This window comes from Thalassophryne amazonica, chromosome 16, assembly GCF_902500255.1.
Source record: "Thalassophryne amazonica chromosome 16, fThaAma1.1, whole genome shotgun sequence".
NCBI lineage: Eukaryota > Metazoa > Chordata > Actinopteri > Batrachoidiformes > Batrachoididae > Thalassophryne > Thalassophryne amazonica.
In genome coordinates, this window is record NC_047118.1 from 80,835,759 (window position 1) to 80,952,702 (window position 116,944).

The window sequence follows — 116,944 nt, forward strand, 5'->3', positions numbered from 1 at the left end:
GCTGTGCTCCGGAACAGGAAGTGATACAATACCGCAGTGAGAGCCAACCACCACTAGAGGCAGAATGTGAAGAATGTTATACAACTAAATACTAGTTTAGTGATTCACAGGATTGCTAAAAAAGCAGTTTGAACATAATAGTTTTGAGTTTGTAGCGTCAACAGCAGATGCTACTATTATTGTGAACACTCCCTTTTCTACTTTTTTTTTTTTTTTTTTTTTTACTAATAGCCCAATTTCATAGCCTTAAGAGTGTGCATATCATGAATGCTTGGTCTTGTTGGATTTGTGAGAATCTACTGAATCTACTGGTACCTTGTTTCCCATGTAACAATAAGAAATATACTCAAAACCTGGATTAAACTTTTTAGTCACATAGCACTACTATTATTCTGAACACTACTGTATAACTGTTGGGTTTATAATATTTGCACATTCAGCATGTTTAAAGTTAGCCAGAATCTAAAATAGGCATTCAGATGTAGTTACCCTATCTTGATGCTCTATAACCCGCGGTTTGACATGTTATGACACATGTCTGTTTGGGGCGTGTCCTACTTAACTAAACTATTTACACAGTGTGTAATCTTGGTGCACTGTGGATCACCGCGTACAAAGAAGCTGTGTTTAGTCATGGATGTGTTTCATTCACTGTGTGTGTGTACATACTAGACTAGACAAACCCTGGGTGACGTCAGCCGTAGGCTTTCTGGTGAGACCAGAAAAACTTGTTTTGTAGCTCAAAAAGTTGTTGCTCTGGCTGTTGTTTTCAGTGTTTTGCCTACATCTCAACCAATTCAGAAATCAGTAAGGAGGTGGAACATGGACGAGACTCTGCATGACCTGGAAGGGACCAGACAGAGTTACCAAACAGCCAAGAGGCTAACCTTGGTTCAGGAGTTGTAGAAAAATCATATTTTTAGGGACTGGACAGTGGTAGCACACTGGTTTTTAGACTGGTTTTAAAATCGATTCTGAATCGAATCGTCACCCAAAGAATCTGAATCGAATGGAATCGTGAGTTGTTGTAAGATTCACATCCCTACCTAGTACCAATGACTGGATGCCATTTGGTACTATAGGTGTCTTCCATCCTTGTGTACTGTTGGAATGACTTTGTATCAAACAAGCGGTTACTAAGACAGATGAGGATGAGGAGTATCACTTGCAATGTGAAGAACCTTTAGCCACAATATTTAGAATATGTGGCCCGTTTCTCTGTGCGTGATCCACCATGCAGCCGCCTGAGTGTTCAGGACCCCATCATTTGGAGAAGGCCAAGGGGACGCCCACGTTTCATCCGGCTGCAGCAGATAGATTATTTAGAGATGTGGGAGTGGACCGGTTGTCCACCTGGGTGGTTGCCATCCAGGACCCATTACTGTTCCGTGGTGTTGTAGATGCAGCACAGCGCAACACCAGCACATGATCTCAGACTTGACTTTAATGTTTCATTGTTTTTATTGCTGGATTCACTTCATCTGTGGATTTAATGTTTTAAAACCAATTATATTTGTGGGGGCAGCACTGTGGATTAGTGGTTAGCACTGTTGCCTCACAGTAAGAAGGTCATAGGTTTGATTCCCAGCTGTGGAGTTTGCATGTTCTCCCCATGTTTGCATGGGTTCTTTCTTCAGGACAACATACAGTATTCACAGATCAAAATTGAGCTCAGGTGCCTCCTGTTTCCACTGATCATCTTTGAGATGTTTCTACAGCTTATTTGGAGTCCATGTGGTGTAAATTCAGTTGACTGGACATGATTTGGAAAGACACACACCTGTCTACATATAAGGTCCCACAGTTGACAGTGCATGTCAGAGCACAAACCCAATATGAAGTCAAAGGAATTGTCTGTAGACCTCTGAGACAGGATTGTCTCGAGGCACAAATCTGGGGAGGAATACAGAAACATTTCTGCTATGTTGAAGGTACCAGTGAGTACAGTGGCCTCCATCATCAGTAAATAGAAGAAGTTCAGATCCACGAGGACTCTTCCTAGAGCTGGCCGCCCGTCGAAACTGAGCAATCGGAGGAGAAGGGCTTTAGTCTTGGATGAAAACCTGCTCTTGACCTCAGGCTGGGGCGACTGTTCATCTTTCAGCAGGACAGTGACCCTAAGCACACACCAAGATATCAAAGGAGTGGCTTCAGAACAACTCTGTGAATGTCCTTGAGTGGTCCAGCCAGAGCTCAGACCTGAATCTGATTGAACATCTCTGGAGAGATCTGAAAATGTCTGTGCACTGACGCTCCCCATCCAACCTGATGGAGCTTGAGAGGTGCTGCAAAGAGAAATGGACAAAACTGCTCAAAGATAGGTGCACCAAGCTTGTAGCATCATATTCAAGAAGACTTGAGGCTGGAATTGCTGCCAAAGGTGCATCAATAAAGTATTGAGCAAAGAGCGAGAATACCTGTGTTCATGCTATTTCGTAGTTTTTTTTGTTTGTTTTTAATAAATGTGCAACAATCTCAGAAAACGTCTTTCACATTGTCATTATGGGGTATTGTGTGTAGAATTTTGAGGAGGAAAACATGAATTTCATCCATTTTGGAATAAGGCTATAACATAAAATATGGAAAAAGTGAAGCGCTGTGAATATTTTCCAGATGCACTGTATGACATTGTTTAGCTGTGAAAGGATGCAGGAAGTGTTTAGTTTTAGTGCAGATACCTCATCATTAGTCCCCCTAGTTTCCCCGTAGGCTGATTGTGGGAGATGGGGCTGATCTCTGCTTGCTATCTCCTGGGTGTCGTGTGTATGGAATTACAGTACATCTCTGTTCACTTTCTGTCTTCACAGACGGCCTTAAGCTTATTTTTCCAGGATGCCAATGTTCCAAGCCATCATCACCAGATGGTAAGTGTGTCTATCTGAACTAGGGCTGAAACGATTAGTCGAGTAACTTGAATAATTCGATTACAAAAAATGTTCAAGGCAAATTCTGTGCCAAAACAAAAAAAACAGAAGACTATGCGCACGGCCCGTGTAAGAGCTAATCTGTAGCACCAAAAGCTACCACTTTTTCAAACGTGACACAAAAGAGTAAAATAAAACCTTTTAAGAGAAAGAGGGTCCACACTGATCTGAAATAGACTTACTGCACATTTAAAGTGAAAATGACTCCAAATATGACTAAATGAAGTATTTTTATTTATTTTCAGAAATGAGATCTGTTCTCAAAACGGTACATGAAAAGTAAATGCCACTCGCCTTTGCAGACGTACAGCGGGAGGCACTGCTTTCTCATCAGGGCTTGTAACGTCAGATCTTAAAGTTCAGAGTCTGTTGTATGTCCACCCCCCCTCCCAAAAAAATTACCAGTGTTTCAGCATTCTAAAGAGACAGAGGGACGGAGGGAGAGAGCGCTTCATGTACTATTTTGAGAATGGAGGGCATATCCAAAAATAAATGAAAGTACTTCATTTGGTCATTTGGAGGCAGTTTGTGTAACTTGTCGCACCCCTCCCAGAGCCCAGTTTTCCACAGGCTGTGCTCATGTTCACGTGCAGCCTGACTGAAGATTACACCGACCACCTGCGCTTACAGTCTGGTGTCAGGGGAGTGCTGAGCTTCTGACACCGGGAAATATCCAAAACTTGTAAACACGTGAAAAATAAAATAATAATAATTACCCAGGAAAACAGGGATACACTAAACTTGACAATCTGCGTGATGGTGAAGGGACATTGTGCCATTGCTTAGTGGCAGCCCTGCACTATTGATGTTGTTTAAAAACGCAAATGTACTTTTTATCTGATTACTTGATTAATCACCAGAATAATCGATAAAATACTTGATTACTAAAATAATAGATAGCTGCAGGCCGTAGTCTGAATGGAGGCTCCTTTGGAGATACAACCGGACATTAGCGGCCAATAAGTTCCCAGTTGAACTTGATGCATCTGCAATATTTCTGTCAAGTGAGATTTTCATGTCATCCAATTTTGTGCGTTACTGCTGTTGGTGGCTCTCTGTAGCTTAATGGCATTTGATCCAGTTAATCCGCAAATATCCATTGATCGTATCTGAACTTATTGTATCTTGTAAAGAGTGTTGTGGTGTGTGTGTGTGTGTGTGTGTGTGTGTGTGTGTGTGTGTGTGTGTGTGTGTGTGTGTGTGTGTGTGTGTGTGTGTGTGTGTGTGTGTGTGTGTGTGTGTGTGTGTGTGTGTGTGTGTGTAAATTTGCTCAGCTCCTTTCTGTATTCTTCCTCTGCCAGATGTGCACTCCCAGAAACACTCCTGCCACACCACCGAACTTCCCTGACACCATCACCATGTTCTCCAAGCTGCGGACATCTGAGTGTGGCAGCATTGGCGGGAGTGGCCCAGCCCAGGTTTCCATGGCTTGCTCCCCACCTGTTCCTTCCTCCACATCAGGTTTTGGCTCCCTCTGGGCCACCTCTCCGCCCAGCCATCAGCCAGTATGGCTGCCACCGTCATTGCCGGCAGGACACCACATTCACCACCACTACCACCACACACAACAGACTCCCATTTGGCCTCCCGCGTCTCAGCCCAGCAACTCCCAGCAGCCTACAGTCTTATCAGCACTTCATGGCCAGAGATGAGAACTGTGTACTGGGATGGACAAGACACCAGACCTGGGCTTATGAGATGGAGGCGAGTAGAATGAGAAAGTGGGTCTAACAATGGAGGGGAAACACGCACAAACTTTTTTTTTTTTCCTCTTCATCTCTGACAAAAGTCATCAAAGCCAAGGAAGAACTGAAGGCCTGGACTGATTACCCACAACACAGAAGAGGTGGAAACAGAAGCTTAAAGACACTGGACTGTCTGAGCCCAAAAGACGTCTTTCACCATCAGTGCAAACAAGTGTAGTTTATGACGACTCCATACTGGAACCGTGTTCTGTCCTGTTGCGTTCAGAAACATTCTGGCAGTATGTTGGTAATAAGCAGTAAAACTCAAAATGTTTATGCAACCTACTACAGTGTGGAATGGAAAATGCAGTAAGACTGTTGCCACAAAGTTAAAGGGGAACTCTGGTATTTTTCAACCAGGGCTTTAGTTTCAGGGTTCAACGTCTCACTGAGGGAAAATTATTTTATTTGGTTCAGTATCTGAAATGCTAACACGGTCACTGCCTGAACAGCTATTCAGTGTAATGTTACGAGGCTAAAACCGTCAAAGTAAGCTGCTTCTTGCCACAGCAGAAGTGTGGCGTAGTATGGAGAAGATTCCTCCTGTGGTACACACATGCATGTGTAAAGAAATGTTTTTTTTAATGAATGAGAGGCTGGAAAGCACCAGGTTGTTTACAAAGTCTATATCAAGATAAAAATTGGAGGGGAAACTGGCCAGGAAGCAGCAGACAACTAACTGGTTTAACACGCTAACATAACGCCACTGAAGGCGGCAGTCGCTGGTAGTGGCAGTGAGTGCCGGTGCGTATAGCACATGAATGGTTACCGCTGCTGTGACCCACACGTGCCTTCAATGTGAGAGGGATTTTAGTGTTCTAATGCAGTACGCGACTGATTGAAATCGTTTATGTCTCAAGTGAAAAGTTGAACCCCAAACCTAAAATTAATGCCCAGGTTGAAAACTCCCAGTGATTTGTCCCCCTCTAAGGTTTATTTAAAGCCATAAAAATGCTAAGTACAATGAAGCAGACTGTGTTAATTAGGATGGAAAGTCTCCTACGTACTGTTTCAGGATGTGCAGCCGACATAAACCACATTATACAAGCAAATGGTGAAAACCTTTAATTTTTCTGATTATTGTGATCCAGTTTTTACTGTTACTGCTGACTCACATTCTCTTTAAAATGGGTAAATAAAGTTTAACACAGATCTTTGGGGGGGTGACCGGCTGCCTGACACCATCACACAGCAGCCCAATAAACACTCAACTGGAACAGAAGACAAAATATGTTTGATGGCATGTTAAGAATTTTGTTGGCTACTCCACAGCCTCTAGTTGACGAGTTTGGTTGAGCAAAACTGCAGTAATCTGGTACTTCAATGTTCATTGGTTGCTTCCAGCTGCCACATTGTCAGGGGATTGTTTCATTCTGAATCTCAAACACTTAAGGCCCCCTGACACGAGCATTAAAGTGGCACACGAACCTTGTCATCACTCATGATTATCGTATTTTCAGGAGTATAAATGTGCCTTGACACTTGCAGAAATTTGATCCGCACTTATATGAACTTCATGTGAACATTGCACAAACAATTCAAAAATACTGAGTGTCCACACATCACTGGGTCAGCGCACCGCATCACCGCGCAGCTCATCTGAATGATTATAACGAGATCATAAATCTATCATAAACATAATTTTACAGAAACTCATAAGAAGGAATTAAAATGCAACTGTTTTACCAAGCCATTACAATATAAATATTACAAATAATTACGTTTTAGGCTGTTCCAAATGCGTTCTCCACAACATAAAGCGCACGAGAGAGAGAAAAAAAACTGTAGATGTAGGAAATTTCCTCTGATTCCAGAAGCGGTTAGAGGTGTTTTCATCAGCCAAACTCTGAGAGAAAATGATTAATCCACTACAAGATAATTCTTTTATATACGCAGCGTCCAGCGGAACAAAAACGGATTGGATTTGATGCAATGAATTGCATTGCAATGCGAGGGTTAAATGTGTGCAAGTGTCAAGGGACCTTATGTCACAGCTTTTGTTTCTTTATTTTTTTTTTACTGGTTTGGGAGATCCTGTAACTTAATACCTGGTGCAAATTATATACAGGAAAATCAAGCATTTATTAATCATATTATAATTTAGATAGGACTTTCCCAGGAATCAACACACTAAACAAGCTATTAATAAAATTACACAATTTGTGCAAATTGCTTCAAATAATATTCAGTATGTTGTCTGGTGCATGTTTATTTGGCCATTTTGCTTATTTTCGGAATTTAAAAGTCCTCCTAAGTAACAGCACATACTATGTTGTGCACATGTGCTAATCGGCTTCTGCCAGTTGTTAAACTCAACCAACCCAGGGAAACTGTTTAAATGTTAGTTGCACATACATACATACGGTTTTGTGTGTGTGTTTGTTTTTGGCAGGTATGACTTGTACTCTGGAAAATACGGTCCCCCATTTTCAAAAAGTTTCCTTATTGTTGGTGCAACAACTCCAGTGAAAACTCTTATCTGTAAACTGGATCACATTCTGTCTTGTGGCAGTAGCTGAGTTGAGTGTAAATAAAACCTCAGCCTAAATTAAATTTGCTGAGGTTAGACGGCATGTTGTCGAGCAGAAGCGTATCTCATGACAACAACGGTTCTGCGGTTAAGAGGCCTGACGTAACCTTGACAATAAAGAATGTTTGTTTGGGTGTCTGCCTCGTGCACGCTGTGCGATGATGCCTGGTGAAATGTGCAATACATTTATATCTGTTTCCTCCTGTTCAAGCATCTGTGCACATTACTCCATTATGAAAAAACACAGACTGTGATTGGTTGGTTTTAAGCAAAGGCTCAGAAATCTTTTCATGAGAAGTTAAACTCAGGAATTTTGTACCTTTTTGTTTGTTTTGTTTTCCCCAACCACCAGTTTCAGCTGAAAAATGTTTTTATCTAACATTGAACATATTTTGTGGGAAAACAAATAAAAACATAAAACTACACCAGATGTCATGGTTTTAAATTCACCATTCGATAAACATTCAGCTCAATTTCAACGGTGATGCACTGCGCACAAACGTCAGTGTGCACATCCATCTCATGCACAGCAAATCAACGTCCCAACAATAATTAATCTGCAGTTGTACTGTTTTGAATTAGAATTATAAAAAGGATACATTTTTCAATAGATTATGAATTCAAATTTTTCATATATAATTTTCAAATTTAAAAAAAAATATTGTGAGGAATTTAATTAAGCAGAGGGCTGTGTGGAGGGCGGGGGCATAACATGGGTAGGTTTGGGGTCCAAGTTCTTAGTCACATTCAGTTTAGTGTCACTGTGTAACACCTAGTTAACACGACACGTGATACATGCTGAACTTAACACGTCACATGTTGGTTCGAAATTCAGTCCGACTGTCTCCAACACTGACGTCAGTGATGTTAGAAACCTTACAGGAGCAAGTTGAGTGCAGTTACTCATCTCTGACTGCAACACCTTGAAACCAGCTCTGTGACAACAAGAAGTCGCCTCAAACCGCCAGTGATTCCAGCTGTGATATTTATGCTTCCCTGATTGTCCAGTATCGGTGTCAACTGTTGTACTTTTTTATGTTGTCTGAAACAACTATATGGATGTAAATCTGTGCCATCACAGTTTGAATTTTTAAGGTTGAATTTTTTTAGTATCAAAATCAGAGGTTGAAGTTGAATTTCTAAGGTTGAACTTGTTCAGCATCAAAATATTCAGCCTAAAAAAAATTCAACTTAAAAAATAATGTATAAAATCAAATTATTTTCTGTGAGCACTGAACTCATTTGTACATATGGGGTCATTGTACGTATCATCTTATCTTAGGGACCTCATAGTACCATATCACCCCAATAGAGCGCTTCGCTCTCAGACTGCAGGCTTACTTGTAGTTCCTAAGGTTTGTAAGAGTAGAATGGGAGGCAGAGCCTTCAGCTTTCAGGCTCCTCTCCTGTGGAACCAGCTCCCAATTCAGATCAGGGAGACAGACACCCTCTCTACTTTTAAGATTAGGCTTAAAACTTTCCTTTTTGCTAAAGCTTATAGTTAGGGCTGGATCAGGTGACCCTGAACCATCCCTTAGTTATGCTGCTATAGACTTAGACTGCTGGGGGGTTCCCATGATGCACTGAGTGTTTCTTTCTCTTTTTGCTCTGTATGCACCACTCTGCATTTAATCATTAGTGATTGATCTCTGCTCCCCTCCACAGCATGTCTTTTTCCTGGTTCTCTCCCTCAGCCCCAACCAGTCCCAGCAGAAGACTGCCCCTCCCTGAGCCTGGTTCTGCTGGAGGTTTCTTCCTGTTAAAAGGGAGTTTTTCCTTCCCACTGTCGCCAAGTGCTTGCTCACAGGGGGTCGTTTTGACCGTTGGGGTTTTTCCGTAATTATTGTATGGCCTTGCCTTACAATATAAAGCACCTTGGGGCAACTGTTTGTTGTGATTTGGCGCTATATAAATAAAATTGATGAAATTGATGATGACGTATGCTGATTGAATTTATTCGTATAAACATACATGTAAATTCAGTGTAACACAGTAAAGCGAAATTCACTTGTTTCCATTGTGGCTCATAAAAATCAGACTCGTATAGCAAGAGAAATACATTATGAATGTATATAATAAATTCAAGATTAATATAAAAATATTATTCGCACATTTTAAATGAGCTATTTGCAAATTTTACACAAATGTTAAGTTGTATATTATGTCTCAAATTTCGCACTGATGCAAATTTGTGTTGGGTTTTTGTCTGAACTTGTTGGAGAATATCTTTAGTAGACAAAGATGAAAAACCCCACCAGTCATTTAGAAACCAGTAATGGGTTGAATTTAACCTGAATTTTTCATATGGACAAACACTGAGTGGACATGAAGACAGTCGGGGCTACAGCAGCCTGACCTTTGACCCCAGTTACCTTGATCTTGGCCTAAATGATTGACCTCTGGCCGACCTTCCCAGGCCAATTCTGGAATCCACCTAAACGTGCCACGCTGGTAAAAACCAAATTCCTTGATCTTTGACCAACTTAATTCTTTAAGAGTAATTTTGAGGTCAATCTTCATTGTTTGGTCCCAAAGATTGACCTTTTTGCAAATGTGACCTCAACTGGGCAAGTCCAAAACACACCCACGTGTACCATGTTTGGTGAAAATTGAAGTGAAATTTTTTTCTAATGTTTGACCACAGTGATTGACCTTTGGTCAATTTCATCTTGCCTGGGCAGTTTCAGAACACATTACACATAGGTGTAATTACGGTCGACATCGGAGTGAAAATAAACATTTTTACCTTTTGACCACACTCACAGAAATATTTAACCCTAACTAGCTACAGCTAGCCAGGCCCCTGTAGTCGGTGCGGACCAAGGTAGCTTAGCCGCCGTTAGTTCCCCCCTGGCAGATCCCGTGCAGTCGGGAAAGCAGGCTGACTGGGTGACTGTGAGGAGGAAGCGTAGCCCTAAACAGAAGCCCCGTGTACACCGCCAACCCGTTCACATCTCTAACCGTTTTTCCCCACTCGACGATACACTCGCCGAGGATCAAACTCTGGTTATTGGCGACTCTGTTTTGAGAAATGTGAAGTTAGCGACACCAGCAACCATAGTCAATTGTCTTCCGGGGGCCAGAGCAGGCGACATCGAAGGACATTTGAAATTGCTGGCTAAGGCTAAGCGTAAATTTGGTAAGATTGTAATTCACGTCGGCAGTAATGACACCCGGTTACGCCAATCGGAGGTCACTAAAATTAACATTAAATCGGTGTGTAACTTTGCAAAAACAATGTCGGACTCTGTAGTTTTCTCTGGGCCCCTCCCCAATCAGACCGGGAGTGACATGTTTAGCTGCATGTTCTCCTTGAATTGCTGGCTGTCTGAGTGGTGTCCAAAAATGAGGTGGGCTTCATTGATAATTGGCAAAGCTTCTGGGGAAAACCTGGTCTTGTTAGGAGAGACGGCATCCATCCCACTTTGGATGGAGCAGCTCTCATTTCTAGAAATCTGGCCAATTTTTTTGGATCCTCCAAACTGTGACTGTCCAGCGTTGGGACCAGGAGGCAGAGCTGTGGTCTTACACACCTCTCTGCAGCTTCTCTCCCCCTGCCATCCCCTCATTACCCCATCCCCGTAGAGACGGTGTCTGCTCCCAGACCACCAATAACCAGCAAAAATCTATTTAAGCATAAAAATTCAAAAAGAAAAAATAATATAGCACCTTTAATTGCACCACAGACTAAAACAGTTAAATGTGGTCTATTAAACATTAGGTCTCTTTCTTCTAAGTCCCTGTTGGTAAATGATATAATAATTGATCAACGTATTGATTTATTCTGCCTAACAGAAACCTGGTTACAGCAGGATGAATATGTTAGTTTAAATGAGTCAACACCCCCGAGTCACACTAACTGTCAGAATGCTCGTAGCACGGGCCGGGGCGGAGGATTAGCAGCAATCTTCCATTCCAGCTTATTAATTAATCAAAAATCTAGACAGAGCTTTAATTCATTTGAAAGCTTGTCTCTTAGTCTTGTCCATCCAAATTGGAAGTCCCAAAAACCAGTTTTATTTGTTATTATCTATCGTCCACCTGGTCGTTACTGTGAGTTTCTCTGTGAATTTTCAGACCTTTTGTCTGACTTAGTGCTTAGCTCAGATAAGATAATTATAGTGGGCGATTTTAACATCCACACAGATGCTGAGAATGACAGCCTCAACACTGCATTTAATCTATTATTAGACTCTATCGGCTTTGCTCAAAAAGTAAATGAGTCCACCCACCACTTTAATCATATCTTAGATCTTGTTCTGACTTATGGTATGGAAATAGAAGACTTAACAGTATTCCCTGAAAACTCCCTTCTGTCTGATCATTTTTTAATAACATTTACATTTACCCTGATGGACTACCCTGCAGTGGGGAATAAGTTTCATTACACTAGAAGTCTTTCAGAAAGCGCTGTAACTAGGTTTAAGGATATGATTCCTTCTTTATGTTCTCTAATGCCATATACCAACACAGTGCAGAGTAGCTACCTAAACTCTGTAAGGGAGTTAGAGTATCTCGTCAATAGTTTTACATCCTCATTGAAGACAACTTTGGATGCTGTAGCTCCTCTGAAAAAGAGAGCTTTAAATCAGAAGTGTCTGACTCCGTGGTATAACTCACAAACTCGTAGCTTAAAGCAGATAACCCGTAAGTTGGAGAGGAAATGGCGTCTCACTAATTTAGAAGATCTTCAATTAGCCTGGAAAAAGAGTTTGTTGCTCTATAAAAAAGCCCTCCGTAAAGCTAGGACATCTTTCTACTCATCACTAATTGAAGAAAATAAGAACAACCCCAGGTTTCTTTTCAGCACTGTAGCCAGGCTGACAAAGAGTCAGAGCTCTATTGAGCTGAGTATTCCATTAACTTTAACTAGTAATGACTTCATGACTTTCTTTGCTAACAAAATTTTGACTATTAGAGAAAAAATTACTCATAACCATCCCAAAGATGTATCGTTATCTTTGGCTGCTTTCAGTGATGCTGGCATTTGGTTAGACTCTTTCTCTCCGATTGTTCTGTCTGAGTTATTTTCATTAGTTACTTCATCTAAACCATCAACATGTTTATTAGACCCCATTCCTGCCAGGCTGCTCAAGGAAGTCCTACCATTATTTAATGCTTCAATCTTAAATATGATCAATCTATCTTTGTTAGTTGGTTATGTACCACAGGCCTTTAAGGTGGCAGTAATTAAACCATTACTTAAAAAGCCATCACTTGACCCAGCTATCTTAGCTAATTATAGGCCAATCTCCAACCTTCCTTTTCTCTCAAAGATTCTTGAGAGGGTAGTTGTAAAACAGCTAACTGATCACCTGCAGAGGAATGGTCTATTTGAAGAGTTTCAGTCAGGTTTTAGAATTCATCATAGTACAGAAACAGCATTAGTGAAGGTTACAAATGATCTTCTTATGGCTTCGGACAGTGGACTCATCTCTGTGCTTGTTCTGTTGGACCTCAGTGCTGCTTTTGATACTGTTGACCATAAAATTTTATTACAGAGATTAGAGCATGTCATAGGTATTAAAGGCACTGCGCTGCGGTGGTTTGAATCATATTTGTCTAATAGATTACAGTTTGTTCATGTAAATGGGGAATCTTCTTCACAGACTAAAGTTGATTATGGAGTTCCACAAGGTTCTGTGCTAGGACCAATTTTATTCACTTTATACATGCTTCCCTTAGGCAGTATTATTAGACGGCATTGCTTAAATTTTCATTGTTACGCAGATGATACCCAGCTTTATTTATCCATGAAGCCAGAGGATACACACCAATTAGCTAAACTGCAGGATTGTCTTACAGACATAAAGACATGGATGACCTCTAATTTCCTGCTTTTAAACTCAGATAAAACTGAAGTTATTGTACTTGGCCCCACAAATCTTAGAAGCATGGTGTCTAACCAGATCGTTACTCTGGATGGCATTTCCCTGATCTCTAGTAATACTGTGAGAAATCTTGGAGTCATTTTTGAGCAGGATATGTCATTCAAAGCGCATATTAAACAAATATGTAGGACTGCCTTTTTGCATTTACGCAATATCTCTAAAATCAGAAAGGTCTTGTCTCAGAGTGATGCTGAAAAACTAATTCATGCATTTATTTCCTCTAGGCTGGACTATTGTAATTCATTATTATCAGGTTGTCCTAAAATTTCCCTAAAAAGCCTACAGTTGGTTCAGAATGCTGCAGCTAGAGTACTGACGGGGACTAGCAGGAGAGAGCATATCTCACCCGTGTTGGCCTCTCTTCATTGGCTTCCTGTTAATTCTAGAATAGAATTTAAAATTCTTCTTCTTACTTATAAGGTTTTGAATAATCAGGTCCCATCTTATCTTAGGGACCTCGTAGTACCATATTACCCCATTAGAGCGCTTCGCTCTCAGACTGCGGGCTTACTTGTAGTTCCTAGGGTTTGTAAGAGTAGAATGGGAGGCAGAGCCTTCAGCTTTCAGGCTCCTCTCCTGTGGAACCAGCTCCCAATTCAGATCAGGGAGACAGATACCCTCTCTACTTTTAAGATTAGGCTTAAAACTTTCCTTTTCGCTAAGGCTTATAGTTAGGGCTGGATCGGGTGACCCTGGACCATCCCTTGGTTATGTTGCTTTAGACGTAGACTGTGGGGGGGTTCCCATGATGCACTGTTTCTTTCTCTTTTTGCTCCGTATGCATCACTCTGCATTTAATCATTAGTGATCGATCTCTGCCCCCCTTCTCGGCATGTCTTTTTTCTGGTTCTTTCCCTCAGCCCCAACCAGTCTCAGCAGAAGACTGCACCTCCCTGAGCCTGGTTCTGCTGGAGGTTTCTTCCTGTTAAAAGGGAGTTTTTCCTTCCCACTGTGGCCAAGTGCTTGCTCACAGGGGGTCGTTTTGACCGTTGGGGTTTTTCATAATTATTGTATGGCCTTGCCTTACAATATGGAGCGCCTTGGGGCAACTGTTTGTTGTGATTTGGCGCTATATAAGAAAAAAGTTGATTGATTGATTGATTTATGTAATTTTATTACATGATAAATTCCCATTTACTTTTTTTTAGATAATTTTAATACAAACCTACCAAATAAACCTTATATGATGCATATTCATTAATCCTTTTTATTTGAAATGCATAATCCTCAGCTTTATGTATTTAGTATTAATAAAATATAATTACTCTAAATCAATAATAATGACAGTATTTATTTAAAATACATAAAGTACATTGTTTGAATCACATAATAATTATGTTACCTATATAAGATAAATGGCATAGGTAACATAATTATTATGCAATTCAAACAATGTACTTAATGTATTTTAAATAAATACTGTCATTATTATTGCTTTAGAGTAATTATATTTTATTAATACTAAATACATAAAGCTGAGGATTATGCATTTCAAATAAATATGATTTATTGCAGTAGTGAATATGCATCATGTAAGGTTTATTTGGTAGGTTTGTATTAAATTATCTAAAAAAAAAAAAAAGTAAATTGGAACTTGTCATGTAATAAAATTACATAAATCTTAAAAGTTAGGGTTAAATATTTCTGTGAGTGCACAATAACCCTGAACTTTGCTAAAAAAAAAAAAAAAAAAAAAAAAGCTGTCACCCACCATTTGATGTTTTCTGGAAATGGGCCAAACCAAACCCCTCACATGCAGCTCTGGGGTCAACCTACAAGCACCCTCAGGTTTGATGGAAGCAGGTCCAAGCACCTCCGAGGAGTGGTGTAACAAACACACAAACATTTCTCAAATTATAACATGATTATGCAAAGGGAAAACGTGGAGAACAAACAGACGAGGAGTGACGAGACTCCCCAGCCAGGTGCTTCACTAAAAGCTTCATTAGTTCACAGCTCATTGGAGACTGTTGACATCTTCAAGTCAGAAAAAATGAACAGCACAAGATGCTATTACAAGCCATACGAGGTCTGTGATGAAAAAAGCGGTCCTTTTTATTTTAAAAAAAAAATAAATGGATTTGATTCATATGTTTTTACGTCAGACATGCTTGAACCCTCGTGCACATGCATGAGTTTTTTCACGCGTGTCGGTGACGTCATTCGCCTGTGGGCAGGCCTTGAGTGAGGAGTGCTCCACCCCGCCCGTCGGAATCTCTTTGTCTGAATAGCCTGCTGCAGACGGCGCGCGTTGCTTTATCAACATTTTTTCTGGACCTGTGAGGAATATCCGAGTGGACACTATTCGAGAAATTAAGCTGGTTTTCGGTGAAAAGTTTAACGGCTGATGAGAGATTATGGGGTGTTTCTGTCGCTGTAAGGACTTCCCACGGAGCAGGACGTCGTGCAGCGCTTCCAGGCGCCGTCGTCGGCCTGTTTCGACCTGAAAACATCCTAATTTAAGGCTTAATTCACCCAGGACGTCGTGAGAGAACAGAGAAGATTCAGAAGAGGCCGGCATGAGGAATTTATGCGGACATTCCACTGTTTAAGGACATTTTTTAATGAAAGACGTGCGCGCAAATTCGCCGAGTCGTTTCCGTGAAGACTCGGCAAATCTGTGTGCGCCGCGACAGGAAAAACACCTCCGTGTTGAAAACCATTTGTAAAATTCAGGCGGCTTTTGATGGCTTTCAACAAGTGAGTAACTGAGAAATTGTTTAACAGCTTGGGCATGTTCCAACTTGCCCGTTAAGGTTTCCAACACGGAGGTGTTTTTCCTGTCGCGACCCCCCGCGGTCGGCTCCGGCCCGACATGCGACTCTGCCCGCACGTTCTTTCATTACAAATTGTCCGTTAACAATGGAATGTCCGAATAAACTCCTCATGCCGACTTCTTCTGAAAGTTCTCTGTTCTCTGACGACTTACTGGGTCAACAGAGCCTGAAATGTGGAAGTTTTCAACTTGAAACGGCGAGACGCTGCCGCCTCGAAGCGCAGATCGCCGTCAGGCGCCGTGGGCCATCCTTACGGCGACACTACCAGACCAAAATCTCTCATCAGCCGTTAAAATTTTTACCGAAAACCAGCTGAATTTATCAAATGGTGTCCACTCAGTTGTGCCTTACAGTTTTGAAAAAATTTTGATCAAACAAAGCAGCAGTCTCTGAGCCATTCCTAAACAATGAAAAAACGACGAGAGGGTGGGCGACTCCTCACTCAAAGACTGCCCACAGGTGAATGATGTAACCGACAGGCGTGAAAAAACTCTCGCATGCCCACGAGGGTTCAAGCATGTCTGATGTAATCACACGTGATTCAAATCCATATGGTTTTTGAAAAAAATAATAAGGTCCGTTACTTTTCTCACAGACCTCGTATAGCACAGTTTATGCTGACATGCAACAGCAAGGGATATTATAGACATTACTGGCCAGATATAAAGTAAGACCCTTCAGCTGCTCCCTTGTTTTCACTTCGAGTTGCCACAGCAGATCTATGATGGATCTGCATGTTGATTTGGCACACATTTTACGCCGGATGCTCTTCCTGACGCAACTCCACATTACATGGAGAAATGTGGCAGGGGTGGGGCTTGAACCAGGAACCATCCACACTGAAAATAAGGGCACAAACAACTTGGTCACCACACCTGCGTCCCAGACCTGCCCAGATATAAAGATGTTTAATTTATATGAATTTACCTTTTTAACTGAGTGGGAGATGATGTTTGACAAGTGAGGGTTGAAAAAGACCCCGAGGCTTGTTGGAAAGTGACCCTGATGGTGTTGGACAGAACATGTTTCCAGGTTTCAGACAGCAGACTGTTGAAGGTGAACGTGGCAGCTGTTTGAGAAGGCAGAGCACAGCAGAATGTCGCTCTTATTCATCTTTATTTTTTAGGAGGCAGGCGTCATTTTTCCATAAATGAGGTTTTCTGGAGAAACTGAATGACCAGCAGCAACTAACCTCGGTGCTGCCCCCTTCTGGCAAGACATCAGCTCTGCAGGCATCTTCTGAAAATCATATAGTAGATTACAGATTAGATTAGATAGAACTTTATTCTAATATATTATGATCGATATGATTATTAATATTTACAGGCAACGTGACACAACATTTTTTCTCTTTCTTAAATGTCCGTATTTCTGTATTTATGACATTAATGAGTTGTTATTTAAAGTTTTAACTGGAAAAACTTGAATGCATCACCTGTTGTTTTTTGTTTCTAAGCACACTGACTTAGTGGTTCTCACTGTTGCCTCACACCAAGAAGGTCATGGGATCCATTCCCACCTGTGGGCTTTCTGTGTGGAGTTTGCATGTTCTCCGCGTGTTTGTGTGGGTTCTCTCCAGCTTTCTCCCACATGCAGGTTGGGTGGACTGGAAACTTTAACAACTGTCCGTAGGTGTGAATGTCTGTTTGTCTATATGTGACCCTGTGACAGTCTCGCCTCACACCCTGTGACTGCTGTTAGGCTCCAGCCCTGCTGTGACCCTTAATTGGAGTAACTGGTTGGAGATGAGTGAGTGAGTGACTTTCTATTTGTCATTAAGATGTTTGACTTTCAATAAATCCTTTTTGTGTGTCATGAACACAGCAGTCCTAAAGGAGCACTCATCAGAGTGCACACACCCACCAACAGCACTCACACACTGAAGAAAACCGCTAAAAATGACTGCAGACATTTGGGTCTTAATTTTATTGACTTAAAAAAAAAAAGAAGAAGAAGCTGCAGTCAGGTCAAGAAATCGGGCTGCAGTTTGAGAAACGTTTGTTTGTTCGTTTTGTCCTCTCGGGTTCTTTGGCTGATTTCCACAAAACCTGAAGCATGGAGGCAATTAAGGGTCACGGGGAGCTGGAACCAACAGTCATAAGGCGCAAGCTGAGGTACACCCTGGACAGAACGCCAGTCTGTCACAGGAATGCCAAGAACTGCCCCTTAGGAATTAATTTAATCAAAGCTCAAATTTAAGAAATTTGATTTACAGCCAGATTTTGGCAAAATGAGAAGATTCCAGAATCACCCTGGCAAGGTTAGGCAGAGGTCAGTCATTTGGGTCAAATGTCAGATCGCCGTAGTCCGTACTGTCGTGTCTACAGGTGCTAATATGTATATGTCACGGACATGAACGAGTGAAGCTCTTCAGTATCACCATGTCATTTACGAGCGGTCATTTCATAGGTCCTTCAGATTTTTTTTTTTTAAGTAAATGCTTCAGGGGAGCATGAGCATGGATAAAACCTTTTAGCTTCTGGGGGGGCGGAGCTCCCCCCCAACTCCCTGTTTTTTTTAAGCATTTTTCTTTCTTTTTTTTTTGCAGTTCAGCTTCTGGGGGGGCTCCACCCCCCCCCCCCCGATACCCCTAATTACAGCCCTTTTAACCCCTGCCACTTTAAGCATATATTGTTTTATGTAGCTGTAACTTAATCTTCAAAGTTTTCAGCTGGTCGACAGTAGGACTGTACAATATGGCCAAATTATCGTATCTCAATATTGTCGTATCAATATGATATACGATATGACTATGATTTCAAACAAAGTACAAGAACAGTGAAATTAAACATTCTTAAACAAAAACAGTAATAATACCACACTCATTTTACACTCATCATAAGGTTAGGATACAGTGCCCTCCAGAAGTATTGGAATAGTTGGAATTTCACACATTATATGTTGGATGTCGTTGACTTTAATGAGCGAAGCTCTTCACTATCTGTATATATCATCAAACAATAATTTAAAATTGAATAACTGTTTCAGAACCTACCATCGGCTTGTGGCTTTTTACGACAATGTTGTCCGGTTTGCGGCTTCGTCCCCCATGGGCAGAGTTTTTTGTGCCATTTCTGGTTTGTGCCTTCATCTACCATAGAGCGAGCTTCATGCCGCTACGCGGTGCTTTGCTCGTGTTACGCAGTATTTACAATGGTACAGTGTGGATAAAACCATTGCTCAGTTCAAAGTGAACATAATTTGGCTTTTCGGGTGTTAAATCGTCAGCTGAGTCTGTATTTGAAAGCAGGAGCTGATGGAATAATTTAGAATGAAAGACATAGTTCAACACACATGCACACACAGCTTACTTACACCTCGGGCCAATATTTTTCCATACAGACCTCACGCTCAGTTAATAATCCTTTATTATTACAATTATTATTATTAGTAGTAGTAGTAGTATTACTTCTATTTTATCATTTGATTTTTAAATGGACCACATTGGAAATAAGTGTTTTCACTTTCTTGTGTCATCCATATATTTTTAATGTATTTACAGTTATGTGTACTTACACTGAACTTACTAAATAAAATTAACTCACCACACTTAAGCTTTTAATGTAAAGATGATTTACTGCCCGCTGCTGGAATAGTGTGTTAGTCCACAATTAGCAATGTTAGATAATATCCCTAATTTCTTCAAAAATATTAGTCCTACCAATATTCTGTTTTGGCATCATTCATCCTTGACCCAAAATACATAAACATACCAAATAGCAAGTGTCAGTTGTCCTCAGTTTGTCCATGATAAAAGTTACATACACGCAAGCATGTACGCCTGGAGAGGTTTTTGTGTTTTCTGCATTCTGCCACAATCAGGTGCTTCTATTTTTAGACACAAATGCAATACACATTTCATTCATGGTACCGGTAACATGACATTTAAATAAACTGACTAAACCGGGACTTCCGGATGAGCCTCGAGGGAAGGTAGACATGTCTCCTGAGGACTCTCACATTTACCTGTAAATTTAGTCGACAATGAACCTTTAGCAGATGTGCGCTGTGCTGTGTAAGTTACATGAGGACAGTTGGAAAGTGAGCCTTTCTATTACTTTGGTCGAGTTTTACGGAACTTTTTTCAGCTCTTGCACCATTCGGAAGATTCAGACGGCTTTCGGTGGCTTTTCAGTTGTGTGACTATCCGAGAAATTGTGGACGAGCTGGACATGCCACAACATGTCCTGTGAGGCTTCATCACGGCGTTGCTTTTTGTTCTGCGCCATGCGGCTCAGTCCCGACGTGCGAATTCCTCCGCACATCTTTTCATGACAAAAACTCCTGTAACAGTGGAATGTGCCATTCATTTCCAAAGTGAACGCTGTGTTGATCCGGGATGTCGTCTGACTAACAGAGAAATGGCAGAAGAGGTGGACATAGCACTTTTTCAGCACATTGAGACAGACGTGGTGCAGCTGTGGTGCAGCTCGTCCCATGGAACACAGTGCGAGCAGCTCGCACTGTGTTCCTGCTCGAAAGACACCGTTGCGTACATGAACCATCACACCAGCATCATGCACGGCTACCTGTCGGCGCGATGTTTTGTGGTGCACTCATACAAGCTCCGTGAGTTGCCCTGAGTTGTACGTATTCGCACTAAGGGGCCCTAACAAATGCATTTGGTACTACTTAGTATGTCTCTTGGGGGAAAAAAACAGTATAGACACTGATGACATAACTGCCTTGGATGATCAAAAAAATTAAAAAATTTACAAAAGCTTTATCACCTGTTTGCACCTGATGGCTTGACGCATTGCTAATTCAAATTCAACTGGTGTATGTGCTTGGCTGGAGGAGCCAATGGTGCGATGCTACCATCTGTGGGATTATGACTGTGCACCTCTCACTTTCATTGCACCATGGGGCTTCATGTCACCCCTCGACTTGTGCGCACATTACCTTGACTCCCTGCACTGGCAGGAAATCTGGCATACCATTGAGTTACATCTTCGTAATCTGTTGTAAACTGTGCATAAACTGTGTGTAAACTGTGTGCAGTTGCTTGACAGCGCAGAAAGAAAATTTTTGAAATGTTCAAAACTTTGGGCACGCATTAATTTCATTTAATTTCATTTAGTCATGAAAATTGTGCAACCTATTCAAAAACATTGCATGTCAGTGTGTGTCAATGCAAGTCATTGCGCACAGGGCATCTGAATTTGAAATTAAGATTATAAGGAAATGTTACATCTATAATAAACATAACTTTACAGATATATTATCTGACTCAGAAGAAGGAATGAAAATGCAACTGTTTTACCAATCCATTACAATATAAATTATAAATAATTACCTTTGAGACAAGATCCAAAATGCGTTCTCCACTGCAGGACACACACAAGACAACCTGTAGCTGTAGATAATTTGATGAGAGAATGGTTTCACCAGCCAAGTTCCAGAAAATGTGTCATCAGCTACGAAATTAATATTTTATATTAGGACTGGGCGATATGACCTAAAATTCATATCGCAGTATAAACTGAATCCCTTCACTGTAATGGTATATATATATATATATATATATATATATATACACACACACAGTAGTGTTCAAAATAATAGTAGTGCTATGTGACTAAAATGATTAATCCAGGTTTTGAGTATATTTCTTATTGTTACATGAGAAACAAGGTACCAGTAGATTGAGTAGATTCTCACAAATCCAACAAGACCAAGCATTCATGATATGCACACTCTTAAGGCTATGAAATTGGGCTATTAGTAAAAAAAAAGTAGAAAAGGGGGTGTTCACAACAATAGTAGCATCTGCTGTTGACGCTACAAACTCAAAACTATTATGTTCAAACAGCTTTTTTAGCAATCCTGTGAATCACTAAACTAGTATTTAGTTGTATAACCACAGTTTTTCATGATTTCTTCACATCTGCAAGGCATTAATTTTGTTGGTTTGGAACCAAGATTTTGCTCCTTTACTAGTGTGGTTGGGGTCATTGTCTTGTTGAAACACCCATTTCATGGCAACATGACCTCTTCAAGTATTTTGACATATCCAAACTGATCCATGATACCTGGTATGCGATATATAGGCCCAACACCATAGTAGGAGAAACATGCCCATATCATGATGCTTGCACCACCATGCTTCACTGTCTTCACTGTGAACTCTGGCTTGAATTCAGAGTTTGGGGGAAGTCTCACAAACTGTCTGCGGCCCTTGGACCCAAAAAGAAAAAGTTTACTCTCATCAGTCCACAAAATATTCCTCCATTTTTCTTTAGGCCAGTTGATGTGTTCTTTGGCAAATTGTAACCTCTTCTGCACATGTCTTTTATTTAACTTTGCGGGGGGATTCTTGCAAATAAATTAGCTTCACACAGGCGTCTTCTGTCGCAGCACTTAACAGGTAACTCCAGACTGTCTTTGATCATCCTGGAGCTGATCAATGGGTGAGTCTTTGCCATTCTGGTTATTCTTGTATCCATTTTGATGGTTGTTTTCCATTTTCTTCCACACGTCTCTGTTTTGTTTTTTGGTTTTTTTTGTCCATTTTAAAGCATTGGAGATCATTGTAGATGAACAGCCTATGATTTTTTGCACCTGCGTATAGGTTTTCCCGTCTCCAATCAACTTTTTAATCAAACTACACTGTTCTTCTGAAAAATGTCTTGAACGTCCCATTTTCCTCAGGCTTTCAAAGAGAAAATCATGTTCAACAGGTGCTGGCTTCATCCTTAAATAAGGGACACCTGATTCACACCTGTTTGTTCCACAAAATTGATGATCTCACTGAGTGAATGCCACACTACTGTTATTGTGAACATCCACTTTTCTACTTTTTTTTTTACTAATAGCCCACTTTCATAGCCTTAAGAGTGTGCATATCATGAATGCTTGGTCTTGTTGGATTTGTGAGAATCTACTGAATCTACTGGTACCTTGTTTCCCATGTAACAATAAGAAATATACTCAAAACCTGGATTAATCGTTTTAGTCACATAGCACTACTATTATTCTGAACACTACTGTATATATATAAACTTAAGTGTAAAAAATTATGTGTTTCTGAATGGGTCCCTTAGCAAAGCTAAACTGATTTTAAAAAATTACAACAAATAAACAAAAACAGATTTAATGTAATTTTGAGAACATTTATTGTGCAGATCTCTACAGCTACAATTTGCCGGAAGGTACATCGAAGATGCAAACCTGGATTTGATGTTTTGGTGTTATTGTTGGGTCAATGGCTGAAGGTTCATCTCTTGAACACTAGATGGCGCACCCGCTCTGAATACATAAAGCATTTTCAGGACAGTCAGAGAGCATTTCATTTACAAACCTCAACACCAAACCACCAAAAATTTTACAAAAGTACTTTATTTACTCATAATTGAAGTCATTCTGGGTAAATCCTCATTCCCTGGCTGATTTTGTCTTTCTGCTCTAGTGAAAAACTCCTTGCATTATTTAATGTCACACTTCCTCAAGTGTTTGATTCAGGTCGGGGTGGAGGTGTATGCTTCTGCCCAGAGCGTCGGCTGAAATAAATAATGACTTTGCAAATATTGCACGTCTTGGTTTTGCAGTGTTCAGCGACAGAGCTGCTAAGTGCGGAAGACACTCAGGCATCTCACATGAACACTCCTCGTCTCAGTGACATACACACATCAGCTCAGAACACCCCCTGCCCTCCCCATGCACTCTGCACCAAAGGAACAGTGGTTCACACATGCCTCACAGAGGAGTTTTCATGGATTGATAAACTCAGGGCGTTATCGTGATTAGTTGGTGGAGTCCAAATCTCTACCGTAGGCCAAATTTATACAGTGTACCGTACAAATGGTATATATCGTGCACCCCTATTTTATATAGAGTGGCACAGACAAAGCAAGCACAGCACAAAGAGGGATGACGCATTGGCACAACAAATGGGACAGAGTAGTCTCGTTTGAACCCCTGTGTGATATCATGGGATTTGAGCACTTCCAGAGACAGCCTGCGGCAAGCTGTCCGCCATTGCACAGCTTCGCTTCACATGGAGTACTGTTTCGTTTTGGCTGCATTTACGTCGTGAAAATTGAAGTTTTTTCAGTTCTCAATGGAGAAGGGAAGACAAGGCAAATGGGAGGGGTTGTGTCGGTAAGTTTTAGTGAGATTCATTGTGAATAATGAGGAATTGAAGGTGGACAGAGTCGCTCCGGTCTCTCATCGATCAACCCCTGCACAACTGCCTCAACATGTTTGAGCTTCAAGTCAAACAAACCACAACACATGTCCATTTTCCACCACATCATCACTTTTTCTTTGCATTTTCACTTTCTTTGCCGTGTAATTTGCTCAAAAACATAGAGAAAGTGCCGTGTTTCTGATGGGGACAGACAAGTGAATGGGCGATAACCAGGCTGACCCTGGAAGTATATTTTTTGCGTCATATGCTCTTTCATTTAACCCCTTTATTACCCATCCTCAAACGAGACTACGGTGCCCAATCGCGCAGCAGTGCAGGGATCAAATTTGTGTAGTCAAGGTGCAACAGTCCAATGCTTGGTGAGTTCTGCTTCATGATGATTTGAAGAGTCGACATCACAGGATCAAAAAGTGACATTGCTGTAAACGCTTGGCCGCCACAAGCCAGTTATCCCTGTGGTAACTTTTCTAACACCTTCTGCTTAAAACCCAAAAAGTTAAGACAGACCATGAGGCTCCGCTTTCACCGTCTGTATTCATACTGAAAATCAAGATCAAGCAAGCTTTTGCCCTTCTGCTCCACGGGAGGTTTCTGTCCTCCCCGAGTTCGCCTTGGGACACCTGCATTACTGTTTGACAGGTGTACTGCCCCAGTCAGACTCCCCACCTGTCACTGTACCCAGAACGGGTCACGCCCAGCTGGGCAGGGTGCTTGACACCAAAAACGAGAGTCCACTTGGGCCTCACCTCACTGGGTGTACTGACCCTGAAGTTAATTGTCATGACCCTGAAGTAATTAATCCGTAAACTGAAATCTGTAAACTACTTAAACTGAAAGAAAATATACATCATGAATGATACTTAGGTTTTGAGAGACCTGTGTTCACAGTTTGTGGGATATTTTATTTACAGTTTGCAGCAAAATTATTAATGGTTCATGGATATTCACAGTTTGCGTACATTTTTATGAATGGTTTGCGGAATAATTCACGATTTGCAGCAGATTCACGTTTTGGGGTCAACAGTCTGCTGATGCTAACAGTCACCTGCAGTTGTTTGTTGTAGAGTTCAGCAAGTCTGAGATATGGCTCCTGAGGAATCCCAGCCCATTCTTCTTTGGCAAATCTCTCAAGTTCCTCCAGATTTCTTGGTCTTCTGGCATGGACCCTAGTCTTCAGTTCACCCCACAGATTTTCAATGGGATTTAAGTCAGTGCTTTGTGTAGGCCAGCCAGCAATGTTCACTTTGGTCTTCTGGAGACAGTTCTTCACCAGCAGCGCCTTATGTTTTGGGTTGTTGTCATGTTGGGAGACAAAGCTAAAAGACACAGAGGCGGAGCCCACATGCCCTCTGACAGTGGGGAGCAGAGCCCTGACGTACACACAGTGAAAAGCACCCAGCCAAATCACCAGCAGCTCCACCTCAGCTTCACCTGAAAACATTAAAAAAAAAACAGAAGCCAGCAGACCAGGGGCAAACTACAACAGGCGGCTTTTGATGGCTTTCAGTTGAGTGAGTATCTGAGAAATTGTTTAACAGCTGGACATGTTCCAACTTGTCCTTAAGGCTTCCAACGGAGGTGTTTTTCCTGTGGCGGTGCGCGGACCCGTCCGCACTTTCTTTCATTACAAAATCTCCTTTAACAGTGGAATGTCCGGATAAACTGCTGATCCCGACCTGTTCTGAAAGTTCTCTGTTCTGTCACGACGTCCTGGGTCAACAGAGGCTTAAATTTGGAAGCTTTCAGCTCGGAACAGGCAGACAGCGGCGGCTCAGGGCACGTCGCGACGTCCCGCTCCGTGGGCAGTCCTTAAAGCGACAGCAACAGTCCATAATCTCTCATCAGCCGTTAAAATTTTCATTTTCAATTTCTCGAATGGTGTCCACTTCGATGTGCCTCACAGTTTTTGAAAAAATTTTGATCAAGCACAGCGCCAGTCTCTCAGGAAGTTCTCAGACAAAGAGATTCCGACGGGAGGGGTGGACCACTCCTCACTCAAAGCCAGCCCACAGGCGAATGACGTAACCGACAGGCGTGAAAAAACTATATATATAACTAATATATATATACACACGCACATTGTATTCATGCGTCAGAGTCCCCAGGGCATTCTGCATGACAGTGTGCCTGAAGAGGGGGTGGGCCATTGCATGTACACGGCCAATAATCATGTCAGTTGAAACAGCGATTTCAATCAATCAATTCAATCAATTTTATTTATATAGCGCCAAATCACAACAAACAGTTGCCCCAAGGCGCTTTATATTGTAAGGCAAGGCCATACAATAATTATGTAAAAAACCCCAACGGTCAAAACGACCCCGTGAGCAAGCACTTGGCGACAGTGGGAAGGAAAAACTCCCTTTTAACAGGAAGAAACCTCCAGCAGAACCAGGCTCAGAGAGGGGCAGTCTTCTGCTGGGACTGGTTGGGGCTGAGGGAGAGAACCAGGAAAAAGTCATGCTGTGGAGGGGAGCAGAGATCAATCACTAATGATTAAATGCAGAGTGGTGCATACAGAGCAAAAAGAGAAAGAAACACTCACAAGAAGAACTTTAAATTCTATTCTAGAATTAACAGGAAGCCAATGAAGAGAGGCCAATATGGGTGAGATATGCTCTCTCCTTCTAGTCCCTGTCAGTACTCTAGCTGCAGCATTTTGAATTAACTGAAGGCTTTTCAGGGAACTTTTAGGACAACCTGATAATAATGAATTACAATAGTCCAGCCTAGAGGAAATAAATGCATGAATCAGTTTTTCAGCATCACTCTGAGACAAGACCTTTCTAATTTTAGAGATATTGCGTAAATGCAAAAAAGCAGTCCTACATATTTGTTTAATATGCACATTGAATGACATATCCTGATCAAAAATGACTCCAAGATTTCTCACAGTATTACTAGAGGTCAGGGTAATGCCATCCAGAGTAAGGATCTGGTTAGACACCATGTTTCTAAGATTTGTGGGGCCAAGTACAATAACTTCAGCTTTATCTGAGTTTAAAAGCAGGAAATTAGAGGTCATCCATGTCTTTATGTCTGCAAGACAATCCTGCAGTTTAGCTAATTGGTGTGTGTCCTCTGGCTTCATGGATAGATAAAGCTGGGTATCATCTGCGTAACTGAAAATTTAAGCAATGCTGTCTAATAATACTGCCTAAGGGAAGCATGTATAAAGTGAATAAAATTGGTCCTAGCACAGAACCTTGTGGAATTCCATAATTAACCTTAGTCTGTGAAGAAGATTCCCCATTTACATGAACAAATTGTAATCTATTAGATAAATATGATTCAAACCACCGCAGCACAGTGCCTTTAATACCTATGGCATGCTCTAATCTCTGTAATAAAATTTTATGGTCAACAGTATCAAAAGCAGCACTGAGGTCTAACAGAACAAGCACAGAGATTAGTCCACTGTCTGAGGCCATAAAAAGATCATTTGTAACCTTCACTAATGCTGTTTCTGTACTATGATGAATTCTAAAACCTGACTGAAACTCTTCAAATAGACCATTCCTCTGCAGATGATCAGTTAGCTGTTTTACAACTACCCTTTCAAGAATTTTTGAGAGAAAAGGAAGGTTGGAGATTGGCCTATAATTAGCTAAGATAGCTGGGTCAAGTGATTGCTTTTTAAGTAATGGTTTAATTACTGCCACCTTAAAAGCCTGTGGTACATAGCCAACTAATAAAGATAGATTGATTATATTTAAGATCGAAGCATTAAATAATGGTAGGGCTTCCTTGAGCAGCCTGGTAGGAATGGGGTCTAATAAACATGTTGATGGTTTGGATGAAGTAACTAATGAAAATAACTCAGACAGAACAATCGGAGAGAAAGAGTCTAACCAAATACCGGCATCACTGAAAGCAGCCAAAGATAACGATACGTCTTTGGGATGGTTATGAGTAATTTTTTCTCTAATAGTTAAAATTTTATTAGCAAAGAAAGTCATTACTAGTTAAAGTTAAAGGAATACTCGGCTCAATAGAGCTCTGACTCTTTGTCAGCCTGGCTACAGTCCTGAAAAGAAACCTGGGGTTGTTCTTATTTTCTTCAATTAGTGATGAGTAGTAAGATGTCCTAGCTTTACGGAGGGCTTTTTTTTTTTTCCAGGCTAAGTGAAGATCTTCTAAATTAGTGAGACGCCATTTCCTCTCCAACTTACGGGTTATCTGCTTTAAGCTGCGAGTTTGTGAGTTCTACCACAGAGTCAGGCACTTCTGATTTAAAACTCTCTTTTTCAGAGGAGCTACAGCATCCAAAGTTGTCTTCAATGAGGATGTAAAACTATTGACGAGATACTCTATCTCACTTAGAGTTTAGGTAGCTACTCTGCACTGTGTTGGTATATGGCATTAGAGAACATAAAGAAGGAATCATATCCTTAAACCTAGTTACAGTGCTTTCTGAAAGACTTCTAGTGTAATGAAACTTATTCCCGACTGCTGGGTAGTCCATCAGAGTAAATGTAAATATTAAGAAATGATCAGACAGAAGGCAGTTTTCAGGGAATACTGTTAAGTCTTTAATTTCCATACCATAAGTCAGAACAATATCTAAGATATGATTAAAGTGGTGGGTGGACTCATTTACATTTTGAGCAAAGCCAAGAGTCTAATAATAGATTAAATGCAGTGTTGAGGCTGTCATTCTCAGTATCTGTGTGGATGTTAAAATCGCCCACTATAATTATCTTATCTGAGCTAAGCACTAAGTCAGACAAAAGGTCTGAAAATTCACAGAGAAACTCACAGTAACGACCAGGTGGACGATAGATAATAACAAATAAAACTGGTTTTTGGGACTTCCAATTTGGATGGACAAGACTAAGAGTCAAGCTTTCAAATGAATTAAAGCTCTGGGTTTTTGATTAATTAATAAGCTGGAATGGAAGATTGCTGCTAATCCTCCGCCTCGGCCCGTGCTACGAGCATTCTGACAGTGTGACTCGGGGGTGTTGACTCATTTAAACTAACATATTCATCCTGCTGTAACCAGGTTTCTGTAAGGCAGAATAAATCAATATGTTGATCAATTATTATATCATTTACCAACAGGGGCTTAGAAGAGAGAGACCTAATGTTTAATAGACCACATTTAACTGTTTTAGTCTGTGATGCAATTGAAGGTGCTATATTATTTTTTTCTTTTTTAATTTTTATGCTTAAATAGATTTTTGCTGGTTATTGGTGGTCTGGGAGCAGGCACCGTCTCTACGGGGATGGGGTAATGAGGAGATGGCAGGGGGAGAGAAGCTGCAGAGAGGTATGTAAGACTACAACTCTGCTTCCTGGTCCCAACCCTGGATAGTCACGGTTTGGAGGATTTAAGAAAATTGGCCAGATTTCTAGAAATGAGAGCTGCTCCATCCAAAGTGGGATGGATGCCGTCTCTCCTAACAAGACCAGGTTTTCCCCAGAAGCTTCCAATAAAATGTTTGATGTCATCACAAATAAAAAATGAGTTACAAATAACTCACCAGTTTCTGTCCATTTTTATCCTGTACAAACCTTTTGTCATCATTAAATGTGTTGTCAATTGATCGTTGGCGGGTCTGTCGTAAATTTGTGTGCATGCTCAAAACTTTGAGCATCAGACAGATGGTTGCATATTTGTTTTGTGCTGTACTTGTTCATAGCTTGCCAGTGACATTAAGCTGCTTTCTCATGTCTGTAACAGAAAAAAAAACATAACAGCAGAATTCCCAACAGTTTGTCCACTCATTCCATCAGCATCTGAAATCCACCCCGTTGCTTGTGGAGTCCCAGAAGGGTCAGTTCTTGGGCCGACCCTTTTCAAAATCTACAGTGAGGCAAATAAGTATTAGATACACTGTTGAATTCACAAGTTTTCCCACCTACACAAAATGGAGGTCTGTAATTTTTATCTTAGGTACATTTCAACTGTGACAGACAGAATCCGAAAAAAAAAAAAAAGTCACATTGTATGATTTTTTTTAAAATAATTTGCATTTTATTGCATGAAATAAGTAAAATAGACTAATATTTGGTACAGAAACCTTTGTTTGCAATTACAGAGGTTATGACGTTTCCTTTAGTTCTTGAACGAGTTTGTACACAGCAGCAGGGACTTTGGTCCATTCCTCCATACAGATCTTTCAGGTTTAGAGTTTCGGCTCCCTCCAAAGATTTTCTGTTGAGTTCAGGTCTGGAGACTGGCTCGGCCACTCTAGGACCTTGAAATGCTTCTTACGGAGCCCCTCCTTAGTAGCCCTGGCTGTGTGTTTGGGGTCATTGTCATGCTGGAAGACCCAGCCATGACCCATCTTCAATGCTCTTACTGAGGGAAGGAGATTGTTTGCCACAATCGCATGATACATGACCCCATCCATCCTCCCTTCAATACGGTGCAGTCGTCCTGTCCCCTTTGCAGAAAAGCTCCCCCAGAGTATGTTTCCACCCCCATGCTTCACGGTTGAGACAGTGTTCTTGGGGTTGTTCTCATCCTCCAAACAGTGAGTGGAGTTGATACCAAAAAGCTCTATTTTGGTCTCATCTGACCACATGACCTTCTCCCATGCCTCCTCTGGATCATCCAGATGATCCCTGGCAAACTTCAAACCGGCCTGGACATGTGCTGGCTTGAGCAGGGGGACCTTGCTGCCCTGCAGGATTTTAAACCATGACGGCGTAATGTGTTACTAATGTAATCTTTGTGACTGTGGTCCCAGCTCTCTTCAGGTCATTGACCAGGTCCTCTTGTGTAGTTCTGGGTTTTTTCAAAATCATCCCTACCCCACAAGGCAAGATCTTGCATGGAGCTTCACACCGAGGGAGATTGCTAGTCATCTTGTGTTTTTATTTTCTAATAATTGCACCATCATTTGTTGCCTTCTCACCAAGCTGCTTGCCTGTTGTCCTGTGAGGAGCAGCTGGTCATGACCATTTTATGGTGAAACGATGTTCTTTCCACTTCCAGATTATGGTCCCACGGTGCTCACTGCCAACATTCACAAGTTTAGAAATCCTTCTATAACCAATCACCCATCAATATGTTTTGCAACAATAAGGTTGCAAAAATCTTGAGACCCCACTGCTTTTAACTACGAGATGTTTCTTGTGTGACACCTTGGTAATGAGACACCTTTTATAGGACATCAGTTGGGACTGAACCAGCTGATATTAATTTGCACTGACAAGGGGCAGGACTGCTTTCTAACGACTGATAGATTTTAGTTGGTGTCTTAGCTTTCCATGCTTTTTGCACCTCCCTTTTTTCAAGTGTTCAATATTTTTTCCCTGTGTCATTTCACATTATTACACAATTTATAGGCATCTATGGTTTAATTTCTTCATATGTGTGGATTACTTGGATTGTGACCAACATCCGGTAAAACTGTTATGTCAATTTAGAAATATATTTACTGAGAAAAATGGTGACATGTTCAGTACTTATTTTACCTGCTGCTGCGCGCACACACACACACACACACATATACGAGAGAGAGAGAGAGAGAGAGAGAGAGAGAGAAAATTGACAAATGTTTTGCATAAACACATCCAATTATCTCTTCTTGAAGATGGTTTACTGAAACTTTGTTAATTAGACGGGGGAAAGAAAACAAATGTACTAAAAATAAATAAATAAAATTTGGGGTCTACTCTTTTCCAAAACCTCTCCAAATGTAGTAACAACACTGAAGATGGGAACAATAATTTTCATCAAGTTTAATAAAAATGCAATTATTATAATAACCAACTACACTACAATTCATTTTTGCTTTCAAATGTTATGGCTCCACCTCTAATTGTGGTCCATATTAGAACCAACCTTCCAGGGTCATAAAAACCACGTTCATTTTGAAGTCATTTCTCTTCCAAACCAACATCATGACAAGTGAATCCACATCCTCTTTGGTTGCTGTATTTGAGAACTGGGTTTAGGTCCAAACGAACAACATTCTAGGAAAAGCTAAAAGAGATCATTCTCTTAGGAAAAACAGCTTTAAAGCTACATAAAATAGAACTGATTTGAAAAAATAGCTGTGTGATACTGAAAAGTGAAATTCACATCTTTTAGGGTGCAAAAAATTTTGTAAAATAAAATCTGCTTCAGAGTTGCTTCTCTGTGGCGTGTTTCTTCATGTGAATCCTGACATCTGCCTTGCGGTAGAAGGTTTTCCAGCACACCTGGCACCGGTGCGGCTTGGTCCCGGTGTGCTTTATGGAGTGATACCTCAGAGCCGACTGGTCCCTGAACTTGCGACCACACGTCTTACAACAGTAGGGTTTCTCTCCGGTGTGGATTCTCACATGGCGCAGCATATTGTGTCGGCAGGTGAAGGATTTCCCGCAGTTGGAGCACAGGAACGGTTTCTCCCCCGTGTGGATCCGCATGTGTATTTCCAGGTTTGCTCTGCTGTCAAAACACTTGCCACAAATGTCGCAAACTTTGCCACGTTTGTGAGTTTTCAGGTGACGTTTTAGGTTTTCTTCTGAATCGAAACGCATTCCGCAAACGCCGCAGAGGTCTGTGGAGTGGCATTTGACATGATTTACCAGTGACACAACGCTACCGCACATTTTCCCACACACGTCGCATATGGTCCGGAGCACCTGCTTTTTGGGAAGAGAGGGATTTGTGGTCAACTCCTGCGTGCTGCTGCCGTGTCCGTGCTCGGGTTTGGCGGCGCCCGTGTGAGTATGCATGTGGCGTTTAAGCGTGCTACAATCACTGAAGCATCTGCTGCAGATGATGCACTCGTACGGCTTCTCCCCCGTGTGCACCCTCTCGTGTCGCACCATGTTGTGGTGAAAACTGAAGGATTTTTTACAAACTCTGCAGCTGAAGGGTTTTTCACCCGTGTGGATCCTCACGTGCATGGACAGAGCTCGGGGGCCCACAAAACATTTACCACAAAAGCTGCAAATCTCTGCTTTCACGTGCGTTTTCACGTGGCTTTCAAAGCTCTCCTCCGTTGGGAAATTTTCCCCACAAACACCACAGACATCCTTGGAGTGGACGATCATGTGGTTCACTAAAGCAGTGTTGGCGTGAAAATTTTTCCCGCAGACTTTACAACAAATTGAGGTTTTCAACTTTTTAGCTGCACACGGTTTTTGAGCCACTGGTAAAGACGAGGTCTTGTGTTTTTTCCATTCGTCATTGCTGTCACTCTCATCGGTCGGGGACTCCTCGCTGCCCCTCCACTCCTCCTCACTGTCAACACAGTCCACTGGAGAAAACCTCAAAGAAGTCTTATCCTCCTGCTCCTCATAATCATCATCATTTGCATTTCTCTGCTTCTCCTCCTCCTCCTCATTGTCGTCGTTTAGATTTCCCTGCTCCTCATTCTCATCGTCATCATTTGCTTCTCTCTGCTCCTCCATCTCACAGACATCGTTTCGATTCCTCTCCTCCTCAGTATTTGCTTGACTCTGCTTGGCTGAACTGTCCGTCAGAGGATCTTCTGTCCCGACGTCGTCGCTCTGGTAACTGGATTCTTGAGTTGTGAACATGAATCTCGGGGTGCTGTCCTCCTCCACATGACTGCTGCACGGCTCCTCCTGACTCCTTTCAGGCTGTGGAGGCTTCTGTTCTGACTGGAAGTCCTCCTCCCAGACGGACAGAGTCAGCTGCGGCTGGTCTGCAGGAACAGAACAAAAAAACATCTCATGAACTTTGCTGAAGCTATGCTGCACAGACAGAGACGAGACAGACACAATATGAAGCGCAGCGTGTTACTCGGTATCTTTTGGAGGAGGACGTGATTCTCTGGGATGGTATCGGGACGTTTTATGCAGGGCCGGCTTTGTGACTGTTTGGACATCTTCAAACAGTGTGTCGCTGTAAAAACATCCCAGCTCACTGCAGAACAACTCATGCACGTCCACATTTGTAGCTACGCGTTTCTCTAGAAAATGAGTTATTTGGGGGCCATGCCTCAGGAGGAGGTATGGTTAGGGGTGAACAAAAATTAACATCACAGTATTTTTCACTTTTTGGACTGTGACTGTATTATATCACAATATTACTGGTTTTGCACTATGTGACCCCTTTAATAGTTATATTATTTCAAGAAGATGTTAGATTTTATTTTCAAATCTGGAAAAAATATCCATGAATCAAAGTGCGTATACACACACACACACATATATATATATATATACATACACACAAACACACAAACCTCTGTTTTTCCGCACAGACCTCTCTAACACTCGGTCCGTACTGTCAATGTCTTGATCTGATATTTTCGCATACAGACCTCATGCTCAGTTAATAATACATTATTAAGAACTGGTGTATGTAAACTTTTGATCAGGGTCATTTGGGTAGTTTCTGTTATGATTTAAAAAGAGTAAACACAGTAAACACAACCAAGTTTTGTGTTATTCATATTCTCTGAAAAATGTACACACACACACACACACACACACACACACACACACACACACACACACACACACACACACACACACACACACACACACACACACACACACACACACACACACACACACACACACACACACAGTAAAACGTATATAATGGATTCAGGTAAACCAGTGAATTTTGTCCATTGTAATCAAAATCTGCTATATGTATAAATCAGACAAAATCCATTATATGTATTTAACGTATTAGTTACAGTCTGGAGGCACCAAACGAATCCCCAACATCAATTAGTCTTATGTATTTCCTTGATTAAACGCCTGACCTTGAATAGGGGCCTGCCTCATTTAATCAATCAATCAATCAACTTTTTTCTTATATAGCGCCAAATCACAACAAACAGTTGCCCCAAGGCGCTCCATATTGTAAGGCAAGGCCATACAATAATTATGAAAAACCCCAACGGTCAAAACGACCCCCTATGAGCAAGCACTTGGCAACAGTGGGAAGGAAAAACTCCCTTTTAACAGGAAGAAACCTCCAGCAGAACCAGGCTCAGGGAGGGGCAGTCTTCTGCTGAGACTGGTTGGGGCTGAGGGAAAAAACCAGGAAAAAGACATGCCGTGAAGGGGGGCAGAGATCGATCACTAATGATTAAATGCAGAGTGATGCAAACGGAGCAAAAAGAGAAAGAAACAGTGCATCATGGGAACCCCCCACAATCTACGTCTAAAGCAGCATAACCAAGGGATGGTCCAGGGTCACCCGATCCAGCCCTAACTATAAGCCTTAGCGAAAAGGAAAGTTTTAAGCCTAATCTTAAAAGTAGAGAGGGTATCTGTCTCCCTGATCTGAATTGTTGAAATGTTGTCTGAAAAAAATAAACACCTGCCTTAAATAAGCACCAGCCATTATGTGCATTAAAAAGGATTACTTTTTATTTCTGGATCACCTCCACAATTCAGTGGAGTCTTCCATGCCCTAATATCTCTCTAGATCTGGATCACCTCCAAACTTCAGTGGAGTCTTCCATTCCCTAATATCTCTCTAGATCTGGATCACCTCCACAATTCAGTGGCGTCTTCCATGCCCTAATATCTCTCTGGATCACCTCCAGACTTCAGTGGAGTCTTCCATTCCCTAATATCTCTCTAGATCTGGATCACCTCCACAATTCAGTGGCATCTTCCATGCCCTAATATCTCTCTGGACCTGGATCACCTCCAGACTTCAGTGGAGTCTTCCATGCCCTAATATCTCTCTAGATCTGGATCACCTCCACAATTCAGTGGCGTCTTCCATGCCATAATATCTCTCTAGATCTGGATCAGCTCCATAATTCAGTGGAGTCTTCCATGCCCTAATATCTACCTGTGGTGGATATCAGGAAGGCTTTTTGCCTCATTAGCCCACAAGGAGGGTTAATGAGGCAAAACACCTTCTTGATATCTTTATCATGAATAGCAGATAGAGAGGAGCATAATCAAATCAAATCAAAATCAATTTTATTTATATAGCGCCAAATCACAACAAACAGTTGCCCCAAGGCGCTTTACATTGTAAGGCAAGGCCATACAATAATTATGTAAAACCCCAACGGTCAAAACGACCCCCTGTGAGCAAGCACTTGGCTACAGTGGGAAAACTCCCTTTTAACAGGAAGAAACCTCCAGCAGAACCAGGCTCAGGGAGAGGCAGTCTTCTGCTGGGACTGGTTGGGGCTGAGGGAGAGAACCAGGAAAAAGACATGCTGTGGAGGGGAGCAGAGATCGATCACTAATGATTAAATGCAGAGTGGTGCATACAGAGCAAAAAGAGAAAGAAACAGTGCATCATGGGAACCCCCCAGCAGTCTACGTCTATAGCAGCATAACTAAGGGATGGTTCAGGGTCACCTGATCCAGCCCTAACTATAAGCTTTAGCAAAAAGGAAAGTTTTAAGCCTAATCTTAAAAGTAGAGAGGGTGTCTGTCTCCCTGATCTGAATTGGGAGCTGGTTCCACAGGAGAGGAGCCTGAAAGCTGAAGGCTCTGCCTCCCATTCTACTCTTACAAACCCTAGGAACTACAAGTAAGCCTGCAGTCTGAGAGCGAAGCGCTCTATTGGGGTGATATGGTACTACGAGGTCCCTAAGATAAGATGGGACCTGATTATTCAAAACCTTATAAGTAAGAAGAAGAATTTTAAATTCAATTCTAGAATTAACAGGAAGCCAATGAAGAGAGGCCAATATGGGTGAGATATGCTCTCTCCTTCTAGTCCCCGTCAGTACTCTAGCTGCAGCATTTTGAATTAACTGAAGGCTTTTCAGGGAACTTTTAGGACAACCTGATAATAATGAATTACAATAGTCCAGCCTAGAGGAAATAAATGCATGAATTAGTTTTTCAGCATCACTCTGAGATAAGACCTTTCTGATTTTAGAGATATTGCGTAAATGCAAAAAAGCAGTCCTACATATTTGTTTAATATGCGCTTTGAATGACATATCCTGATCAAAAATGACTCCAAGATTTCTCACAGTATTACTAGAGGTCAGGGTAATGCCATCCAGAGTAAGGATCTGGTTAGACACCATGTTTCTAAGATTTGTGGGGCCAAGTACAATAACTTCAGTTTTATCTGAGTTTAAAAGCAGGAAATTAGAGGTCATCCATGTCTTTATGTCTGTAAGACAATCCTGCAGTTTAGCTAATTGGTGTGTGTCCTCTGGCTTCATGGATAGATAAAGCTGGGTATCATCTGCGTAACAACTGTAATCTATTAGACAAATATGATTCAAACCACCGCAGCGCAGTGCCTTTAATACCTATGGCATGCTCTAATCTCTGTAATGAAATTTTATGGTCAACAGTATCAAAAGCAGCACTGAGGTCTAACAGAACAAGCACAGAGATGAGTCCACTGTCCGAAGCCATAAGATGATCATTTGCCATACAATAATTACAGAAAAACCCCAACGGTCAAAACGACCCCCTGTGAGCAACCACTTGGCGACAGTGGGAGGGAAAACTCCCTTTTAAGAGGAAGAAACCTCCAGCAGAACCAGGCTCAGGGAGGGGCAGTTTTCAGCTGGGACTGGTTGGGTGTCGTTGGGGCTGATAATAAAACAATAAAACAAGTTTCACAGAAATCCACAGGGGGCGCACCGAGATATGGCCAAATGAAAATCGCCACATATCGTGTTCTTAACATAAAGAGAGCCACCTATGCAAAAGCGCCCTAACTAAGCCACCGCCATTTATGCAAATTTGGAAAGAACTTGTCCCAGTGTATCCAAATATACATAAATGAGCAAGGCTTATCCAAGACGCAGGCCCTGGGAGGGTCCCAAATGTAGCCCAAAATGCCAAAAGTTGTGATTTGAAGCACCACCTATAGGCGGCGCCCTCAGTTTGCCTTGAAAAATAGAATGCCAAATGGGAGAACTCCATCCATATATCCATATACCATAAGATCAATGAGGCTTACTGAGGGCACACACAGATATTCAAAGGTCAAAATCCACATTTTGACTATGTCACTGTTCTGGCCCCTTTAACCCTACCCTAAAAAGGGCTGTAATTTTCCGCCCAAAGGGCTCTTTGGATAAAAAAACGTAATTTTTGTCCCTTTGGACAATATATCTTCCCTACTGTGGCCTACTGAAACATGATATATCACCCCCTTCTATAAACCATTCCACAGTTACAGACCATGGCTCTTAATTCCAAGTTATCTTTTTAGATATGATTTTTTTTTAAATCAGGGTGTCCACAATCCTATTTTACACTTGCAAATGCATTTTGCGCTTTTGTTCATTTTTAAAAGGTATTATCTCAGCTAAAAAATACAGATATAAAGTTCAAATGTGGAATACACCCTATTTGGGCACCCCAGATACAGATACAGTAGTAAATTTCAAAAATGGGATACAGAGTTAATTTTTCATCACAAAATTGGCAGTATGTCCATTCTCAGAAAAAATTACAAAATTTCAAAGAGCTGTACTAAAGAAGGGATTCAATGGATAATCTTCATATTGTAGAATGCACATATCTGGGGTACGAGTTATATGTGTGTAAAACATTAACATTGTGGTCATAACTTGAAGGGTTTTTGAATTATTGACTCTTGAAAATTGAACATGATCACAGAATGTCAAAAATAGGCCTTTATGATTTGACCATGTGGGCATATGCTCAGCCACTTCATAATTTTTTTGTGGAGAGCATATTGATATACCAACTTTATGTCAAAATGTTTTTATCTAGCTCAAATGCCTTCATAGTGAAAAATTGCAAAGTAGCATAATATGGCGCGAACCAATTTTTAACCTGTACGAGTATTTGCATATTCAGAAAGAAATATATCAGCTCTGAATGGAAGCATAAAGCTCATATTTGGTATTTACAATATTTGGCACCCCAAAATAATGGATCAACTTTGAAAGATTACTGAGCTTATTTTTTCTTTTACGGCATCAGAAAATTAGCAATTCAGTCATCAACACAATTCTGTTACAAAGTTTTGAAGAGCTGTACTGCAACAGTAAATTCAGAGATAATTTTGATATTTCAGAATTTACTTTCTCTAAGTATTCATGTGTTATTCAGATCTCTGTGCAGACATTTGATATTGTGTGGATTCTGATGAGTGTTCAGTGTTTGTTGTAGTCAAGAGGTTTATTAGTTCCTAACAGTGCACATATTTAAATATTAGAGGTGCACCGATCAGGATTTTTTAGGCCGATCACCGATCACTGAAATTTTGATCGGCCGATACCAATCAAGTACATATTTGGATCATGCCCAAAATAAGAATATAGGTCTAATGTATATGACTATTTTTGCATTAAAACTTAATGATGAAAACAAAAAAACATGCATTCAAATAAAAACACTAGAATAAACTGCCAACTTTTGTTTTATTACACTGACTTTGTTCTACCAGCAAGCTTTTCTTTTCCCTTTTTCATGTTGCTCAGGTTACAGCCTACAGAACGTTGAGAATGTAAAATACAGCCCTCATTCTATGGGGTTAAAATTGTCTCATTAATATTTGTAAATGCACGCAGGGTGATCTACAAATAATCATTGATTTGCAAATGTGTTCAGATATCCACAAATGCAAATTTCGTATTTGTAACTTGTAAATTGGTCTTTGCAAATAATGTTGTATTTGCAAATATAAAACTTAATTTGTAAAAATAGATTTGTAAAACTGGAAATTGTATTTGTGGATCACCAATTACATGCATTCATCGCTTTCCTCTGTGACGTAATTTTGAGACATTCTTTTCACGAAATCCACAGATCCACAAACAAATGCCTACTGATTCACAAATACACACTCACGCACACTGGATATCCACTAGATGGCAGTGTGGTTCCATTCATTACACAGCAGTCTATTTAGATCTCTCAGCCATTTGACTCATTTTGACTTCTGATATGAGCTGGACGGACATGGACTACATTAGATGATGGCGACTGCTCTCCTTGTCCGTCCAGCTCATATCAGAAGTCAAAATGAGTTTACGTCACAGAGGAAAGCAAAAACAAAAATAAACAAAACGGTGTTTCATTTTGAAGTTATTAATTCAGACTAGACTATCATTCTAATTTGACTCATCAGAGAGCCGCGCAGCGTTTGGAGCTGTGTGAACAGAACGGAGGACGATTCTCATTTCTTTCTCGCAACAAGACAGGAGTCCCAGTTAGTAACTTTAATCTGCACAAACGTGACTCACGATTGACATATTCAGGGATGAAAGTGGTGAAAAACAAAAAAAGCTGAAACCCAAAATTACCCCCCAACACCACCCGCACGAAAATGTTTCAATTCTAGAAGCTCTGAAATGTAATCTGGGACTATTGCAGACAATAAACTGGAGTGAGTGCAGCATCCATTTAGGTGAGAAAAAACAAAACAACTTTCCTTATTCAAATTCATTCCAGTAGTATTCTGCTCTTACTAGGATGCAGCAGTTTTCTAGTTTGGCAGATAGTTCTGGAGGAAATCACTGAAGAAATTAACAAACTGAAAATATGGTTTGACTGAAACAAACTGTCATTAATCTTAAACAAGACAGGGATGAAATGGAGGTGTAAGAGACACTAGGTGTTCACAGGAAACACTTATTTCTATATGTATGTATTTATTTATTTATGTTCATTGTTAGTTGCTATTATATATTTTCTGTTGTGTTTCTATTCAGGTTCTTTTTGTCTTCCTCTAAAATTGTATATAATAAGCATTAGATTATTAATATATAAACAAAAATAAATTTAAGAAATATTACAATTTGAAAACAAATGCACCCGAACGTGATGAGAGCTGCAACTGCTTAATGCTAACTTTTAACATAGACATGCTAACGCGTTAGCATCGCTCCCGTTTTTAAGTTATAAAATACATCAACTGTTTCAGAAGACCATAACAGGTCGGTTTAACATAGAAAAGGTAAATAATACTCACAGACGTATGCTCTTTAGGGTTTTAGCGGGGGAAAATTAAGCGAAAGACAGAAAGAATAAACAAAGCAATAGATCGAAGCATTGCTTCAATCTGCGAACCACTGCTTCGATTGGTTCAAGGTTCAGAGCAAAGCCGTGCTGCAGAAAAGTTGATCACGACCCGCTGCAGGGTCTTTAATGAATGTAGAGAAATGATCATTTTCCTAACAAACACCCCCCAAAACAACTGTGCACTGTTGTGATCGGTCCTTTTGATCGGCGCATTTTGCCGATCACCAATCAAGGCGTGATCGGCCGATAATGATCGGTGGCCGATCGATCGGTGCACCTCTATTAAATATTCATTAGAGTGATGTCCTGGAGGAACATCACATCCAGACACAGGAACTGTTCCTGTGTCTGGATGTGTAATAAAATGTTAGTAAAAATCATACAACCCCTGGCAAAAATTATGGAATCACCGGCCTCGGAGGATGTTCATTCAGTTGTTTAATTTTGTAGAAAAAAAGCAGATCACAGACATGACACAAAACTAAAGTCATTTCAAATGGCAACTTTCTGGCTTTAAGAAACACTATAAGAAATCAAGAAAAAAGACTGTGGCAGTCAGTAACGGTTACTTTTTTAGACCAAGCAGAGGAAAAAAAAAATGGAATCACTCAATTCTGAGGAAAAAATTATGGAATCACCCTGTAAATTTTCATCCCCCAAATTAACACCTGCATCAAATCAGATCTGCTCATTGACATTGACCCTATGCCATGACATTGACCCTATGTGTCTTTTTGCAAGGAATGTTTTCACAGTTTTTGCTCTATGGCAAGATGCATTATCATCTTGAAAAATGATTTCATCATCCCCAAACATCCTTTCAATTGTCCAAAATATCAACATAAACTTGTGCATTTATTGATGATGTAATGACAGCCATCTCCCCAGTGCCTTTACCTGACATGCAGCCCCATATCATCAATGACTGTGGAAATGTACATGTTCTCTTCAGGCAGTCATCTTTATAAATCTCATTGGAAAGGCACCAAACAAAAGTTCCAGCATCATCACCTTGCCCAATGCAGATTCGAGATTCATCACTGAATATGACTTTCATCCAGTCATCCACAGTCCACAATTGCTTTTCCTTAGCCCATTGTAACCTTGTTTTTTTCTGTTTAGGTGTTAATGATGCCTTTCGTTTAGCTTTTCTGTATGTAAATCCCATTTCCTTTAGGCGGTTTCTTACAGTTCGGTCACAGACGTTGGCGTCAGTTTCCTCTCATTCGTTCCTCATTTGTTTTGTTGTACATTTTTCGATTTTTGAGACATATTGCTTTAAGTTTTCTGTCTTGACGCTTTGATGTCTTCCTTGGTCTACCAGTATGTTTGCCTTTAACAACCTTCCCATGTTTGTATTTGGTCCAGAGTTTAGACACAGCTGACTGTGAACAACCAACATCTTTTGCAACACTGCGTGATGATTTACTCTCTTTTAAGAGTTTGATAATCCTCTCCTTGGTTTCAATTGACATCTCTCCTGTTGGAGCCATGATTCATGTCAGTCCACTTGGTGCAACAGCTCTCCAAGGTGTGTTCACTCCTTTTTAGATGCAGACTAACGAGCAGATCTGATATGATGCAGGTGTTAGTTTTGGGGATGAAAATTTACAGGGTGATTCCATAATTTTTTCCTCAGAATTGAGTGATTCCATATTTTTTTCCTCTGCTTGGTCTAAAAAAGTAACCGTCACTGACTGCCACAATCTTTTTTTCTTGATTTCTTATAGTGTTTCTTAAAGACAGAAAATTGCCATTTGAAATGACTTTAGTTTTGTGTCATGTCTGTGATCTGCTTTTTTTCTACAAAATTAAACAACTGAATGAACATCCTCCGAGGCCGGTGATTCCATAATTTTTGCCAGGGGTTGTATATATGTTGTTATTAAAAGACTAGCAATAATATTACAGTGGAAAAAGCAGCAAGGTAAATGAGCACAATGGCAAGACATGCTTCAGATTTATATTTTAATACATAAGGATTTTTTATCCAGGCATATATGGGTTCGTTAGAGCGTTTAATCAGCTTGAATACAACTTACAAGACTTCATTTATAAAAATCCATCGACAATTATGATGACAGAAAAAAAAAAATCGCAGTAAATGAACAAAATGGCATATTTTCCCCAAATTTCTACACTTTAACATAAAACATTTTTTTTTCTACCCAGGCATGCATGGGTTCATTAGAAAGAGCAATTAAAGGGCTTTAAAACAAGCCTACATTTATTAAAATCTGTTAAGAAATAGCGACGCTAGTGCAAAAAAAGCGGTCAGTTTATTACTGATGGTCTGCACATCTCCACCCTTAGTAATGGCGCCTTCCTGTCCTGAGCGACGCTAATAGACTGAGGCGCGCGCGTCCATTCCAGTCTATATTTCCATGGTCCACAGGCCCAAAATTTTTTGAGGAGCTTAGCTTATCAGCTACAAAAAAAAAAAAAAAAAAACTTACCCTTAACTTAAGGGTAAGTTTAACCCTTAATTGGACTTATGCCAGCACTTTTTTAAAACGCTAGCTAAATCCTCAAGGTGTGACGGGGCCTTACTATGTTTTTATTTGCCCTCATAAGATGGCATCCACAAACTCCGGGCACCAAAAACTAACCAATGTCCACTCAGGACGGTTTGTTTGTCGCACTGTTCCTTTTAGAATGTGAAAATGTTGCAGTTTTAGACTGCACTCTGACCCCGAGCTAATGAACTGGAACGGTGCACCGGAAGTACTTACACAACACAAAGACTACTGACCTGGAACTGCAATCTGCTTTAGTATAATTTAAATTTATCTTTAAGTTCACGTCGTAAACAAATGCATCATATTGCATGTGACGGCACAAAGATGCGTTTCTGAGGTGAGGACGAACCTGAGACTTTGTTGACTTTGACTTCCGGTTGTAGAACCGCCTGCAGCAGAGTTCGCTGGCGGCACAGCGCCCGTTTGGACAGAATAATCTCTTCCTCGTAGCTCGCCAGAGTTTGTCTCACCGCCTCCACAATGTCGTCGGCGGCCGCAGAGAGCCGCTCACCAACAAGCACGCGAAGGAGCTCCAGACTGGACATGATGCACCTCCTCGAGGAGCAACACCACACACACTCACACGAGCAAGTCAAGTCAGCGCGTGTTCCGCTGACACCAACACCACATCCGGCGCCGCTTTCAAAATAAAGATGCTGGCGTATTACCGCCAGTAACGAGACAGGTTGCTGACAAAAATAAATACATTTAGAAAAAGGTTGTAGGACACCTTTCGACCACACACTCACCCAAAATTCTCTTCCCTGTCTGCAAAATCAGTCTTCCAATTCCTTCTTCATGGTTATTTTGTTGAAGCAGCTCAATCCCAAAAGCAACTTTGGTTTTCCTATGTGATATCCCTTAGAGGTGTCTGCCACCTACTAGATGGTTAGTGGATTACAAACAGCTATGGTAATATGCAGTTTGTCTGCTATCTGCTCAAACACTGAGTGCATTGTTTGCTCATGAGTTCAGTACTTCAAGTCACCATCAGCTAACAGGTTAAACTAGCTCCTGCAAGGAGAAACACAATGTGTGGGCAAATACTGAAGAAAATACAGCCAGTGGTGAAGTAATAATACCAGAATTAAAGGATAGACCGAATAGATGGCGCATGTTACTGGGGGTGGAGCCAGAACCTTTCATCAGTACAGCAAATTAGTGACGGCTACCTTGAAACACTGCTCTGAAACATTTGGAACCCTTTGAAACACCAGTGTTTCAAACACTGTTACCAGATTCTAGATGAGAAGAAAGATTTATAATACAATATACAAATAATGAATGTTTATGAGTTCAATGGTACAAATATTTCATGAGGTGAAATCTGGAACATACCATTCAATGAGGCAAAGCCAAGTTGAATAGTATGTTCCAGCTTTCACCAAATTAAATATCTGTTCCATTGAAAGAATGTAAAAACATTATTTGTTTTATATAACGGCTAAAATAGATCCTTGCCATTTGATATTTTATTAATTTATAAACAACAGAAAAGGGACTTACATTTTGGTTTCCTCTGTAATGTGTAGTCCAGTGATGCTGTGCACTGACTTCGGACTTCCATATAAAAAAGAAAAGACTTTGTGTAGCTCATCAGTCCAGCCAAAAATCACATCAGCGTTTCATGTGAACAGGTCTTCATGCATCCAGACGGCTTACAGCGGACTGGATTTTGTGTGTATGTGTGTGTGTTTGTGTGTATTACAAGAATTAGCAGCGTAGTTAGTTCAATCAAATCATTGTGTCGTTGTCCCCCGCGTGCACGCACGTGCACACAGACGCAACGGGCTCAGTCGACTGTGTACATCCTCAGTGCAGCAAAAAAAAAAAAAGTTCAGCTTTTGTTTTTTCTTCCTAACAGCCTCCAGACAGCACAGTGGATTTGTTTTGTGTGTGTGTCTGTGTGTCTCAATCAAATTATATCTTGGGAGAGTCGTTGTCCCCCGCCCCTGTGCACACACACTCTACCTGGTCGGTGCTTGTGCGTGTGTGTACAACCAAAAAAAGACTACATCCTCAGTGCAGTGAAAAAAAAATCACATCAGAAATGAGTCCAGATTTTCTTTCTTTCTTCCTGCTAACAGCCTCCAGACAGCACAGCGGATTTGTTTTGTGTATGCGTGCATGAGCATGTGTGGGCACGCGCACATGCGCGTGCACAAGCATGAGCACATGTGCATGCATTCACAAGGACATGTGCACACATGTGCGTGTGATCATGTGAGCGCATGTGCACGAGGACATGTGTGGGTGTGTGCAGAGTGCAATGGTACCAAACATATAGAACCAAATTTGCACTCTAAATGGAACCAAGCCACACTCTAAATGCAATGCAACACAAATGGGATGAATTAATCCATGTCATGTGACATACAAAGCACCAATCAAATGACAAGTATCCACTCAGCTGTTATATAATACAAAATGTATGAAACCAAATTTGCACGGTCAATGAAACACAATGACAAATGGGACGAATGATCCATATCGTGACATACAAACCATCAATTCTTTGGTGGTTTGACAAGGATCTATTCAGGTGTTATATAATATACATTTTTGAAAAGTGCATGCAATAGCCAATCAGAAAATGGATTATTCCATTTTGCTGGAAGCTGCTATAGTGACCATCTTGGTTTTGTAAAAATGAGCTTTTTTCCAGTATCTCGGCTTATACAGAAGATGATCTAGGGATTTTGATTCCAGTGGCTAAATACACATACATTTACAGGGCCAAGGAATGAAATGGTGCCAATTACAAAAAAAAAAAAAGTATATCATCATCCACACTTAACAATCCAAGATGGCCACTCATAAATGTGGTCACGGGGTATTGTGAAGTCCATCCGTCTGTCTGTGCTCAGGGTAAGTCCAGTCCTATTACTGCCAGGGTCATCAAATTCACCAGGAACATTCTTGGGACACAGTCCTTGGGCAAGTTGAAAGAGGGTTAATCTGGACCTATTCTAAGGGGTCAAAACGTCACATTCTTTCTACACACTCTTTCATTGATTACATGCTCATATGGCTGAGGGTGTTTTAACAATGCGTTATATTTGTTATTATCATTAGGATTATTTTCCTTTGTGCAGTTCTTCATGTGGTGTCCTTCTATTATGTGAAGTTTTATTTCAGTCCACCAACCAGCATAGGATGAGTTGCACCACCAAGGTTCATGAACAGTGTCATTCCTAAATTTTTGTTTGCAATCAAGAGAGTAATATTTTGATCATCACTAGCTGCTCGAGTCACCTCTCAAGCCCCGTCTCCAAAAGAGTCAAATGACCTCGTTTGAGCTTTTCAACACTTTATCTTTGGCTTGTGGACAAAACTGAACTTAAAGGCCCCTTCACACATAGTGGGAATATGTACAACTCCAGGGCAACGCCCGTCGGAGCAGCTGAAATGTGCGCACCGCGAAACATCACGCTGGTGCGACAGTTCATGCACGCGGGAACACAGTGCCCCCAGCTGCCATCACTATGCTGTAAAATGTGCAGAACACTGCCTTATATCAGGAAGCACATGGACATATTAAAAAAAAAAAAAGCAAAACAACAATGCACCATATAAAAACATCGCATTGTATGAAATCCCTCTCATCGAGCAGGCAATACAAATATGATCCTTCTGTTCCTCTGTAGATGACCCATGGTCACTGACGTACAGTCATGAAATCAGATGAATGAGAAGCAGTTCGCTCGTCTCATTCATGTCCACATCTGCTGGCACGTGTCCTGCCGGCCCACGTGCATTCATTCACAGATAGTCCAAGCTATACCTTTTCGGAATCTTTATGATCAGACAAATAATATGGAATACCTTTCAATATGACTGGAGCATTTTAAAATTTTGACTCTTGTGTAATTCTTCAATTGACCTTCTTGGCCGCCTATTGAACGTTCATGTGGCCACTCGGCATTTTTAAGAGTAATGTCTAGGCGTACGTGTGCCAAATTTGGTGCTTGCGTCACCATTTGAAGCATTTTTTCAGTTATCCGCTGCACTAGGTGGGAGTGAAGAGACGAAGCCCTCCAGAGATCTAAGAAAAAGAGCATCTTTTATTCAGCAGCTATGAATCATGGGACAGTGTGATGTGGAGGTGGTGCAGATCACACGCTGCCTTCATTCCCGCGCCAGAAGCCAGTCAGAGCAGTTTGGCTGTTACAAAGCATCAACTCTGCACGTGTTCCAGCGCGATGCAACGGCTGTGATGTTCAACGGGTCAAAAGACAAAGGAGTGTGTGCAGAGGCGGGGGCGGGATTTTCAAACATTTCCTCCTGATTGCACTTTAAATATTTTGTTGAGACGAGAGCTCGCTATGCAGAGCAAACCACAAATTCTAACCTTATCTGGAGTTTCAGTGTCAAGGTGACATGAAATGTGGCTAAAGTTAAAACTGCAGGGTGTAGATCCTACATCCTACAGAGTAGAATGTAGGACCTACACACACATTTAGTGGAGCAGAGAAGGATTTTCTTTCACCAAAACATTAAATCTAGGCTTGCATCTCAGATGTACCTTGTGGCAAATTGTAGCTGAACTTTCTTGTCTTCTTTTTAAGAAAATCCTCCTCTGTACCACTTCATCAAGAAGCTGTATAACTGGTGATACAAAATGCAAAACATGCACTATGCAAAATTTCTCCAATCACAGCCACAGAAGCCTATAAGTTCTCCTGGGTGTCTTGGTGGCTTTCCTCATTCTTCTTCTTGCATAGTCACTCAGTTTTCCCTTCCCACTGTCGCCAAGTGCTTGCTCACAGGGGGTCGTTTTGACAGTTGGGGTTTTTCTGTAATTATTGTATGGCTTTGCCTTGCAATATGAAGCGCTTTGGGGCAACTGTTTGTTGTGATTTGGCGCTATATAAATGAAATTGATTTGATTTGATTTTTGAGAACTGTCTACTCCACACAGATTTACCATAGAGTGCCATACTGTTTGTATTTCTTCATAATCAATGTAAATAAAGTTCAAGACATATTCAGTGACTTGGAAATGTCCATGTATCCTTCCCCTGACTTGTCTGAAGACAACTGGCAATAAAACTGATTATTTACAGGTATTATACCAAAGCGTTCCATTACTTATGCAACCCATCATCTTGGCTTTTATATTTTTAATTAATTTATATCAAGTTGTAGAGATTTGCTTTGAGTTTAAGGAAGATAATTTTAGAATTTTTGGTATCGAGAAGCCTGATTTACTTTTTGTATTTGAAATGGCATAATCAAAGAAAAATTTGTGAAATACCAAGTGGCCCAATACTTTTGGAGGGCACTGTAGTCCTTAACGTAACACAAGGCAAGAGAACATGAATCCATGTCAGCAAATAAGCAAAAGCATGGTTTGTGTTGCGTATAAATCAGCATCACGACAGTTTTATGCAGCCATGCGCTTATGTCCATGCCCACATTGAGGAGGTTGTAATGTAAAATGACAGCCTGAGTCCAGCCGTGCTAGAACTGTGTACGGTGGAACCTCAATTTAAGAACTTTTTTTTTTTTTTTAAACAAAAAGTACATCACTTTTCGAACAAACTTTTGGTTCAGGAACACCTTCGCTGTAGTAGGTGGTGGTAACGTGCTGTGTTGGGTCACAATCCCCCACTAAACTTGAAAGAAGCAGCAGCAAGAAAGTCCATCTTTGGATGTTTATTAAATCATATTTTTGTGGTTCTAATGGTTTACTTTGTTATGGGCATTAAAAGTTATGAGCTATGTATTTTTTCCAGTAATCATACATTAACTAGGTTTAAGGATATGATTCCTTCTTTATGTTCTCTAATGCCATATACCAACACAGTGCAGAGTAGCTACCTAAACTCTGTAAGGGAGATAGAGTATCTCGTCAATAGTTTTACATCCTCATTGAAGACAACTTTGGATGCTGTAGCTCCTCTGAAAAAGAGAGCTTTAAATCAGAAGTGTCTGACTCCGTGGTATAACTCACAAACTCGTAGCTTAAAGCAGATAACCCGTAAGTTGGAGAGGAAATGGCGTCTCACTAATTTAAAGATCTTCACTTAGCCTGGAAAAAGAGTCTGTTGCTCTATAAAAAAAAAGCCCTCCGTAAAGCTAGGCCATCTTTCTACTCATCACTAATTGAAGAAAATAAGAACAACCCCAGGTTTCTTTTCAGCACTGTAGCCAGGCTGACAAAGAGTCAGAGCTCTATTGAGCTGAGTATTCCATTAACTTTAACTAGTAATGACTTCATGACTTTCTTTGCTAACAAAATTTTAACTATTAGAGAAAAAATTACTCATAACCATCCCAAAGACATATCGTTCTTTGGCTGCTCTCAGTGATGCCGGTATTTGGTTAGACTCTTTCTCTCCGATTGTTCCGAGTTATTTTCATTAGTTACTTCATCCAAACCATCAACATGTTTATTAGACCCCATTCCTGCCAGGCTGCTCAAGGAAGCCCTACCATTATTTAATGCTTCGATCTTAAATATGATCAATCTATCTTTGTTAGTTGGCTATGTACCACAGGCTTTTAAGGTGGCAGTAATTAAACCATTACTTAAAAAGCCATCACTTGACCCAGCTATCTTAGCTAATTATAGGCCAATCTCCAACCTTCCTTTTCTCTCAAAAATTCTTGAAAGGGTAGTTGTAAAACAGCTAACTGATCATCTGCAGAGGAATGGTCTATTTGAAGAGTTTCAGTCAGGTTTTAGAATTCATCATAGTACAGAAACAGCATTAGTGAAGGTTACAAATGATCTTCTTATGGCCTCAGACAGTGGACTCATCTCTGTGCTTGTTCTGTTAGACCTCAGTGCTGCTTTTGATACTGTTGATCATAAAATTTTATTACAGAGATTAGAGCATGCCATAGGTATTAAAGGCACTGCGCTGCGGTGGTTTGAATCATATTTGTCTAATAGATTACAGTTTGTTCATGTAAATGGGGAATCTTCTTCACAGACTAAAGTTAATTATGGAGTTCCACAAGGTTCTGTGCTAGGACCAATTTTATTCACTTTATACATGCTTCCCTTAGGCAGTATTATTAGATGGTATTGCTTAAATTTTCATTGTTACGCAGATGATACCCAGCTTTATCTATCCATGAAGCCAGAGGACACACACCAATTAGCTAAACTGCAGGATTGTCTTACAGACATAAAGCCAATGGATGACCTCTAATTTCCTGCTTTTAAACTCAGATAAAACTGAAGTTATTGTACTTGGCCCCACAAATCTTAGAAACATGGTGTCTAACCAGATCCTTACTCTGGATGGCATTACCCTGACCTCTAGTAATACTGTGAGAAATCTTGGAGTCATTTTTGATCAGGATATGTCATTCAAAGCGCATATTAAACAAATATGTAGGACTGCTTTTTTGCATTTACGCAATATCTCTAAAATCAGAAAGGTCTTGTCTCAGAGTGATGCTGAAAAACTAATTCATGCATTTATTTCCTCTAGGCTGGACTATTGTAATTCATTATTATCAGGTTGTCCTAAAAGTTCCCTAAAAAGCCTTCAGTTAATTCAAAATGCTGCAGCTAGAGTACTGACGGGGACTAGGAGAGAGCATATCTCACCCATATTGGCCTCTCTTCATTGGCTTCCTGTTAATTCTAGAATAGAATTTAAAATTCTTCTTCTTACTTATAAGGTTTTGAATAATCAGGTCCCATCTTATCTTAGGGACCTCGTAGTACCATATCATCCCAATAGAGCGCTTCGCTCTCAGACTGCAGGCTTACTTGTAGTTCCTAGGGTTTGTAAGAGTAGAATGGGAGGCAGAGCCTTCAGCTTTCAGGCTCCTCTCCTGTGGAACCAGCTCCCAATTCAGATCAGGGAGACAGACACCCTCTCTACTTTTAAGATTAGGCTTAAAACTTTCCTTTTTGCTAAAGCTTATAGTTAGGGCTGGATCAGGTGACCCTGAACCATCCCTTAGTTATGCTGCTATAGACGTAGACTGCTGAGGGGTTCCCATGATGCATTGTTTCTTTCTCTTTTTGCTCTGTATGCACCACTCTGCATTTAATCATTAGTGATCGATCTCTGCTCCCCTCCACAGCATGTCTTTTTCCTGGTTCTCTCCCTCAGCCCCAACCAGTCCCAGCAGAAGACTGCCCCTCCCTGAGCCTGGTTCTGCTGGAGGTTTCTTCCTGTTAAAAGGGAGTTTTTCCTTCCCACTGTAGCCAAGTGCTTGCTCACAGGGGGTCGTTTTGACCGTTGGGGTTTTACATAATTATTGTATGGCCTTGCCTTACAATATAAAGCGCCTTGGGGCAACTGTTTGTTGTGATTTGGCGCTATATAAAAAAAGAATTGCTTGATTGATTGATAATTTAAAAAAAAAAAAAACCATACATTGTGATTTCTGGATTTTTTTTTTTTTTTTTTAGATAATGTCTCTCACAGTGGACATGCATCCAAGATGAAAATTTCAGACCCCTCCATGATTTCTAAGTGGGAGAACTTGCAAAACCGCAGGGTGTTCAAATACGTATTTTCTTCATTGGATGTTCTCCAATGTATGTTTGTCTATCTTGATTATTTTTTGGAATGTAAACATCCTGGTGTTAAGTAACAGCACAAGCTGTAGTGTGCACAGGTGCTACACCAAGTTCCTCTCAACTGTTAAATCTGCCCCCAGAGAAACAAGAAAGGGACTTGACTGGTGCAACTTATACTCTGGAAAATACTGTATCAACCTGAAACTAATACCAAAGTCTATTTCAAAGCATTCCGATCAGAAAAAAGTCAAAAAATGTGAGCATCTGCAGTCTCTTGCCCACGACCTCGATACTTTGACCTTTGAACCATAATTATGACTAATATTTTTCTCAACACTAGTCAGACGTGCCATCTTTCACAATGACAGACGTGTGAAATACAGACTATTCTGCAAACGCTGAGATAGGCGCAACTCACTGCACTGCAGCAAAATCAGAACAGGACAAACAGACAGGCAACACACTGAACCTTTGCAAACTTAAAAGCAGACGTGGGCTTTTCTCCACCTTCTGAAGGCTTCAGATTTATTTTTCCAATAAAATTCTGTGAGCAGTATCACAGTATCAGCCCCGGCACCGTGTCTACCTGTGAGGTTACACCATTTACTCCACACTGTTGTATTTAAAGTATTTATTGCTGTTTTGACACATTTAGTTGCAGTTTTAAAAAGTGTTGTTTATAAATGTAACACGTGTCCATGCCACAGACCATAAAACCAGATGGAAACATCTCACTATGTCATGATTTATAAAGTTCTACTCAAAGCAGCGATGAACAGTCTACAGCACCACCTGTTGGCTCTGCTGCCACCAATCTGGTGTCAGATATCACTGGAATGATAGCGGCATTGGAATGATATTGAACATGGTGGTAGCGTCCGTACCCTCACTAATTTGTGCGACTTTGCAAATGGTAGTGGCGTCCATCGGTTTTGATGATCTTTGGCCGATGCAAAAGTGAGCGCACGACTGAACGACAAAGAAAAAAGCCGCACCGGCTACCATCACTTATAATGAGCAGATTTAATTCAGAACATTCCAGGAGTCTCAAACCTCTGCCGCAGCATGAATCTTAATTTCTACTGTACGCTCACGCTTGTGTACATGTGCACATTGTTGCAGGGAAGTGATGAGAGCATCTGTGTGCAAGTGTGCGTGTGTCACACAGCACCCGAGTTTGGGTGGAGCTTTCTGTACAGGCCCTCCTGCAGAATTAGCTTAGACTGGTGGAGGGGTGTGTGTGTGTGTGTGTGTGTGTGTGTGTGTGTGTGTGTGCGCACGTTTTGGTGAAAAACCCAAATAGAGAAGTTTAACAGTTATATGTGAAATTCTAAACCTGAAGAGACAGAAGAAGAGAGACAAAGAACGAAGAGGAGGCATCAGCTCCCAAAATACTTCTCTTTCAAACTCTGGTGTCAAAAACAAAAACCCCTTTGGTCTTCCTCTTTAATTCCTCAAGAGTTAAACACACTACCCCACCCCCCACCCCAAACACCGTGCTTGGTTTGTCTTCCTAATATAGATTTAGAAAAACGCCTCCACAGTTAAAAATGATTGTTAAATACAGGCTGAGTGGTATCCATAGCAACAAGCATCAGTGGCTGGCAGAGTGAAGCAGGGCTGCGAACAGACGATGTTGTGTAATTCCACTTTAAACCTCACGGTGATCATCACATTTCATGCAGGCGTTTGTTCTGTTAAGATGCAGCGTGCATGTTCCGGTTCACTGCACACGAGGGGTCTTAAGACCTGGGTCGGGGCCACATGTGGTATGAGTCGGCCTTCTAGTGCAAAAATCTAACAACAAATCAAAGATTATTTGTCAATAAATAAATGATTTTAACTACCAAAGTACAACATGTTGAGACACAGTAGCCAGCTGAAGACTAACTGGTTTTTAGTGTTTTGCTCTTTAGCTTATTGCCCCCCTCCCCCCCCCCCCAAAAATAAAACTTCAGCGTGTAGAGAAATAAAGGATGAAAGAGGGGGAGAAGAAAAATAAAAGTTGATTATTAGAAGTGAAGAACTGATCTGGAGCTGAGATTTGTGGTGCATGGTATCCAACAGTGTGCACGTGAAGAATTCTGTACATGTAGTTAACACTGGCAGACGTGTTGCCTACGTGAAGCTGTCTCAAAGGTTCTCCAACCACGTGTGCCACCGAGTCCACGCAGTTAATCTGAACGCAGATTTTCTGTACATCCATCTTCCATTCTGTCCAACATCCATCTCCACCGGGGGCACCGGCAGTTAGGATATTTTGCAGTTGTTGCGGGTACAGTTCTGCGGGGGGCTCTGTGGGGGGCGGATAGACTTGGATCGCTTCAGGCTGTTGCCTTTGGAGCTGCCGGTCGGGTTAGCCAGCGAGTAGGAGCGTCCGTGCATCATCACGGCGTTCATGCCGTTAGCCATGGAGAAGGATTTGAGGTGTGACTTGATGGCGACGGGCAGCGGGAGCTTGTCGATGAGGTGAACTGGTGTACATGACACGATGGCCCTGCAGCAAAGGTCCTGAAGGCTGAAAACTGCAGGGAGACAAGAAGGAGGTGAACCAAAACTAGTGGGTAAAAAATGACCTTCACTCTGATTAGAGGACAAGACTAACCAGCACCATTTATGGTACATATTTCAATTGCTATTTAACATAAGCCGAGCGGAGTCACGTGATTTGGTTGCAGCTCTGTTCAGCCCTGTGGACGTTCCAGGGCAAACGAGAAAGATACTGAACGTTCACTGTAGGGACGCAAAGGTTCAGTGCAGACAGTTATACAGGGAACAAAAATAGAATGCAGAATGAGATCTTTTAGGACACCTCGGACTAACAATCCACAGCAGCCAGAGAGGATCTGCCTGCTTCATTTAAATCAGTGGTACAGAAAAACCTGAGCTTCCCACTGAACTACGAGAGGTGATCGGATGAGGACGGCGCTGCGCGGGAGTTATAAGGTGCGGAAGTGCTCACTCAAAATCATCTGTCACTTTTCTTTTGTCGCCACTCCATAGCAGTCGCTCACAAACTCCCTGAGGGATTCACAATCACTCATAATTCTCCCTCTGTCACCACCACCCACTTCCACTCCATACACTCACTGTCAGAGGAGCAAGCTGCACGGGGCTGCACTTCACTTTTCCCACATTTTATGTTACAGCCTTATTCAAAAATAGATGAAACTCTTTTTCCTCAAAATTCTACACACAATACCCCATAATGACAATGGAATTTTTTTTTTTTTTTTTTTTTTTTAAATTTTGACAGTCACATGTAGATAAGCATTCACAGCTTTTGCTATGAAGCTCAAAATTGAGCTCAGGTGCATACTGTGTCCACTGATCATCCTTGAAATGTGTCTACAGCTAATTGGAGTCCACCTGGGGTAAATTCAGTTGATAGGACATGATTTGGAAAGACACACACCTGTCTACATATAAGGTCCCACAGTTGACAATGCATGTCAGAGCACAAACCAAGCATGAAGTCAAAGGAATTGGCTGTACACCTCAGACAGGATTGTTTCGAGGCACAAATCTGGGTTAAGGATACAGAAATAGTTCTGCTGCTTTGAAGAGTCCAATGAGCACAGTGGCCTCCATTGTCCAAAAATTGAATCCACCAGGACTCTTCTTACAGCTGGCCACCCGTCTAAACTGAGTGATCTGGGGTGAAGGACCTGGAGGAAACCAGGCACCATCCCTACAGTGAAGCATGGTGGTGGCAGCATCACACTGTGGGGATGTTGTTCAGTGGCAGGAACTGAGAGACTAGTCAGGATTGAGGGAAAAATAAACGTAACACTGTACAGCATCACCCTGGATGAAAACCTGCTCCAGAGCACTCTTGACCTCAGAGTGGGGTGACGGTTCATCTTTCAGCAGAGCAATGACCCTAAACACACAGCGAAGATATCAGTGAATGTGATATCTCTGTGAATGTCCTTGAGTGGCCCAGCCAGAGCCCAGACCTGAATCTGATTGAACATCTCTGGAGAGATCTGAAAATGGCTGTGCACCGACACTCCCCATCAAACATGATGGAGCCTGAGAGGTGCTGCAAAGAGGAATGAGCAAAACTGCTCAAAGATAGGTGCACCAAGCTTGTGGCATCATAGTCAAGAAGACCTGAGGCTGTAACTGCTGCCAAAGGTGCTTCAACAAAATATTAAGCAAAGGGTGTGAATACTTACAGTAGTGTTCAGAATAATAGTAGTGCTATGTGACTAAAAAGATTAATCCAGGTTTTGAGTATATTTCTTATTGTTACATGGGAAACAAGGTACCAGTAGATTCAGTAGATTCTCACAAATCCAACAAGACCGAGCATTCATGATATGCACACTCTTAAGGCTATGAAATTGGGCTATTAGTAAAAAAAAGTAGAAAAGGGGGTGTTCACAATAATAGTAGCATCTGCTGTTGACACTACAAACTCAAAACTATTATGTTCAAACTGCTTTTTTAGCAATCCTGTGAATCACTAAACTAGTATTTAGTTGTATAACCACAGTTTTTCATGATTTCTTCACATCTGCGAGGCATTAATTTTGTTGGTTTGGAACCAAGATTTTGCTGGTTTACTACTGTGCTTGGGGTCATTGTCTTGTTGAAACACCCATTTCAAGGGCATGTCTTCTTCAGCATAAGGCAACATGACCTCTTCAAGTATTTTGACATATCCAAACTGATCCATGATACTTGGTATGTGATATATAGGCCCAACACCATAGTAGGAGAAACATGCCCATATCATGATGCTTGCACCACCATGCTTCACTGTCTTCACTGTGAACTGTGGCTTGAATTCAGAGTTTGGGGGGTCGTCTCACAAACTGTCTGCAGCCCTTGGACCCAAAAAGAACAATTTTACTCTTATCAGTCCACAAAATATTCCTCCATTTCTCTTTAGGCCAGTTGATGTGTTCTTTGGCAAATTGTAACCTCTTCTACACGTCTTTTATTTAACAGAGGGACTTTGCGGGGGATTCTTGCAAATAAATTAGCTTCACACAGGTGTCTTCTAACTGTCACAGCACTTACAGGTAACTCCAGACTGTCTTTGATCACCTGGAGCTGATCAATGGGTGAGCCTTTGCCATTCTGGTTATTCTTCTATCCATTTTGATGGTTGTTTTCTGTTTTCTTACATGCGTCTTTTTTTTTTTTTGTCCATTTTAAAGCATTGGAGATCATTGCAGATGAACAGCCTATAATTTTTTTGCACCTGCGTATACGTTTTCCCCTCTCCAATCTACTTTTTTAATCAAACTACGCTGTTCTTCTGAACAATGTCTTGAACGTCCCATTTTCCTCAGGCTTTCAAAGAGAAAAGCATGTTCAACAGGTGCTGGCTTCATCCTTAAATAGGGGACACCTGATTCACACCCGTTTGTTCCACAAAATTGACGAACTCACTGACTGAATGCCACACTATTATTGTGAACATCCCCTTTTCTACTTTTTTTACTAATAGCCCAATTTCATAGCCTTAAGAGTGTGCATATCATGAATGCTCGGTCTTGTTGGATTTGTGAGAATCTACTGAATCTACTGGTACCTTGTTTCCCATGTAACAATAAGAAATATACTCAAAACCTGGATTAATCTTTTTAGTCACATAGCACTACTATTATTCTGAACACTACTGTATATATATATATATTTTTAGGAAATTTGGAAAAAAAACACCTTTTTTCATGTTGTCATTATGGGGTGTTGAGAGTTGAATTTTGAGGGGAAAAAATGAATTTCATCCATTTTGGAATAAGGCTGTAACATAACAGAATGTGGACGAAGTGAAGCACTTACAGATGCACTGTACGAGGTCTATTAGACAATAAACCGACCCTTTTATTTTTTTTTTTAACTATATGGATTTGAATGACGTGCGATTACACCAATCATGCTTGAACCCTCGTGCGCATGCGTGAGTTTTTTCACGCGTCGGTGACGTCATTTCCCTGTAGGCAGGCCTTGAGTGAGATGTAGTCCCGCCCTCTCGGCTGAATTCCTTTGTTTCACACGCTGCTCCAGACAGCGCGCGTTGCTTTATCAACATTTTTTCTGGACCTGTGAGGAATATCCGAGTGGATACTATTCGAGAAATTAAGCTGGTTTTCGGTGAAAAGTTTAACGGCTGATGAGAGATTATGGAGTGTTTCTGTCGGTGTAAGGACTTCCCACAGAGCGGGACGTTGCGCAGCGCTTCCAGGCGCCGTCGTCGGCCTGTTTCGACCTGAAAACATCCTAATTTAAGGCTTAATTCACCCAGGACGTCGTGAGAGAACAGAAGATTCAGAAGAGGCCGGCATGAGGACTTTATGCGGACATTCCACTGTTTAAGGACCTTTTTTAATGAAAGACGTGCGCGCAAATTCGCCGAGTCGTTTCCGTGACGACTCGGCGATCTGTGTGCGCAGCGACAGGAAAAACACCTCCGTGTTGAAAACCATTTGTAAAATTCAGGCGGCTTTTGATGGCTTTCAACAAGTGAGTAACTGAGAAACTGTTTAACAGCTTGGGCATGTTCCAACTTGCCCGTTAAGGTTTCCAACGGAGGTGTTTTTCCTGTCACAACCCCCCGTGGTCGGGTGCGGCCCGACATGCGACTCTGCCCGCACGTTCTTTCATTACAAAATGTCCGTTAACAATGGAATGTCTAAATAAACTCCTCATGCCGACTTCTTCTGAAAGTTCTCTGTTCTCTGACGACTTCCTGGGTCAACAGAGCCTGAAATGTGGAAGTTTTCAACTTGAAACGGCGAGACGCTGCCGCCTCGAAGCGCAGATCGCCGTCAGGCGCCGTGGGCCATCCTTACGGCAACATTACCAGACCAAAATCTCTCATCAGCCGTTAAAATTTTTACCGAAAACCAGCTGAATTTATCGAATGGTGTCCACTCAGTTGTGCCTTACAGTTTTGAAAAAATTTTGATCAAACAAAGCAGCAGTCTGAGCCATTCCTAAACAATGAAAAAAACGACGAGAGGGTGGGCAACTCCTCACTCAAAGACTGCCCACAGGCGAATGCCGTAACCGACAGGCATGAAAAAACTCTCGCATGCCCACGATGGTTCAAGCATGTCTGATGTAATCACACGTGATTCAAATCCATATGGTTTTTGAAAAAAAATAATAAGGTCGGATACTTTTCTAATAGACCTCGTAATTCTGTGGCCTTTTAATTTGAGATTATACAGCAATTCTAAAATGATTGCACAAAAATATCAATGATTTTTTTTAATACAAAGTCAAGGCAATAGCAGGAAAAGGCCAAGGGCTTAGTGCTTTTTACAATCACAATATAGATTCTGTATTCGGTAATCACAAGGTTAAATGGCAGGTTTGTCATTCCAAAAGCACTTTTGACATAAAGGCCTGTAACTAAATCTATTGTGCGTGTGGGTGCACACTTTATTGGCTATACGCACCTCGGTTAGGCCTCCAGAACTTCTCCATGCCGTGTCTCATCAGGACGATACGTGACAGCTCTGTGAAGGACTCAATGACGTTGAAGTTGCACAGAGGGCTGACCTCGAAAAACGTCATGCAGTTCTTCTCAGCGTATGTTCTTGCCTGCTCTGTAGGAACTTGTCGTTTGAAGGCCAGATGCAGACGGTTACCTACAAGGATCCGAGGCACACCTGGGGCATGCTGGGAAGATAAACAGAAGCACATATGTAGACTGTGCTTTGTTGATACATCTTAATATCTAGCGTTTGGGCCAACATTTAAAGAATGCACATAACAGGGTTATATTAAAATATCAGAAGCATTCATTGTTCTTCATGTATTCTTCATGAAAGCACTTAATCATTGACACCTACTCAAACGTGCCCTGCAACGTGTCCCTTAGCAGGGTGTCAGAGCACTCTGTTTATATGACACACTAACATTTTTAATGCTGTGTAGGTTGATGCTGCATAAGGCGAGGCAGAGACGGGAACATGTGAAAAGATTCAAACAATGATGATGACTGTGTTTCTCAGCCACTGGTTTTCCATGTGGTGGCTCGCCACAATGCAAGTGTAGAAATGATTTTAAATGGGTCAAATTGTATTTAATTTCAGAGCTGTGTGCAGCACAGGAGCCCTTCCTCTCTGGGCGCACTCTGAATCAAAATTTGAACAGGTAAAGGAGGAAGGACTGTGAAACAGTCACAAAACAAAAGAAGCAGCAGCAAGGATGGTTGGTTTAGAGAAGACGGCTCGTTGAATAATTCCAGAGTTTACAAACAGCATCATCAACAGCTATGCACAAATTTGTACAAAATAGATGCATTAAAGTTAAATATTATTAATTAAGGAAACTATATTACAGTAGAATTACAGTAGAATCACAGAGAAACACACACACACACACACACACACACACACACACACACACACACACACACACACACACACACACAGCAGCATGTGAACAGGATCCTGGATGCTATCTGGGATGTGATCAGTGTGACAGACACACTCGTGTGTGTGTGTGTGTGTGTGTGTGTGTGTGTGTGTGTGTGTGTGTGTGTGTCCGAAACGTTACAGCAGCTCCCACCACAAATAAAATATAAATCTGCTGCAAACACTAACCCAGCGGGGGATTGTTTCTAATTCAGCTTCTTTGATTCACTGACATTTTTCCAGCTCAGCTCCTGTGGCTCAGATCACTTTCCATTCCTCTCCATCTGCACCACCACAGGATGGCAGAGACAACACAGCAGCTTCGTCTCTTTCACTCTTCCTGTCTATCCCCAAACGGCATTTCCTCCCTGCCTGTCATCACTCACAGTCTCTCTGCCAACACAAACCCTTTTTTTTGGGACTGAGCCTGTCAGCAGCAGCAAACAGAGGCAGCACCAGCAGTGTTGGTCCTGGAAAAAAGCAGCAGCTGACTGTGTGCACGTCAGTATGCAGGATGCGCTTTTGACCGTGTGCAGTCTTGTACAGTGTTGGGTGTTTAATACTCTGTATGGGCAGAATTGTTGCCCAGAATAAGTTAAAAGAAATATCTACTTTTATTTATTTATTTATTTTTTAAAGCAAAACAAAGCAGCTTTTCCTTTTTACCACATTTCTCTCTGCTTGTTTGTGTAATGGATGTGATTTGCCAAATAACAGCTCAGAATGAAGAATTTATTTTGTTGGAGGGGTGTCAGTGCAGTCAATTGCAACTAGTTATTTTCCTGACAACATGAGTGAATGTGGTGTGGGTGAACTCGCGTTAAAATTACAAATGTGTCCGCTTCAACTAAATGGTGATTAGTGTCAACAAGCAAAAACACATTATTAGCACAAAGATGCTGAAAGTGTAAATTAACACATGAAATGATCTTGTCTATATATTAATAGCGAAGTGGCCTCTGTGTATGTGTAACTGTGATACGGAGAAACCGGAGAGAGCTGACATTTACTATATGGTATGCTTATGTATTCTGGGTCAAGGATGAACGCCACCAAAACGGGAAGTTGATAGGACAAATATTGTTGGAGAAATTAGGGATATTACGTGACAATAGTGAACAATGGATGTTGATATCACCATTAATCAGTCTCTGGTAACCAAACAAGCTCTGAACAAAGGCCACATTTCAACCTTGCCAGTTGAAAACATGATAAACTAAATGTGCCAAATAATAAATACAATTGCTCATTTTAATTTCCTGCACCTTCAGCTAAAATCATTACAGAAAATTTGCATAATTTATTACCACCCTTGAAAATGTCTACCTATTTTATAAACACTACTCAATCTAGAATCCGTGGATCCCCACGGGCAATGAGCTACTAATTTTATACAAGGCTGAAAAATAATTGTGACTGTAGCAGACACTTAAGTCATTCTAATTCTCATCTTTTCCTCCATTTATTAAACAACAATATAATCATTTGTGTTATTATAATTGCTAGGTGAGATAAACAGTGTGAAAATTTTTAACATATTTTACTCTAGATACAAAAGTCTGAATTTCCAAGCACCACATCAAGATTAAGGCACCTTAGGATTTGGATAAAAATGTATCTTGTCGCCTGTGCCAGCATGATATACAGTGTATCCAGAAAGTATTCACAGCACTTCACTTTTCCACATTTTGTTATGTTACAGCCTCATTCCAAAATGGAACAAATTTATTTTTTTTTCTCCCTCAAAATTCTACCCAAAACACCCAGGAGTCTTCATGGACTATGATGTTTGTAGATGACACTGATCTGTAGTGAGAGTAGAGAGCAGGTTGAGTTTAGGCTGGACAGGTGGAGATATGCTCTGGAGAGAAGGGGAATGATACTCAGTAGGAGCAGGACTGAGTACATGTGTGTGAATGAGAGGGAGCCCAGTGGAATAGCGCAGTTACAAGGAGTAGAAGTGGAGAAAGTAGATGAGTTTAAATACTTGGGGGGAATGATACTCAGTAGGAGCAGGACTGAGTACATGTGTGTGAATGAGAGGGAGCCCAGTGGAATAGCGCAGTTACAAGGAGTAGAAGTGGAGAAAGTAGATGAGTTTAAATACTTGGGGTCAACTGTTCAAAGTAATGGATAATGTGGTAGAGAGGTGAAGAAGAGAGTGCAGGAAGGGTGGAGAAAGGTGGCAGGAGTGATTTGTGACCAAAGAATATCTGCAAGAGTGAAGGGGAAAGTGTACAAGACAGTAGTGAGTCCAGCTATGTTGTACAGCTTAGAGACAGTGACACTAACAAAAAAGACAGGAGGCAGAGCTGAAGATTATGCAATTCTCTTTGGGAGTGACGAGAAGAGTGGCACGAAGAGAACAGGGAGGCCAGAGAGGAGGCTTATGGATGTGCTGAAGGAGGACATGCAAGTGGTTTGTGTGACAAAGGAAGACACAGAGGACAGGGTGAGATGGAAACAATTGATCTGCTGTGGTGACCCCAACCAGTAGCAGCCAAAAGGAGAACACCACCCCATATTGACAACATGTAAGACTTTTTTTTTTTTTTTTTTTTAATTATTGCTTATGGTTTGGCAAAGCTTCCAAGCTCTTAATATGAAAAAAATAAATAACCCGGCAAAACAGAGAGAGGGAACACCCTAAACTTAAAAATTTGCATGATGGCACAGCAACATTGTGCCACTGCTTTAGGAAGAGCCCTGCCACTACTGATAGTTTAAAAACACAAAGGTACTTTTTATCCGATTACTCAATTAATCGATAAAATAATCGATAGAATATTCGATTCCAAAAATATTTGATAGCTGCAGCCCTATTTAAAATGTGTGTGTGTGTATATATATATATATATATATATATATATACATGCCAATTTGTGAGAGATTTTGTGTTGCTAAAGTGAATGTTGATCAATAAAACACAAAACTAGCATCATACAATTTTTGGTTTTTAAATTCATATAGATTTATGGCTTGTGACAAGAAACTGCAGGATATATTGTGGGGAACTTTTAACCCAGTGTCCATAAAGGTATATAGTCTATACAAAAATGCATTTAGAAAGCAGTGCCCAGACATGGGAACGAAAATCATTTTCTAGCCACTTTTTCTTGGTTCACCTTATGGCCTAGTTTACAGGGTGACTAGAAATAATCACAATTACAGAAAATGAATGGGAAAGTTATTGTAAACCTGTATGATGATCTGTTCACCACAGGAAAGGTAGACTGAAAACAACCATCTGAGACCACTGGTGGAAAACATCCTTACTAAAACCCAGAGTTCCTTCCAACCATCAGGAGGGATAACAGACATGTTCTTCACCGACTGAAAGAAAAGTGTTGAGACCAACACCAGCCATTAATCTGACAAAGCCGCTCAACAGTGTGCCACCTTTGCTCAGGATCATCCATCGGGCTGCCGGTAGAAATTCATCAAGATCTTGAGGCTTCTCCAGGATAACATGTCCACCATAGTTTTTGGAAATGGCACAAAAACTCAAGCAGTGCTGTGTCATCGCCCCTATGCTTCTCATTATCTTCGTGGCCACAATCCTCCACCTGATCAACAACAAGATGCTACCATAAAGTGACAACATGTATAAAATTGGTGGAAAGCTCTTCCACCTGAGCCGACACAGCCAAGAAGAAAATCACAACCACTTCACTCCTGGACTTCCAGCACGCCGATGACAACAGCATGTCATCCTTTAAGGAAGAAGGTGCTCAGAAAATCCTTGAAACCTACAACAAAGCCTACACCAAATTTGGTCTTCATATCACCCTGAAGAAGTATGTATGCATCAGCCTCCAGCCAACATGATCAACCCAAAGCTTCCTGCTGTGAGATTGCACAGACGGGTCCTGGAGCACGTGACCTACTTTCCACACCTGGGCAGCCATGATGATACATGGCTGCCCAGGTGCATCACCGATGAGATCAAACACCGACTCAAGTGTGCAGGAAATGCCCTCAGCTGGCTTCACATCACTGTTCTCAACAATCAAGAGATTTGACACGACAAAAATTCTTGTCTACAAAGCTGTTGTCATACCAACCCTGCTGTATGGATGTGAGACTTGGACCACCTACCACCTCCACCTGAAGACCCTTGAGCAATTTCATAAACGCTGCTTGAGAAGACTACAGTACCAACACCAGCATCCTGGCTAAAGCCAAGCAACAGAGTATTGCGTGTGTCATCAGCAAAAGCCAGTTTCAGTAGGATGGATCACATCGTTAGGATGGATGACAGTCCACTTCCCAAGCAAGTTGAGTTGGTTTGGGCATCTGTTGAGGATGTCTTCTAGTTGTCTCCCTGAGGAGGTCCCTGAGACTTCCCTTTCCCAGGCCACACTGACCACCTCTGACTGAGGGATCCCGAGGCGTTCCCAGACCAGTGTGGAGATATAATCTCTCCACCTAGTCCTGGGTCTTCCCCAGGGTCTCCTCATAGATGGACGTACCTGGGACACCTCCCTAGGGAGGCGCCCAGGGGGCATCCTTACCAGATGCCCGATCCACCTCAGCTGGTTCCTTTCAACGCAAAGGAGCAGCGGCTCTACTCCGAGCTCCGCACGGATGACTGAGCTTCTCACCCTATCACTAAGGGAGACATCAGCCACCCTCCTAAAGAAGCCCATTTCAACCACTTGTACCTACAATCAAATTCTTACAGTCATGACCCAACCCTCAGAACAGGAGCAAAGATTGACCAGTAGATCGAGAGCTTCGCCTTTTTCCATTTTCGTCACAACAGTACGGTAGAGCGAATGCAATGCCGCCCCTGCTGCATCGATTATCCAACCAATCTCACGCTCCATTGTTCCCTCACTCGTGAGCAAGACTTTGAGGTACTGAAACTCCTTTACTTGGGGCAAGACCATATTCCCTACCCGCAGGGGGCAATCCATCAGTGTCCTCCTGAGAACCATGACCTCAGATTTAGAGGTTCTGATCTTCATCCCTCATTCTCATGTATGATTGCTATTTATACAAAAATCTCAAATGCCTGAAGCCACATATGGATATTTGTAACTGTTTTTCCTCCTACCTGCTCACACCTGAGCAGAATTTGTGAATGTTTGGGAAAATCAATTTCACCTCACTTGCACTTCAAAATCTTCTTGACTTTTACAAGTCGCACATTTTTCATACGTCCATCTCTGTTTTATTTCTGTCCTTAACTGTCCAACTGCACCACATTTGTGGAGGTGGAGCAGGAAAAGCCAAACTGAAGCCTGCATTCCACAGGACACACACACACACACACACGAAACAACGGACATCCTCTTCGCAGCTAAATCAGCAAGGAGGCATGAAGAGTACCATAGGTCCCACCCACACAGTTTCCCCAAACTTTAAAAAAAAAAAACACCTCTACTTATATTAATTATTTAATGGTATTTGCTGTAGTTCTTAAGACGGAGGTCTAGCTGCTGAAGTCTTATTACACAGCATTAGATCAAACTAGAATCTTCATTAAAAAAAAACATTAAAATCTCTGTTGTGCAGGTAAAGCAGGATGTATCGGGGAAAACAAGACCTAAATAAGTGCTATGTTAGATATACAGAATTGTTGATGCTGTGATACTGATCATGTATCTGTACTGAGACCAATACTGCAACTTTTCAAAGGAAGAGTTTTGTATTTTTGTGGATCAAAAGAATTCCAGATTTTTGTCTATTTCCTTTCAACATTCCACCTTTCACAAATTCTAAAGCTGATACAGGCATTTTATAGTTCTTCTGCATGATCTTAATAAACATAGGGCCACATCCAAGTCCTTTTGTTTCACCCAGCAATGACAAACTACTCACTGTGCCTCATTTTCCAACACCCGCATGCTGAATCATGTTCAGGGACGTCCCCTCACAATGTGTGCAATAGGCATCATCCGGATCTCCCAGAGTAACTGATCATTCAGGTCATTCCAGCAGAACCCAGGGATTCTCCAGAGAGACCTGGTACCAAATAGATCCAACGTATGTTCCTAGGAAACTGGTTAGTATTCACGTCTCACAATCTAAGGTAAACATTGACATACCAGGACACTAAAGACTTGGAGATTCATTCTCCTGCAAAGATAACAGCATAAAAATAAATAAATAAATAAATAAAAACACGGTGGTGCAGTGACCTCATGACACCATAATCTCTTCAGGCATCTTTCAACCTCACAGACGAGACTGGACCTCCCAAAGTAAAAACGTCACCTACTGACACACTGTTGATGGCTGAGTCCAGGAACCCATTGAAAGCTTGGATCTTGGTCTTGATCCAGGACAATCACAAACTCAGACAATATGCCACTTCATTCAGATTCTTGTGTAAAGAAACAAGAACATCCAGAGGGAACCTTTATTCACTGACAAAGACACCCACGTCAGTGGACTCCACATTAAGAACCTACATCCAGAGCCAGAACACATCACTGACGGATCGCGATAGTCGCTACATGCCAAAAGTTCACCTCCAAGTAAGCACAAGGTCATTCTAAATATGTATTTTAATTTGACTTTTGTTACAGCATCAACGCCATACTGTAACCATGCTTTGTCAGCCCAAGCTGGCAACATATTTTCCCAATCAATAATAAAGGACTTCATTTAGAAACCACAAAAACACTACTGACATATAAAAAAAATACAACCACTCAACATTTACAACTGAAAGAATGAAAGAAAAAAGGAAGGAAGGAAAGGAAGGAAGAAAAAAGGGCTATAAACACATGGGGGGGGGCGGCATCAATTGCTAGATGCACCACGATGCAGACGTGATGATTCTGAATGGAATCACAAAGGCCAATAATCAATTTTATAAAAAGGTTCATTTTGGGGGTTGGAAGTCTGATGCTGACCACTATTGAGCACTTTTCCTGTTCCACAGGTAAAGTTGTGTTTATTCTTTTACTAAAATAATTTTTTGAACCACTAAAGTGCTTTTTATGCAAGTACATTTGGCAAACAGTTGTTACAGTCTGACTATTCGTAATTACCGGAGGAGACAATGCAAAGAGCAGCTTCACCTTCCGTGCTGTGTGTGGGATGAAAACAAGGAAAACGCCGCTCTTTTTGGTCTATATGCAGCACAGCACAGGACAAGAAGCATCCGATGACAAGTTCTGGTTAAATTTGATCATATTTTACTTCAAAATCTAAAAACAAATAAACTAAGCTAGTTACATGATGGAACCACAAAAGAAAGTATCTGCTTTTATCCTCACCCTCTTTCAGCATGTTAAAGCCTCCTGAATAATCGTTTTATAATCAAATCGCAGCTCTCTGAAATGTAATTCCCACCATTAGCACACACATACCTGCAAAATGCCAACAATATAGAGATAATTACTGCAGTTGTCTGTGCAATGCTTCATTTTTGTCCCTCCATTGGTCCTGTGTTTCATAAATAGAGAGCTTAGCAGAGCAGCATCTAAGAGTACCCCAAAACTTTATGATAAAAGCCACCTGTTTTAATCTGCTGAAGTCCACACCTGGACCTCCAAGTGTGGACTTCAGCAGATGTTTGAATCTCCCGTTTCATTCAGTAGTATTGTCTGTCCTCCCAGCAAAAAAACAAGAAAAGAAGCAAACCTGCACGTCAAACCACTTATCCAACCAAACATTCACAACACCCACCTCATCAATTTCCCTGATCCATCGGTCAATGCCATCAAAAGACCACCGGTTGGTGATGTCATATACAAGCAGGATTCCCTGGAAAAATACACAGCAGCATAGAATCAGCAGAATGTCCAAGGCAGCATAAAGGGCAGTTTACCTCTACCGAGTGAGCGTGGTGGGGTGAGGTAATAAAACACCCCATTTGTCTACTTACACACCACTAAAAGTATGATCAATACTGGTACTATGACAGTTTGTAAAATTTTTCATTTTAAACATTTTGCCTTGTGACATCACAGACCATGAAGTAGTTAAAAGTCAGAATTCTGATTGACCCTGTGATGGTTAGTTAGCCCAGGTAAAAATGGTTGTCAATTACTTAGTCTATTAAAGCATAAATACACCATCTACTTTATAGCACTATTTAGACAAAATTCAAAGAGCTTTACAAAAACAGACTGTTTTCAAATGGATGGAATGGTTGGTTATAAAAGTGTTCTTAACTGTAAATGCAGAGCTGAGCCCACCAACTCTCATTGAATGTATTTATTTATTGGGGGTTTCACTTCTTTAGTTTTCTGAAAACAAGAAATGTGTTGCTGGAGGCTGTGACCATACACTAAAATACTAAACAATAAGCGCAATTGGTATTATACTCAGGTTAGGACAGCTAATGGAGCTCATCAATGGAACAAACTTTAACTTTTGACCCCTACACAACTTGGAATTAACCTTTTGTCAGCATTTTTGCTGTTTTTACCCCATAACATTCAGTCACAGATAGTCCAAACTATACCTTTTTGGAATCTTTATGATCAGACAAATAATGTGGTATACTTTTCATGATGGTTGGAGGATGTTTAAATTTTGACCTCTGTGTAACCCTTCACTGAGCCCTATCTGGTTATAGCTACAACTCTGGGATGGCCATCATACATTTTTGTGTAGGCCATGTTATATTGAGGCCAGAATGTAATTTTAATTTATTTTCATTTACACAGCGCCAAATCACAACAAAGTTGCCTCAAGGCACTTCACACAAGTAAGGTCTAACCTTACTAACCCCAAGAGCAAGCATACAGGCGACAGTGGTAAGGAAAAACACCCTGTGATGATTTGAGGAAGAAACCTCAAGCAGACCAGACTCAAAGGGGTGGCACTCTGTTTGGGCCATGCTACAGACACAAGTGACAAAACAATTTACAAAACTAATATACAGGAAATTTTGCCGGTGCACAGGACGAGAGGGTTACAGAAACAGACACCACACCCATCTCTGGATGGAGCCGCACCTCAAACAGAGAGAAAAAAAACTGAATCAGGCATTGGAAAGACAACAAATACAGTGTAATTTGATAACATTAAGCAATAAGAAAAACAGAAGAAATACTAAGGTGATCGCCGGCCACTAGCCCTAAACTTCACTAATACACCCAGAATTTAGATAAAGTTCAGGCTGCAGCACGCTCCGTTTAGTAATAAAATAAATGTAAAAGGGTAAAAAGCATAACAACATACTATGCCTGTATGCTAGCCATAGGAAATGGAAAATAAGTGCGTCTTAAGTAGGGATGGGTATTGATAAGATTTTATCGATAGATGCCATTATCGATTCTGCTTATCGATCCGATTCCTTATTGATTCCCTTATCGATACCTCTTGTGAATTTTGTACTAAAAGTAGGCTTTACAGGTTTTCTATGTATTTCATTGAGTCTTAAAGTAAATAAATATGAAATTGGTCACTGTATCCTTGATCTCTGGACATAAATAAAAATAAAACAGTGTTTCGCTTTGAAGTTATTAATTCTGACTGGACTCTATTGTTCTAACTTGACTCGTCAGAGAGCCGCGCAGTGTTTGGAGCTGTGTGAACAGAACGGAGGACGATTCTCGTTTCTTTCTTGCAACAAGACAGGAGTCCCATTTAGTAACTTTAATCTGCAAAAAAGTGACTCACGATTGACATATTCAGGGATGAAAGTGGTGAAAAAAAAAAAAAAAAAAAAGCTGAAACCCAAAATTACGAACCCAACACCACCTGCATGAAAATGTTTGAATTCTAGAAGCTCTGAAATGCAATTTGGGACTATTCCAGACAAACTGCAGTGAGTGCAGCATCTATTTTGGTGAGAAAAAAAAAAAGTTCCTTATTCAAATTCATTCCAGCAGTATTCTGCTCTTACAAGGATGCAGCAGTTTTCTAGCTTGGCAGATTAGTTCCTAAAGAGGAAATCACTGAAGAAATTAACACATTGAAAATATGGTTTGACTGAAGGAAAAAACAAACAAAAAAAAAACCCTCTCATTAAACTTAAATAAGACAGGGATAAAATGAGGAAACACTTATTTATTTCTGTATTTATGTTCATTGTTAATTCGTTTTATATTTTCTGTTGTGTTTTTTTTGTCTCTTTTTGTCTTTCTCTAAAATTGTATATACAACCCCTGGCAATAATTATGGAATCACCGATGTTCATTCAGTTTAATTTTGTAGAAAAAAAGCAGATCACAGACATGACAAAACTAAAGTAATTTCAAATGGCAACTTTCTGGCTTTAAGAAACAATATAAGAAATCAGGGAAAAAAATTGTGGCAGTCAGTAACGGTTACTTTTTTAGACCAAGCAGAGGGGAAAAAAAATATGGACTCACTCAATTCTGAGGAATAAATTATGGAATCACCCTGTAAATTTTCATCCCCAAAACTAACACCTGCATCAAATCAGATCTGCTCGTTAGACTGCATCTAAAAAGGAGTGATCACACCTTGGAGAGCTGTTGCACCAAGTGGACTGACATGAATCATGGCTCCAACACGAGAGATGTCAATTGAAACAAAGGAGAGGATTATCAAACTCTTAAAAGGGTAAATCATTACGTAATGTTGCAAAAGATGTTGGTTGTTCACAGTCAGCTGTGTCTAAACTCTGGACCAAATACAAACAACATGGGAAGGTTGTTAAAGGCAAACATACTGGTAGACCAAGGAAGACATCAAAGCGTCAAGACAGAAAACTTAAAGCAATATGTCTCAAAAATCAAAAATGCACAACAAAACAAATGAGGAACGAATGGGAGGAAACTGGAGTCAACGTCTGTGATCGAACTGTAAGAAACCGCCTAAAGGAAATGGGATTTACATACAGAAAAGCTAAACGAAAGCCATCATTAACACAAACAGAAATAAACAAGGTTACAATGGGCTAATGAAAAGCAATCGTGGACTGTGGATGACTGGATGAAAGTCATATTCAGTGATGAATCTCGAATCTGCATTGGGCAAGGTGATGATGCTGGAACTTTTGTTTGGTGCCGTTCCAATGAGATTTATAAAGATGACTGCCTGAAGAGAACATGTAAATTTCCACAGTCATTGATGATATGGGGCTGCATGTCAGGTAAAGGCACTGGGGAGATGGCTGTCATTACATCATCAATAAATGCACAAGTTTACGTTGATATTTTGGACACTTTTCTTATCCCATCAATTGAAAGGATGTTTGGAGATGATGAAATCATTTTTCAAGATGATAATGCATCTTGCCATAGAGCAAAAACTGTGAAAACATTCCTTGCAAAAAGACACATAGGGTCAATGTCATGGCCTGCAAACAGTCCGGATCTTAATCCAATTGAAAATCTTTGGTGGAAGTTGAAGAAAATGGTCCATGACAAGGCTCCAACCTGCAAAGCTGATCTGGCAACAGCAATCAGAGAAAGTTGGAGCCAGATTGATGAAGAGGTGGTGCAACAAAAATACTAGTGATGTGTTGGAGCATTCTTTTGTTTTTCATGATTCCATAATTTTTTTCCTCAGGATTGAGTGATTCCATTTTTTTTTCCCCTCTGCTTGGCCTAAAAAAGTAGTAAAAAAGTTTTGTGTAATGTCTGTGATCTGCTTTTTTTCTACAAAATTAAACAACTGAATGAACATCCTCCGGGGCCGGTGATTCCATAATTTTTGCCAGGGGTTGTAGTAACTAATCATTAGATTATTAATATACAAACAAAAATAAATTTAAAAATTACAATTTGTAATACATTTGACTCTTTTACGACAACAAACGCTTATTATATAGAAAAATGCACCCGAACACGATGACAGCTGCAACTGCTTAATGCTAACGTTAACATTGAAAATGCCAGACATTATAACGCGTTAGCATCGCTCCCGTTTTTAAGTTATAAAATACATCTATCAACTGTTTCAGAAGACCATAACAGGTCAGTTTAACATAAAAAGGTAAATAATACTCAGACATATACTCTTTAGGGTTTTAGCGGGGGAAAATTAAGATACAGCGAAAGAAAAAAAAATGAATAAACAAAGCAATAGATCGAAGCACTGCTGCAATCTGCAAACCATAGGTTCGATTTGTTCAAGGTTCAAAGCAAAGTTGCGCTGCTGAAAAGTTGATTACGGACCCGCTGCAGGGTCTGTAATCAATGTAGAAAAATGATAATTTTCCTGACAAACACCCCCCAAAAACAACGGCCACTCTGAAGGCCCGATAACGGAATCGTTAAGCAAAAAGGTTATTGATGTCGGTGGATCGAATCATTTCTTAACGATACCCGAAAGGAACTGGTTCTCGATACCCATCCCCAGTCTTAAGTCTGGACTTGAAAGTCTCCGCACAATCTGACTGTTTTTTTGAGGCAGGGAGATCATTCCACAGAACAGGTGCACGATAAGAGAAAGCTCTGTGACCCGCAGACTTTTTATTCACCCTAGGGACACAAAGTACTCCTGCACCCCAAGAACGCAGGGTGCAGCACAATGTAAGCGTTGGTTTGCCACTTTAAGCGGCACCAACAACTTGCTTGGCTCATTCAAGAAAAAAGCTAATATTTAGATATGCTAATGAAACAAAAGCTGGCGAGCAAACTAACAATAGTCAAACAATTTAATGTCGGAAGTTGTTTTATTGTCAACTTTAAACATAGTCTTGTGCACCACAACATAAAAATAATGTCATCTGAGTAATAGATGTTTGAGTTTTTTCTGTGAAGTGTAATGAGAATTGTGTTCCTCACTTGAGCCCCACGTGAATATGACCGAAAGATGGTGCAGAACCTCCCCTGTCCTGATGTGTCCCTGAAGAGAAAAGAAGAAAGAGATCAACAGAGAGGGCAAATACAATACAATACAGCTGCCAGAAAATCAAAACAAGCATATCTGAGAAGAAAGAGAACTGACTAATGTTGCCATTCAGGATAACACATTGGACGGAGCACTCCTCCAAAAACCACCAGTCTGTTTCATCAAAGGCAGAAGTAAACGGTCAGAAAGATCTGTATTCTCTGCAAAGTGGAAGATTTCATGGATGAAATGTTCACTGAATAGTGACCGCCTATGATGACTTTAAACCTCTACAGATTGATGTCTTATGAGATGCTGTCATTTGCAAAATACTGAAGGCGGCCTGGCATAAAAAAAAACAAAAACAAAACAAAAACGAGCTGTAGGCAAAGTAACATCGTTCAACATGAATAACAAGAGATACGTATAATCCAATTCAAAAAGTTTAATTGGAAAAAAGGGTTTACAATCTGTTAAATGAGAGCTGGGCGGTATGATCAAAAATTCATATTGTGGTATAATTTGAAGCAAAAGTTCTAACTATATATTGCGATATAATTTCAATTGCTCAAGCACATTCTTAATGGCAAACAGAGAACTCCACTGGTAAGTTTTGGGTAAAATACATTTGACGTACAGCAAATAAACTCATTTAACCAAACGTTAGTTAAATGTCTGGAAGCACTTTCGCATTCAATGGAGCACCCGGAGGGAACCCACACAAACACAGGGAGAATATGCAAACTCCACACAGGAAACTGATTAATTTTATCCTAAATCAAATAAATCAATCAATAATAACAATCACCCCTGCAGCCCCAGGAGCTTGCCTGAATTGTGGTGATATTTGATCAGATTTTGTTCTAAATGGGACTGAAAGTTATTAACAAGCCACATCGGACAACATGGAGGAACAGTGTGATAGTTTGATAGCACCATTCACTTACCAATATTGAGAAGACAAGCATTACTATCAATACTGGACTTACAGTGGGGTCAAAAAGTATTTAGTCAGTCCCTGATTGTGCAAGTTCTCCTACTTAGAAAGATGAGAGAGGCCTGTAATTTTCATCATAGATACACTTCAACTACGAGAGATGAAATGAGAACAAAAAATTCCAGGAAATCACATTGAAGGATTTTTAAAGAATTTATTTGTAAATTATGGTGGAAAATAAGTATTTGGTCACCCACAAACAAGCAAGATTTCTGACTCTCACAGACCTGTAACTTCTTTAAGAAGCTCTTCTGTCCACCTGTTACCTGTATTAATGGCACGTGTTGGAACTCGTTATCTGTATAAAAGACACCTGTCCATCAAAGAATCAGACTCCAAACTCAACCATGGCCAAGACCAAAGAGCTGTCGAAGGACACCAGGAAGAAAACTGTAGATGTGCACCAAGCTGGGAAGAGTGAATCTACAATAGTCAAACAGGTTGGTATGAATAAATCAAGTGTGGGAGCAATTGTAAGAAAATGGAAGACATACAAGACAAGCTTCATGTTTGCAGTTTCTCCAGGACTCAGAGATGCAGACACACTGTTCCAGCTGTGGCTCCAGGAACATTTCGTTTAAAGCGACGAGATCAACGTTAGCTTCGGTTTCATTTTGTTCCTTTTTTGTGCTCTTGGTTAGCAGGCTATTCGGTGATAAAGCTGTTTTGGCCACCTTTTCTCAACAAATTGACTTTTTTTTTTTTACTTTTTTCACTTTGTTCAGGCATCGTCATATGCCGTGTGACTGAGCCATTAGAAAACATCCAGGGCACTCCAGTAGAGCTGAAGACTCCTGATTTGGACTGAGGACCAGAGGCCAAAAATCTAAACTTTGATAATATCAGGTATGTAACATACATACATCCATCTTTAACTGCTTATCCAGGATCAGGTCACGGGGACAACAGCACCAGTGTAGAGATATAATCTCTCCACCTAGTCCTGGGTCTTCCCTGGGGTCTCCTCCCAGATGGACGTGCCTGAAACACCTCCCTAGGGAAGCGCCCAAGAAGCATCCTCACCAGATGCCTGTACCACATCAGCTGGCTCCTTACAACGCGAAGGAGCAGCGGCTCTACTCGGTGCTCCTCACGGATGACCGAACTTCTCACCCTATCTCTAAGGGAGAGATCAGTCACCCTCTGAGGAAGCCCATTTCAGCTGCTTGTACCTGCAATCTAGTTCTTTCGGTCATGAAGCAACCCTCATGACCATAGGTGAGAGTAGGAACAAAGACTGACCAGTAGATCGAGAGCTTCACCTTTTGGTCAGCTCCTTTTTCCTCACAACAGTACGGTAGAGCGAATGTAATACCACCCCTGCTGCGCCGATTCTCCGGCCAATCTCACGCTCCACTGTCCTGCGACTCATGAACAAGACCCTGGGGTACTTGAACTCCTTCACTTGGGGCATATAATTAAATGTATTATATTTTGCGGAAAATTTGCAATCTCAATGCAAACTTTAAAAGTATTAAAAGCACTGATTTAATCATCTTAACAGTAATTTAAATTTGCAGACAAATTTGCAATTGCCACTGCAGGCCAAAAGAAAGCGAGCACAGACAAAATATTTGTCCTATTTGAACAAGAGCTGAACCTGGAATGATTTCATTGAAAAGGATAAAACCTGGACGAAAATCTTCCTGAATCATAGTTTGTCACACTTTCTTGTTTCACTAAGGGAGGCTGTGCACTGAAGATTGTTTATGATCATTAAATTGCTGCTTTAACAAGCATGGAGTGCAAACGTCTGCTGTTCACACAAATGATGATGCGATTGTTTGTGTAAACATTAAACAGTTTGCAAATGGAGGTCACGTGATGCAGTGGAGCTAGGTAGATGTTTGGCCGGAAGCTCTCTGTGCAGTTAGCTTAAAAGGGACCTCTTGTCATTTTTTTGGTATTATAATGTCATTCTAAGTGGTAAATAAAGCTAAAAAATAGCTTTTTCTTTTAATAATTATCACACTAAACATATTCTGCAAAAATAAATCACCACTAGAGGTGCTTCATTAAAACCAGTAGTGTGACGTAAACATGTGGGGTAATGTGTTTATATACAGCTGGAAGCCAGAAGCTTTGCAACTCTTTCACAAACTTATAAACAGCCAGCCAAGTCTGTCCAGACACACATGCTATTTGTGACAATCGCGCTGATCACACCTGAACTTTGTGAAACTGTGGTCAGTCCGCCTTATCGACATTCTCCCTCTGTTGCACACAGAATTCAGTATGGATAAATAAGGCAGCTTGGTCCCCACGCACATACATCATAAAATTTCTGACCAATCACATCCGTTCATTTTTTATTTTATCGATTTGTTAATAAAAATAAAATAAAAAAACCATAAGGGTGGGAAATACATGTTTTATCAGATAAAATAAGAATTATTTTTAAGCTAGTCCCTCTTTAAACTTATTCTGAAACAACCATTAAATTTATCATCTCGTCTGGAAGTTGCAGTATGGACATGAGAACTCGAGACAAGTCCAAAAGTTCTGCTGCTGCACAAGCTTTGTCTAGGGAAGCTGAGACATGGACAAACTGTCATATCAGCCGGTATAAATGGTCGATACCTGCAAAAATGCTGAATATCGACACCAACAATCGGCCCAGCCAATAATTGATTGATGCCTACAACACACAACTGCAGGCTGTTACCCAGTGACCAGAACACACAACTGACTATGAGCATTGGGGGAAGGGGGCGGGACCAATAATTTAGACCCTGGCAGTTTTTGTGAAATAATTTTGTTTCTGTATACAAAGTAAAATAAAGTATGCATCCAAAATAAAACTAAACTGTTTAGAAATGATATGTTGAAAATTCCTTGCTTCTGGAAAATTGTGAAGAAAATGTTAAATTTCATGGGGAGCAGGCGGCCAGGCGCTAATAATTTTGTCCTCAACTGTACATAGTTGTTGGGGGAAAACAACAACTATTATCTTCAAGTCATGTTCTCTTCATTCCACCTGCTTTGTTTGTTTGTTTCTGTGTGCAGGCACTCGCACACACAAACATGTGGTCGCATCTCCTGAGCCCAGCAGTCATATGGGGACAGAGAGCAGGCAGGAACAGAGCAGCAACGCGATACAAAACCTGTCTCATATCAATTTATTCTCCTGTTCATTTAAAGTGCTAAAGTCCTGGTACATAACAGGACAGAAAACCTCATTTTTCAATTTATTTTCATTTATATAATTCAAAATAATAATCATCATAGCAGGCCTATTCGCTGTTTCGCAGTTGCGAATCTCGCGCTGTCTTGCAGTCCGTGCCTAGGGCTGCCACGACTAGTCACGACTACGTTGACTATTGAAACCATCAACAACTAATTTAGTAGTCGAGTTATTTGCTTTGAACCTTGAACCAATGAAGCAGTGCTTTGATCCGCTGCTTCTTGGATGTTTGCTTCGCTCCTCTTGAGAAATGGCACCTCCGCTTCTTATCCCTTTTCAAAGCCATTAAAATGTCAACCGTGAGTCACTTTTGTGTGGATTAAAGTGACTAACTGGGACTCCTGTCTTGTTGCGAGAAAGAAACAAGAATCGTCCTCCGTTCCGTTGCTCCAAACACTGCGCCGCCGAGTCAAGTTAGAAAGACAGAGTCCACTCGGAATTAATAACTTCAAAGCGAATCGTCGTTTAAATCAAATGACACCTCTTTCCAAATGTAATACAAACAATAAACTGCAATTGATCAAACATCCCCCCCCCCCCTCCCAAAATGAGATGTCCTGGCTGACGTGCAGCAGCCCAAGACTGTATGGCTGCAGACCTGCAGACTCCGGCAGCCAGCTGAGCTCAGCTCAGACGTATGGAGAGACATCCATGTCATTAATGTCTGAAAGGAAATGCTTTTGACAAAAACTACAGATTTTTTTCTATCTATGTCCAGAGATCAAGGATTCACCATGTAAAGTTTATTTACAGTAGTGTTCAGAATAATAGTGCTATGTGACTAAAAAGATTAATCCAGGTTTTGAGTATATTTCTTATTGTTACATGGGAAACAAGGTACCAGTAGATTGTCACAAATCCAACAAGACCAAGCATTCATGATATGCACACTCTTAAGGCTATAGCATATCAAAAAAAATAAATAAATAAAAGTAGAAAAGAGGGTGTTCACAATAATAGTAGCGTCTGCTGTTGATGCTACAAACTCAAAACTATTATGTTCAAACTGCTTTTTTAGCAATACTGTGAATCACTAAACTAGTATTTAGTTGTATAACCACAGTTTTTCATGATTTTTTCACATCTGCGAGGCATTAATTTTGTTGGTTTGGAACCAAGATTTTGCTCATTTACTAGTGTGGTTGGGGTCATTGTCTTGTTGAAACACCCATTTCAAGGGCATGTCATCTTCAGCATAAGGCAACATGACCTCTTCAAGTATTTTGACATATCCAAACTGATCCATGATACCTGTATGCGATATACAGGCCCAACACCATAGTAGGAGAAACATGCCCATATCATGATGCTTGCACCACCATGCTTCACTGTCTTCACTGTGAACTGTGGCTTGAATTCAGAGTTTGGGGGTTGTCTCACAAACTGTCTGCGGCCCTTGGACCCAAAAAGAACAATTTTACTCTCATCAGTCCACAAAATATTCCTCCATTTTTCTTTAGGCCAGTTGATGTGTTCTTTGGTAAATTGTAACCTCTTCTGCATGTCTTTTATTTAACAGAGGGACTTTGCTGGGGATTCTTGCAAATAAATTAGCTTCACACAGGCATCTTCAAACTGTCACAGCACTTACAGGTAACTCCAGACTGTCTTTGATCATCCTGGAGCTGATCAGTGGGTGAGCCTTTGCCATTCTGGTTATTCTTCTATCCATTTTGATGGTTGTTTTCCGTTTTCTTCCACACGTCTGTTTTTTTTTGTCCATTTTAAAGCATTGGAGATCACTGTAGATGAACAGCCTATACTTTTTTGCACCTGCGTATAAGTTTTCCCCTCTCCAATCAACTTTTTAATCAAACTACGTTGTTCTTCTGAACAATGTCTTGAACGTCCCATTTTCCTCAGGCTTTCAAAGAGAAAAGCATGTTCAACAGGTGCTGGCTTCATCCTTAAATAGTGGACACCTGATTCACACCTGTTTGTTCAACAAAACTGACAAACTCACTGACTGAATGCCACACTACTATTATTGTGAACACCCCCTTCTCTACTTTTTTTACTAATAGCCCAATTTCATAGCTTTAAGAGTGTGCATATCATGAATGCTTGGTCTTGTTGGATTTGTGAGAATCTACTGGTACCTTGTTTCCCATGTAACAATAAGAAATATACTCAAAACCTGGATTAATCTTTTTAGTCACATAGCACTACTATTATTCTGAACACTACTGTTTGTCCAGAGTTTAAGGATCCAGTGACCAATTTCATATTTATTTACTTTAAGACTCAATAAAATGTTGACATAGAAAACCTGTAAAGCCTACTTGTAGCACACAAAAAATTCACAGGAGGTATCAATAAGGGAATCGATAAGAAATCGGATTGATAAGCGAAATCGATAATGGTATCGATATCAATAAAATGCAATAAACTGCAATTTACGTATGATCCGACTAGTCAACTAATAGCAAAAATAATCGTTGACTAGTCGCCTATCAAAATAGTTGTTTGTGGCAGCTCTATCCGTGACTCACATGAGAGGTTGGCTTCAGCAGATTTCCAGTGTCAGGAGCTCAGCACTCACAGTGTAAACACACCTCATGAAATATGGACAATAAGACAACATCGGGGCACAAGCAGGAGTCCATTACAGGTTCTACACCTCCTCTAGATAACCCTCTCAACTTGGGAGAGTGTATCATCATCGCTCGTGAACTCTCTAAATTAACGCAATCCACATCCTTGCTTTGCCACTGTTTACATGCGCTGTGAGACGGTGGAATTCTGCTGGCGCAGCGGTGCATTCTGGGAAGCGCAGAGGGCCGCCAGGGGAATTATGGGAAATGCTGAAGTATCGAATGGAGGAAGGATCAGCCTTTATAAGCTGCTCAAAACTGCATACATTTCTAACTCATTCCAGACTAAAATATAACTGAAAAATGACAGAAGTTCATGTGGTAGCTTGTCCTAAATGATGCATTTCCAAACAAACAAATGGAGGAAAAGGCACAAAACCCATTTCAATATCCCCTTTCTTCACAATGTAGCAGGAAATAACTTGATCCACATTAATATACACAAACTTCAATCTGCTCATCTAACTCCTAATGCCAAAGACCACACCTCCATAAAATGTATTGAAAATTATTCACAACTCTTTATACCATCACGCTGAAACACACAAACACCGGTGATTATGTAGCATATCAGAGGAAGGAGCAGCACTCGACGTGGCTGGCTTACGTCATGGTCAGCTGAGTCTTCACATGCACAACCAGAGACATATCCAGATGATATAGTCACACATTTATAAAAAAAAATAAATAAATAAATAAAAAGCGAGGGAGTGGTGGCTAAGGATGACATAATGCTTTAGAGTGAGCAGTAAAAACAGTCCTACCACAGTGCAAGAAGTGTGCTTTGAAAACTTTGTTGTCTCCTGACATTTCCTGGCCCATTTTCAGCAATCGGGCTTTACTTACATGCTGACAAAATATAATTTGTAGGTTTTTCAACAAAATGCAATGGAGCTGTATTGCAGGACTGTGTAGTAAATGCACCCTGCAGCAGTGCCACAAACAGCACCCTTAAATTAGGTGTTTGCTCACTGGCTTAAGATCATTTCCAATAAGTGGAGCTGATGTGTATATGCTGTGTAATTTTAGAGTCCACTTAACCAAGAGCTGTAGGAACGTACTCCACAATTCAGACATGATGTACTGTATACGCTCATTGTGCTTACCAAAGCTCCAGCTTCACTCTGCGTCCATCCAGAAGAATAGTGGTGGTTTTATAATCGATACCTGGACAGAGGAAGGACAGGCAGACGCACTCATTAAGCAAATGGATGCACCAAGAAAGCCGGCATCAATTAAGATTACAATGCTACAAGTCAGAAGCTGAAAATCGATGAAATGACTCATCACTATGTGCCTCTTAAATTGCATCAAAGTGAACGTTTTCTCGACTCAACACTGCCGCGGAATCCACTGATAAATGTGACAGCTGTGCATTTACGATGAACAGAGTGGAAATCTTTCAGGCCCTTTAATGTATCCAACTTATTCTTACACAAGCTGCACCACCTTGATTTGGTCTTTTAATATGCCATTAACTTGGACAGTTTCCTTGTTTTAAGTAGACTTTGCTGTATGTCATTACCTGTATTTCCATTACAGATTTGCCCAAAGATTTGGTCATGCTTGCAGAACATCCATCCATCTATCCATTTTCTTACGCTTTATCCGGAGTCGGTTCGCAGGGGGCAAGCAGATCAAGCAAAGCCGCCCAGACCTCCCGATCCACACACACCTCCCCCAGCTCCTCCGGGGGAACCCCAAGGCGTTCCCAAGCCAGCTGAGAGATGTAGTCCCTCCAGCGTGTCCTGGGTCTTCCCGGGGGCCTCCTCCCAATGGGACGTGCCCGGAACACCTCTCCAGCGAGGCGTCCAGGGGGCATCCGGAAAAGATGCCCGAGCCACCTCAACTGACTCCTTTCGACGAGGAGGAGCAGCGGCTCGACTCCGAGCTCCTCCCGAGTGACCGAGCTCCTCACCCTATCTCTAAGGGAGCGCCCAGCCACCCTGCGGAGGAAACTCATCTCGGCCGCTTGTACTTGCGATCTCATTCGTTCGGTTGTGAGCCAAATCTCATGACCATAGGTGAGGATCGGAACGTAGATCAATCGGTAAATTGAGAGCTTTGCCCCCCTACTCAGCTCTCTCTTCACCACGACGGTCCGATACAGCGACCGCATCACTGCATATGCTGCACCGATCCATCTGTCGATCTCACGCTCCATCCGTCCCTCACTCGTGAACAAGACCCCCAGATACTTGAACTCCTCCACTTGAGGCAAGGACACTCCACCGACCTGAACAGGGCAAAGCACCTTTTTCCGGTCGAGAACCATGGCCTCGGATTTGGAGGTGCTGATTTTCATCCTGGACGCTTCACACTCGGCTGCAAACTGCCCCAGTGCATGCTGAAGGTCCTGATTTGATGAAGCCAACAGAACCACATCGACCGCAAACAGCAGAGACGAGATTCTGTGGTTCCAAAACCAGACCCCCTCTACACCCTGGCTGCGCCTAGAAATTCTGTCCATAAAAATAATGAATAGAACCGGTGACAAAGGGCAGCCCTGGCGGAGGCCAACTTGCACTGGAAACAGGTTTGACTTACTACCGGCAATGCAAACCAAGCTCCTGCTGCGGTCGTACAGGGACCGGATAGCCCTTAGCAAAGGACCCTGGACCCCGTACTCCCGGAGCACCCCCCACAGGGTGCCTCGAGGGACACGGTCGAACACCTTCTCCAGATCCACAAAACACATGTGGACTAGTTGGGCAAACTCCTATGAACCCTCGAGCACCCGATGGAGCGTGTAGAGCTGGTTCAGTGTGCCGCGACCAGGACAAAAACCACACTGCTCCTCCTGAATCCGAGGTTCGACCATCGGTCGAATTCTCCTCTCCAGTACTCTGGAACAGACCTTACCGGGGAGGCTGAGGAGTGTGATCCCCCTATAGTTGGAACACACCCTCTGGTCCCCCTTCTTAAACAGAGGGACCACCACCCCGGTCTGCCAATCCAGAGGCACTGTCCCCGACCACCACGCGATATTGCAGAGGCGTGTCAGCCAAAACAGTCCCACAACATCCAGAGACTTAAGGTACTCAGGACGGATTTCATCCACCCCAGGAGCCTTGCCACCTCTGTGACTTCGGCCTGGGTAATGGATGAGTCCGCCTCTGAGTCCCCAGTCTCTGCTTCCTCTTCGGAAGACATGACGATGGGATTGAGGAGATCTTCAAAGTATTCCTTCGACCGCCCGACAACATCCCCAGTCAGGGTCAACAGCTCCCCACCTGCACCGTCTGCTTCCACCTCCTGAGGCGTCGGACGGTTTGCCAGAATTTCTTCGAGGCCAACCGATAGTCCTCCTCCATGGCCTCCCTGAACTCCTCCCAGACCCGAGTTTTTGCCTCTGCGATCGCACGGGCTGCAGCACGCTTGGCCTGTCGGTACCTGTCAGCTGCCTCCGGGGTCCCACCTACCAACAAAGACAAGTAGAACTCCTTCCTCAGCTTGACGGCATCCCTTACTTCTGGCGTCCACCATCTGGTTCGGGGATTGCCGCCGTGACAGGCACCAGAGACCTGACCACAGCTACGAACGGGCGCATCGACAATGGAGGTTGAGAACATGGTTCACTCGGACTCCATGTCTCTAACCTCCCCCGGGATCTGAGAGCTCTCCTGGAGGTGGGAGTTGAAGACCTCGCTGACAGAGGGTTCCGCCAGTCGTTCCCAGCAGACCCTCACGATACGTTTGGGCCTGCCAGGTCTGACCGGCTTCCTCCCCTCCCAGCGGATCCAACTCACCACCAGGTGGTGATTGGTCAACAGCTCTGCCCCTCTCTTCACTCGAGTGTCTGAGACACGTGGCCAAAGGTCAGATGATACGACTACAAAGTCGATCATCGACCTCCGGCTCAGGGTATCCTGGTGCCACGTGCACGTATGGACACCCTTGTGCTCGAACATGGTGTTCGTGATGGACAAACTGTGACTAGCACAGAAGTCCAACAACTGAACACCACTCGAGTTCAGATCGGGGAGGCGTGCTTCCCGATCACCGCCCTCCAGGTCTCACTGTCGCTACCCACGTGGGCGTTGAAATCCCCCAGGAGAACAATGGAGTCCCCAGTCGGAGCGCTATCTAGTACCCCTCCCAGGGACTCCAAGAAGGTCGGGTACTCTGCACTGCCGCTCGGCCCGTAGGCCGAGACAACAGTAAGAGACCTGTCCCCGACCCGAAAGCGTAGGGACACAACCCTCTCGTTCACTGGAGTGAACTCCAACACATGGCGACTGAGCTGGAGAGCAAAAAGCAATGCGACCCCAGCTCTCCACCTCTCCCCGTGGGCAACGCCAAAAAAGTGAAGCATCCAGCCCCTCTCCAGGAGTTGGATACCAGAGCCCAAGCTGTGCGTGGAGGTGAGCCCGACTATCTCTAGTCGGCATCTCTCAACCTCCCGCACAAGCTCAGGCTCCTTCCCCCCCAGTGAGGTGACATTCCACGTCCCAACAGCCAGGGGCTGTGAGCATGGACCGGGCCGCCGGGCCACCCGCCCTCGACCGCCACCCAATCCTCTCTGCATCTGACCCCCATGGCCCCCTCTGCAGGTGGTGAACCCACAAGAGGGCGGGCCCACATCGCTCTTTTGGGCTGAGCCCGGCCAGGCCCCATGGGCTAAGGCCCGACCACCAGGCGTTCGCGCGCCTGGCTCCAGGGTGGGGCCCTGGCTCCACCATACCGGGCAACGTCTCGGTCCTTGATTTTTTTACTGGTCATGGGAGCTTCTGAACTGCCCTTAGTCTGACCGTCACCTAGGACCTGTTTGCCTTGGGAGACCCTACAAGGGGCACAAAGCACCCGACAACATAGCTCCTAGGATCATCCAGGTACACAAACTCCCCCACCACGATAAGGTGGCAGCTACAGGGGGAGGCTTGCAGAACATCGATTTAAAATAATAATAAAAACTGTCATGAAACAACAACATTTCCATTGAGTTATTGAATGCCTCTGCTGGGTTTCATTTATAAATTATAAACTTAAGCATAATATTAGAATTAGGTAGAAGGTGTTACATAATGTTAATATGTCAGTGGTATGATGTCAACATGACTCCAGATCACTTTCTCTCTGTGGCAAGCAGGACTCAACCAAAGCCACACATTTGGCTGCTGAGATATTTTGATGCAGCTACTGATGCAAACATATTCACACACACCAATTTCCAATTCATCTAACCTGCATGTCTTTGGAAGTGGAAGGAAACCTGAGCCCCGCCCCGGGAGGGAATGGACGCAACCGTGGGGAGAACATGCAAACTCCAGACAGAAAGGACCAGGTGGGAAGCAAAATCACAACCTTCTTCCTGTGAGGCAACAGTGCTAACCACTAAACCACCCTGGCTCCATCATTCCATCCCTAATAATTAATGAAGCATGAGGTGACAACATGTCATTCTTTTTGCATTTAAAAACGGTTGAAAACCATGATTAATTACATTAAAACATTTTAAAATAGCCGTCAAGAAAAAAAAAAAACATTCCTGTTCTCCTCAAGAAGAGGAATGGACATTTCAGTCACAAAAATAGTTTGGCTGCTTGAAAGTTAAATATAAATGCTAACATGCAGTCTACACCAAACAAGTTCCCACAAGAAAGTAATTTATTTACTTTTAATAAGTAAAAGTGAATGTTCACTGTTCAACAGCCAGGACTGAAGCAGGAGTGCGCTTTTGTCTTTTTTTTTTTTTTTTTTTTTTGATAGCATGGAACACCTGCTGCTTCATGTCTGGACATGTTCACCTGGATTTGCAGATCACGGTTTTGTGGGTCACACAGTCTGCTACAACCAGAAGTCAAACAGGTTGTATAATCCATTTTCCACCCCCAACACTGTTTTTCCTACATGTTCATGTGCGATTGTGTAGAACTTTTTATAAAACATGTCCCGTCCTGTCCTGCTAACCAGCTAAATGTCGTTTACAGACATTTCCTACTGGAGATAAACGTAGCTAGTTACACCACCTTGATCAAAATACACGATTTCACTACTTAGCCTACTGATTAGCTTTACATGTCTTCAAGGTGGCAGAAAACCCAAATCTTTAAGACACTATTCAAAAAGGACAAAAATCAGATCCCACCTTCAACATATTTTAAAGGCTGTCACTGAACGCACGTGTCACGTTGACGCGTCACACGTGAAGTGTTGGACTCGTACATCACTAATCAGCTGCTAAAGTAACCTGTGCCCTGATTACTGTTAAAACGACAATTGGTAACAAGATCACATTAATTAACTAACAAACTAACAAGCTGACACCAATGCGGACAAAATGAGGTAAATATTAAATGAATCCTTTTCCACACTCCATCTCACGTACCTCTTTTACAGTGTGCATTCAGTTTGGATTTTCTTGTGTGAAAAATTCTATTTTTGATGGGTGTTAGTTGTTTTCCAGCCGTAGAAAGTCCAGGGAAAGGTGTTAATTATCCAATGCTGTCATGTTTGTGGGGATTTAGCTGTAAGACGCAAGGGTGAAAAAGGACAATGACGGAAAAGGACAAAGTTGTACCTATTTGTTTATATATATGTTCAAGTTCATATATTAAAATGTTCTACATGGAAGTGCTTCCAGGCCGGTGCAATCGGCCGCACAGCAGTGAAAAAAATACACACAAGAAAAATCTAAACTGAATGCACACTGTAAAACGGTCACAGGAAATAGAGTGTGGAAAAGATTTAATATTTACCTCGTTTTGTCAGCAATCTTGCCAGCTTGTTAGTTGGTTAATGCTAGTGAGTTATCACTTGTCGTGGAAACAGTAATCAGGGCGCAGATTACTTTAGGAGCCTTTTAGTGATGTGCAAGTCCAAAGACGCCAGACATGACACATCAATGTGACACATGCTTTCAGCGACAGTCTATTTTAAACAATAAAGCACATTATATTTATTTGTTTGATGAATGTGGAAAATTACTGAGAGAAATTTATAATTGTCTGCCAGCAAACTGTTCAACATAAAAGTCCACACATATACCAGGTGTATTGCTGGAAAGTCAACAATAAACTAAAATTTCCAACTTTCTGGATGTAATGAGTCATAATGGAAAATAAAGGCACGGTCATAGCAGTAACAGATATGAACAGCAGTGCTGCAGCAGGAGATCAGGTCTTTCCGGCTCTCCACCATTTAAGTGTCAGCCTGTGGCAAATTGCAGCTACTGACAAACAACATTAGCAACATCTAGTTTTCCAGGCAGCATAAAGCTGGTGCTGAGACAAAGTGCTGAGCTCAGTCTGGCCTAATTGTGTTGGACTGAGAGTGTTAGAGTTGCTTCTTCGCTTTGCCAAGTCTCACAAATAATCAATAGCTCTAATATCCGGTTATCTTACAATCCTGGTAGTGGTGTAATGAACCATAATTGAGCCGTACAGAAACCCCCCACCACCACCACCACACACGCACACCGACAAAGTTTGGCACACATATGAACAAATACCTATTAACAGTGGATTAATTGCAACGTTTATATAATTTTGTTATCAAAGCAATTTTAACTGTGCAAAATGCAGTTGTGCATTCACGCTAACAGAGCATGTAAAAATCAGATGGCCTGAATATACCTGAATGGAGGAGACTGTCTGCAGCAGCAAATGTTCTGGAAAAATTGACAGCTACACATGGTGGTTTTAGACTCGCCTGCAGTCCCAGGGATCTCTACCATGGCAGCAAATTCCTCTAACTAGTTTCCTTTTTGTTTGTGGTCTCCACACAGCTTGTTGATTCAGGACAAGTTGGTGAGACAGCAAGAGAGAAAATGCAGTGGTGGTCCAGGGCGCTACAGAGTGATCATCTTCAGCTCAATCAAACGTGTGAATCACAGAAATAAAAACAGCATTTAGTGATCGTTTCATTGTTCTGAAGCACAAATTTACACACAAGGTTCTTCCCCCTTCTGTGACTTGTTTTTGAATTGGATTACACATGGTCATTTGATTCATGTATTGTGCAGCACACTTTTTTTTGTTTGTTTGTTTTTTGATGTGTCACGCCAGACCGCCTTCAATATTTTGTCAGTTTTGTTGGTTTTATTTTTGCACAAATGACAGAATCTCACAAAACATCAATCTGTACAGATATGAAATAGTCGTAGGGAGCATCATTATTCGGTGACCATCCCACCAGTTAAGTCTTATACAGTCACTTGCCCAGTTCCGGATCATTGCCAGTTCCGGATCACTGCTGTCGTTTTTGCGCCGCAGTTTCTCGTAATCAGCACGAATAAGCTAATACTTGGTACCAATGGAAAGATTGATGTTTTGTCTACAAACGACCACAAACTCGACCGGATCCAGTCATCCTTGTGATCAGCAGAGGAATCAAAAATCCCGGTGTCTGTGGTGTGCGCGCTTTTTTTCACTCACTCATTAATGCAAGTTTTAAAGTAACGATCTCTAATACGTACCAAAGGTGAGTTAGCCATTCGGTGGTTTTGTTTCTAGAGTGGGAAAATACTTACTTACTTGGGTAGAAAATGTCAGTGTGTTGTGTCTTGCTGCAAATTGCTGCGCGCATTTATCTCCGACATGAAAATTTGCCGGTTGTGGATCACTGAAGCAGCAGCCTTGTGTCTGTAGTTCTGAGTCATGTGGACTTTGGGGGTCATCTCAAAATAAGGAATGGGCATGAATGTGGGGGCTTTTACTTTTTAAATTCGGGAGAAATCTCACCTCCACACTTCATTTTTTGCTCGTAAAAATGTATAACGGCGCCTTTCGAAATAAGTAAATTCTCATTTAAATAAGTATAATTTCTATCATTTTGTGTTCAAAATACATTCTCGGGCACAGTGTGTATCATTCTGCATTAGAAGGGCTCCAGCCAGATGCCAGGAATGCCCCCAAAGTGACACAGTGTTGTGATCCGGAACCGGCAAAAGTGATCCATTTCTGGCAAATATTTGCACCACACATAATGTGGCTTCACACTTTAAGTAGAAGGGCTACCCCATCTAGACTTTTTCAGCTAAATAACATCCAAATACCCAATACAATAATACACAATTAAAGGACATTCAGTTGCATTATGGCTCCATATAGCGGGACTTTAAAAAAGGTGATCTGGAACAGGGCAACCATCTGTACTAATTCATACAAAAGGTCAATTTCTGTAATAAATTGGTGCAGTCTGTCTAAATTTGTATGCAGCAGACTGATCTCATGCAGGGACAGCGATCCATTAAAAATGTGTATCGTACACTTTGGGTTTTAGGTTCATTTTAATTTCTTTTCATTTATATAGCACCAAATCACAACAAGGTTGCCTCAAGGCATTCATATTTTGGAATAGGGAATTAACCAAATCTATTCTTCCAAACTTTATGGATGGAATAATGCAGTTGCTTCACTTCAACTGGTTGGCTCATTGTTGTAGCGCCTCCCACACACAGAGCAGGCTGACCTATCTCCTGCAGAGAGCAGGAGACAAGAGGGACACAAGCAGCGCAACTTACTTGAGGGTTGGCGACTTATGGAAACAAACACGCAAGTAAAGGACAATATATTGGGGCCAGAAAAGGATCCTGTTCACCTTTGATATATATATACACGAGGGCTGTCAATAAAGTAAGGGTCCTTTTTATTTTTTTCAAAAACTATATGGATTTCATTCATATGTTTTTACGTCAGACATGCTTGAACCCTCGTGCGCATGCATGAGTTTTTCCACGCCTGTCGGTGACATCATTCGCCTGTGAGCACTCCTTGTGGGAGGAGTCGTCCAGCCCCTCGTCGGAATTCCTTTGTCTGAGAAGTTGCTGAGAGACTGGCGCGTTGTTTGATCAAAAGTTTTTCTAAACCTGTGAGACACATCGAAGTGGACACGGTTCGAAAAATTAAGCTGGTTTTCAGTGAAAATTTTAAACGGCTGATGAGAGATTTTGAGGTGATTCTGTCGCTTTAAGGACTTCCCACGGTGCAAGACGTCGCTCAGCGCTCTCAGCCGCCGTCGTCAGCCTGTTCAAGCTGAAAACCTCCACATTTCAGGCTCTATTGATCCAGGACGTCGTGAGAGAACTGAGAAGTTTCAGAAGAAGTCGGTTTCAGCATTTTATCCGGATATTCCACTGTTAAAGGAGATTTTTTTAATGAAAGACGTGCGGACAGATCCGCGCGTCGGGACGCAGCCGACGCGGTGCGGTGGCACAGGAAAAACACCTCCGTGTTGATAACCATTTGTAAAATCCAGGCGGCTTTTGATGGCTTTCAGTGGAGTGAGTATATGAGAAATTGTTTAACAGGCAGGACATGTTCCAACTTGTCCTTAAGGCTTTCAACAGAGGTGTTTTTCCTGTGGCGGAGCGTCGCGGCGGCACGTCTTTCATTAAAAAAAATCTCCTTTAACAGTGGAATATCCGGATAAAATGCTGAAACCGACTTCTTCTGAAACTTCTCTGTTCTCTCACGACGTCCTGGATCAACAGAGCCTGAAATGTGGAGGTTTTCAGCTTGAACAGGCTGACGACGGCGGCTGAGAGCGCTGAGCGACGTCTCGCACCGTGGGAAGTCCTTAAAGCGACAGAATCACCTCAAACTCTCTCATCAGCCGTTAAAATTTTCACTGAAAACCAGCTTAATTTTTCGAACCGTGTCCACTTCGATGTGTCTCACAGGTTTAGAAAAAATTTTGATCAAACAACGCGCCAGTCTCTCAGCAACTTCTCAGACAAAGGAATTCCGACGAGGGGCTGGACGACTCCTCCCACAAGGAGTGCTCACAGGCGAATGACGTCACCGACAGGCGTGGAAAAACTCACGCATGCGCACGAGGGTTCAAGCATGTCTGACGTAAAAACATATGAATGAAATCCATATAGTTTTTGAAAAAAATAAAAAGGACCGTTACTTTATTGACAGCCCTCGTATATATATATATCAAAGTATAAGTCGATACAGGCATTATCGTGACAGGCCTACTTATGATCATCTTCAAAAGGCATTTTTGACAGGTGCGACTTATAGTCTGGAAAATATGTGGCATGTGATTCACAAAAGATCCACATTTATTTTTGGTTCATGGCCCTTCAAAGGAAAAATGCACCCACCTCTGTGCTGGAGGAAGCATAACCCTGAGATCGAGTATCTTTCAAAGATCCTATATTTCCACACTATGCAGGCCTACTGGGCATTGTTGTCTCGCTTGAGGGCTATTGTTTAAACTGACCGATGAAATACATTGAATTAAATGAAATATACATGGGAAAGATGAAATGCATTATGGGACATGAAGTTTCATGGGGGATTTAGTGCTCTTAGCCCGGAAAAAAAAAAAAAACCTTTTACAGTTTTGCTTCAGACAACAGCTGGTGATTTGAGTGTACGATCCTCTTCAATGGACGACTTCGTTACCAAGTTAAAGTTGAATGAACCATCATCTTAGTTGTCTTTATTGTTAAGTTAACACGTAACTTAAACACTTCAAGCTTAAAGCTAATGATGGTTATATAAGAGCAGCTGCATGCTGGTGTGGTAAGCCGCAATTTACGTATGATCCAATTAGTCGACTAATCGCAAAAATAAATCGGTGACTAGTCAGTTTATGGCAGTCCTACTTTGTTGCACTGCTAATCTGGTAATATTTGCAAAATGGCATAAAACATGGCACACTGCATCTGTACTCATTTTGTGCAAGTGTGCATGTTTTATATAGTTTTAAGAGTGTCTGCAAATTAGTAGTGCAACAAAGTCGGGTACAGCAGGAGGAACGGCACACGTGCTGCAGCACAATGCAAAACCAAGCAGATATTAAAATTAAATTAATACTGGAGATGATCAGCCATGATAAGTGGTAAATAATCTATTTGGATTATTTCTTAGCCCTTTAGGAAACAGAATGAGTCTGCTTTCAGCAGTGCCATCAGCTGAAGCTCTTAACACAGCACAAAGACGTGCTCCATTGTCTAACAGTTTATTTTGGGTTTTATTTTGAAGTTAAATACTGTGTTCAGATGTAGCCAGAACTTGCTGCTAGATGCTTCTTGTCCTGTTGTGTCACATATAACTCAAAAACAGGTGGGTTTTCTCCATTAAGGAATGCAGCATGGAATCATGTGCATTCTCCTTCAGTTTATACAAAGAAGCTGAAATAAAGCCATATTGCAAATGTACTTACATAAAAAGAACATTACAAAAATGACTGAAATGTAAATAGAAACACAGGTTTGCATAAAGAACATGAAAAACACTAATTAACAGTGAGCAGCACCAGTATTCCTATCCCCACATTTAATGTTTAAAAATCGATTATTTACCATTGTGAATCTATTCAGAAACATACACGTCCGCATTATGATGCATCTACGGCTGAAACGATAAATCGAGTAACTCGAATAATTTGACTACAAAAAATGTTTGTGGCAAAGGCTTCGTTTGAGGCTTCGTTTAAGGCCCCTTCACACATAGTACGAATAAGTACAAATCAAGGTGAATCATGGTGGAACAGCTTGTATGAGCGAACCATGAAAACATCGCGCGACGGGGAGGTGTGAACGATCCCGCCGCAATTGTTTGTGCACGTGAAGGTGTCGTGCAAGCACCTGGGATGTGGCCCACCACATCGTGCCGCTGATGTGGAAAACAATAAAATAACAACCGGCTATGTAATTAGTGAATATCACTGGGTTGATATAAAAGGGGGCACAATACAGAATCCCGTGGTTAAATAACTCCGGTTAATTAAAAAATAAATGCCACTCATGGGATTCAAGCCTGCAATTTACAAAGGCCCTGATTACCAGACAGAAAATTTACCACTGCGCTACAATCACTGTCTTATAACACGAGCGTGAAATGGCTAAAATCAACAAGCAGATAATGTATTTTTTTAAAGGGAAAAAAAGTGCCAAGATAACTGACCAAATGGTGTTTGTTACAGCATATTTCTGTTGACACGTGACTGAAAGTGGCATATTTGCCACCCACACTGTTGGGCTGTCATATAGTCCTGCGCCACTCACAGGAGACACACGTCCTGTCAAACAGACGTGACATGCAGATCGCCTGCTGCGTGTCCACATGAACTGACGGTCCGTTTCTCCAGCCCACTGCAAAAGTGATACGTTTTTATGTATTTCCACGTGACGAGAGCAAGCACACAAGCACGTATCTGTCAAAACACGGTATGTGTTCTCCAGCTTGATGTCCAGGACCAGAGATGTATAAACAGCTGTTGGCAGCCAGCCACACCCCTGTCCCATCAGCACACAGACCAAGGTGTCACTCTGTGATCAGATGAGAGGCGCGTGGGGTGGGGGGGGCGCGAACCAAAACACGCCGTGTGTTGGGGGGAGCAGGGGAGAGCACGTAAAACACATGCACACATGTTGTGGGGGCAGCCGACACTCTGGCACGCCACATGCGTAATTGGCAACTTTACAGTTGTGGGGGCACTTAGACAATTTTCACCGCCAGCTCGAAAGTGATCGTCTGCTGACTGTTTTCGTGCTAATAGCGTGAATGGCCACAAATTTTTTAAGTGCCAAGCAAATGATGTAGATGTTCGTGTGCGTCACCTGGAATTTGGCCGCTACCTGCTACGACTGTCTTTCAGCCGCTGGTGTGCGCAAATAGTTGTAGCAATAGGTGTATGAGGTGTTGGAGGCAGTTACGATTTATTGCATACGATTCCTGCTACACGCGCAATTCAACCACATTCGTACTATGTGTGAAGGGGCCCTTAACGCTGTAGTACATACACCAGGCCTGTATGTGGCACTGTAACACTCCCACAAAAAAAAAGGAGAAGAAGACCTTAAAAATGCGCATAACTAATGTAGGAGCTAATCAATATAGCAGGTGACGCTACAAATTTACAAAGCCGCACGCTGAGTAAAATAAAGGCTTTTAAGAGAAAGGGTCTGCGCTGATCATCTGAAACGGACTTACTGCACATTTAAAGTGAAGCAGTGTCTTTGTATTTTTTTTTTTTTTTTTTTTTTTTTTTTTAAACACGGTTTGGTCCACTGGCTGCTCTCCACCTCCACAGATGAAGCAAAAGGATGCGCACTTTAAGTGAATCATGTTTAACTATTCAAAAAAAAAAGAAAAAAAAAAGCCTTTATTCAGATTTTATAAGCATTTTTATTAACAGGCTGTACAGTTAACTTATCAGAGCAGCTTTTGTGGAAACGCTGCACTCCACAGCCATTTTTCAAAGGCTGTGTTATTTGCCAAGTATCCACAGAAAACAAGGAATTTGACTTCAGTTTGAGCTGCACTCTGTACAACACGTATAAATATACAATAGACACTGAATAAATCACAGTAATAAAAAGTGCAAATGAAATGTGCAATCAGAAGTGGTAAGACGTCACCATCAAGTCACTCAAGTCATGAATCAGCAAGTCCCAAGTCAAGTCTAAAGTCATAATGACCACCAAGTCTTTGCAAGCTGACTTGAGACGTGCTGATTCATTCATGACTTGAGTGACTTCGTCCCACCTCTGTGTGAAATAAGAGGCAAAAAAGAATGTCCTGTACACAGACTGAAGATTTCACAGACTGCCTGGGCTCATGGTTCAGCAAAGCTCCAAAACTCTTAACATTGTGAAAAAATAAATAATTACTCAGGAAAACAGAGAGAGAGAGAAAACACCCTAAACTTAAAAGTCTGCATGATGGCACAGCAACATTGCGCCATTGCTAAGTGAGAGCCCTGCCACTACTGATATTGTTTAAAAACACAAAAGTACTTTTTATCTGATTACTCGATAAAATAATCGATAGAATACTCAACTCCAAAAATAGCCTTAGATGCATCTAACAACACGGGGCTGTTGTCTAATAATTGCCAATATTTTTGTTTTAGGTATCATTTACATCTTCCTTTTCATTTAGGGAGGGAGACCTCATTTTGTGGCCCTATTAGCAGCATGCTGGAATACAAATTCATCCACAGCCTCCGGGCCATGCCTACAATATGTTAGGAGCAAAAAAGAAACTGACAAAAAATACAGTGGTTCTCACCGAGCTGGATTTATAAGAAGGCCTGCAACTGGTGTCTCACAGCACTTATAATGCTGAACATGCTCTAGAAATCACCTTTAACTGCTGCAACAACAACAAAAGGACTGGCCTTCAGAGAATGAGTGTCTGTGTAAACACACACACACACACACACACAACCAGAGGGATTGTCTTCACAACGCTGACACACGCCAAAAGGTAGCATCACTCTTTGGGCGATTTCATTGGCTAAGCACTAGTGAAAGCGGGTCAGAGCTGACTGATGTATTTTTCATGAACAATTCCTTTCGTTCTATCCAAAAATGGAATCAACAGTCTGAATCATAAAAGCACATCTGGCAAATACAGGAACCATTCTCACCTGCATAATTACGAAGGGGTGGGAGAAAGAGATATTCAAATAGCACAATTTAGTTTATTTTAAAGACATGAAAAACTGTTTTTAAAGCTCAGGATCAATGTCATACAAACTCAATTGTTTATAGAGGAGATGGAAAATGAAGTACTGCTTTTATTCATAATACATAATCTCAGTATGCGACATACAAAAGTACAATGTAACGTAAAATTAATATCACAGTATTTCTCTCTTTTTTATTTATTTGTACTGTGATGGTATTATACCGTGGTATTATTAGGTCTGCCGATACAGACACTATTCCAATACCAGAGCTCTGTTTGCTTTAATATTATCATAGTCATTACTGTTTATTTTATATGAGGATATTTTGTATCACTAGTTATACAGCTTCATGATGATGTGATATAGCAGAGGATTTTCTTAAAAAGAAGACCTGAAAGTTCAGCTACAATTTGCCAGAAGGTACATCTAAGATGTAAGCCTAGATTTGATGTTTTGGTGAAAGAATGAAGTACTTTTATTTATTGTTGGGTCAGTGGCTGAAGTTTCATGTCTTGTAAACCAGATGGCACCCCCGCCCCAAGTACATATGCCGTTTTGAGGATTGCGCATTTCCAAAATGTCACAACCACCAAAAAATAAATAAAAGTACTTAATTTACTCATATGTGGAGTCAGTCTGGGAAAATCGTCACACCCTTCCTGCCAGTCCGGCTCCTTCTGTCTTTCTGCCGCTGGCGAAAAAATCCTCATGCTCTTTAATGTGGTGCTTTTTCAAGTTTTTGATTACGTTTGCTGTATTGTAGATCGCAACAGAGCTTCCGCCTCTCGGTACAACAGCTTTGCAAACATTGCACATTGCTGTCTTGCTTTGCGTTGTTTCAGTGGACATGTCAGCGACAGTATTCCTCAATGCTCACCTGCTAGCTGGCTACAAACTACAGCAAGGATTTCTGGAACGGAGACGTGTCTCATTACGCCGCGTCTCACTGAGACATGCCTCCGTTCAGACCCCCCCCCACCCCCCACACACTCTGCAGCCAGCAGAGTAGCCCACAGCACTTGTGAAGAAGTTTCACCACACTCACAGACGGCTCCAGGATCTGAAAACTCCACAGGTTGTATCGGAAATTTCCGGTCCGTGAATTACGTTGTATCGGAACCCGATACCGATATTGGATCGGACTGGCCCCATCCCTACTGTATAACCCTCTTATCTGAGTAAGAGTTTAACCTGAACTACTGTCATTTTAAAAGTTACATCTTCAAAGTTAAAATCTGGATCAAACATGAATGTAGAGTGCGTATGCTCTAGCTGCACAAATGTTCCAAATGCTTTTCAAGGTGTTCAAATGCAGCTCGAATTGCATGAATGTCATTAGAAAGTCCATTTGTACATCATTCGTACAAATGGACAAACTTTCAGCAAAGGTGCCCAGTGGCACATGTGCCCGGCGCGCACAATTAGTGGCTCATGCAGCCGTTAATCCAATCCTTTGTGTGAGGACATGTGTAGTCTCTCGTCGGATTTTCTTTGCAAGGAAAATGGCGGAATGACTGGAGCAGCGCAACTGCATCAAATTTTGCCAGAAACTGGACGACAGCCAGGAGGAAACCATTCAGAAGATTCAGACGGCTTTCGGTGACGATGCTTTGGGCATCACACAGATTAAGGAGTGGTACAACCGGTTTAAAGACATCCACACAACGGTGGAGAGCGAGCCGCGCCCCGGTCGGCCATCAACATGCTGAAGTGACCAGATCATTTCCAAAGTGAACGCTGTGGTGATGCGGGACCATTGTGTGACTATCCGAGAAATTGCGGAAGAGGTGGACATCAGCACTTTTTCGGTACATTCCACTGTGACAGAAGATTTGGCCGTGAAATGAGTGACTGTGAAATTCATGCTGCTGCTGACGGCGAAGCAAAAGCGCCTCCGTGTTGGAAGTTTCACAGGACATGCTGTGACATGCCCACCTCTTCCACAATTTCTCGGATAGTCACACGACTGAAAAGTCAACGAAAGCCGTCTGAATCATTCAAATGGTTTCCACCTGGCTGTCGCCCAGTTTCTGGCAAAATTTGATGCAGCGCTGCTCCAGTCGTTCCGTCTTTTTCCTTGAAATGAAAATCCGCCGAGCGCACAACACGTCCTCACACAAAGGCTGCTTACCAGAAAATTATGCAATTGACAGGCGTGAAAAAGTTCATGCATGCGGAGGAAGGTTCAAGGTTTGCTCACGCAAGCACACGATTCAAATCCATCAGGTTTTTGCAAAAAATAATAAGGTCCGATACTTTTCTAACAGACCTCATACAAACAGTGTGGTACTTTATGGTAAATCGGTGTCAGGTAGGCAGTTCTCAAAAACTAAATGTCCATGCTTGAAGGAGACAAGTGAGGAAAGCCATCAAGACAACTAGAAAATTTTTTTGGCTTCTGTGAGTGTGAGTAGAGAAACTGGGAATAGTGCAACATTTTTATTTTTATTTTACACATTTTACACAAGTTTGTCTAATTTGTGGTTGTTTTCTGTTGCATTTCTGAAATTACAGAACTGCTATAAAGAAAAAGTCTTAACATTTTATTCTTTTTTTTATAAACCTTTGTAGAACAAACGCAAACACCAAACTTAAAAAGATGGGAAAAAAAATACCTGGGAATGTGCAGGAAAACTGATATTAACTGGACAGAACAATTTGACTCGCCGTGTTTTTTTAAATAAGCGGTAACTTATTTTAAAAAATTATACATATAGCTACAGCCTAATAACTTTGAAAAATAAATTAACAACTTGTATTTTTATTCTGACTGGAATTCATTTTAGTATGATGATGGGACTCATCCTGTTTTTTTGCTCCTCTGTCACATTTTGTGCATGAACATAAAACACTACATTAGCTCACGATCTAAAATTAATACTTTTAAAAATAAAGGCTTATTAAAGTTAAGAGTTCTCACCTGTTTAATGTGATTAATGCTTCTGAACATCACTGCGCGTTGACACACTGTTCTGTTCAGCCCCCTCCCCCTCTATCTATGTCTGTGACCCAGATGACTGCGTGCATACACACACAGCTCGTTCGAAAAACTCTGCATTTTAGACAGCTCTGAGCAAGCAAGTCATCCACTGCTTTTTTTGGCCGTCTTTTTTGAAAACTGACCGTCCAAATGAAGACTGGATGGCTCGCTGCTCAAAACTCTGTTGTAATCTCTGAATGGCTCAGTTATTTAAGGCGCATGTTTGTGGGGAAAAAAAAAAAGAAAAAAAAATCACAGACTTGTCGAACACTTTTAATCACAAGACAGTCTTGCGGGGGAAAATATCTACTAGACATAGGTTAATAGTTACTGGTCCATGTCCTCAGAGCAGTGGATTTCTCTACCCCTGCTAGCCCACAAGTGATGCAGAGATGAAGCCATGCCGATATGTTGAGTTTTTACATTCAATTGTTTCAGCAAAAGGTTCATTAATCAATGCCTCAATGCTCATGAGAGATTACCAGCATCTACTGGACTCGTTATTTGACTTTTAGCACCCCTACTTTGATATTACAAGCCGGAGGCTACACATCCTTTTTTTTTTTTAATTTCTTTTTGTGAGAGATGGGTAAATTAAACATACATGATATAAAAGCTACCATCCCAACTATTTTTTGGAATGTGTTGCAGATCTTAAATGCAGAAGATGTATATTAACAAATGAACCTGACCAAACAAAACATGAAGTATCTTTGCTCATACTGTCTGCAATGAAACAAAAGTCAACATAAATGTAAGAATCACTGTTATTTCCTCACACTTTCCGTATCAACTCAACTTTTTCTGATTTGAGGTTGTAAAAAAATACATATATCTTTGGTGGCTCCAGGGCAATTCTACGGTAACGGAATTACAATCTGAGCTAATCTGTCATGGTTAGATGCCATATGTCCAGATTTTGCTGCTGTTGTAATTCCGTTACCGTAGAATTGCCCTCCAGACAATTTGTATTTTGTCGGAGACTGGGCAAAAATGGCTCTAGACCAACCCACAGCTCCAGAGCCACATGTGGCTCTTGAACCCCTCCACAGCAGCTCCCTGCCCCCTGCCCTCATAAAGAATGAGGATATATGGATTCACTAAAGAAAAAAAAAATAAAAATCACACATACACGCATAAAAAAAAACTGATGTGGAGAAACTGTGCAGTGATGTTCAGAATCAGAAATCACATTAAGCAGGTGAGAAATTTGTCTTTTAACAAGCTGTTATTTTCCAAAAGTATTTACATTTAGATTTTGAGTTAATGTAGCTGTGTTTTATGTTCAAAACGTAATACGTGACAGAGGAGTAGGGGAACAGGATTATTTCCATCACACTAAAATGAACTCTACTCATAACAAAAACAAGTGGCTGATTTTTCATTTTACTTTTCACAGTTATTAGGCTGCAACTATATGGTATATTTATTTGAAAGTGACTTACCTTTCTTTTTTTTTATTCTTATTTTCAAAAAAATATGGGAAGTCAAATCAGCTTGCATTGTTCTGTTCAATTTTTCAAAGTATACCTGCACATGGCCATGTATTTTTTCCACTTCTTTATAAGAGTTTAGCAATTAGATTTGTTTAACAAAGGATCAGGATTGGCAGGCATTAGAAATCTCTGATTGCTCTTGTTTCAGAAATGCAACATAAACAACCACAAACCAGAAAAAGTCAGGACAATTTGTAAAATGCAAATTAAAAACTAGAGCACTGCACTCAGAGGCAAACCTCTGCCAACACTAGTTTGCAATTCCGCAAAACTTTAATTTTACTTTACTTTAACTTTCATTTCAATGTCAAAGTCCTGTTTGAAGTGACTTTTCATAAGATAAATTAGATGTGATCAAATGTCAGGACTATGTATTTGGTTTATGCACTTGAACTGAAGTTTTTTTTGTGGTGTTGTCAGGTTTTGGTTTTTTTTTTTTCAACTTTTTCAGTTTCTGAATTCTTTTTCAGCTAATTTCAAAGAACACTGGTTATCTTTGCCATGCACAATTTGTCATTTAGCACTTGGTTTCTGACTGATAACAAAGACGGACAAACAGGCATCAAAGTGGAACCTCCATCCAATTTTGGTGGTGTAGGTAAATCCATAATAGAAAAATGAGAGTGATTGAGGCTCTTTGGTTGCGATATAATGCAAAATGTACACCAAATGAGCTTTTTAAAATTAAATTCAAATGTCCACAATCTGGGTCCGATTGAGATCAAACTTTGGGGCATGTTTGTTTATGATATAATGTAAAATATACATTAAAATGGGGTTTTCAATGTGAAATTTAAATGGCCACAAAATCTGTAATATGGATCAGATCCTGATCAAACTCTGTCAGTCATTAAAGGATACCATCCTACATAACACCCACATATATGAAAGAAATGTGATCTTATGAATTTCTGAAAATTCAAAGTTAAAGATCATGATTTTTCCAAGATTTTTCCTGACTTTGACCTTGAAAATTTAATCAGTTCTTGACTATGGGGATATGAATCGTCAGTAAAAATTTCATAACAACATACAAATAATTCCGGGCTCCAGGTTGCTCACAAACAGACAAAAACACAAAACGGGGGCAAAAACATAACCACCTTCAACTTTGTTGGTGGAGGTAAAAAGATTCACCGTTCCGTTTCTAAACGGACATCCACAGAAACCAAAAATTCTTTCTTGTGTCTTGATGGCTCCTCACACTTGCCTCCTTCCAGCGTTGTTACTGAGTTTTTGAGAACTCCCTACCTGATACAGATTTACCATAAAGTACCACACTCTCTGTATTCCTGAATGATTGATATAAATGAAGTCCAAGAAATATTCAGTGGCTTGGAACTGTTCCTGTATCCATCCCCTGACATTTCAAGAAAACTGGCTGTAAAAATGATGACATAATTCTTATATTTCCAAAAAACTGCCCTGTCCCAACTTTACCAAATCTACCCAAACAGAAGTTACTCACCGCTACTGTAGGCGTATGGGGACTCAGCTGAGCCATCTTGTAGACTGTCCAGGATCTCGCCTTTGCCCACATCACTGTCACCAACCAGGAGGAACTTCAGCAGGTAGTCATAGCTTTTCACTGGGCTGCCCTGGCTGCCCATGGTGCCTCACATCTGAACCCACAGGTGATGGAGACCAAAAAAGGTAACTAAGCAATCCCCCCCCCCCCCCCAACACACACACACACCCTGTGTGCTCCACTCCTTAAGCCAAAACAACAGCGTGTTCGTTACGCCATGAAAACACTGATCTAGCTACTTATTTCTCCTTTAAATAGTGACTACTTTAAAGGGGAAGACCGAAAACTGATCCTGATCACCAAGAGCCTGTTTGGGGAAAAAATACATGGCAGCTGACAAAACAGCCTCTAAAATGCAAAAACATGCTACTGGCCAAAGATGATTAAATCATGATATATTAGTCTGTGTGCAGGTAGTGCTCAGAAGAAGAAGAAGAAAAAAAAAACTACTTTGTCTTAGGCAAACACCTGGTGCTGTTATCCAAAAGACAACTTACAAACAAGTACAATAGTGTCTACTAAAAGGTAAAATTTTAAACCTCCCAAAATGGAGACAAGCAAACCGTTGTTAATGCAAGATCTGTACTGTCACTTTGCAACTTTCATAAAAAGATGACTGTGGTGTTTAAACCATCAAAGCTGGGTGATGTAGCAATGCTACCTCTGATAGCTCAGCAGCTAGCTTAACTAGCTCTTCACACTGCTGCTTCAAACATTCTCAAATAAAGTCAACATAAACTCCACAGTTTTAACTATGCCACCGCTAGTACGTCACGCAACTTTCCCAGTCTGAGACGACACCCCGGAGAATTAAAAAATACAAATATGCTTGACGCGCTAATGGCAGCTAGCCAAGCCCGCAGTTTAAGTTGAACCGACGTCTGTGTAATTTCAGGCCTAGTGTCTTTTAGTCCACGCCACAGAATACCATAACGTCACGAAGCCAGGTCCTTAAAGTGTCTGTAGAAATGTCCAGCAAGCTGTACGGGCAGCAAACCGTTTCTGTCCCTCGGTCGAAATCTGTGTCGATGCAATAGATAATATCAGTCGGAGTCGGTGGCCGCGTCACCCTCCTGTGGAATCACAGCGACTTTCTGCAGCACGACAGAAACAACTGCTGCGCTCTGGTCCCTGGTCCCGCCCCCTCAACACAAGTCCCGCCTCTACGGTCAGGTGATTGGTTGTCATCTGCATATTGCTGTAATCTGTAGCAAGTATTGGGTCAAGTAATTGTCCATCAAGCAAACGCGTCAACGTTGTCAACAACACGCAGATGGTAAGAAGGAATGAACAGAACAATGACAAAAATCACGGCTTAGGCTCGCATTGTACATTGTACTTCTCGACCATGTTTGTATTTGTGTAGCACACACACTTGCGCGTATATATTCTGTGCAGTATCTTAGCTGTTCCTCGGACTGCACTCTTCTGGACAGAGACCTCCACATCTGCTCCAGCTGCTCCTTCATCCATTGGTACTTCTCAGTTTTCTTGTGCTCCTTCTTTCTGATCTTGCTGTCAGCTGGGATTGCCACATCGATCACAACTGCAGTCTTGTGATCCCTTGTCAACGACCACTATGTCTGGTTGTTTGGCCAGCAGCTGCTTGTCTCTCTGGACTCTGAAGTCCTACAGGACCTTAACCCTGTCGTACTCAACCACCTTTAGTGGCATCTCCTCTTGGGACTTGGGGACTTCCCATCCGTATGTGGCACAGATGTGGTAGACTCCTACCTCTATGGATCTGGTGCGTAGGTCTTGTTCTTGTGCTGCCATGATCAGAGCCTCTGTGCTGTACTTTAGGCCGGCATTTTCTAGCCACTGGTAGGTCTTCTTGTTGTCAGCCACTTCTTCTATCTGTCAATGGTACATCCAATGGAGGGACTTGGTCTTCCATAATTCCCCCTCCTGTTATGAGGCATTCTTGTAGCAGCTGATCTTCGGCGAGCCATGTTTCTGACATATTCATAGATGCTCCTTGTCTCATCCTGAATTGTGGCTCTGACACTCACTAATCCTCGCCCTCCCTCTTTGTGTTACTCATAGAGCCTCATGATGCTGGACTTTGGGTGTGAGGAGTGTTGTGTGGGCCGCTGAAGAGGAGGTACTGCTGGCCCACCACCACCAGAGGACACCCTGCCTGGAGTGCGGGCTCCAGGCACAAGAGGGCGCTGCCGCCTCACAGGAGCAGCCGGGGTGACAGCTGTCACTTATCACCTACGACAGCTGTCACCAATCATCTGATCTTCAGTAGTATATCAGCAAGACGACATCTCCACCTTGTTGCCGAGATATCGCTCTACCTAGGAGGTAAAGTGCTCAGCCGATTGTGTTGTCTTCCCGACAATAATACTTTGTTGCTTTGTGTGTTTAATAGCAGACAGTGAGTATTTACAGCTGGAGACTGTGTTGCACTTTTTCCCTACCTCTTTGATAAGTACTCACACTCCTGCACTTACCAGTTTCTGATGAGAGGTGGAGGTGGTTTTCCCACCATACGTGTTGCTGGGTGCAAACGCATCCACATCTAACTGTTTTTTGTTCCTCGCCAGCAGTACCAGATCCGACAAGCGGAGGCAGTGGCCACCTGGGAGTTCGGGACTTGGCGGCTCCAGTATTCCCGGGGTTCGGTGGCGGAGGAAATCGTGTGGTTCCGGTTCTGCTTTAGACGGACGTCTCTTATCTTCGAGCCTGCCCACGTGACACATTTTTGTGAATTGACTTCATTGCTTACTATTGTGATCTGCCGTGTTTGTTGTGCTTATTCACAACAGTAAAGCGTTGTTATTTGACTTCCTCCATTGTCCGTTCATTTGCGCCCCCTGTTGTGGGTCCGTGTTCCTACATTTTCACAACAAGGAGTTTCCATGTCTTGACATCAGTAGCATCTATCTCCTCCTGTGGCCAGCTTATTATTATCCCAGCTGGGTATCTGATGAGTGGTAGGGTGTATGTATTGATGGCTTGGATCTTATTCCTACCATTGAGCTGGCTTCTCAGCACCTGTCTTACCTTCTGGAGGTATTTGGTTGTGGCTGGCCTTCTTGCATCTTGATCATGGCTTACATTGGCTTGTGGGATTCCCAGGTACTAACTGTCCTGTATTACCACTATCCTCCCTTCTTGCAACTCCAGCTCCTCAGTCTAGATCATGTTCTTTCTCTTTGCCAATAACTGGCTACACTTATCCACTTCAAATGACATCCCAACATCCTCACTGTCGATCCTGGTGAGGTGGATCAGTGGGTCAAAGTCTCACTCAGTCTTGGTATAAAGATTGATGTCATCCATATACAGGAGGTGGCTGATGGTTGCTCACTCCTGAATTGATATCTGTTTCTACTTCTTGTGATGAGTTGGCTGAGGAGGTTGAGGCCTATGCAGAACAGCACTGGGGACAGTGCATCACCTTGGTATATTCCACACTTGACGGTGACTTGTGCTATTGCCTTGGAGTTGGCCTCCAGTGGTGTCGTCCACAGTCTCATTGATTTCCTCATGATGGTTATCAGTGCACTGGCAGAATTGTATAAGTGAGAGTCACACAGCCAGTACTCTAGGCATTTCCCAGGAGAGAGTTCATTCAGTTTTGATGGAAGAACTGGGAATGATGAACCTTACAGCATGATGTGTCCCAAGGCGTTTCTTTGCTGATCAGAAAAGCACGAGGTTGCAGATGTTTAGGGAGAATCTTCGGCTTTTTGAGGCAGATCCGAATGACTTCATGCGACGATTTGTGACCATGGATGAGACCTGGGTCCATCACTTCAAACAGAGTCCAAACAACAGGTGAAGTAATGGAAACATGCAGGTTCTCCCCCCTCAGAAGAAAGCCAAAGCTGTCTCTGTCTTCTGGGATTCTGAGGGCATCATAATGTTGAACTATCTCCAGAGCTTTAGACTATCTATGGGTGGTATTATGCTTCCCATTTGTAGCACCTGAGGGAGAAAATTAGCAGAAGTGGTGTGGAATGCTGCGACAAGATGTTCCATTTCATCAGGACAATGCTCCGGTCCAAACGTCGGTCATCCCAATGGATGCCATTCATGAATGTGGCTTTGAACTTGTTCTGCAAACAACTTGTTCCCTGATTTGGCTCCTTCAGACTTCCATCTGTTTCCAAAGATGAAAAGGCATCTTGCTGGAACATTACAATAGGGAACCGCAGTCTTGTTTGAACTCCTGCGTGATATTGTGGGATTTGACCACTTCCAGGGACAGCCTGCACAAACACAGAATCACTTTTTACTTTGAACCTGGAACCTTCTGCACTGAAACCAAGCGCATTAACCACTTGGCCACCAGTGACTGACAGCATGTCATATCATGGCAATGTTGTGGGATATATAATGTTCTTAGTGTCTCTGCTGATGTTTCCCAGCTCTATTACATTTTACCCATTTAACAGTTGGGGTTTTACAACCTAACGCCCCTTGCTTCTTGGGATGCATATCGACAGTCTGCATGCTGTACACAGCAAGGTACATTGTAAATCAAGAAACACCCATCTTAACTTGCATGCAGTACACACTGGCCCATATGGATTCTAATTAAAGTCTACCCTCACCATCCGCTACTATGTAGTAAGTAAAGTGTGATGCTTGCTAACTGACCTGAGTACCATGTGAACTGTGAAAATAAGGGCTCCAGTAAGGCTGACCGTGTGTGTGTATGTGTTTGCGAATGTGCGCTTTCAACCTAAGGGCCCCAGTGACCTCCCCCTTGGTGCCCCCAGTCAGCATACCAAATTTGGTGTTGATTGCTTAATTTCTTTGGCTGTACATAGTGAACACAAACCGTGCCACATACATACATACGAGGTCTATTAGAAAAGAAACCGACCTTTTTACTTTTTCAAAAACTATATGGATTTGAATCACGTGTGATTGCGTCAGACAAGCTTGAACCATCGTGCGCATGCGTGAGTTTTTCCATGCCTGTCGGTTGCGTCATTTGCCTGTGAGCAGGCTTTGAGTGAGGAGTGGTCCACCCCCTCGGTGGATTTTCATTGTCAGGAAATGGCGGAATGATTTGGGCTTTTTTTCCATCAGAATTTTTTCAGAAACTGTTAGAGACTGGCAGCTGGAAACCATTAGAAAAATTTATCTGGCTTTCGGTGAAAATTTTACGGGCTTCACAGAGAATAAGTAGTGTTACTACAACTTTAAGGATGGCTTTAAGGACGCTCGGTGCGCCGCGCTCCCTGCCGTCATCGAGAGCCACAAACCACCGGATCATTTCTAAATGGATGGCTCTGTGGATCCGAGACCGTCGTGTGCACTTTCTCTGGTTATCACAAGAGCTGGACATCAGCCATTTTCCGGCAGATTTCACTTTTAACAAGAGATTTTGTCATGGAAAGCCGAGCGGAGGCTTCGCGCGTCACGACCGATTTGCTGATGGAGCGAGACAAAGGAACACCTCCATTTTGGTCTCACAGCACAGCTTTGAGAAGGCGTTCAGACAGCTGTCGGTGGTTTTTTCATCGAGTGATTATCCAAGAAATTGTGGCTGTGCCTGGACATGCCAGAACATGTCCCGTGAGGCCTCATCACGGTGTTGCTTTGTGCCATGCGGCAGCGCCGCGACGCGCGGAATTCCTCCGCACGTCTGTCTCAATGTTCCAAAAAAGTGCTGATGTCCACGTCTTTTCACAATTCCTGTGCTAGTCAGACGATGTCCCGGATAAAACACAGCGTCCAGTTTGGAAATGAACGGCACATTCCACTGTTACAGGAGTTTTTGTCATGGAAAGAGGAGCGGAGGCTTCGCGCGTCGCGGCGGTGCCGCATGGCGCACAGCAACGCCGTGATGAAGCCTCACGGGACATGTTCTGGCATGTCCAGGCACATCCACAATTTCTCGGATAATCACTCGATGGAAAAACCACCGACAGCTGTCTGAACGCCATCTCAAAGCCGTCCTGTGAGACCAAAACGGAGGTGTTCCTTTGTCTCGCTCCATCAGCAAATCGGTCGTGACGCGCGAAGCCTCCGCTCGGCTTTCCATGACAAAATCTCTTGTTAAAAGTGAAATCTGCTGGAAAATGGTTGATGTCCAGCTCTTGTGATAACCAGAGAAAGTGCACACGACGGTCCGGCTCCACAGAGCCATCCGTTTAGAAATGATCCGGTGGTTTGTGGCTCTCGATGGCAGCACGGAGCGCGGCGCGCCGAGCATCCTTAAAGCTGTCCTTAAAGCCATCCTTAAAGCTGTAGTAACAGTCCTTATTCTCAGTGAAGCCTGTAAAATTTTCACCGAAAGCCAGATAAATTTTTCTAATGGTTTCCAGGTGCCAGTCTCTAACAGTTTCTGAAAAAATTCTGATGGAAAAAAAGCCCAAATCATTCCGCCATTTCCTGACAATGAAAATCCGCCGAGGGGGTGGACCACTCCTCACTCAAAGCCTGCTCACAGGCGAATGGCACAACCGACAGGCGTGGAAAACCTCACGCATGCGCACAACAGTTCAAGCTTGTCTGACGCAATCACACGTGATTCAAATCCATATAGTTTTTGAAAAAATAAAAAGGTCGGTTTCTTTTCTAATAGACCTCGTACATACATAGATTACCTTATATATATATATATATATATAGAGAGAGAGAGAGAGAGAGAGAGAGAGAGATATGTGTGGATCCATAGGGTCTAGATTGGGTAGTGTTTATAAAATAGGTAGTTTCTATAATGAGTTGGAATGACGTGTGAGTCCAGAATGTTTTTAGGACCTTAGACCTCAAGTTTTTTGAGGAACCCAACCCTTTTTTCTGTTAATTATGTAATTTTGTAATGGTAATTTACTGTCTTAATGTATTTATAAATGGTTTAGGTTATTGTTATCATATACACACTATTCTTACATCCGCCAAGGACATAATAAAATCATCTGTATTTATTTATTTGTCAGTCTGTTAGCAGGATTACATCAAAACTACGACACAGATTTTGACAAAATTTTCACCACAGTTACATTTTTGGCCATGGAAGAATCCATTCAATTTTGGTGGTCCTCTGAATCCGGATTCTGGATTAAGTTTCAGTTTATATAGGCTTTGAAGGATTACCGTTAGCAGGATTACGTTAAAACTACTGCACGGATTTTGATGAAATTTTCAACACATATACATATTAGGCCATGGAAGATTCCATTAAATTCTGGAGGTGATCTGTATCCGGATCTGGATTCTGTATCAAGTTTAAATTTATATAGGCTTTGATTCTCACCAGATTTGCACAACAGACAGATATTAGGGTATGGAAGACTCCACTCAATTTTGGAAGTGATCTGGATCCAGATTGGCGGACACCAGAAATCTCTGATTGCTCTTATTTTTATTACATCCGCCAAGGACGTAATAAAATCATCAGCGTTTATTTATTTGTCTGTCTGTCTATCTTTTAGCAGGATTACGTCAAAACTACTGCATGGATTTTGACAATTTTCACCACAGATAAATATTAGGCCATGGAAGAACCCATTAAATTTTTGAGATGATCCAGATCTGGATTCTGGATCAAGTTTCACTTTATATAGGCTTTAAAGGATTACTGTTAGCAGGATTATGTCAAAACTACGGCATGGATGTTGATGAAAGTTTCAACACCTATAGACCATGGAAGACTTCATTAAATTTGAATCTCACCAAATTATCACCACGGATACATATTAGGCCATGGAAGACTCCATTACATTTTGGAGGTATCAAGATCCAAATCCAGATTCTGGATCAAGATTTCACTTTCTATACTCTTTGAAGGAATATGTAAAAACTACTTCAGGGATCTCACCAAATTTGCACAACAGACAGATATTAGGCCATGGAAGACTCCACTGAATTTTGGAGGTGATCCGGATCCGGATTTGGTTTATAGATCAAGATTTCCCTTTCTATAGGCTTTCAATGTTTACTTCAAAACTACTTCACAGATTCTCACCAAATTTGCACCACAGATAGATATTAGAGCATGAAAGACTCCACTGAATTTTGGAGGTGATCCGGATCCAGATTGGTGGACGTCAGAAATCTCTGATTGCTCTTGTTATCAATATTATTATCAGAATTATTATTATCAGTATTAATACTTCCATTTTGTCGGGAAAATTATCATTTCTTTAAGTTGATTGCAGACCCTGCAGCAGGTCTGTAATCAGCCACTTCTGTAATGGCTCTGCTTTGAAGCATGAAACAATGAAGCAGTGCTCTAATCCGCTGCTTCGTTGGTTCATTGCTCTGCTGCTTTTCAGAAGCAACAAGTCCGCTTCTTAACCCCTCTCAAAACATTTAAAAATGTCAATTGTGAGTCACTTTTGTGCAGATTAAAGTCACTAACATGGACTCTTGTCTTGTTGCAAGCAAGAAACGAGAATTGTCCTCCGTTCTGTTCGCACAGCTCTAAACGCTGCACCACTCTCTGCCGCCACGTTAGAGTCCGGTCGAAATGAATAACTTCAAAGTGAATCACCGTTTAAATCAAATGATGCCTCTTTCCAAACACAGACAACAGACTAAAACATTTTTTCCTCCCAAAAGAGACGGCCTGCGTTCTTTATGAATTACATTGATGTTGACATGCAGCACCGCCGGCTGTAAGCGATCAGCTCAGAGGTATGGAGTTAGATTTGTGGCATTAATGTCTGCTTTTGACAAAAACTACAGATTTTATTTTTATTTATGTCCAGAGATCAAGGATCCAGTGACCACTTTCATATTTATTTACTTTAAGACTCAATAAAATGTTGTCGACCTAGAAAATCTGTAAAGCCTACTTTTAGTACACAGAAAATTCACAAGCGGTATTGATAAGCGGAATCAATAATGGCATCGATATTGATAAAGTCTTATCAATACCCATCCCTTATTATTTATGTTAAAATGTGTTAGTTATGCCTAAGATGTTTAAAAGATTTTTTTTAATTATGTTTAAAATATGACAAAAGATAAAAATAGAAGAATAGAAAGTTCTTTAAAAACACGTTTAAAATGTTCGAAAAGAGTGTGAAATGTGTGAAAGAATAGAAAGTTATTTAAAAAACATGTTTAAAATGTTTACAAAGGCTGTAAAATGTGTAAATGCATAGACAGTGACTTAAAAACACACAATGACTTTTAAAATGTGTTTAAGATGTAAAAGAATAAAAATAAACATACAAAGATATTGAAATTGTGTGTATGTGTGTCCGTGGGGTGTCATTTGTTCTCTGAGGGGGGCTCATTTTCCCACAATTTGAAAACCCCTGATATACTGTAGATGATTTACTGCCCCCTGCTGGAATGATGTATGAGTCCAGAACGTAAATGTCAATGTTGATTGTTCAGTGTTGTTAGGTAATATAAGTAGCTTCTCTAAAAATATTAGTCCTATCACTGTTCAATTTTGTCACCATTCATCCTTGACCCAAAATACATAAGTAAATCAAACAGTAAATGTCAGCTCTCCACGCACAGCTTTTTGTCTTTCTGCAATCTGGTGTAAGCAGGTGCTTTTAATTTGGTAAACAGAGACAGTGGCGGTAGACATTAAAAGCACTACACATTTCACTCATGGTACCAACATGACACTTAACTCACTCATGTTAACAGCAACATAACACTTAACTAAACAAATTCAGCTGCAAAACACAGTAAATCAATAACACTAACAACATTGTTAAACTAACATAATCCACAGTAAAAACATTTAAGAGCCAATATTTTTAAAGTTCTGGCAGGTTTAGATTAGGGTGTGATTCAAGCCGACTCGGATTTCAACGAAATGTGGCTCAGAGATGGAACCTACCAAGAAACTTACTTTCCCAAAATTTCTCAACCAAAACCTAAATGGTGACCTTGACAGGGGTTATCAAACTTCAAGTAAAAACTGATATTTCATTAAATACCCATCTTTCAAGTGGTGTAACATTCAGCACAATCAAGTCCCCAAGCTAGTTTAACTATCAAATGACATAAGGCAAACTCTTTCATTTTATATACATATTTGGTTGGGGGATCGATGGCGCTGAATATAGGGGGCACTCAAAGTCTGGTCATTTTGCGAAATTGACTGTATTTAAAGGCTCATAACCCTCTGCGCCATCAACAAATACGAGGTCTGTACGAAAAGTATCCGACCTTATTATTTTTTTAAAAAACCATATGGATTTGAATCATGTGTGATTACATCAGCCAAGCTTGAACCCTCGTGGGCATGCGAGAGTTTTTCACGCCTGTCGGTGACGTCATTCGCCTGTGAACACGCCTTGTGGAAGGAGTGGTCCAGCCCCCTCGTTGGAACTCCTTTGTCTGAGAAGTTGCTGAGAGACTGGCGCTGTGCTTGATCAAAATTTTTTCAAAAACTGTGAGGCACATCCGAGTGGACACCATTCGAGAAATTCAGCTCGTTTTCGGTGAAAATTTTAACGGCTGATGAGAGATTTTGGATTGTTTCTATCGCTTTAAGGACTACTCACGGAGCGGGACGTCACGCAGCGCTCCGAGGCGACGTCGTCATCCTGTTTCAAGCTGAAAACCTCCAAATTTAAGCCTCTGTTGACCCAGGATGTCGTGAGAGAACAGAAAATTTTCAGAAGAGGTCGGAATCAGCAGTTTATCCGGACATTCCACTGTTAAAGGAGATTTTTTTTAATGAAAGACGTGCGGACGGATTGGCGTGCCCGCCACAGGAAAAACTCCTCCGTTGGAAGCCTTAAGGACAAGTTGGAACATGCCCTGCTGTTAAACAATTTCTCAGATACTCACTCAACTGAAAGCCACCAAAAGCCGCCTGGATTTTACAAATGGTTATCAACACGGAGGTGTTTTTCCTGTGGCGGGCTGCGAGCCGTCGCGCCAATCCGTCCGCACGTCTTTCATTAAAAAATCTCCTTTAACAGTGGAATGTCCGGATAAACTGCTGATTCCGACCTCTTCTGAAAGTTCTCTGTTCTCTCACGACGTCCTGGGTCAACAGAGGCTTAAATTTGGAGGTTTTCAGCTTGAAACAGGATGACGACGTCGCCTCGGAGCGCTGCGCGACATCCCGCTTGGTGGGAAGTCCTTAAAGTGATAGAAACAATCCAAAATCTCTCATCAGCCGTTAAAATTTTCACCGAAAACGAGCTGAATTTCTCGAATGGTGTCCACTCGGATGTGCCTCACAGTTTTTGGAAAAATTTTGATGAAGCACAGCGCCAGTCTCTCAGCAACTTCTCAGACAAAGGAATTCTGACGAGGGGGCTGGACCACTCCTTCCACAAGGCATGCTCACAGGCGAATGACATCACCGACAGGCATGCGCACGAGGGTTCAAGCTTGGCTGATGTAATCACACGTGATTCAAATCCATATAGTTTTTTTAAAAAATAAAACTGTCGGTTTTGTATAGGCCCTACTCTATCAAATGCAACTGAAAAAACATTGTGGTCTTGATAGCGTTGGCCACCAGGGGGCACCAAAGTACTTGACTTGCCCAATTTTGAGGATGTTTAGTGCCACCTGGTGGCCCGCGCCATCAGCCTTTTTTAACTGAATTTGCAGAAGTGGATAATCCAACATCTCTACTTTAAATAACAGTTGGCAGAATTTTGGGGACTCCTCTTATATTTATTTGATACCCCTTTAAAATCAGGTCATTGGTCAGACATTTGTCTCTCGATCTGCGTCAGCTGCACAAGAGTTCATGCCTGACTAACTTGAAGATACCTCAAATTGCCTTTTCCCTTGGCAGACTTGAGGATTTAGGTATGGGGGAAATAACTTCAGGAAAATTCTTATGTTCTATTGAAAAGGACATGTTCATAAGCTTGTTGCCATAGCAACTAATACCAATACACATGTATTGGATTGACTGTACATAACGGAAGGAGAATCAAAAGAAAATATCAACAGTTCATACATGCATTCATGTGGTAATTCACGCAATTGGGTTAGCAAGCATGCGTTCATTGACCTGATTAAAAAGGGGCATCAAACCAGTATAACAGGAGTCCCCAAAATTCTGCAAACTGTTATATAAAGTAGAGATGATAGTTTATCCACTCCTGCAAATTTTGTTAAAAAAGGCTGATGGCGTGGACCACCAGGTGGCACTAAACTTCCTCAAAGTTGGTGGTCAGCGCCATCAAGACCCCAATATTTTTCAGTTGCATTTGATAGAATATGGCCTATATTTGTTGATAACATTGAAATCTGGTTGGGGCCTTGATGGCGCAAGGGATTATGGGCTTTAAATACAGCCAATTTCGCAAAATGGCCAAATTTTGATCACCCCCTATATTCAGTGCCATTGATCCCCCAATCTAAAATATATGTAAGTGGAAGACTTTGTCTCCATAAGTCATTTGATAATTAAACTGGCTTAGGGACTTGATGGCGCTGAATGTTACACCACTTGAAAGATGGGAATTTAATGAAATATCAGTTTTTGCATATTTTTGCCTTGAACTTTGACGACCCCTGGCAAGGTCACCATTTGTTTTTCGGTCGAAAAATTTTGAGAAAGTTCGTTTCTTGGTAGGTTCCATCTCTGAGCCATGTTTTGTTGAAATCAGAGTTGGCTTGAATGACAGCCTGCCTAATCCTTAAAAAATATTGGCTCTTAACACCTCAAACGACTGAACTCCCATGGTGAATTGCAACACAATTGTTTACTGGTTAAATAAAATTGCTAGTTTCTCACAAAATATTTGTCCTATCAACTTTCTGTTTTCACAGCATTCATCCTTGACCCAAAATACATAAATGTACCAAACAGCAAATGTCAGCTCTCCCCAGGTTTTGTGCGATCAAAGCCACACACACACACAGAGGCCACTTGGCTATTAATATATAGATACATGCACACACACCCACACAGACAAAACATTGCTCGGTTCACACCTCAGTTTAAACATCACTTTTCAGCAGTGGTGGGCACAGTTCCGATAATCTGATAATTATCAAAGATAATGTTTTCATTATCAGATTATCTTTTTAGATAACTTTAAAAACCATTATTGGACTAATTATCTTGCGATAAATTTTTGTCCGATAATTTTTAGACCGATAACGTGGTAAACAAAGCTGAACAGCTACAAACATTTAAAAAATTTAAAATCAGGTGAGCACCTACTTGTTAAATATTTTGTAGCAGATGTGTAACTCTACCCTCTGCAAACAGAGGAGAGTTGCTTCTAGAAGAAACCACTCTGTCCTCTGCAAGCAAAATAGAACTAGACACACACACACACACACACACACACACACACACACACACACACACACACACACACACACACACACACACACAAAAATGCATTTCTTTTAACCCCATACTGATACGCGGGTAATATCACACAAGTCATCCAGAGGCATACATTTTTAACTTATGGTTCAAATTTTAAACAAACTAATTTCGGACAAGTTATTTAAATTAACGTCACATCTGAAGTTTTATAAAGTGAAAATATCAGATATGTGTTTTAGTTTTAAAACAATGCGCTAATTTTTAAGGTTTTAGTGTAGACATGCTGTGCCCAGTGCATTATGGGTATGATAGCGTAATCTCAGTACGTTCACGACATGAGAAATGCATTTGAGACACTCTGATCAGGCTCCACGGACAACAGTGTTAAACTCTAGTGCCTAAAACTCTCGTGAATATATTCTCTGGGTTTATAGACGTTACTGTGTTTGTGTTTATTAAATTCCATGCATCTTAAACGTAGCAACACAGATTATCTGGAATTTTGTTTTGGCAAGTTTTTACGGTCTCTACTGCCATCTACTGGCCAGTAGTATTCATGGCAGTATTGAAACTGAAGCTGGGCTGATATTTTTAATCACTGTACTCGGTTCCATCTGAAACTGTACCACAGAACCGCACGGTGTAAAAGTTCAGAGCGCCCGATTTATGTTCTCACACACATTGTACGTTCAAAAACCACACGTCAGACTCATGTTTCCAGAAGCAAAACGTAGACAGAAGCTTTTTTTTCAAATTTAATTTACATTTCTTATTTTTTACAAAAACTCTCGATGGGAGACATCAAAGTTTAAAAAAACATTACAAGACAGGTCTGCGGTGTTTGCACATGCACAGTGCAAGAGGTTAGATGCTTGTAGCGCTTCAGCAGCAGGATACCCTCACAACGGCCAACCAGAATATCAAGCATGTTTGATTTTCATCTGACCATATCATCGCCGATCAGGAGGTGGTCGTGAGATGTTAAACACAGCTCGTTACTCCATGTATGTAAACGATGTAGGACGCACGATTAACTTGAAACTCGGTGCGATCCAAAAAATTCTCACACGAATGATAAATCGTCTGAAAAGGGCCAAAACTCGCACAGTGTAAACCCAGCTTAAGTACTGAATGTCTGGCACCAGTAGATCATGGCAGTGTTCTATTTATTTTTGACACTGGTTATATCAGACGATTATCTAATTACAACTTGGCTTTTTTTTTTTTTTTTGAAAATGCCTGTTTTTACAAATAAAAAAATGGAATATTTTACAAAAGCACATTTATCTGTAAACACCAATACACGACACACGTCACATTAACGGGTTGGTTTACATAATGAATGACTCAACCAATCAGTGTAGCGGAGGCACATTTTACCCAGAATCCTTTGCGATCTGTCTGTTTGTTACAAAACTTCAGAATTAGTGCATTAGTCAACATTAAAATATATATGTTATATTTTAACTTTGTACAAATGACAGAATTGACATTGATGGAGTTATTCTATCAGTATTCATTTTATTTATACGTCAAACCTTAACTCAGCATTGCTTTATTTTCCAAGACCTCCGACTGACGGCAGTGTTGTGATTGAGTAGAGTTGAGCTTTGAGGCTCCTCTCAGCTTGCTTCTGTGCTGGAAGCTATGTAGTAAACAGGAGCTTCCAGCAGGGGACAAGATGTTCAAAGACAGAAGTGCTGGCTCATTGTTTGGTTCTGTTGTTGCTTTTGATACTACCAGAAACAATCGTGATGTTAAAACTCAAAATCAGTTTGTTAGTAGTTGCAAGTGTACCAGAGACAATACTGGAATTTATCACTTATCGGTTATCTGTAACTTCTGATACATTTTTGGGTGGTTTATCATTTTATCTTTATCAAAGATAACTTTTCAGTTATCTGATTATGTTATTGAAGTAAATTTTTTGGTTATCTGTGCCCACCACTGGCCCTAAGCCATTGTGCTGCCTTTATACTATACAAACTCCTGACAGGAGTTCTTATAACCTTTGTTTTTTTCCCCCCTTTTTTGTTGTTTTTAAGAGCATCTGTTGCATTTATAGCAGAAACCGACCCGGAGTCACATACCGAACGGTCCCCCTCAAAAATCAGGCCACCTGCCTCCACTGTGCATGCATCATTTCGGAGCTCAGCAGTTCGTCTCAGACAGACTTCCTTCACTGAAAGCGATCAAAGGGAACAATGGGATTATTAGCCATCAGATGACAAGGTAAAATCTCTTAAATTATTCTAAAGTAAATTTTAAGCAGAAACTAGGTCATTTTAAACAGAAACGATGCTATAATCAGTGAAAAGCTTCAGATATCTGTCGCTGATGACTGGAGTGCAGTTTGAAGAACAAACAAGGCGATAATTGGTGAAATACTGCTGACACTCGAAACGACGCATGTACATTGAAGGCAGAGCGGACCGATTTTTTTTGGGGGGGGGGGGGGGATTTTAGGGGGGACCGTTCGGTGACACCTGTTTGACACATGAATGAAATGAGGAGGAGAATTTATCAACTTTTATCCTCAGAGGGCCGTTAGTGACGGCGTCATACATGTATTGACCACTATGTACTCTTG

The 116,944-nt window shown here is 41.5% G+C and overlaps 3 protein-coding genes across 5 annotated transcripts in view; 1 reads left to right on the forward strand and 2 right to left on the reverse strand.

Annotated features, from left to right (window-relative positions):
* The window catches only part of ubald2 (UBA-like domain containing 2), a 23,575-nt gene extending 18,031 nt beyond the window's left edge, over nt 1-5,544 (forward strand). The window contains exons 2-3 of the mRNA XM_034190532.1: nt 2,808-2,864; nt 4,226-5,544. Of these exons, the coding sequence (XP_034046423.1) occupies nt 2,808-2,864; nt 4,226-4,576 (408 nt within the window). The 3' untranslated portion in view covers nt 4,577-5,544. The remainder of the gene's footprint in view (nt 1-2,807; nt 2,865-4,225) is intronic.
* Nucleotides 5,545-31,759: 26,215 nt separating this feature from the next.
* Nucleotides 31,760-44,019, reverse strand: LOC117528002 (gastrula zinc finger protein XlCGF57.1-like). The gene is made up of 3 exons (XM_034190524.1): nt 43,757-44,019; nt 33,293-33,630; nt 31,760-33,244 (listed from the first exon to the last, which is right to left on the reverse strand). The coding sequence occupies exons 1-3, from the start codon at nt 43,950-43,952 to the stop codon at nt 32,096-32,098; spliced, it is 1,683 nt and encodes a 560-aa protein (XP_034046415.1). The 5' UTR covers nt 43,953-44,019; the 3' UTR covers nt 31,760-32,095.
* On the reverse strand, nt 41,184-113,991 carry rab40c (RAB40c, member RAS oncogene family). Of its 3 annotated transcripts, XM_034190530.1 has the most exons (8): nt 113,975-113,991; nt 104,422-104,429; nt 101,094-101,284; nt 80,881-80,941; nt 72,954-73,014; nt 67,930-68,007; nt 59,323-59,545; nt 52,518-54,426 (listed from the first exon to the last, which is right to left on the reverse strand). In XM_034190530.1, the coding sequence occupies exons 3-8, from the start codon at nt 101,233-101,235 to the stop codon at nt 54,152-54,154; spliced, it is 840 nt and encodes a 279-aa protein (XP_034046421.1). In that variant the 5' UTR covers nt 101,236-101,284; nt 104,422-104,429; nt 113,975-113,991; the 3' UTR covers nt 52,518-54,151. The 3 variants fall into 3 exon arrangements, 2 of the variants coding, with proteins under 2 accessions (XP_034046421.1, XP_034046422.1); XR_004565652.1 differs by lacking the exons at nt 104,422-104,429; nt 113,975-113,991 and adding an exon at nt 41,184-41,194 and having other exon boundaries at nt 53,534-54,426; nt 101,094-101,247; XM_034190531.1 differs by lacking the exons at nt 104,422-104,429; nt 113,975-113,991 and having other exon boundaries at nt 101,094-102,259.
* Nucleotides 113,992-116,944: the final 2,953 nt, after the last annotated feature.

What these genes read in the sequence shown, in the direction of transcription:
- LOC117528002 (XM_034190524.1), bottom strand. Translation starts at nt 43,952, where the DNA reads ATGTCCAGTCTGGAGCTCCTTCGCGTGCTTGTTGGTGAGCGGCTCTCT. An exon ending in CAAAGTCAACAAAGTCTCAG is followed by an intron (nt 33,631 to 43,756) that starts GTTCGTCCTCAC and finishes CTGTTCCTGCAG; the next exon opens with ACCAGCCGCAGCTGACTCTG. An exon ending in ACGACAATGAGGAGGAGGAG is followed by an intron (nt 33,245 to 33,292) that starts GAGAAGCAGAGA and finishes GAGCAGGAGGAT; the next exon opens with AAGACTTCTTTGAGGTTTTC.
- rab40c (XM_034190530.1), bottom strand. Translation starts at nt 101,235, where the DNA reads ATGGGCAGCCAGGGCAGCCCAGTGAAAAGCTATGACTACCTGCTGAAG. An exon ending in AGAGTGAAGCTGGAGCTTTG is followed by an intron (nt 73,015 to 80,880) that starts GTAAGCACAATG and finishes TTTTCTCTTCAG; the next exon opens with GGACACATCAGGACAGGGGA. An exon ending in CATATTCACGTGGGGCTCAA is followed by an intron (nt 68,008 to 72,953) that starts GTGAGGAACACA and finishes GTATTTTTCCAG; the next exon opens with GGAATCCTGCTTGTATATGA.